This window comes from Psammomys obesus, unplaced genomic scaffold, assembly GCF_907164565.1.
Source record: "Psammomys obesus unplaced genomic scaffold, mPsaObe1.curated_primary_1811, whole genome shotgun sequence".
In the NCBI taxonomy this organism is placed as follows: Eukaryota; Metazoa; Chordata; class Mammalia; order Rodentia; family Muridae; genus Psammomys; species Psammomys obesus.
In genome coordinates this window covers 11,968,031-12,108,333 of record NW_026592666.1, presented here as the reverse complement: position 1 = coordinate 12,108,333, position 140,303 = coordinate 11,968,031, and the positions used below count along the sequence as shown (strand labels likewise).

At 46.1% G+C, this 140,303-nt stretch overlaps 1 protein-coding gene across 2 annotated transcripts; it reads right to left on the bottom strand.

The window, feature by feature from the left end:
- Window positions 1-25,801: 25,801 nt before the first annotated feature.
- Window positions 25,802-133,087, bottom strand: Dyrk1a (dual specificity tyrosine phosphorylation regulated kinase 1A). 2 transcript variants are annotated; one of them, XM_055614863.1, is made up of 12 exons: window positions 133,025-133,087; window positions 105,226-105,311; window positions 60,439-60,635; window positions 57,187-57,306; window positions 55,091-55,279; window positions 51,804-51,951; window positions 47,544-47,830; window positions 45,630-45,776; window positions 43,101-43,241; window positions 35,084-35,390; window positions 34,007-34,131; window positions 25,802-29,084 (listed from the first exon to the last, which is right to left on the bottom strand). In XM_055614863.1, exons 2-12 carry the CDS (start codon window positions 105,233-105,235, stop codon window positions 28,464-28,466), a joined length of 2,292 nt encoding a protein of 763 aa, XP_055470838.1. In that variant the 5' UTR covers window positions 105,236-105,311; window positions 133,025-133,087; the 3' UTR covers window positions 25,802-28,463. The 2 variants fall into 2 exon arrangements, with proteins under 2 accessions (XP_055470838.1, XP_055470840.1); XM_055614865.1 differs by having other exon boundaries at window positions 57,187-57,279.
- Between the last annotated feature and the right edge of the window lie 7,216 nt (window positions 133,088-140,303).

Below are 140,303 nucleotides of genomic sequence, written 5' to 3'. Positions count from 1 at the left end.
GCGCGTGGGGATGCTCCTGGCCGCGGGGAGCCCGTGGGCGCCCGCGCCTGGGGATGCTCCTGGCTGTGGGAGCCCGTGGGCGCCCGCGCCTGGGGATGCTCCTGGCCGCGGGGAGTCCGTGGGCGCGCAGGCGGCGCCGGGGCTTTCTCTGACGCTCGCAGCAGGGGGCGCCGTGTCCGCCGCGCTCCGTCGGGTGTGTCCTTCCGGCGACCCCGCCCGCCGGTCCGCTCCGCCCCCTCCGTCCCTCCGGCCTCCTCGAGGCCGCGGAGCAGCAGCCGCCTCGCTCGAGGCTCGGCTGGGAGCCCTTCCCGCAGCCCTGAGGCCGGCCCGTTGCTCTGGTTTCCTGAGATCAGCCTTCCCCAGGCCGGGTAATTCGGACGCCGGGGCAGCAGAGATTTGCGTGTGTGTGTCTGTACCGCCTCAAAAGGTGTTTGATCCGATTCGCACACAGGAGTTTGCTGAACCAAGCCCGCAGATTTTCCACGAGGAGGTTTCCGAGCCTGGAGAGGACCAGGGGCTCCTGGGGGGAAGGGGCCCTGCCGTGTCAATGTTCCCGAGGAGACACCAACAAGTGTCTGTTCTTCCCAGACAACAGTAACCAAAGGAGTGATTCCACAAGCCCAGCTGGTGGTGAACTCACTAAGTCACTAAGGTGACTTCCAGGAGCCGGGGCCACTCAAAGGCGCTGCCTCTGGGGCTGTTGGAAGTAAGTGCTTCTTGTCGTTTCTTTTTTTCTTTTTCTTTTTTAATCATACGTGTGTGAGAGTGTCGCCTGCTTGTCTGCGCACCACGTGTGTGCCCACGGAGGGCAGGAGAGGAAGTAGGACCCCGGAAGGAGAGCTACAGGTGGTGGTAGCTGCCGCGGTGGGTGCTGGGAATCAAACCTGGACGGCCAGCGCTTTCCCATCGGTCAATCCCAGCCGCCTTTGTTTTTAATTAGCACACAGCCATAGGCCTCACTGTAACGTCCCATATGTGCTTTGCTATGTGTTTTGCTCATATTACTCCTCCCTCCACGCGGGGGCCTTTTAATTTAATTTAATTTAATTCTTTCCTGAGCGGTGGTGGTTCATAATTCCAGCACTCAGGAGACAAAGACAGGAGGATGTCTGAGTTCCAGGCCAGCCTGGTCAACAGAGAGACCCAGTCTAAAAAACAAATTGATTTTTATGTAAAACAGATTTTTTTTCATACAATATGTTCTTTTGTTGTTGTTGTTGTTTGTTTTGTTTTTCAAGACAGGGTTTCTCTTCTCTGTGTAGCCTGGATTGTCCTGGACTCACTTTGTAGACCAGGCTGGCCTCCAACTCAGAGATGCCCCCTGCCTCTGCCTCCTGAGTGTTGCAAATGCAGGTGTGTGCCACTGTGCCTGGCTCATACAGTATCTTTAATCACAGTTTCCACACGCATCCTCCCAGACCCTCCCCACTTCCCCAACCCCCCAAAGCCACACCCCTTCTGTCTCTCAGTAGATAGCAAACAAGCAAGCAACAAACAAACAATAATAGGATGAAACAGACAAGCAAAAAAAGCCCCCCCCCCAAAAAAAACACAAAGATGCAAAGATACACACAGAAATGTAAGACAAACACAAAACTGGAAACCATAATATAGAAGCGAAAGACCTAGAAGGTATTTAAAAAAGAAAAAAGTGCTGGGCACTGGTGGTGCATGCCTTTAATCCCAGCACTTGGGAGGCAAAGGCAGGCAGTGAGTTCCAGGATAGCCAAGGCTACACAGAGAAACCCTATCTTAAACAAACAAATAGAAGCCCAGACAAAGCACCCTAAAACAGAAACCATCGAAAAATCCCCTTGGCAGTTGAGTGTGGCTTGGCCATCCTCGGCTGCACACGGGGACCTCCCATACGTGTGGTTTGTACAGCAGTGACTGCTGGAGAAAACTTTGTGCACAGTTATCAGCTGGAGATAGCTCCTGGGTTGGGGAGGGGGGCTGTGCCCATTCCCCACAGAGCACTGGCCCCCAATTTGGCTTGGGCACGTGCAGGGCCTATACGCGTCCCCACAGTGTCTGCGGGCTCACAAGTACACCGGCTGTGCTGTATCTGGAAGGCTTTGTTTCCTTGGTGTCCTCCGTTCCTTCCAGCTCTTACAGTTTCACAGTCCGGCTCTTACACTCGGGCACGCACGCACGCACGCACATTAGCAGCCCACTAGAAAATGAAGCCTTGTTTCCTACCCCAGCTGCTTTTCCCTCACACTGAGATCCTAGGGGATAAAATTCCCAACCTGGTTGTCCTCAGATGAGGTTCTCAAGCTAACCTTTAAATTCACCGGAAAAATTTTCAAAACCCGAGATAGAGGCATCCTGTAGTGGTTGAGAACCCATGTTGATTTTGAGGGGAAACTGGCATGGAAACATGAAACGAGCCCCCAAAGACACCAACCTCAGGTGACAAAGTGGAAGGAACACTTAACAGCAAATCCTCAGGTGTTGCAGGATATTTGATCCCACTGTGAACCCCGAGACTGTGAACTGTAAAGACCTGTGTCTTGTTTTGTTAGGCCCAGCATGAGCCTAATTTTCAGAAGCGATGAAGAGAACTCAGGAGACCAGATCTCATCGTTGCAAAATCGCAAGAGGTTTATTTTAACCATTGCACAATGGGGTCACTCCTGTCGGTCAGCAAAGAGTGGCATGGGGAGACAAAGGCCTTGGGTTTTTAGAAGACAAAGTGCGGGAATTTTGAAGTTGCAGTCTTGGCAATTTAGGATTGGATGAGGAAGCTATAAAGTAAGATAATTGGTTAGTCTTAGGTGCTCAAGCTTGGCCAGTCCTGCCAAGTGTGGATGCAGCTGCAATTGAAGGTGGGGGTGGTTAGCTCATCCTTGAAGATCAGGGCTTCGGGCTTTTGGCTGGAGGTGAGGAGCTACTCAGAAGAAGGATTGAGGCTGTCTGGGTTGGTTGCTAAGAAACACTATCTCGAAGACAAGGGTCTGGTCGTTCTTTTTGCTGAATGAAGGTCATTGCTTGAATGCTTTTTTTTTTTTTCTGTCCTCACAGATAGGGTCACATTCCTCCATTCTCTGGAAAGGTACTAAGAGGCTTTAGCTTAACCTGGACCTAAAACTCAAAACTATAGGCTTTAGAAGACATATAGGTCACAAAGGTAGTTTGATCCTTTCAGTTTGGTGTGGCTCAGCCCTAACTCACGTTTAATTCAAGAGCTTTCTGCTTATTGTAAATAAGTAATTATGGTGTGGCTCAGCCATAGCACACACCTGTAATCCAAGGACTTTCTGCACATAAGCTTTAATGAAGTTAACCCTAGGTCAGGAGGCAGAGCAAGAAACCAGCTGACAGGGATTAAGCAAGTACCACTGCTGGAACTAAGAGGCAGACAGAAGAGTCTCCAGAGCAGTGTTCTCGGCCTTCCTAATGCTGTGGGCCTTGTGGTGACCGCAACCATGAAAGTATTTTGTTGCTACTTCATAACTGTGACCTTGCTACTGTTAATAATTGTACTGTAAATATCCATGTGAAGGACGTGGGTCTGCCATCGCGAGGGAGTCAGACCCACAGGTGGGGAACTCATGCTCTAGAATGCCTCCAACAAGGTGGAAGGTGGAGAGGCACCTGAAGGCTGACTCTGACCTCCACACACGTGCTGTGGCATATGCAATGTGTCCCATACACATACAGTGTGCGGGGCTGAAAGCCCACATTGCTACCTGGGTTTTTATTTGGGATCTGAAGATAGATGATAGATAGATAGATAATGTAGATGTATATATTGATAGTGTGTGTGTGTGAAGGTGACTCATCTGGTGAGTGGATATTTAGAGACACAGATGAAACAACATCAGTAAAACAAAAGGCCAGTTTTGATGACTGGCTGATAGACCCAGAAAAGTCAGAAGTTAGCTAGCTCACCTTGTGGTGACCCCAGCCATAAAATTATTTTGTTGCTACTTCTAACCGTAATCTTGCTACGGTTAATAATTGCACTGTAATGTAGCAGAGAAGGGTAATTACTGACGGCCGCGAAGACTCCTGAGTGCATGCTGCCACGGGACTGGAAAGGACCAGAAAGCGGAAACATCCTGAAGGGGAAGATCGACAGGACTGAGCCAGCAGCTGGATACAGGCGAGATGGGGGGGGTCAGGTGGGGTGAGTCAGCCAGAGCGAGGCACTCCAGGACAAGCAGCCCCTGAGAACAGGGCACCCACAGTGCAACGGTGATGGCAGCAGGCGGAAACGGACGGCTGTAACACCGGAGCCAGAATGCACTGGAGGCAAGACTTGCTCATCTACCTCTCGCACGTTGCCAAGAAAGCCAGGACGGCGGGTCCCCACAGCAAGGCGCTCAGCTCTGTCTCCACTGCCTCACCGCTCTGACCTAGGGTAAACGGTAAGACTGGGCTGTGGGATCAGAAGGCCCTGGATTCGAATCCTAACCCTGCCACACACCGGCTGTGAGGCCTAGCTTGGCCACCCCGTGAACCGGAGACGCCCCTGGGACAGAGAGCCTTCTTCCTGGCCACGGCTTCCCGGGCTCCCCTCCCGAGCCGACAGCGGGAGGGGCTGGTAGGAATCCCTAACTGCGAGGGCTGTGACGTCAGGACCGCACGTGACTCCCAGCCGCGCACGCGCACTCGGGCAGGAAGCAGGCCGGCGCCGGGCCGCAGCCCGCCGGGGGGCCCCCAGGCCACTCAAGGCCCTTGGCATTCCGAGAGGCGGCAGAGCGTGGGGGCTCCCGCGGGGTGGGCAGCCGTCCCGGGAAGGGGCCACTCAGCGCCAGTCAGGGCTCCTCCGGGTTTGGGTCGCTGGGAACCTGGCCCTGGCCACACCCGCACCCCTCCCTTCCCCTGCGTGACCTGAGACCCTCCAGCACTGGTTAGGAGTGGACCGCACCCTCCGTGCCCGTCCGGGAGGTGACCGCAGTGGAGCGCCCGCCTTGCACTGGGCCTGGGCACCGTTACCGGGCCCAGCGTGAGAGCTTGCGCCCCTTGGGCTTGGGGCAGGGGAGCTGCAGCCCAGAAGCGCGCCGCCCCAGGACGTCCTGGCTGTGGTTGGGGGTGAAGTCTAACCACCACCACCACCACCACCACCCCCGCTGTCTAAGGGACACCGGAGCCAGTTACTGTTAGCAGGCTTGGGGGCTTTCCCGCGCCATCAGCAGCCTGTAAATCCAGGGATGAAGCTGCAGGTCCCTGCTGACGCTCAGAGAAGCAACTCCCTGGTGCTCAGAGACAGCGACGTGCCGGAAAGGCTTCCGCACCGGACAGGGCCCATGCTGAAAACACGCGCAGGAGAGAGACCCCGGGTTGCTTAAGCAGCCCGCGCGCTGCGTGCACCGAGCTCTCCCGGGCACCCACAGGTGATCACCCAGCCCCTCTCCTTGCCATGTTTGTGGTCTCTTCCGTACAAGCACCCTGCAGTTCCGGAGGTTGGAGTCCCGTCAGCAGGGAACAAACGGAGATGTCCAAGTCCGAGAACGCTGAGGTGCAGCGTCCGACGGGCCATCTCCACATACTCCTGTGCACTGCAGCAGCTCAGGATTACAGCGGACGCGGCCATGCTGTTAGCAGAGATGTCCCCGGGACAGCGAAAGCCTGTTCAAGCTCCCTGCGGCTGGGATCGATGGCGGCGGCAGCGCTGGGAAGCACGTCCAGCGTGCACGCTCTGTCAGTCAGCTTCCTACACCGAGTACACCCCCAAAGCCTCACCTGTTGGGGCTGGAGAGGTGTCTCAGCAGTTCAGAGCACTGGCTGCTCTTCCAGAACCCAGGTTTGAGTCCCAGCACCCACATGGCAGCGTACAACCATCTGTGGCTCCAGTTCAGGGATCCAGTGCCCTGTTCTGGCATCTGTGTGCACCAGATGTGCATGACGTTAACACGCATAAAATAAAATAATCCTAAAACATAGTCTCCAGATCTCTCTGATGGTTAAATCCAAGGCTCATATAGTAGGAGATGGCAGACTTGGCTGACACAGGGAATATGTCAGGCTTCCTTTGTGCCCAGACCTGAGGTTTTGATTTGATGTCTGTTTGGGTCAACTGGCCCAACTAAATATTAATATGGGACTGCTAACACCGAATTATCAATGTCTTTGGCAAGAGCAGTCAGCGGGGGGAAGGCTACAGTTGTGTGGCCTTCTTCACAGCAGCTGTGCAGTTGACAAAACTGGCATATTCACATTAGTTATGTTCTCTTGTGAGTGTAAGACACTGCTGAAGGGTTGGAGGGAGGGAGCTGCTTCTGCGGGTAGCCTCGAAGTGAAGAGACTGAGCTCACACCTATAAGCAGTCAGCTAAAGGCCGGGCTGCAGTCTCTGTCCATGGCAGCTGACTCGGTTGCTCATAGGCTTAGGGTAGGCAAAGCAGTATGGTGAAGGACTGCCAGACCCACTCCAAGTGAGGGTCTATCAAGGGCATGGCCCACTGCAGCCCCCCCCCTTCCACCATCTCTACCACCTCCCGAGACACCATTAGTTATGAGTGATCCATTGCTGTGCCCAAGCCCTGTTGTCCACTCACCTCCAAACATGACACTGAGGACCAAACCTTCAACACAGGGCCTTTAGCACAGGCTCCTTCTATCTAAACCATTCTCCCCTCCCCTCTTTTTTCTAGTTATATGCAAAGATGTGTGATCTTATAAAAGAAAATTACCAGTGGGTGGTGATGAGATAGAAATGCTCTCCCAAAGCTCTATGATAACGATGACCTCTTTGTCATCTGGGAGAGAGACGGGCTGTGCTTGGGTGAACAGTCAATGGAATACAACATGGCTTTTTATCTCACTAGTAGCTATGTCTAAAGAGCACAACATTTTTCTCTGAGGAGAAGAAAAAAACAACCTGTTATGTGGCATTGTAGACCCACATTTCCAACACTGGCCATTGTGGTATTTCTGGCCTCCTGTTCTGGAATCATGCCATAGCACCTTACAAAATGGTACCTTGTGATCTTGAAAGGTGCCACTAGAATTGTAGACAGGCAGAAGCCACTGTGCACCTTGTTATCATCCTGTCTAAATTAGCATAGTGTCTTGGTTAGGGCTTCTGTTGCTGCAATGAATCACCATAACCAAAAGCAGGTCAGGGAGGACAAGGTTACTCTGCTTACACTTCCACATGTGGTCCTGCCCTGACTTCTGTCAGGGATGGACAGGGAGGGTGCTGTGCCCTGGCATGTTCCCCATGATTCAGCTGCTTTCGTAGAGAACCCAGGACTACATTAGCCCAGGGATGACCCCACCCACAATGGTTTGTGCTCCCCCAACACACACACATTGATCACTCATTAAGAAAATGCCCTATGTACAGGCCTGCCTGCAGCCTAATCTCATGGAGGCATCTTAACTGAGTTCCCTCCTCTCAGATGACCTCAGCTTGTCACGCTGACAATTCAGCATACATGGGAAGTAATAGGCTTCATTCTTGTTGATTTCCATCCTGGCTTTCCCCATTCCCTGCCCAAGTCCTGCTGCCCCTCCTCCTCCCAGCATCCCCTTCTGGTTCATGTCATAAGAATTCTAGAACCCTCTGCTTAGCACCCCTTAAGAACTCTTTTCCCCCTTCCATGACCTACACATTCTCCCTCCCTCCTTCCCTTTCTCTCCTCTTCTTCACTTTCCCTCTCTCCCTCTTTCTTTCTTTCTTTCTTTCTTTCTTTCTTTCTTTCTTTCTCTCTTTTAACCACAATAGTTAATAATGGGATTATGTGAAATTTTGGAGCTCCTCACAACAAAATGTAGAGACTCAACTCAAATCTTCGCCAGCTATTCTTCAGACACATGATGTAAAGGTCTTTGAAAGTTAAACCCACAAACCAACCTCCCACCCGGTAAACAAGCTAATGAGAGTTCTCAAAAGAAGAAATACAAGCAGTCAATGAATCTTTCCAAGTGCTCAAAAATCCTTAGCCATCAGGGAAATGCAAATCAAAACTGTTCTGAGGCTTTTATCTCACTCCAGTCAGAATGGCTGAAATCGAGGGGAAAAGATGACAACAAACATTGCTGAAGCTATGGAGGAAGAAGGGTCCTGTATAAATGACTGGCGCACCGCCATGGGACAGAATGCAGGTCCCTCAGATGCTAAAGATAGACCTACCTCATGACCCAGCCGCCACGCCTGGGCACACACCCAGAGAACTCGAGTTCTTGACACCCTTGCTCAACCGCGCTCACTGCTACACTAGTCACAAACTGAGGAACTAGAACCAGCCAGGGTGTCAGCCTTCATTACCCTCCCTGGAATTATGACGAACTAGAACCAGCCAGGGTGTCAGCCTTCATTACCCTCCCTGGAATTGTGACAAAACACCTTGAAAAAGGCAACCGCAGAGGGCAAGGGTTTGTTCCGACCACAGCTCAGTTCAGGGTGATCTGCCAAGGCCGGAAGTCACAGGGACAAGAGCCTGCGGCATCCAAAGTCAGAAAACACAGGAATGAATGCTTGCTGTGTTCTCCATTTCCTACGGCCCCAGGTCCTCTGCCCAGCGAGTCGGCTCACCCATCACGAGGATGGGTCTGCCCACACCAGTCAGCATGCCACGGTAACTCGCCATGGGCTTCTGGGGCAGTCAGCTCACAAGGAGAACGGCGCACCCTCCAGGCCCGCCCTCTTCCCTTCGCCTCCCTCTTTCTCCTCTCCTCCACCTTGCCCCACGCTCTCTGCCTAGCCCCAGCCCTATGCTGTGAGCTTCCCAAAAGACAGCAGGGCACAGCCACGGGGCCCTGGATGGGAGTTTCGGAAGTCTGCCTTCGGCAGACACTTGGGAATGGGAGTGCCATGAAGGAGTAAAGGAGAGTACAGTAAAGGAGAGGGCACCAACTTTGAGAACACAGATTCCACACGATGAGGTGCTTGTTCAGCAAGGCCCACCTGCTGTCTGCCACCCGGCACCGCTCCCCCCGAACCCAGCATCACCGTGGCCCCCTGCCCACATCCACTCCAGATGTTTGCAACAGTTACCGGTCAGCTGCCCAGCTCGCTTGCCACAAGCGCCTGTCAGCACTAAGCAGGGCTGGACACTCCCCACAGACACTCCCAGAACACATGGCATCAGGTGCTGAGAAGCGCAGAGCTCGGAGCAGGCGAATGCGCCACAGAGCCTGCCCAGCCTGGCCGCTCTGTATAAGGCCGCAGCCACCAGCACACTCAGGCCGGGGCACCAGCAGGACTTGACGCCGCTATCTTTGGAAACAGCGTGTGCCTTCGGAGTCCACCTGTGGTTATCTTTCAGCAGTGCGCGAGCCTTATAAAGACACACATGGCCACACCACTCAGACCACAGGAATTCAGACTCATGGCCTCAGAGCTCCGAAAATAACACTCCCCATTCAGGGACGGGGAGGGGAGGGGCTCAGAGCCCAGCTCCACTCGCTGAGATGTGGCAACAAAAATCCAGGAGGCATGGACGATAACACATGCAGAGTCCCTACATCCCTCACCCAGAATCTAAGCCCGCAGGGTCCATCGGAAGAGGCTGGAGCCCTGCAGGGAGCAGGCAGCTGCCACTGTGGGTGCTGGCGGAGCACAGAACATGCTGTAGCATGCTCTCACTCTAGAGTCTGAGGATGCTGCCTCCGGAAGTGAAAAGAACACGGGGCCACAGAGCCATGCTGGAAGACCCTGGACCCTAAAGTCTATGCAGTCCCCATGTGCAGGCCCCTCACCCTGAGCACAGGCCACGTGTGGCCTCAAGGCCCTTTCGCACTTCCTCTTCTTGCCAGCAGGCTGAATCCAGGGACGAAGAGGAAGGCAGAGACCACAGGCTCAAAGCCCCCTTCCCAGGCTCCGGAGCTTTCGGTCACCTGAGGGATGAACATGAGGCAGCTGGCCTCTAGAGTCTGCTGTGTCTGCGCCGCTGTCCCAAGTCACGCAGTCCCTGAGAGCGTGGCCACAGCCTCACCCTCTCCCTGAGGCAGGGGCATACCCTTCCCTAGGCTGCAGCAGGGTGGCAAGCTTGTCATGGGTAGGCACGGCGTCCCATGCATGGTCAGAGAGAAACTAAAGGCCCCCAACCAAGCAGAGAAGACTGAATTCCCAAGGAAGTTAGGGACTTTGAACCCTCCACCTCCTGACCTCCTCGTGCGTGAAAAGCTGCACCCACACATGCAGTGCACGGACAGGCCCAAGGCTGGGGATGGGTGGGAAGCAGGAGCAGCCCTGAAGCCCATGGCAAGGAGCCTTGCCAAACTGACAGGCTCTAGGTTCGGGGAGAGGCCCTGCCCAACAGTGGAGCGTGATCAAGGAAAGACCTGTGGTCAACCCGGGCCACACACACACACCAGCCACACCCGTGCACAGGCCTGGGAGGACGGCTGGGCAGTGGTTAGGAGCACACACCAGACCTGGTTCAAGTCCCAGCCCAGGCTCAAGCGGCTCACAGCTGTAAGCACAGCTCCAGGGCAGCCAACGCCTCTCGTGGCCCCCAGGAGCAATGCACGCGAGTGTAAACACCTACACAAAATAAAAGCATAAATCAAATACACACAGAAAAAGTGGACAGAGTGAAACAAAAAAACAGAGAACAAACAAAAGAATCACCTTATCCCTTAGTCCTGCTTTTTCTGTCAGTTCCCAGATTCCAGCAGGAGGCAGTGGCCGGCTTCTTAGAAGGTCTGAGAGGCCTTGGACACCAGCCCAGGCCCCAGCACCCTCCCGGGCTGGAGGATAGCCATTGCCCTTCCAGGCCTGCCCTGCCCAACTGTCTTATTTTCCCCATTGCCCTTGGCTTGTCCCCATATTATTATTGTCCCCGTATTATTATGTTTTAATAAAAGAGGCTAATTCAAAACTGCCTATGCTATACAATGTGACAGAGGGCTGCATTTCTTACATCTATCTGCCTACCTACCTATCTAGTGTCTGTGTGTCTGTGTGTGCATGTGTCTGTGTGTGTGTGTGTGTTTGTTTATGTGTCTGTGTGTGTGTCTGTGTGTGTGTCTGTGTGTGTGTGTGTCTGTCTGTGTGTGTCTGTGTGTGTGTGTATCTGTGTGTGTCTGTGTATGTCACAGTGCATTTGTAGGGGTCCGAGGACAGCATGAAGGAATCTATTCTCTCCTTCCATGTGCATCCCAGGGATGGAAGTCAAGTCTGCAGGTCTGTATACAACAGGCACCTCTGCCCACTGCACTGTCCTGCTGGCCCTTGGCTAGTTCATTTTTAGCAAATAGCTGGTGAATGAGATTGAGGTTTCAGAAGCCATGTGACAAGTTATTTTCAAATGTAAAGAACAAGAGGAGCCGGGGCTGCTGCTCAGTTGAGACACCACCCTCCCTGTGGCAGACTCTGGGGGGTCCTCCGCTCGCCCTCCCTCACAGGGCAGTGTTGTTGGGGGCTCTGGAGTTCGGGACATATGAAGTGAAAGGTGAGGGGACTCCAGGCCTGGTGGCTCTACTGGTGGAGTGCTGGAAGGCCCAGTAGCACATATCAGTGATCCCGGCACTCCAGAGGCAGAGACAGAAAGATCCTAAATTCAAGGTCATCCTGGCTACATAGGAAATTCAAGACCAGACCAGGCTAGAAGCCATGTCTAAAAGAGAGAAGGGGAGGGTAATAAGGGAGGAAAGAGGGGCGGACCAGAGAGGGAGCCGGCTGCAGGAGGCCCAAATACTCATAAGTAGCTAGGATTTGGGATAAAATGTTTAAAACAGACTCTTAGTTTCAGATGCTGGAAAAAAATGTGGCATAGATTGTGACGACTGAAAAACTTACTGACTTTCCAACCAACAGGGCAATCTGTCCAAACTCCTCACAGGACAAAGGAAACTCAGGCCCAGAGACCTACCTGCAGAGCAGCCGGGGGCAGGACTCGGGTGCTCCTCCGCTATCCCTGTTTTCATGCCGTTTTGCCTGCCCTCCCCTGCTTTCCTAGGGAGACCTCAGCTTCCTGGGAAGGCGGTGTGTCCACAGGAGGCACTTAGCACAGAGAGAGTACACAACAAACCCACAGGCCCGAAACCAGCAAGCGGCCCCTGGGAAGTGATGGCTGGCGCGCCGCCTTCTCACTTTTCCCATGCAGACGAAGCCAGGTAGCTTGTTCTGGGACTGGGGAGGGACAGGAGGACAACAGGGCTTCTTGGCACGAGGAGCAGAGATGTCTCAACAATGCCACACGCCTGCTGAGCCCTTGAAAGATGTGAGTTAGAAGCCTCTTCTCTTGCCTGGAGGCATTAAATTATGCCAATAGCCTGGCAACGAACTCCTAACTGCCTGGCCCATTAATCAGGCCAAGCTATAAATTTCCCGCCTCATTGCCCTGTGGAGAACCCTTCTGGAAGACTGTCAGGCTGGAGAGCTGTACAGCTCCAGCCGGGGACAGCCATCCCAGGGCAGCAAGGGGACCCCAGAGAGCAGCCCTGGCCCTCGGCTGCCTGTCCTGCATGCTGCCTGGTCTCGGCAAGCTCCCTCAGCACTCTCGGCTCCTCATTAATAAACCGGGTGCTTTGGGGGACTGGAGAGGTGGCTCCTTGGTTGGGAGTGCAGAGCAGCTGCTCTCTCAGAAGACCTGGGCACAATTCCTAGCATCCACACTGTGCCTCGCACATGCTTGTAACTCTAATTCCAGGGGCTCCAGTGCCCAGTCAGCTCTGGTATCAAGGCACCCAGTGCAGAGACATACATGCAGGCAAAACACCGACACACATAAAATACAATTAAGTTTTAAAAAATACACGGCTTGGAAGAATAGTAAAACGAAGTGTATAGACTAGGAAATGAAGTCAAAGGTTTGGGGAAACAGAAACGGATCAATCTAGACAAGCCAGTGTCATCCAAAACTTGCGTTCCCCTGGCTTGCTGGGAGAAGGCCCCGCCCTCACCACCTATGTAACCAAAGCTGCCGGACCAGGGTGGGCCAGCACCAGAGTGTCGCAAGACCCAGCGGGCCTGGAACCGGCTGTAAACCACATCTATTTCTGCTTTTTCTCTGAAAAGCAAAATCAAGGCCAGAGGACGCTGGCGGGCTGCTGAGGCTGCGCCCTGCGCCGGCCGGCCGGCAGCAGCCCGCCAGGGGGCGCTGTGGGCCCCGCTGCAGTCCTCGCAGGGCGCGGCTCCCCTGGGCTGCTGCACGGAAGTGTGATCAGGTACGTGGAGTGTGTGCGCCAGGCGGCGGGGCTCTCGGGTACCAAGCCCCGGGCGCTGTGGGCTTCCAGGGTCGTCTGTCATACTTGGCACATATGGCGTGCTAAGGCTTCGGCCTGAAGCCGCAGGAGCTCCCGGCCATGCCAAAGACCCACGCTGTGTGCGGCTGATGCTGGGGCTGAGGCTGAGGGTCGCCTTTGAGATGCTTCTGCTGGCATGGAGGCCTTGCTGTTCCCTACACGGTGACGCCCTATTTTGGGCCAGATCACTGTGTCTCTAACGCAAGCCCTCAGACAGATAGGATTCACAGAGAGGACCCAGGTAGCCATCCTGGACCAAAAGAGGGCATCTATCCTAACCTTAAGGGGTTTTGAAAAAAAGTGTAACATGATTTTTTTTTTTTTTAATTTTGGTAAATTCACAGTGGTCCGTGTGTGTTGATAATTCTACAATAAGTGATAAATGTAAGTTATTTGATGGCTGGGGGTGTGGCTTGATGGTAGGCCGTGACTAGCATGTGTGAGTCTCTAGGCTCAGCCCCTAGGACCAGCAATGAGGAGGAGGAGGAGATACAGTTACAGTGTGCAGATATGTGTTTAACTGGGCTTGGGAGCACCTGTGCCGGCTTAGTATCGAGTTTCCACTGCTGCACACCTCTGGCTGTAATACCAGTGGCCTCCAATCTTTTTTTTCTGTTTGTTTTTTGAGACAGGGTCTTACTGTGTAGCCTTAGCTCACCAGCAGGCCAGGCTGGCCGTGAACTCAGATATCCACCTACCTCTGCCTCTAAGTGCTGAGATTAAAAACATGCACCACATTCTTAACACCATCCCATGTTAAGTCTCTAATCCTAGAGACTCCACGGATATGGTCACACACACACACACACGTACACACACACACTTGCAGAAGGATCTGGAGTTCAAAGCCAGCCTGAGGGCCATGAGGCTCTATCTCCCATTCTGTTTTCAGGAGTGGGAGCTGGCATGTGGGTTAGCAGGTGCTTGCGCTGGCGGAGCACCTACTCAGCTAAGTCCCTGCACAGCACAGTGTGTGATGGTGCAAACCTATAAGCCAGCAATGGGGAGGTGGAGGCAGGACAATCAAGAGGTCAAGGCCATCCTCCCAACAAAGAAATTCAAGACTAGCCTGGGAAGAACTCAGAAAAATGAAATAGATGAACAATAAACAAGTAAATCACAAATTTAACACTTTCAGCAACATCCCCTTGTGGTTTAAATCTGTGTTAAACCATACTGAGTTGTGAGGTGTCTCTGCCAGAGAACTCACGGACAGGCTCAAAGCACAATCGTCTTGACTCTCGCCAGCTTGTGGCACCGAGTCCTGTGGCCTCAATCCTCGCCTTTCTTGGCTTTCTATGCAGAAAACAGACTGCTTGACACACTTTAATTCGCCAGAACAGTTATCGATGAGGGGGGTACAGGGGCCAAGAAACAAGGTTAGTGCATTCAGGGACTTCCCTAGAACTGGGGGCCGTGGAGGATTAGGTCTGTGTCCTTGTGTTGGCAGGAGTTGGGGCTACGTGCCTGGTCCTTAGGTTATAAAGCAGCCTCAGCTGTGCTAAGGTCTGGGGCCTGGTGCAGCGTTTGCTGTGATGGCTGGAACTGCATTTGGGCCTGCCCACTAAGCGTCCCTCCCCTTTCCCCGGCTGCTTTCTTATTTCGAAGCTGTTTCTGAAGCGTGTGCTTCCACAGCGCTGTTCTTCTCAGAGGGTCCAGGTGGAGCAGGCTCCACCCAGGAGGAGGGAGCTGTGGGCGCCTGTCCTTCGGTGGCACAGGTCGGAATGGCCACATCCCCTGCTTTCCCTAGGAAGGAGCCAGCGGGATCTGTCTCTGGATCTCGCTTCCATGCCAGCAACCTGTTGCTCTCAGTTGCTGTGTGTGCAAACTGGTGCCAACTTCATGTGTCAACCTGAATTTCATTTACTTTTGTTTACTTAGTGCCATGTGTACAGCACACACAGCCACAGCACACATGTGGAGGTCAGAGGACAAGTTGCTTTAACAGAGAGGAAGGGGGGGAGGGCGTAGTCTTAAAAATCTGTGAAAAAGTTCAGCCTCACTGGTAGAGCCGGGAATGCAAAATGAGCAAGCCCTGCAGTGGGGTTTTCGCCACGACTAAGTTGATAAAGTTTGCTCTAGCGGCAACATTCACTTTTCCTTAGTAACAAAAAGTTGTATTTTCCCCCTCTGAACATGACTGTCTTTTCCAGGCAGTGTCTCCATACGGGGCTGGAGGGCCTAACAGCTCAGAGCACCACCACTCTGCCACTCCAGGTCAGGCGGGGCATAGCAGTAAGAACTCTAGCACCAGGGGATCTGATGCTCTCTGTGGCCTCTGAGGGGACCTGCACACATGTGACATACACACACACACACACACACACACACACACGCTGATGAATAAAAAGTATTTAAGAGCAAACAGTTCATAAAACTCTGAAAAAGTAAATGAGTATTTATATGACCCTGCAGTCTGGCAAAGGTCTGTTTTGGCAAGACAGAAAAATCAACAATCATGAAGGAAAGAATTACCCACAGATGGAAGCCGCTGTAGAGAGCTTGGAACCCAGCTCAGTTAGTAGAGGCTGTGTCTCTTGGGCACACACAGAGCCCAAGGTTTGGTCCCCAGCATAAACAAGGGGTGGTGGCCGGAGCCCACAATCTCAGCACTGGGAAGGTAGAAGCAGGAAGGTCAGGAGTTCAATCCTCTGCTGCATCGTGAGTTCACAACCAGCCGGGGACACACAAAGTGGAGAACTGGAGAGACAGCACCTACAGCCCTCAGTGAGGCGCTCCCCAAGGCTGGATCCGAGCTTGGGGAGAGATGGACAGACCCCCTGACACCCAGGCTCTGGGAAGAGAACTCTAGGGCAATCATCAGTTACTGTTTGTTCACAGCAATGAGGGGTGACCCGGAAGGCAGAAGGAAGGGCCCAGAGATGCAGAGGTCGCCTGCCCTGCCGCTGTCCAAGGCCCTCCTAAGTGAACAGGGGGAGACGGGAGAGCCACGGTCCTTGCCTTCCCCTGGGAACCCGCAGGCGCCGGGGCTGTGAACACGGACTGTCCGGTTCGTGGCAGACCAGGACTGTGGCTCAGTCAGAGTGCTTGCCTGTGCATGGAGCCCTGGGTTGGAGCCCAGCCTGGCGTGGTGGCCTAAGGACCAGCACTCAGGAGGTAGGGGCAAAAACATCAGAAGTTCAAAGCCATCCTTGGCTCTAGAGTGAATTCAAAGTCAGCATGGGCTGTGTAACAAGAAGTGAGTACGCGGTGCGGGACGGAGAGCGAGGAGAGCGAGCGGCCCCAGTGCCTGGGAGGGGTCATCTTACACCAGCGTTCCCACCCTGCCAATGCCTCGACCTTCACACACTCCCTCATGCTGTGCTGACCCCAACCATAAAGTTATTCTTGTTGCTACTGCCGGACTGTGATTCTGCTGTGAGGAATCACAATTTAAATACCTGCTTTGCGGGATATCTGATTGCCAACTGACACGCTGAGACCCGCCGCCTGGCGCTCACACCCAGCCAGGTGGCGCCTGCCTCATAGGAGGGCTGAGCCACTCCAGCAAGGCCCCTTCCCACTGCTCCCCAGCTCCCGACCCCGGGGACTGTGGCATCAGCAATGCTCGGCTTGGGGGCCAACCTACAGGTCACCCGTTCCACAGCCTCAGAAGAGCCCACACCGTGGCTACCCATGTCACTGCTCACTTCCCGGCAGAAAGAGGGCTGTCAAACAAAGCCACCGGCCGCGAGCTGCTCAGAAAGCATCCACCGAGCCCGGCGGGCGCCCAGGCAGCTGGATCTCTGCAAGTCCGAGGCCAGCCTTGTCTACACAACAGAGCTGTGTGGTGAGACCCTGCTTCAAAGAATAAAATCTAGGCGGCACCTCCCGTTACACAGCATGACAACACATTACTTTCTGGTGTTCTAGTCAAAAATGTGCATCTGAAGTGTGCATCTAAGAAAGCATGAGAGGGCTCTGGGGAGGCGGCTCAGTGGTTAGGAGCACTGGCTGCTCTTCTGAAGAACCTGGTTCAAGTCCCAGCGCCCACGTGGCCGCTCACAACTATCTGTAAAGCCAATTCCAAGGCATCTGACACCTTCACACTAAAGCATATAAAATTAAAAAAAAAAAAATTTAAAAAAAAAAAAGAAAGCATGGGGGGCTGGAGAGATGGCTCAGAGGTTAAGATCACTAGTTGCTCCTCCAGAGGTCCTGAGTTCAATTCCCAGCACCCACATGGTGGCTCACAACCATCTACAATGAGAGTTGGTGCCCTCTTCTGGCCTGCACACATACATTCAGGCAGAATACTGTATACATAATAAATAAATAAATCTTAAAAAAAAAAAAAAAAAGAAGGAAAGCATGAGGGAACACACTAACGAGGGAACACACTAACGAGGGAACACACTAATGGGAATTCCATAAAATAAAAGGCCAAGATTGTAAGAGGCACCAACGGAGGGGTGTCAGACTAAAGGAGGGAGGTGAGGGGCCAGCCCCGCCCACCCAGGGAGCTCTGAGGACTAGCACGCGCGGCCCGGAGGTTCAGCATGCCCAGTTAACTAGCAGGGAGCGCCAGCCCCAGTCTTGTTGACTGGGATGCCGCACACTGGGATGCCGCAGCGCGGCCACGTCACAATCAGGCGGAGGATGCATGGACACTTTTACACTGTTCTGCCACTTTTTTGTTAGGGTATTATTTGTAATGAAAAATTAATATTCAGAAATAAAATTGTGTTCTTTGCAAAAATTTAACTAATTCACAATCAGCAACTTTAAGAGAAAAGCTAAAAGATACACTTTGAACAAAATGAAAACAATCTTAGTGGAGAACCTAGAGATGCAGAAAGCAATGAGTGAAAAAGGGGTAAAATGAGCTGGCAAGATGGCTCAGTGGGCAAAGAAGCATGCCAGCAAGCCTGAGGACCCAGGTTTAAGGCTCAGGATCCATGTGGTGGGGAAAGAGAACATTCTTATTCTCATATTCTCTCTCTCTCAAATAAATTAAAACAGAGGCAGGAGGATTGAGAGTTCCTAGCTAGCCTGAGCTACACAGTAACATCTGGTTACAAATGCATATACAAAGAAAGGTTGAAGGACAAGGAGAAAGAGGGAGAGGGGAAGAGAGAGGAAGGAGAGGCAGAAAGGTAGATAGGTAGGTAGGCAGATGATAGAGAGACAGACAGGTTGTTTTCAGGCGGATCCCCGGCAGCACAGGCTGGCTAACTCACTGTGGAACCAAGGGCTGGTAGAGAGCTGCCACACCCCACCAAAAGGAGAAATCTTACAGAGGCAGGCCTACCTCCCACTGGCTGTCTAGAGAGCAATGGTAACGTATATGGGCTAAAAACACCCAAAAGTAAAGCCTGCCGAGATGGGGTGTGAGCTTAGCGGGTTTGCGTTGGCGAGACTGTGCTTATATGATCCAGGCCGACCACGCAAGTACTTAAATATCAATGTTCTCTGATGAAAAATGTCCCTTCACAGTCACCTTAGTAACCACTGAAAGAAAAGCAGGATGTTGTACAATTTCTAAACTAACAGGGAAAATACAACAGTAACTAAGAAACCACTAATAATCCATAAAGAATAAGGAGCAGAAAAATAGAACCAGCAGGGAGAAGGGGTCAGCTTCATTCCAGATGTCAGCCCTTACAGTGAGTTTACCTGGACAGATCCTATTTTTGAAAATGACTTTCAAGCAAACACAAAACACAAAAAACAAATAACGCAGTTTTTAGAAGAGAAGACATATGAACAGATGTTTCCAAGACTGGGACACACACACAGGCAGCAAACTGGCATACGGGAAAAGTAACCAGTCCCAGGCAGGCATGGTGGTAAGCGGCCTTTAATCCCAGCACTGGGAAGCGGAGGCTGCGGGATCAGAGCTCGAGACCAGCCAGTCTACATACTGAGAGCCAGTTTCTCACACACAAAATGCACACCGCCTCCAACCGTCAAATCAAAACTACGGTGAGGCACCCCACAGCCCAACGGGAACAGCCACTGACAGTAAGACAGTAAGCACCCAGGAGGCGCTGGGAGGAGCACGAGGAGGGACGGCGTCACAGCAGCCACCCGCGAATAGCACAGCATCTTCAGAAAACTGAAGGAGAAGACGCACAGCCCACTGCTCAGGACCAGGTAGGTTTGAGGAAAGTGAGGTGAGCATGTTAGACACAGAGCTGCTGCGCCACTGCACCACATTCCAAAGCCTTGATGCGGAGTCAAGCTCGTGTCCACCAACAGAGGAGTGGACAGAGAAGGTGTGTGCGTGTGCGTGTGTGCGTGCGTGCGTGTGTGCGTGTGCGTGCGTGGGTGTGTGTGCGTGTGTGCGTGTGCGTGTGTGCATGCGTGTGCGCGTGTGCATGCGTGTGCGCGTGTGTGTGTGCGTGCGTGTGCGTGCGTGCGTATGTGTGCGTGCGTGTGTGTGTGTGTGTGTGTGTGTGTGTGTGTGTGTGTGTGTGTGAAATGGAATACTATTCCACCATTAAAAACAAACCACCCCAAGATCTGTCATGTATAGCAAGGGAAGACAACTCCACTAAGTGAGGCAAGGACGCAGAAGGACGCGCACTGCACGGTCTCGTGAGGCCTCTACAGACGCTGGTGTCAGAGTGAGGCTAGTCATAGATAAGTAAAGACAATATCGGAGATAAACCTCTCTGACATTTCTGCTTCCAAAGTAGACTTGTCCAAATAAAAAAACCTGGTAGGAAGCCTGTATGTCATTATTTTTGTTTTGTTTCAAGACAGGGTTTCTCTGTGTAGCCCTGGCTGTCTTGGACTCACTTTGTAGACCAGGCTAGCCTCAAACTCCCAGAGATCCGCCTGCCTCTGCCTCTGCCTCTGCCTCTGCCTCACAGAGTGCTGGGATCGCAGGCATGCCCAGCCTGTATATCATTCTTCACCCACACGGGAAGGCCTGTGTTAATGGACACTGGTGTTCTCACCCCTAGCTCTGCTGGCGTCCGTGCAGCTGGAAGGAATATCCACCAGAAGGGTTTGGTTTGTGGACTTCAAGGTCAGCATCTGTGGAGCTTTGGAAGGAGGCCGAGACTAGAAAGCAGAGTCAATCACCTGACTCTGAATCACCGAGCTTCCACCTGCAGAGGCACTGAGCAGTCTCTACGGTGCACAGCCAGTGAGGCAGCTCAGTGGTGAAGGCAGACACCACCAAGCCTACTGACCTCACCAGAGTCCTCTGAACTCCAGTGCCACGGGCCCTCACTCACACACCACATAATAATAGAGATGCTCAACTTTGAAGCAGAAAGGGGAAGCAAACTTAAAAATACCACAGCTTGCAAAAGCACCAGGGACTTGAAGCAGACGCTGGTGGGATCCAGCCAGGCTTGAAGCTTTGCGCCGCTGACAGGTACTGGCAGGCTCTGCCTGGAGTGGCAAGTAGCTTCTGCCCCAAGCACGGGCTAAGTGGTCCGGGAAGCTTGTCCACACAACAGTGATTTCACGCTGGGCTGAGAAGAGGCCGGGGGCTAGTCCCAGCCCTTCCCCTGCCTCCCGGCCTGGCCATAAGAGCTGGCCTTTGCCATTTCCTATAAATCACCACACTTGCCGTGGGCACGGTGGAGAGGAATTGGCTTCTCTCTCCCCAGATGAGTCAAACAACAAACACATTCGCTTTCCTTTTCCTGTTTCTCAATCTCTTTAGGAATTCAGGGGAAGCAAGGCCTGGGCGCATTCACTGGACCATCCTGTGTGGAGGGTCAGCCTGCTTGGAACACAAAGGTCTATCAAGTCTCCTCAGTGTTCACATACCTCCAACTTCCCACTTCCCATCATCTGTTTAAGGAAATTCAAAATTCTACTGCCTTGGGGCCAAACCCTTTATTCCTTTTTTTTTTTTTTTTTTTTTTACCAAGATTGCTCTTAGCTGCCCTTCACCCCCTTGGCAGGAAAGAGGAACTCCGGGTCACCCTCCTTCTCTAATGCAGCCCAGGCTGCTCTGGCCCCTCTCATTTCCGCACCCCATCACTTCCCAGGGTCTCTCAATGCCCTCCTACAGCACGTCCCCCGCTGACCCTGCAGTGGCTGGTACCAGCTCAGCCTTCACCAGGTCCTTGCTCACTCTCGATGCTCTAGAGCCTGGCTTCTTCAGACTGTCTTCCCCACTCGGAAGCACAGGAATGCATCCGGCTCCGCCCTCGCAGCCCCCTTTCTCCTGCTGTTGGCTGTTGCTGACCTCTCTGGCGGTCCTGGCCACGGCCTGGAGCTCTGGCCTCCACACAGCACCTGCAGGCCAGTGAACGGCCATGCCCAGCCCTGTGCCCTGCCCACCATCCCATCCAGGTGGCGCTGGCACTCACATACCACGACAGGGACCTCCCGGGTGCAGGGACTGCAAACACAGCTGGGGGGGGGCCAGCGCTGTCCTGAGGCACAAGCGCTTTCCAGGCTGCGGTTAGGCTCGAGCCTGCAAACTGCCCCTGGAGGCAGTTCTCCCACTTCCCCATCGTTAGATCGGCATAATCTTGATGCACCCAGGCCCCTGGAAGCTGTGTGTTCTAACGCAGACGACAGGCTCATCCTCACACCTTTCTATTCACTTAAGAGAAAAGATGCTTTAGAAATAAAAATGGGGTCTGGAGAGGTGGCTCAGAGGGTAAGAGCACTGGCTGCTCCTCCAGAGGTCCTGAGTTCAATTCCCAGCACCCATAGGGCAGCTCACAACCATTTATTGTAAGATCTGGTGCCCTCTTCTGGCCTGCAGGCACACATGCAGATATTGTATACATAATAAATAAATTAAAAAGAAAAACAACTGACCCTGTGGGAAGCTGACCTGGATGTCAGCAAACACATCTGCAAAAAACGGGAGCAGCTGGCCTTGCTGCTTTTGAAGCGTTGTGGTCTTTTAAGTCCCCAAAGCTTCCCTGATGTCACTGGCTGCCCCTAAGCCTAGCTCTGGGGCTGAGCTGGCACGGTGGGTAAAGCGCTTAGTATGCAAACATAGGAGTGGGGTCCCGACCCCAGAATCCGTGTGGACACCGGGAGCACAGCTGGGTGTCTGCAGTGCTAACCCCGGGTGCTGGCGGGAAAGGGGAGACCCCGAGCTGGCCGGCCAGCTGGTCTAACTGAAGAAGCAAGCCCCACATTCAGAGAAAGACACTGCCTCAGCACGAGAGGGAAGTCTGCTGGCAGCCTCCGGTCTGCACCTGTGCGCAGACACGTGAAGCACACACGTGCACACGCAATACTCAGGCACTTCCACACTCTCCTCACCAGTGAGGGGGGGGCCGGAAAGGGCCACTGGGCACAGAGCTCCCACAGCTTAATAATACTGCTGCTTAAAAAAAAAAAAAAAAAAATCAGTGTTGGCCTAGCATGCTAGCATGCACCGTTAGTCCCAGCGCTCAGGAGGCAGAGCCAGGCGGAGCTCTGCGAGTCTGAGGCCAGCCTGCTCTACCTATACAGTGAGTTCCAGGACAGCCAGAACTACATAATGAGACCTTCTCACACACATACACTCTTACAGTCACACAGACGAGAAGACACTACCAAAACTCCACAAGCCAGTGACCTTCCCCAATTGTAAAATTGACACCATGTGGTAGCCCAGCCAATTAACAAAGATAATTCCCAGCCAGGCTGCAAAAGTACCCACAAGCTGCTCAGCACTGAGGGGACCCTGCCACACTCATGTGGAAAATGGGGGCTTCACTCAGCTACAGTCCAAGTTCTAGTCACCCTGCTTCCTGCGTACAAGCACGTGCTAAGACTATCAGCTCTGCACAGGTGCTACACGAGTCCAGCAGCAGCTGTCATGCAAGCCGAGGCCGAAGGAGTCTGCCGGGAACCACCAGAGCTAATGGACACCAGCCAGATTTTGAACCCATCCACGGCTCCAGCTAAAACCTGTAACTACTACACAAACCCAGGCCCCAGGGGAGGGCAAGTCCACTGGCTTCCCAAGGCCAGGCTGAGGGACAAGGATGAAAACGCCAGGTCATCACTGGGAGCCACGCTGCACACGTGGCTTCCCAGGGAACATCTGAGCACTGTTAGGATGCCCGCTTCTGTAACACAAGGCACTCTAAGGAGCACTGGGTGCTTGGCGCACCGTGAGTGCCAGTGGAACTCAACAGTCTACGCGTGTAGAGTAAGGGGCGCTTTTAGGATGCTCTTCATTGCCTCCCCTTGCAGGTTCAGAACTACAGCCAAGGCTTTCTAAAAAGAGGACCTGACCCAGTCCAACTTCGTGGCTCAGACACTGGGTGGGGCTCATGTGACTGGGCGAAGACCTCCCTCCGGACCTGTTTTTAAGCCAGGAGGCACACATGTGGCAGTTTGGTAAGATCACTCTCAAAACCACCCTTCCCAAGAGCAGTAGGCCAGGGTGCCCGGCCACTCCATGCCCACCACAACACACACGCTGCCCCCTTAGGCTATTCCACTGTTCCGTACTTGGCTTTAAACACAAAGCCATTTCAAACGAGTAATTCATTTCCAGAGTTCGCCACCCCATCTCACCCCACCTCCACAGCCACGTGGCTGATGAGCTGCCAACTCGGCTTTCTAGGGCTGTGTCTGAGAAGCCAGCGCTGCCATGCTCACGCAGGCCCCACCGTTCAGGCCCTCCTCTCATGGGCACCCTCGGGCCACGCTGCTGGACTGCTGCCCACTCACTCCCAAGCCGAAGCACACCCACACTGACCTGCCCCTCCACTCTGTCCTTGGTGCCCAATCTCCACTCTACTCGTTTTAGCTTAAGAACTAGGGGACAACTGGGGGACTTGGAATGCAAGAATACACTAAAACCCAGTTACGTCTTAGATTTGATCGGAAAGATTATCAAATCAACTGTCTTCTCCCCGAAAGGTTTTAAGTGGCAGCACAGATGTGGTCTTTCTAGAATACCACAGCCTGAATGATCCCAGTGTTTTCCTAGCTATGAAAACGCTCGGCAAACCAGTGGGCATCAGCAGCTCCTGGCACCTGGCCTCCCACGCTCAGAGCCCTGCTCTGTCCAGCAACACAGGTGTGAAGGTGCCTTACAGGCCCGCCCAGGCAGAGTGGGTCAGGGTGCTGGGTGTGTCGCCCTCCCTCGGGGACCGAGATGGTGGGGAGGCAGGCTCAGGGGAGAGCTTGACAGAGAAAGCATCTCCACAGCTCTGTACTGGAGGTCCTCAGCCAGCGGCTCCCAACCCTCCTAAGCTGTGGTGAGCCAACCATAGCTACCCGTTGCCACTTACTGGGATTTTGCTACTGTTATAAGTGGTAAACACCTGGTGTCCAGCCCCCCAAAAGGGGTTCACAGGTTGAGAACTGCTGGGCTAGGCAGTCACTTTGTGCTTGTGGAGTATGCAGATGGAGAAAAGCTGTAGCTGACACTAAAGACGAGCGTTTTGAAAGTGACAGAGCACGTGTGCTCACTCACGCTCAGGGTGCTACAAAAGCCCAGCTCAGGCTCAGAGCAGCCTGGCTCCTTACCTTTTCCCACCAACAGCAGCCGAAAGCGAGGACCCAGCAGAGCGGAGTAGCATGGCCTGGGTGTCCCAGCACGTGTGCACTCGACGGCCGTGTGCACTCAGGAAGCCCTCTGCTCAGGGGTGGCCACGCTGCCCTGCGGGCTCCCCGCACTGCAGGAACTCCAGAGCCACGCCAGGTCCCCACACTTAGCCTCCGCCGCCAAACTCCCCCACCCGGACCCTGAGGCCCAGCCTTGTGCTTGGAATCAAGCACTGGATCTACTGCACTGCGTCCCCAGTTCAAAACCAGACTCCACGGAGGCCACTGGAGCCGGCTTTCTCTGGGCAGGCCAATCGAAGAAAGCTGGGACCAAATAGAATGCAGTTTCCTGCTTCTCTTTATGCATCTCCCCACTGTAGGCACACCACCGCACACTCAATGACAAATAGGGAACAGGACAGTGGCGGAAACCCAGTTCTGAGGCCTTACATGACCAGAGCCTCATATAATAATAATAATAATAATAATAATAATAATAATAATAATAATAATAATACAGTGGTTCTACCATTAGTTAGGTAAAAGTCAGTCTTGGGTCTGTTAATCCAGTATCCCAAAACATGCTTGTTCCCTAAGTGAGGCAGGAACCCCACAGCCTAGGACAGAAACAGAGGTGGATCCCAGTATCCCAAAACATGCTTGTTCCCTAAGTGAGGCAGGAACCCCACAGCCTAGGACAGAAACAGAGGTGGCCTGCTCCCCAGGCCCACCAGCGTCTCCGTGAGGCCCTTTCCTGGGCACTGCCCCAACAGGGCCTGCACAGCCTCGTGCGGACACCGCCTGGGTGAGGGCTCCTGAGGCCTGGCAGGGCCCTGGCTCTGTACAGCCAAGTGACTAGCGCACCTCAGGGAGCTGAGGAAGGACATGGGCAATCATCTTCCCCTCACCCAGCAGCTGAAAGCCTCCAGAAGCGGCCCAGGCCCGCGTGTGCGCGACACTGCAACGGTACTGCGGAGCAGTGCCTGCACGTGGCACTCACTCAGGCAAAGAATCCATTTTAAAAACCAACTCATCTGTTAAACCTCCAATCTTTACTTTCAAAGATACTTGAAGCCTCTGTCTCTGCCACGCACACATTTTCCCTTTGCACAGGTGACTAAATGATGCCTGCTGTACCTACCGGACCTGGATCTGCTCCATTGCATAGGAAGATTGCGTTTCATTCTGTTTACATTTTCTTTAAGTTAATTTTTAAAAAAGCATAGTAAAGAGTCTGAGGACAAATTATTCAACTGTTTATCATACATAAGACCGCATGACTATAATACAAAGGGGGTCTTTTTCATTTAACGTTACAATATACACAGCAAGTCCGGACTAGATCTTACAATCTGAACACAGGTATTTAGCCTTTTCCATGCTGTTTATGTTTACGAAGCACAGAGTCCTGTAACCAAACTGTGTAGGAAAGCACACAAAACTGGACTGCAACGTAGCACAGTGTGCAGAAGCACTGGACTGTGGTTTTCTTCTTGTAATTTCCGTTTAAAAACGGCTTTCTTTTTTGGTGCTTGCTGAAATGTGGCAACCCGCAGAGAGAGAGAGAATGACCGGAGCCACCGGTGTGGGGTCTGGGTCCTACAGCAGCGTGAGTCCTCCTGACAGTGCTGTGCTCGAGGTGACGCCCTCATTCACGTAAGCTCATCAACTACCAAGTTCAAAACAATCCACAGGCTTGACATGTAATCACAAAATAAATATGGATTTCCTGATTAACAACCAAGTGTGTTTGTATAAAAACGGGGCTCTCCAAGTCTCCTCTCACATTCACAGAGTTTTAGGCCTTTCTTTTGTCACTGTATATAGATAAAAACCTGCTTTTGCTCAGAAGAAAAAAAAAAAAAAAGTTGGCCTAATCAGCCACATGGAGTTGAGCAATAAAAAGTAACATGGTGTTCTGCTGAGTTGCTTCCAACAGGCTTGTCGGCAGAGGTAGGTTACTGCTTCTTTCTAGGCTTCTTTTGATCCTGGACAGGGAAATGACTACGCCTTCACTCTCCCAATTCAACACCCTACAATTGCTCAATTTAAATGGGAACACAAATTTAGCCACTGCCAGACTGTGTTACATGAAGGCAGCGTCTTCCCCAGAGGAGGCAACCGCTAACGGCAGCCTGCTCCCTTCAGGTAGTGCTCAGCTCTGCCTTCTCCTGCAACTACTGTGGACCTGCTGGGGCAATCAAGGTCTTGGGTTCAGGTTTACAGGTAAGTTAATCAGGAACACAAGACTCAGCTGCTGGCCCCACAGCTGCTGGCTCCCTCGCCCCCTCCCTTCAGAAGCCTGGACACATTTAGAATGTGACAGGTGTTGTGATCTTGAATCAGATGTCAATCTAGTCTGTCCAGTACAGATTGCTGTAAATGTATTGGCTATGGACTCAACAACAGTTCCAGTTTTGTTTAAGCAATAGTACAGCCATAATTTCAACTGACATTTAAAAATGGTCTAGTTACACCGTGTGTCAGAGTGCACAACTGCTACATTATTGGTTACAGACATCTATGTGCTATAAAAACAGCTTTGGTACAATAAATTATCAAAAAAGAAAATAAATTTTTGTAAAATTCACAGCATAATTGTGAGGCAAAAAAGCAGTCACATAAAATCTGCATTTTAAAATGTTCAGGATGAACAGAAGACGTCTGTGTGCAGAAGAAATGGTGAAGACACCACGTGCCGAGAAAAAGCCAAAGAAAAGGTAAAAAGCAGGAAGGGACACAGCTGTAGCTATTTCCATCAGAGCACACCACTACCTCTGTGGCCTCCAACCAATAAGGAAGTCAGCTTTATGACACACGCAAAGTGACCTTGCAATCCCTTACAATTAGTGGGTCACAACGTCTATGGTAAAAGAAAGGCCTCTTGAGTTACCCATTCTCTGTGTTTTCAGCATTAAGGACTGTCTGCAAAAGCATGTCCACAAGTGATTGCATCTGAAACGGCAGGCTCTTCTAACTTCGAGTCCAAATCCATAAGGCCAAAGGTTATCCCAAGGACCACCACTCAGACCTCCCCAGGACTGGCCACAAGCGACCCGCTGATTGCTCCTCAGTGTGCCTCGTTAGGAGACCAGTCACGTTCCATCCTATCTTCCTGTGGCCTCTCCACCAGGAGAGCACAGGGTCCCGAGCACTTGCTGCTTTGCTCCTCGGTAGGTCGGCAGGAGAGTCCTGATCCCCGCCACTGAGCTTACTGTGCCTTACAGACTCCAACACATCGTCCCTTTTCACACAGCTGAGGATGACGGTGTGAGCTGGAGGCCCCTCTTCCTTACAGTACTGCGTTTCCGTGCCCAAGTGTGGAGAGGACATAAAAACCCAAATTTCCCACCCCACCCCCAACCCAAAACAGAGCAAAACAAAACAGGGGAGGAAGGAAAAAATAAAAATGGAAAAAAAAACAAAACAAAAACAAAAAACCAAAAAATACCCCCCCAAAACAAAACAAACAAACAAACAAAAAAAAAAAAAAAACAAAAAAACAAAAAACCACCCTTATGGGGCCCTTTATGCAAATTATGTGCAGTGCCTTTTTATTTTAAAATTGGTTGGCAAATGACCGAGACCAACATCTGAACATTAACTTTTGTTGGATAGAAAGACAAAACCCACTATGACTGGGAGATGGCAAGTTAAACGGGGGAGGCAAAAAGAGGACACCTCTGAGCGCTCCATGAGGATGGGTGGACATGGCTCTTAAAAACTTCATTGTCCCTTTGCAATCTTTTCAAGTTAAAAAAAAAAGTCAGCTCTGCCCTCTTGCAGCGGTTCAGTGTGTTAACCTCCTTCTGATTCAAGCAGCTTTGCACTTTGTTTTTGGGAAAAAACACCACTTCTATAAAAACACACAAGAAACAAACTCAAGTTTCAGTGTAGTCACGAGCTAGCTACAGGGCTCTGCTGCACACAGACTCCTGTCATGGGAGACTCCTCTCTATCGGCCCCTTGCCTCATCGTCAGATGTCCTTCAGTCATGTAATGTGCAGGACCTGTATTAGCTGAAAACTGGTACGTCGGATGTCCAGCTATGCCAGTCTCCTGGCGGGGATTGGAGTAGACGGTCAAATTAACGTCCATAGCTCCGTTCTGTCCAAAGTCCAAGGTGTTAGCAGCCACTGGGCGGTTCTGGTAGGCCTGGTTGCCTTGGTTCCCGGTGGAGGAGGAAGATGTGGAGGAGGAGGTCGTTGAGGAAGACAGGGATGTCATGGAGTGGTGGCTGTGGCCAACCTCCATAGAATCCTGGGTAGAGGAGCTATTTGTTGGAGAATTGTAGACCCTTGGCCTGGTCCGGCTACCCAAGGCTTGCTGTCCGTGGTGGTGGTGGTGGTGATGGTGGTGGTGGTGGTGATGGGAACTGTTTCCATGGTGATGATGCAATGCATTCGGCTGAGGGGCTACATGAAAGGTTGTCTCTTGAACGGGATGAGTTTCAACAGTGACTTGTGTGGGAGCTTCAGTGCCTGACCAGCCCAGAGGAGCTGGAAACTGCTGGCGCACCTGTGGAGACATCGGGACAGGGTTATCAGCACTGCTTCCACACGCAACAACCCACGCCTGGGCATGCACACCAAACACACAGCTTGCAGGGCACCCCCCACTTCCATCCTTGACTTCTCCAACCCATGAAGAGGTGCAGAAATACCTTTTCAGAACACAAATCAACTTGCTTCAGTACTTCCCACTGCTCAGAAAGACAGAATGCTAAGTCCTGATAGCAGTGCATGCCCGTTTCTCCAGCATTTCTTTACATTCTCGGGCCCCAGTCACCCCAGGTCTTCTTCTCACCCCTTAACCTATACGTACACTTCCTGGTGAGAATGCTTTCACTGCTAATCCTTGCCTGAATCTCTTTTTAAGTCTTTTCACTTCCTGGCATTCTGGCTCTCGCTGTCCCAACCCTCTGTGGCAAAGGCTCCTGCTCCACCCCTTCAGTATGTTTTGCACGCTGTGCGCATGACCTGTCCCAGAGTCCACAGCCTCCCCTGGCTGTCAGCAGCACTATGGATGGATGAGTGTGAGATTGAGATGTCACTGGAGCGAACTAGGTCACTCTGTTTGCTGGGCCCAGGGTATATGGAGTCACAGCTGGTAAAGACACTGGGGCACACATGGCACTTACTCCACTGTGACATTCAGATGTTCAAGAAGGGAAAGTTCTTGTGTTCTCTGAGGCACTTTCCTTGGACAGGGTGTTTAGTCTCCTTCAGTCAATATGCCTCAACCTGACAGAAGTCCTTCTCAGCCACCTGATCCTGGACCGATGGACTGTGCTGGGCTCTAGCCCAGGACTTTGCCAACTCCACACAGGCGACACCTACCTCAGAGGCATACCCCCCAAGCCTTTCTTTTTATGTAACATTACTTGTCATTCTGTTTATGATTTATTATGTTTACTTGTGTCACTGTAAGCTCTGAAAAGGCAAAGGCTTCTCTACCGTCTGTGCCTAGCACAAACTATTAAAAGCACTTATTCAAGAAAAATTATATGGAAATGAAACTCTTGAAAATCCAGTAGAGGAAAACAAAACTCACAGACAATCTCAAAAACAATACAGGTTGGTACATCCTTAATCTGGTATGGAATGCTCTAAAATTAGAATATTTTGGAATTCCAGATCAGGAATACTCAACTGGTAAAAGGTGAACAACTACACTAAGATCTAAAAGAACTGAAACGGAAACATTTACGGTTCCAACACTGTCAGACAAGAAATACTTGACACAGTACAGCGCATTCCGTATGCCGGGAGAGTCCTGCCGCCCATGGGGTACGGCCAACTCCCAATGCGAAGTACTGCAGTCTCAGGCACAGAAGAGACGCTGCGGACTAGAAAGGTCTGGCTGCGGCTGTGTGCCCGCCACACTGCTCTCGAGGGGAACCCATTATCAAATGTTAATTATGAAACCTTGGGATTTTAGTAGCCCTTAACAATTCCTCATCTTAAGTGGCCACACAGCAGAGTGGTCGCGTGAAAGTAACCTAATGACCAGGATGTCTCTTAAGTGGCTGGCAGGGAGGCCGTGTGCGCGCCCCAGACAGAGCTGGACACAGAACACAGCAGAACGGGATGACTCTCTCTCTGCCTGTTATTCAGAAGCCCACACAACTTTGTAACAGTAAAGTTACTATTTATGAATTCTATTTAATATTTTCAGGCCACAGGTGGCTATCAACAATGCAGTCAAACAGCAGATAAAGGAACACTAGAAAGGCTTTTTCGTATTTCCCTTCCTTTCTTTTTTTTCTTGTTTTAGGGCATGTGTGCCTACGAGCTACTGCAGACTGAATCTAGCCAAGGTACTGCAGCAAATGCTCTCCCGCTGAACTGCACTCCAAGCTGGTGATCCTTACCTCAGTGAGGTGCAAGAGCATGCAGAAGACAACCACAACCAAAGCACTTGTCACCTTACTCTGACTCAGCAATTTTACTTCCAATTGTTTCCAGGGCTCCACAACACAGATAATATGTGTATTATGCATGTGTAATGTGTGTATTACGTGACTGATGTGTGTGAAGTTTTTATTATGCCATCATCAATAGTAAAAATAACTACAAGTAAGGGAAATGTCCATTACTAAGCTATGAATGAAATGACTCATGGATTATTTAAGCAATGTAATACTGCACAACAGTATAAAATAAAAGCTTTAATTTGACATAGGAAGCATATCAAATCGATGCTGTTGGCATAATGTTCTTGTGGAATGTATACCATTTCCCCTTGTTCATTCAAATGCTGATTTCTCTCACTCCTCCTTTCTCCTCCCCTCTGGACAAGGAGGTCCCACCCTATTCTCTCCACTGCTCAGCATTGGCTGGTTGTTTTAATGGTAATAGGAGAACAAATGGTGGCATGTTCACACAAACTTGAGACAGGCGCGATGCAATGTCCGGATTGAAGCCACATGGTGGGACAGAGAAACCAGCATGTGAATGAACAAGGGTCAACTGTGTACATTCCACAAGAACGTTATACCAACACTATACCAAACATATAGGAAAACCTGGATATGAAAGAGTGTATGGTAGGACAGTGTTTAAATAAAGGCTGGAGGACATGACATACCCCAGGGGCCACATGGTGGACACAGAGACACGACCCCCAGACACTGTCCTCCGACTCCCACACACATGTTCTGGTTTGCATGTACACACTTACGGACACACACAGAATAATTAAGCAACTAAAAAAAAAAATAATTCAAAAAGAAAAGAAAAAAAAAAAAAAGATACTATACTGGGCCCAGGAAGCATGTCTGTAACTGCAACTACTTGGATGCAGGAGGATGGTCGTAAGCTGGAAGGCTGGCTAGGGCTGTCCAACAGCCACCTAAGGCAGACAGGTCAATAACGAATTTGAAACAAACCTGTGAGTTCTGTACGATAAATGGGAACACACAGGTGTGATTTTCTGGGAACTTTCTCTGAGTGTTGACAGTATAATATATAGGAAAAAGAGAAATATAGGATAGTCCAAAATAGCCGAGGGCAGCTTTTGCAAACAGTGCTATTTAAGAAGCAGGTGTAAAGCGTTCGCACTGAGCCTAAGCGGGGAGAGTGGTCCAGCTGGGCACACAGACAGTGAGGAAGCTGGAGAGAGCCTGCGTGGCATATCCTTTGTAGTGAAAGATCTCAGTGAAAGCACGCTGAGCGCAGAGGCCTGGGTGGGCAGAGCACAGACTCACCGCTGCTGGGTGCGTTCTACATGCCAGTCTCAGGTACACGAGGAAAGAAAGGCAATGCAAAGCAGGGGAGGCGGACTGGAGCAGAGCAGCAAAGTTCCCCTGGCTGTAGAGATGCCGGAGGCGGACAGGACCACGGACAGGGCATGAGAGGCGAGCAGCCTTCTTCACAGGACAGGGCACATGGGGCTCTCGGCGGGGAAAGTTAACGGTATATGCACCAAGTCCAGAATCCACACTTTATTAATCAAACACTAGCTCCTGGCCCCGAACTGAAGACAGCAGGGAATGAGCTGAGGCCACTCTGACAAAGCAATGTGGCAACACAGCTGCCCTCCTCAGGGCTCAGGCCAGCCCAGGGGCTCAAGCACAGTCTAGTCAGAGACAAAGCAGGAAGGAATGCTTTCAAAATGGTGGTTGCAATGACTCCCAACAAGGGTTAAGACCAAGCAAGAAGTATGCAAGGCCATCTGGAAAGCATGGTAGACAGGAACACCCCAAAATGAAGACAGCCAAGGGAGGGACAAAGAAATGGAGAAATAAGACACATGCTACCAAAGAAAGCAGAGGCAATTCCATGTATGTGGATAAGCCACACCCTGGCAAGCAGTGCCACAGGCAAGCACTGAGTGTCCTCTGGATTCCTCAGTGAGGGCCACAGCTGCTACAGGTGGTCAGGAAGCGAAGCTGAGCCGAGAAAGACTGAGGCCACTGACTCAGTACTGCTCAGGAAAAGAAGCCGGCACCAGGAGGGAATGAAGGACATGGGGCTGGCCTCAGCAGAAGCCCAGCAACAGCAGCTGGGTGAGCCATGTGACAGTGTGCACACAGCTGCACAGTGGACAGACTGGAGACAGTGAGCACAGCTGGAGAGTGGGGAAGTGCGGCCAAGGGCTAAACTGGAGGAGTGCGAAGCAGTTTACACAGAGAGAAGGACACGAGTTTCTGAGGAATGTAGAGCCTAGTAGAGCCTAGTGAACACTAACAGTGGTGACAAAACTGTGTGACGGTTTCCCCAGAAGAACCAAAAGGCTCAGTCACAAGAAAGGCGCACAAGTTTCAGCTGCTCCACTGGGACCAGCCTTTCAGCACCAAGAATGAAATGTCACCTTGAGCGCCTGCACAGGCTCCTGTCCCCAGCTGGAGTGCATGGCAGGGAAGCTCTGGCTGGAGGAGGCTGGCTGACAGCCCATGTCCTGCTTCTCGATGCAGAGGCACCGTGAGTGCAGAGCTCCTACCACCCTCCCTGCTGCCATGGCCTCCCAACATCACCATTCACTTGCTCCTGCTGTGAGCCCAGATCAACCTTGTCTAACTGTCACTGCTTCTGTCTGGGCATTTTATCACAGCAAACAGAAAGTGACTAAAACAATCTCAGTACTTTTATCCTCCCTGCCTACCTCACACTACCTTTTAAACTGACTTTAATAGTGAATTTATTAAAATCAGTAACCTTAAAAAGGAAAACAAATACTTTCAAGGTTAAAAACCCAACAAAAACAGACTCGGAACCAGGGCTGGAGGGCCGGAGGTCACAGGAAGTCAACGAGCGGGAGCAGGGGCCCAGCTCACAGAGACTTCCTGCTCAACAACAGCGGGGTGGGCTGCCGTGGCCACAAGAACTGACAAAGGGAGGTGTGTGAAGGACGGTGGTGTGTGCCCTGTGCACAGCCTCATCTCTCACATGGCGGAGTTACCAGGATGTGCATGGCACCCCCAGCCCTTGGCAGCTCACCTGGGGACTGTGCGTCTCGCAGTCCATGGCCTGCACAGTGGCAGTGAAGTGCCCCCCGCTGTGCCGGTGCTGGTGCGTGGGGTCCGACCTGGCTCGCCCGCTGTTGCTCGTTCCCGAGGAGCCACCTTCAGGGTGAGGACATGGAAGAACGGGAGTATAAAATAAACTCGACTCGACTCTCAAACTCAAAGCACTGGGGTAGGAAGCTACTCAGTCAGAGCACTAGGCCTGTGGATCCGCATAACCCATCAAAGAGGCAGGCTGACTTAGTCCTAGGACTTGGGGGGAGAAGGGGCTGGAAATCCAAGAACTCCCTGGCCAGGCCACCTGCATGAAAGGGCAGGCCTCGGCTGCAGTGGAATTCCTCCCTCCAAGCAACAAGGAAGGAAGGGGAAGGACAGTGTCCCGACCTCACGGGACCTGAGGTGTGTGCATCTGCAAAGTCAGGGGAATGCCCCACACAGCACATAGGCAGGCATGCAGCGCGTTACAGCTGAACATAGAGCATCAACTTGAAATACACCTCTCGGTTAACTGGACTCTCCCAAGAGGCTCCCACTAATACAGCCAGGGTCTCCTCAGGCAGGGAAAAGCTCATGGATGTGGTAACATAACTCCATTTAAAACTATCTAGAATTTTGGCTAATAAGTAGCTTTGTTTCTGTCAGGAAGTCAATTATTACATGCATAATTAAGTGTTAAATTGCTACTAACTATACAGAAAGGGAAGTGTTTACAGGTGTTTGCACTCAGACACACACATGCAAACACCAGACTTGGGTAAAATAATCCCTTGCTATCTATTTCCAAAAATGTTAAAAATTAGTTCATAAATACTCTGAAAGAATCTCACACTGAAACTGGGTGGTGGAGCACGCCTGTGATCCTAGCAGTCGGGAGGCAGAGGCAGTCGGATCTCTGTAAGTTCAAGGCCAGCCGGGTCTACTAAGTGAGTTCCAGGACAGCCAGGGCTACACAGAGAAAGCCTGTCTCAGAAAACAAAACAGAACCAACCAACCTAGCCCACCCCGGACAGCGAAGAGAGAGCATGCACAACAAGGCACGTGAAAGGCAGACCTGAGCTGGAAGACGTGCTGGACGTGGTGCCTGAAGACTGAGACTGCTCCATCGCAGGGCTGGTGGACACACTGTTACTCGTGTTTGTACCTTCATCCGCTGTCTTCTTGAAAAAACTGTGCTGCAGGGCATAATAAGGTTGGATCCGAGTTTTGGGGTCATAATCAAGCATCCTTAAAATGAGGTCTTTGAACTTCAAGTAGTCAGCTACAGTATGACCCGATTCCCCAGCACGCCGTCCGCCAGGTCCTCCTGTTTCTACTCCAAGAATATTATGCAGCTTACGGGTGCCTGGTGGTTTGTACTCCTGTTAGAGAAGAGAGCAAAAAATCGTCGCTAAGTTTGGTAGGAGATGAAACATTTACATGATTTACTCCAAATGGTTGAGGCGCTTACGTGTTCAAGGCTTTGTGAAGACAGACAATTGTAGTGAGAATTTTGGTTTTAAACCCCAGTTAAGTTATGTGACTGTTTTCGTTTTAATCCCACGTGTGAAATAAGAGCTGCTTCACAGCAGATGATTATGATTTGCCCCATGCACTGGCAGAGCTGTGCGTTTGCCAGCTGCAGATAGTTTATAGTTTGGAGTTCCGGAAACTCTTGAAAAGGCATACAGGGGAGAACCTAAGAGAGCCCAAGAGGGGCCAGGGGCCCTCAGAGGTGCTGCTGCGTTTGCTGGACTGCTGGATACTCTGAAGACGAAGACCAGACTTGCCCCAAGAAACCAATGCGCCTAGTTAGCAACCTAAAGAGGTCTATGCCTCTTTCCCCTCCAGCTTTCTTTCTCACCTACCTAGTGTTGGGAAGGTTGGAAGGGATTGGGGTAGAAAAGGATGAGAGTTAAAAGAATCCAAATAAAGTAGATTTATAAAACACGCCTACAGACAATTTCTGAAATAGCTAGAGCCCCCCCCCAAATTATGTACACAACACTTAAACACGCTTACATGTTTTGAGAGTTAAACAATGGCTATGAAGATCAGTAGAGCTCAGCAGTGAGCAGCCCTTGAGTCAGGTTTGTACAGCTTCAACCAGGGTTGTGAAAAAAACAAACAAGCAAGTGAAGGAAGACAGCATGACACAGGACACCCACAAATGTAAAGCAATCAGTATGCAGGTGCTTACAGAGACGTGTGGACTCTGAACTGCTGTACCCTGCACCTGTGCTGGTGTGAGTGTGTTGAGACAGGCTCTCACTTCATAGTCTCGGCTTGCAACTCACTACAAAGACCAGGCTGGCTTCAAATGCGCAGAGGTCTGCCTGCCTCTGCCTCCCAAGTGCTGCAACTGAGAATAACGGTGTCCACCCTCGGCAGGTCTGCGCTGTTTCTGACAGAGGCTGCACTGCTTCCCTGTGGGCAGCTCATTAGAGCCGTGTGTGCCGCTCCAAGTGAAGCAGCATTCCTTGCTCTACCCAGTCCTCTTTTACAGAGCATTCATAAGTCTCTAAACACATGACGGGATTTGCCAACCCTCACTTAGTACCAGGGAGCAGTATCGCCCTCCAGCTCTCCACAAATACCAGTCCTGAAGGCATCCCCGCACTTTTGGTGAACAGATGGCTGGACACTCGGGAAGCAGGACAGAACACAACTGTGTTTGTTCAGCCAGTGTCCTGCCAGTGACCACGTTCCCCCACCCCAAGCAGCCACAACCAGGTTAGAAGAACTCTGAAGTACAGGAGGAATCCCGTGCCAGACGTCAGTGAGCAACAGTCCAGCCTAGCTGGGGCACACAAGACAGCCAGCCACACGGGGGCAGCCAGACAAGGTGGCAAAGGAGCAAGAGGAAATTAAATTATGTCTGGGCTCCTGGTGCGGCCAATATGCACAGAGCTCTGAAGCAAACAATGCTAGCTGAGCCTCCTCAGATGGCAAGTCAACCTGAGTCAACACTTGGAGCCTAGACCTGACACAGCAAGAAATATGTCTGCTTCTCATGGAAATGACACGTGCCAACCATTCCCAATACAATGACAGTTGTTAACCATTTCCAAACAACAGGTGTCAACACTCCCAAATACACAAGGACTGACATACTTTTTAAAAATTATAGAAATAAACAATGGAGTCCATAATTTCGTGGGGGAAGTGAGTTATCAGTCCATCCATATTAATACATGGCCCAGGCAGTGGAACTGGACTGGCATTTTTAAGCTAACAAATAAGTGTGTAAGGTAGCCAGTTGACAAGGTTTAGGTAACATGTGTGAATAGGTGGGATTTCGGAAGAGGAAAACTATTGATTAAAAACGGGGACAAGTGCAAATTCTCACAGTAAACTCTAAGCAAAGAGCCCGCTTCATACCTGGGCGGCCTGTGCACACGTGCAGAAAGAAGCCAGTGAGCAGCCTCAAGAGCCATTTTACTTCTTCTTTGAGAACAGCACCTCTCGCTGGCCTGCAGCTCACCAGGTAGGTTAGGATGGTGGCCAGTGAGGCCCACGGGTATCACTGTGTCTCCCTCCCCAGCACTGGGCGACAACTGCACATCATCCTATTTAGGTGGACTGTGGGCATGGAGCTGTGGTTTTCGTGCTTACGAGGGAAGCATGTTACTGACTCCTATCTCTCTAGCCTACTAGAGAGTTTCAACAGCAGATTAGCTTCAGAGTGCTGGGGAGCTGGGGTTAAGAGAAGTGACCAAAAACACAGAGCAAAGACAGTATCCAAAGTCAAAACACAAAAGCAAGTTAGTGCTACTGCACTCCCAGACTAGGTACACTCCGAGTGAGCCTGCGCTCCACAGTGTGTCCCTGGGCTGAAGCAAGCGAGCCGCTCGCCCCCAGAAGCAAAGAGACCTCAGGGCCACACGGCACAGCAGCGCCATACATGCAAATGCACAGCTAGAAGAGACTGAGCAGAGAGAGTATAGATAACATCTGAGGGCCCACAAGAGCCCAGAAACCAAATCTAGGAACCGCAATACCCGCTAAAGAGAGAAATCCAAAGAGATTAAAAACCCTACGTGCATAATAATTGACTAACACGTGCAGAAGTAACGCTTACATACAAGCACTCAAGAGGCAGAAGGGAGGTGCATACAAGTGATAGAGGAGTGTCTAAGGGCAGCTTGACGTAAGGATTCATACTATGACAGTTACACACTAAGCTGCTTCCTGTCAGGTATTAGGGACAAAAAAGTGACTAATACACTACTGCCTAAAAACACGTGTACACATGCATGCACCTCCAAACCACGACAACAAAGTACAACTGTTATCAGATACACATGAAAGAATCACCAAGACAGATTACCGTCTAGGCTATAAAAACAAACTATAAATTTTAAATGAGTAAAACCACAGCGCTATTTAGCTAGAGATGAATTAAGATGTCTAGAAAATTCTCAAATATTTTGAAATTATGTAACAAGATTCAAGATAGTGAGTTAAAACACACACACACACACACACACAAAACCAACCCACTACACATCAGAAACACCTCGGAGTATTCTTATCAGAGCAGTAAGTGTAACTTAGAGCTGTAGGAGAGGACCTGGGTGCCAGAACCAAGTGTGCTTTTATTATAGGCCAGGATAAATATTCCAAAGTCAATTAAAAAACTCGTTATATGACAGGTACTGGGAGGTAGAGGTACACGGTTCTCTGAGCGTTCAAGGCCAGCCTGGTCTACACTTGAAAAACCAAAAACAAAACCAAACACACACACACAAAAAAACCCCACTAGATGGTAAGGGTGAGGGTGGGGAGCTCACATGACCTCATCTCTGTAGGTGCAGAAGAGGCTTGAGACAGACCCGTATCATCAGTGCAATTTCTAGCAGCACTGGACGGTCCAGCACAAGCTTGTCCTCAAATCTTACATAGAAGAGCCAGCATGTGTGGAGAGTAACTGTGCTGATAGCTGGTAGCCGGGGCGATAGAGGGGTCCCAACTTGCAGACATGGAAGATGAATTAGTTTTGTAAAGTAGCAAGTCAGATCATAGAGAGTCAACTGTCAGCCAACGCTGCTCAGCACGACAAAGGGGAAATCCAAACAACCAGAAGGAGAACACACAGATACCTATCTTTACCAACTTGGGGAAGAAAAAGGGGGGAAAAGGTTCTGCAGATCTGACCATCTACTATTATTGATATTTTACTAATATCAGAGATTTCCTGGCATCCAAAGAGATCATATTTACATAAATAAGCAAGCACTGCCTAGGAAGAAGTACTGGCAGGTAACATGACTGCGTGAGTAAGGCACCTCTTAAAGAATAAGGAAAAACTGAAAAAAACATCCATTAAGTATTTTCTAATGATGATAAACCCACACAGGCCCTTGCAATTCTTACAAAATGCCACCAGAAAAAAAGATGTGTGGTGTTCTCTACAGCCTTAGTTAATGAGTCCCTAATCAGATATAAACAAAAAGTTCACTGACAGAGAATAAATTACAGTATAGCCAATGAAATACCATGAAGCAATAACATGAATTAAGTCCTGATATACACAACAGTATGAATTCCCCCAAATATTGTTTCATTAAATAAGTGTGACACTTAATCTTCATTGTCAACTACACAGGGCCTAGCAGTCACCATGGAAACAAACCATCTGTGAGAATTTTCTCCACTAGGTTATAGCTGAGGTGAGAGGACCTATCCCAGTGTAGGCAGCAATGCCCCACAGGGCTGGTGTCCCAGAGGAATAAAGGAGGAGGTGCGAGCTGGGTGGCGGCATCCACCTTTCTGCTTCCTGACTGCAAGTACAGGGTGATAGCCCCCTCCCGCTCCTACCGCCACGCCTTGCTGACCACAGCCAACTGCATCCCCCCACTTTCTTCTTCAAGCTGCTTTTGTTGGTATTTTGCCGCAGCAGCAAGAACACACTTTAAGTGGTAACACCAGAGGGTATCGTTTTTGTGACCTGCACTTGTTGACTCAGTCCACCGGCGGCAGGAATCAGAGGAGAGGCAGAAAGGCGGGCAGGGCTGGTGGGAACAGCCCCTGTTTCCTGTGCATTAGGTAGTGGGTGCAAACTCAATACTTAAGATATGCACATACTCTTGCAAATAAACTACACTTCAATAAAATAGCAACATTTGCACTCTTACTTGGGGGCATAAGGTTACTGTGTCATTCAAACGCTGATTTCTGTACCACCAATATCCGGTTGCAGTCCTTAAACTGAGAATCTCCTGTCTCAGTGTTATATAAACTCTGTTCCCCAATTGTCCCCTAATATGTCAATAAAGCAGCCTAGAGCCAATCGCTGAGCAGGGCAGAGAATAGGGCTGGACTTCCTGCCAGCTAGGGGAGGCGGAAGTTACAGGAGGAAACAGAGGATTCAATCCCTTCTCCCTTCTCAGGAGAGAAGAGCTGGAGCAAGAAGGCTACAAAGTGCAAGTATTGCTTGGATGTGTCCTGGGAGGAAGCCAAATTTGGAGAGAAGGTTAAGAATAGAGTTAACAGCGCTCTGGATTGTACTGTGAATCTTGTTAAAATAATATTAATAGAGTCTCAATGATTTGTGTGAGAGCTAGGTTAAGAGAGAAACTGAGAAACAGTTTTAGAAAAATAACATTACCACTTATCTGCCCACTACAGAAGGAAAATACAGTTCAATGTAGATATCTAGTGATATGAATGAGAATGTTTCCATAAGCCCGTACGTCTGAGTACTTGGTCAACTGGTGGAGATGTACATTTAGGGTGTGGCATTGCTAGACAAAGTATGTCACTGGGGCAGGATGCCAAGGTTAAAGCCACACGTCACTCCCAGTTTGCTCTCTCTGCCTCCTGGCTGTGGCTGATGGAATGACCTCTCAGATCTCTGCTCCAGCCACCATGCCTGCCATCTGCTGCCATGGAGTCCCAGACATTACTGACAACAATCCTCTGGCACCTTCAACCCAAATCAACCTTCCCTCCTCTGAACTACTTTGTTCATGGTGTTTTCTCTCTGCAATAAAAAAGTCCCTAACCCAGGTTTCGTTAAAACGTTAAACACGGGCCTCTGAAATGCGGAAAGTTAAAACACCCTCTAAGTGAATGCACACCAGCAACAACCCTCTAAGTGAATATACACACCAACAACAACCCTCTAAGTGAATGCACACCAGCAACAGCGCCTGCGTTTTTGTGTGTCTGCTTAAAGTGTGATCAGCTGAAGGTACACTGTTTTCCTGAAAATTTTAGTTTTGCTAAAACAGAAATAAATCAGTCACTACGTCTGAGTACAGGAACTCTCACTAAACTTATAATTAATGGGTAGTAATTAATTTTTCCTTTTGATTCAAAAGGAAAAAAAAGATCTAATGTTTGAAATGCCCCCAATAATCAATAAACAATAATAATTGTAGCTCAATTTGGGAGACAGGATAGCTGACAAACCAGCTCTTTAATTTTAAGAAGTCAGAGATTTGGAAAACTGACTGAGATGACTGATTTATTTAAAAGGGAAGCCGCACATAAGCTTAGAAAAAGTGACCGAAGACTGGACTGAATAAGAATACAAAGTGTTCTAAAAGCTAATTCAAACTGGCAGGGTCTACCTGGAACATGAGTGAAACCTGAGCATTTTCCACTGAGCTTTGGTTCTGCAGCAAAATGTCCCGTGACTGATACACTGTGTGCTCCACGTAAGAGACTTGGGGTGTGGTGGGGCACTCCAGACTGCCTGTACTTGCAGACCGCTGAGGAAATGAGTGTGCTTCGCCTCAACACTGGGCCAGAGGCCTTACAGCTTGTACACAGCAGTGAGGCTAGGAACTGGAAACTATACGGCCTACAATTATAGAGTAAGGCAGAAGCAAGAAGTTGCAAACCAGTTATGAAACAAATAATAATTATCTGTAAGTCTCTGAGCACTGTAAACTACATCTAGCAGTCTAGTTCATCTGGTAGTACTTGCTAGCACCTCAGTTATACAACAAGTTCAAAGTCGACCTGGGCTACATGAGACTCTGTCACAAAACAAACTAAAACAAACCAAACAAACACAAAGATCAAACCAAGCAGGTCAAAGAGATGTTTTGATGCTTAAAAGCACTTGCTGCTCTAGAAAAGCAGAGTTCCATTCCAGCATAGCCCCAGGGGATCTGATGCCCCCTTCTGGCCTCTGCAGGCATGCACATATACACATATACACACGACTGCAAATAAACCTTTTTTAAAAAGAAAAGCCAAACAAGAACTATAAGATATTAACAGACTCTACAACTAAGTAAATGTCAAGTAAAGCAGACAACGGCACCCAACTTCCTGAGATGACAGCCGGTGACAGCCTCACTAAACACAGGATAAAATAACTAATGAAAAAAATCTTAAATACTGAAGATGCAGAGCCACAACCACAAGGTAACAATGTGCATCAACTCCAATTATGTATCTGTGCGTTCTTTTTATTAATAAAACCCGAACTAGACTAGATGGTATCTGGCAAATTACAGACACACACACACACACACACACACACACACACACACACACAAATCAAGGCGCAAATCTGGTATCATTTACTCTAATACGTCAATACAGCTGGGCCTCTGGAAATAGTCCTTGAACCTACTGCTGCACTACAAAATGTAACCCTGCTACCCTGGTCGCTGAGTGGAGAACCTGAAATCTGTAAGAAGAGTCCACCATCAACTCATATCCTTGAAAAAGTATCATGAACTGCTTAAGCTTAAAAAATCATCTTTTCCACACTAACAAAAAAAAAAAAAACACTGCAATTACAATTTCTGTTCACAGTTGCTACTTCACTCCTATGTACAATCGGTGAGACTCACTGATTCAGTATTGAAGCATGTTGACTTCATCAACTGTCTTCAAAGACAGGGCCAGAGCAGTCTCCTTGTTTTTAACGAAGCTCAAACAACCCTGACCATTAAGTAAACAACGGTCCATACAGAGTTAGCTTTTGAACAAAATACCATCTTTTAGCTGTTAACTATAATACTGTTGTGAAACAGACAGCTCTGGTAAGAAAGAAACAGAGACGGGGCGGGGAGGGAAAGGAGAGAGAAAGGAAGGCCCCTCCAAGAACAAGTGTACCCTTATTTTACCCGTTTTCCATCTTTGGTCTTCTTTAAGTTCCAAGTGCCATCAGGCAACTTCTCAAAGAACTTTCTTGCTTTTGGTGCTTGGTCAAGAATATGAGCAGGTGGGATGCCCAAAACCTCCACTATTTTATTCATCTGATCTACCTGTATTAAAAACAAAAACAAATCCGTAGTTTCAAGTGTACATTCACTTACTTCTTTCTGCTTGTTGGTTCTTTCCTAGATACAGAGCACATACCCTCTGTACACAGTTGTGTCGTAGACACTGAGGGTGCACTAAACCCAACAAATAGAAGACATTTTTGCCACCATAGGGCCACATACTCAACAGAAGGGAAGGCAGATAATGAACAAATAAGAATACACATCCAGGTATGCCTCAGGACCTCAGATACAAAGAAAAACACTAAGATAGAATGGGACGGAATTTTAAATATCAGTTTTTGAAGTTTTAAATAACTAATAAAGATGTCTTACTAATTTACAGACATTAATTAAATTACTGTCTAACCGAAAGCTATGCACGCATGTAACAGTGCATCTACCATAAGGCTAGAAGCCCTGCTTTCTCACAGAACACAGAGTAAACAGAGGGAGATCCTGCTTTGGAAGACGCTAACTATACACACAGCCAAGACTCAGCATACTCAAGGAACTGGTTCCGGGCAAGAACAGCCCAGGCCCCATCCTGCGGATCCTAATTCCACAGGTACCCTAATCTGTTGTAAAAAATTAATGTCTGCATATAATTTGTATACATCCTCCTATACTTTAAACCTTCGCTAGATTACTTGTAATTGCACATACTAGAAAAAGTTATGGTGCTGTTATATGGGAGAAGGCCAGCACATGTTCCTGACAGGCAGCATTCCCACTGTGCTGGAGCTGCTTTACACCAGTAACAGCCACACTGTGGTTCAATTATCCTAGACTGTAAGACGCAAATAATCTCAACTGTAATAAAACTCAAATTTAGACACTCTGACTCCATGGTCTCCCAGACGAAGTCAAGGAATGAAAAGACTTGCCCAGAGTAGTTTTTGGCCAATCACTTCTCTGCCCACACAACCGCAGTTCTTTTTGTTAAAGGCAGAGAGTTTATTGTGGCACCTAGTTCCAGAGGGCGGAGTCTGTCATAGCAGGGAGGGCAGCGGGTCAGGAAGCTTACTGATCGCATTTCTATCCACACACAGAAGTGGAGATGTGCACAAGGGCAATTCTTTTTACAAATACTTTTGTTTGAACTGAAATATAAAGCACGTGGAGTGTGCAAAGAGACCACAAAAAGTACGTCTAATCCAGAGAGGATGAAAATCAAGTGGGGAGGACCAGTGCAGCCGAGTAGGTGGCACAGAGGCCCCAGAGAAGGCTACCTCGAGAGAAGTCTGCGCCACCCAGCAGCAAGCATTTCAAGACAGCAAGAACAAACGTAAAGGCTAGCAGCGCTGGGGTTTTCAAGGGGCCACAGAAAGAGAAGACTGTGCAGAGTCGGAGGGAAGGGGTGGGCACCGCAGAGGCCCCTGCACAGAGGGACGAGGAGAACGTCAAACACAAAAAGAATTTTTGGCTTTGGCAGTGAAAAAAATGGGAAGCCACTGGACTCCCAGCTGATCCTAAAACTGTTTAATCCCCAAAAAGTTAGCAATTATAGAATACAGTTACTTAAAGTCAAATAAAAACAAGTATCATGGAAGCTGCTTCCAACTGGTTCCTGCGCTGAAGCTTAATTTGATCGTAGAAAAGAAGGTAAGGGCTGGGTATGGGTGTGCCCTTCAGTGTCCATTATCTGAGAGACTGACTTCGAGTGCCAGAGTTCAGGGGGCCAGCTTGGGTGACATGACAAGATCTCAGCAAAAAAATGAAAACATCAACAACTTTAGTCATTTGGCCTTCCTTTTTGATTTATAACCAAAAATTTAGGTTTAAGATCCTCAACGATCAACTTTTCCATGAAAACCAAAATTCTACAAACAAGTAATTTAAAAAGGAAACAGCTCAGCCGCTCTGCTGGGAGCTTAGTCCCGACTCTCCTACCCAATGCTTCTGACCTTCGGAATCTCTTAGGACACAAAGAAGCCTGCAGACTTTCAGGCTCTGTAAGCCTACAACTCCAGAAACCTAGTTTATGTGGACCAACTCAGGCAGCATCTACCCACTGCACTGCCCACGCTGTCCAGTACCAGACCCCAGCCTCCGTGGTTCTAATCTGTGCTCACACCATTACTCACAGTGGCTTCTTTCTTCAGCACATACAAATTTTCTGTTACTGTCTTTAAACCTGTATAGGGTCCGTGAAATGCTACTCTCTAGGTAATTTACTGTTTTCCTTCATTAGCATATTAACCATCTGAATTACCAGTTCAGAATTCTAATTCTAATCCTAAACCTACCATATAACTGGCAAAGAGGGAAAGTTAAGAGAATGTAACTTAAGACCGACTGAACTGAGATCAAACAGTCAAGCTGTTAAGGACACACCATTCCCAGGACGCTGTCCCTCCAAGGACAGAGCTGTGGCTGAACCTCACATACCTCATTGGCACCACTGAACAGCGGCTCTCCAGTGTGCATCTCAACCAAGATACAGCCAAGGGACCACATGTCGATAGCCAGGTCATAAGGCATTCCCAGTAGCACCTCTGGAGACCGATAAAAGCGACTCTGAATATACTGGTATATCTGAAACATATTTCAAAATAGCATTTAATCCATGTCTTGTTTATAGTTACATTCAATATCGGATTAAGAATACTACTCACAGCAACAGAAAAGTTAAACTCCACACCACGAACATGGTCAAATAACTAACATTATGAAGAATAACCAAGCTCAAAGCTGGTTGAGAATTCAGACGCAGAGTTTCTAGGTCCAAGAAGTCACCTGGCTACCTTGATTAGCAGGTTTTAGACCCATCCCTGAAGGCCTTTTCCCATGCATGCGCTTACCAGCTCTGACTCTGATCCAGTACAGTAACAACTACAGATCTTGGAAACATTTCTTATGTAACACCAGTACACTTTAGCAGGCAAACTTTTTTTAATTTATTTATTTATTATGTATACAATGTTCTGCCAGCGTGTACACCTGCAGGCCAGAGGAGGGCACCAGATCTCATTATAGATGGTTGTGAGCCACCATGGGGTTGCTCCGAATTGAACTCAGGACCTCTGGAAGAGCAGCCAGTGCTCTTAACCTCTGAGCCGTCTCTCCAGCCCAGCAGTTAAAAACATAATGGCCTAAAGAAGTTATCTCAGTTTGTCTAGACAGAGATTACCATGTTTGATATTAAGACCATACACATGATTTGGCTTAAACTGAGGGAAAAATGGCTAACTGAAAACTCTACTAAAATACTGTCTCGGCAGGCCTGTGTTTCCATCCCAGGCGTTTCACTGACCTAACTAGAACAAGGCTAGGCTTTTCAGCAGCACCTCAATCTACACATTTTGCTTCCTAATCCAACTTAGAAAATTATCTCCAAAACTATATAGCTTTGCTATTGTAAGATAAATTGCAGAAATGACAAAACCTAAGCTGCTAACTCAACTGACTATACACCTTCACTATATATTAGCGTGCTCTACTTAAACCTAGATATAAGTTGGACAAGACAGGAATTTCACAAGCTTGAAAAGCAAAAAATGTGGACGCTAACATAAAAATAGTGAACCTTAGAATGTCAGATTAAAATGGGTAGAAGAGCACCTTCATATGAACAGAAAAGTATTAAGCGTAAGTAACGGGCTAGCAGAAGAAACCTTAATCTCTTCAAGAAGAAAATCTGTAACTTGTGTTCACACGTAAAGAACCCCGGTGGCACAGGTGCCATAATGCTACAGACTACGGCAGGAAGACTCTGCTCTCCTGACCAGGCACATCTCATCACAGCAGATACGTCTGCTGTGAACAGCGTGAAGAAAGCCAGTTCTGATATATCGAGTCTGCGTCAAGTCTGACTTGGTGAGGGAAGCTAAGGCTTAAAGTTATTTATCAAAACAAATCTGCACACCACCTGCACTGTTTCTACACAGTGTCAGAGTAACCCAAAACACCACATCTGTGTGTGCTCCTCGGTTTTTAAGGAACATTTATCTTGATGACTTAAGAGAAGTTATTTATAGTGAAGATCCTAGTTCAAGTTAAAATTACTCAAATTTTACATTGAAAGCTCTATTTGGAAGCTATAAATCACCTAATATTTAATTCTTTTATTCTTTCTTAAAAATGTTTCCCATTAAACACAATTTTTAAATACCCGCTTTAAAAAATCACCTCTTCCAATTCAAGTCAGATGTCAGCAGTGTGACGCAGGTGCTGCACACCCAGCGATGAGTAGCCATGCTCTAATTGCCTCCACACTGGAAACACATTACAACACTGTAGATAGCTAACTATACTGCCCTGGCCGATTCCATTGCTAAGTCATGAGTCCTAAATGACACTCACCCTCTGCCCCAGCTGACAGGAGCTGCCAAAGTCAACAATCTTGATTGCACTCCGTTTGGGGTTGCACAGGAGGATGTTCTCAGGCTTTAGGTCACAGTGAATGATACTCAGTTCTGGCGTCGCAAGGAAAAGCAACGCTGTGCACATCTGTTGTGCAAACTTTCGTGTTAGGTTCAATGAGACCCCTCGGAAGTTGGTGTTCCTCAACAAATCATAGAGATTATAGGACAGCATTTCAAAGACTAAACAGAGATGGTTTCGAAACATAAAGTGACGCTTCAAATGCACTGAAAGAGAAGAGAAATCGCACGTAAGTTACTCATGTTGGTGGGATGGTAGTGAGCACACACCTGCCTTCTCCAGCCCTAAGACTTCACCATCCAGCGCAGAGCGGACAGCAGGTGAGCCTGGACACACCCCCACGCCGCAAAAACAGCCTGTTCTTCTAAGTTAAACAGGTACAGCGTCTGTCACAACATGCCTAAGGCAGCAAATCGCCACCTCACAGAGCCCATCTGCTGAGACGGAGACTGTGACAGCACTGCATCTGACAGCTGGCTTTCTTGAATGTGTAAACCCTGTGTTTAGTAGCCATTTTCATCAATAACTGGCTACGGCTTATGTACAGCAGCCTATCTTTGTGTTTTAGGAATAGCATATGTCTGGAAATCATGGACACTAAAGTTCTTGGGAATCCATAATTGTCATATTCTCAACAAATTGAGAAAATAGAAATCTTGTCTAAGACTAAAAGTTTTGGAAAAACTATGAAGTACAGGTCAACCACAAGAAAGAATGAGAGTAGGCCTATGACTGGGTTGCAGAAGATGGCTGCAGTAACCACTCCCTCTCTAAGGTTGCTAATGAAACCCAAGGACTGTGCTCAACAATTATCAGTGAGTACATCAGAGAAAGTCACTCAGAGGCAACTGGTATACAAGCATTCTCTCTCACACCACAAAGTGCCTGCAGGCCAACTGGTGCGAGGTTAGGCCAACAATGTTAAAGTAGGGTGACTCTTCCCTATAGTCTCACGGTATCACAAAAACAGCTTTCTCTACAGACCTTTCCAGAAAACTGTATTCAGACACCCATTGTGTGACTGACATACACACACACACACACACACACACACACAGTCCTGGACTGGCTGCCTTGAGCGGTCTACATCTATAGCTGCTTTCAGATCATTCCTGACTTGTGATCTAGAGCTGGGAGAAGCCACACAAGGGGCATCTAGGTGGCTCAAAAGTCTCCGGCGCTCCTTGACACTGTACAGTCATACAAATAACCCTTAAAAGTGACCCAAGGATGGGTATTAATCTGTGCTGAGTCACTTTGCAATTGCCAGGTTTAAAGGAAAAAACAGCTCCTTGACCGCTCAGACACGTGTCCTGCAGGAGTTTTAATCTAATTAAGCAGTAGCTACAAAAGGAGTGCAAAAGACAACTAAAGTCAAATTTCTAATACGATTGTGAAAGTCCGTTCAAGAAGCTGGTGCAACTCAGAATGTTCTTCCAATGAAAGACCTGCGCACTTCTTAGTAAGCACTCATTTACTGAGCGTCTATGACACACCAGCAGGAACAACATTTATATCAAAGGAAACTCAAACACAGATAGAACTGTTACTTTTTTTACTGGATTCTGAAAAAAAAAAAAAAATGGAGTTAGTAAGATTTTCTCCAATAAATGAAATTATTTTTAAGCAGACCACTGTCACTAAAGATTCCAGAAAAGCAAATATTCTATAAGGAAGAAAGAGAAGACAAAGGAGGCACAGTCCAAGCTCAGGGGTTTTGCTTTGGAGTGAGAAAGAACTGAGCTCTGATTCTTTCTCCAGGGCACGAAGGGACCACAGGGACAAAGCCAGCTCACAGGACATGATTTCAGGGGCCTTCACCAAACAAACGATGACTGCTTAGCCTGGCTGGAACCTTATGTAAGGCACATATTCGTTACGGTACATATGGTAGTTAAAAGAATGTACAATTTGTTACAACTTTCTGTGCCAATTAAAATAAGTGATACTATATGGCATATTTTTTAAAAGTTAAAATGTGAAGTCATCAGAATAAATTATATAATCAACTGCCTTACAATCAAATTGTACCACCAAAAAGAAACCTAAAACCTTAAATTTAAGGTACAGGTCAAGCAACACAGCTGTGTCTGAAGTAGTTCTGTGCTGTAGACATCCAAAACAGAACCCTCACTTTTGTTCTGAGTCACTGTGAGTTTTCTGTTATTACTCAACAAGAACCCAAACAGCCAAAATGCAAGGCAGAGGAAAAAGGAAGGACAAGAGGCACATCAGAGAGCTCTACAAACTCTGGCATCCTTTGATGCCCCTATGCCCCTTGAACAGAACCAGGCTTACTTGGCACTAGTCAGACCTGATGTGTGGTGACGGAAGATTTTAAGATACACCCAGTATTATCAGGGACTATCCCGACAATTTCCCGAAGAGAAACTCAGGAGGAAAAGATGAATGGCACAAGCTCCTTTCCTCTGTGACAGGAACACAGGATCTCAGAGATGGGAAACACTCTAGAAGTCACAACGTGGCGATTCTGGAGGATTAAGCCATGACTTAGTCCTCTCAAGACTTGATTGAATGACACCCCTTATATGAAATCCAGTTTGAGCTATGACATTGCATTTTCCATTAGAGTATTACTTATAAACTTCAAGGCTGTTACTTCTCTTTATGCATATGCTCTGTAGTCAAGTATTAATAATTTCAGCAATTTATTACGACAGCTCGCTATTAAAATGGCCACAAAATTTGTGGTACATTGGGCCCTTCAACATTTGGAGCACTACACACGTGTGTGTGGTGAAGGTTTTTTTTTCTCATTTACATTATTTTATTTGGAAATGTTTATGACAGTACAACAAAACTAAACTTCAGGGACAATGGATGTCTTTAGTTTAGATATCAAGATTTCATTAAAAAAACAGAGGCAGTGGAATTATTTATGTAATTAAACAGTTGAGAATGGGCAGCTTCATGTAACAGCACTATGTCCACAGTGATTAAGCCCACGTACTTGCCAACAGTGCCATCACCATCACCTCTAACAGGAAACAATCCTCATTGCTGAGAACTACTTGGGTGTCTCCAACTTTCACACTAACTAACTGGTTGAATCTCTCCACCCTTTTCATTCACAGCTGACCCCACAGCTACCTCTGTTGTTCACAATACTTTCTGGAAGCATAACACCACCTTTGGTTACAGTTTCATCAGCATGCCTATCAACCAATTCTCTGTCAAAGAGCAGAAGAAACTAATTTTTTTGTACATGTATGTCTCTAAGTCACATATGTGAAGGTAGAAAGTATTCAGTGCCCCAGAGGCTGAGTCACAGGTGGCTGTGAAGCCCTGGCAGAGGTACTGTAAACTTAGTGACATTTTTTCTTGCTAGTGAATGAAAACACTGTGTCTCCTCCTCGGTCCCGACAGCTTAGATCTGACTGAGAGCTGTGGAATGAAAGAAATGGCCCAGAATGAGAGCTGTTCTTCCACAAGATCCAAGAGTTTGATTCCCAGCTCCAGTACCAGGCACCTTACACAACTGTCTGTGAATCCAGCACAAGGGAGTGGACGCCTCTGGCCTCTGCAGAAACTTGTACCTGTGTGCAGACACACACAGAGATAAATCTTTAAAGAGTATGGAAAGATATAATTAGAAGGGCATTTGGTCCGTAAACCACTTGGTTCTCAACTTCCCAAACTTCCTAATTCTTTGCTTACTATTTTTGTCCCCTGCAGGAAAAAGGCATGACAGTGAGACAAATACTGAGTTTGGCTTATGCAGGAGTAGGCTGAGACCAAGGCACGCTCACTACTGAGGAATGTTTCTGTAATCTAAGGCTGACATCATCTCCCTGTGAGGTGCAGGAGACAGAAGACAGGGTGAACATGCTGTGGCCTGCTCTCCTACACTACAGCATCCAGTGCCTCACTGACAAAGCCGGGGGGGGGGGGGGGGGGGCGGCGGCTGAGAGCCACCCACAGTGCACCAGCAAGTCACCTGACTGTGGCTCCCTGGACAAAGACACATTAAACCAAACAAATGGCACCTGCAAGTTGTGACTTAGGAAAAATACCTCAAGACACTGCTGTCAGTTCACATGTAAACCACCCCAAAGATTTAAACATAACTCATGCTCTTCAAAGGAAGCTCTTACATGCCTACGTTAAGAGGAAAAGCAATGCATCTTGATATAAGCAAACAAACAGAAGAGCCTTTACCTATGTAGTACTTCATCTCCGTGTCGTGTTTGTTCATGAGCTCAAGCAGCCGCACTTCTATCTGCGCTTGGTTCAGAAACGCCTTCTTGTTCTTTATGATTTTAATGGCTACCCATTCCTGCTCAACTCTATCATATGCTTTCACGACCTGCAAGCAAAAAGAAGTGATCAGCAGCTTCATTAGTACAGCTGTGCAAGTTTACATTTCTCCAGACTGCACTCTACCTCGCTTTCACTCAACTGCACCTTCTTCACATGCTTCTGAACGCAGCTGCTTCTACTCCAGATCATTCACTACAAGGCAGCTAACTCCACCGTGGCTGAACTTCCTTGTGTACCCTCAGTGTTTCCAGAGAGACATAGAACAGACAACTGTGTTAAACTGTCTTCCTCCTCAGAAACAAAATGACCCCTGATGACTGCTCAGGTTAATTTTCACTCTTTCTTACTGAACAAATATATGTGTGTGTATGTGCGAGTGTATGTGTGTACATGTAAATGTGCATGTATATGTATGTGCTTTTACTTTTTAAAAATAAAACAACTAGCCCAACTCTCGAGGATTTTTTTATTGTTACTGGGAAGACAGGGTATCAATGTATAACCTGGCTGGCCTAGTGAAGTCGAGTGAAGACCAAGTGAAGTCAAACACGCATCTTCCTGCCTCTCCCTCTCCAGTTCTGGGCTTACAGACATATATCACCATTTCCAGCTCAACTATTCTTTCAATGTAGAAAAACTCTGATTTAATCCTAAGAATACCTAAGAGTCTAATGCTTCTCAGAAAGTAGATAGAGTTCTAATGTTAAATTAGATTCTTGTACATAAAAACGATACAAGAGAACTAGTATATTTTAAAAGTCAGCGAGAAAGCACTATGAGAATGTTACAATTAGAAGAAATTTTAAAATTCTTCTACCCAAACATTAATATTAGACCTGTTTAATGCACTACACACTTATAACATAATACAGTCTGAAGAGGCAATGGTTTTAGATACATCTGACCACATATCAAAGAGTTTGGAGGTGGAAGGACCTCAAAAGACCCCAACATGAAGCCTGACGACCACTGGTTCAGGAAAGGGGAACCTGTGCCCACTCCCAATCAGCCCGGAGCAAATATACAGAAATACTGAGTGATACACGGGTGAGTGGAAACTGCACTCTTGTGAAAACCATTACCACTGTCTCTTATGCCAGAAGCTACACCAGTGAACATGTGACCAACAGTTCTGATATTCTCCTACTCTGGTGACAATTCCACTCACTTTAGCAAGACAGGCAAGTGAGTACCTGTGTCCAAAGGCCTACAGAGTAAAGGCTGTTCACCAGTAGAGAACCCACTGACTTAACAAGTAGCTGGTTGCTCAAATGCCTGTGGGTGTGGGGTAAGAGTGTGTGTTATCTTGATGTGCACACTTAGTAGCAACTTTTAAAAGTGTCAAGGCATGAAATCCAGCCACAAACAAGGCTTACTTTAACTAGGCCTATGGTTCATGCTTCTGGAAATTTTCAATGTATAATCAGGACTAGTAAACAATGGCTAAAAGAAATAATAATAAAAAAAAATTTCCCTGATTTGACAGACCTGACAGAAAACTAATATAAATTTGGTCACATTAGGACCTGAATGGCAGGTCCTAGCTGAGAATGTAAATACTGTTCATGATAGCTAAGGAGTGAACAGTCAGCATAACCAGGTAAACAGAACCAAGTGTGCCTGTGTGCTCAGAAGGTGCACCTCTGCTCTGAGCAAAGGGGCACAAGAAGGCTAGGGTGGTGAGGGAATGAATGCACAGGGGCTGGGATGGGAACAACAAGAGGACAGGTCCCGCTAGGTCCTGCCCCACCACAGCTCACGGCACGGCACTCCTTCTGTCTGGAGGGCCCTCAGCCCTCACTGAGAGGCAGGCCTCACCAGGGCTATGCTCAGGGCTTTACAGAGAGCAAAGACTGTCTCTGAGACACAGGAAAACATTCCTAACAAGTGACTCCTAAAACACTGGGAAAGCCTTGACTCAGAAGAAAAAGGTGGCAGAGTCCTTTCCCTGCACACAAAGCCGCAAGACGCCAGCAGGTCCTGAGGACCTGGCTGAGCCGCACAGAGCTAGAGGCCTCAATGGTGCCGGCCTATCTGCACCCATATTATCAGCACTCTGCTAAGTGTCGGTCTACGGCCATGGCTGCCAATATACTTGAGTCCTTAGCATGACTAGATCTGACCTATGACTATTACCTCCACAGTTCAAAAGAGCGTACTCTGCCTCTCTCCCGGCTCAGAGGAAGAAGCACATGCAGACCCTACAGGCATGTGTCTGTCTCCTGAGACGTGCTCTCACGGTATACCCCAAGCTGGTCCCAAGACACCATGCAGCTCAACATGAATTGAAACTCCTGGTACTCCTGCCACAAACCCCCAAGTCTCAGGGTTACTACACCCAGTTCTACAGTTTGTTTTTCATCAAAGCAAAGGGAGAATTTTATGAAAAGTCACTTGAGCCCCACTTTATTTTACTCAGTAAAAAACTAATTCATATCACATTCTATTCCCTAACTTAATAGCATTAAAAATAAATCAAAGCTCTAACAAAAAGAGCGCAGTGGCCTAATGAGATGGCAGGCGGGCCGTTGGGGGCAGCTAGAGAGAAAGAAGTGGCATCTGTTGCAATCTCAGTACTTAGGACTGAAGCAGGAATGTCCATGGCCAACCAGGGCCTTTGGAGACCCTGTTTCCAAAGAAGGAAGAACTGAGAGGGAATGGCAATTTCTGGGTGAGATAAGGTCCACATGCGAACAGGAGAACTGAGAGTGTAGATAAGGGGCTGAGAATGAAGAGAAGAGTCAGGTCCGCTGCAGTCACCACCCACAGGACTGTCCCTGCTGGTGCTCTGGGGTGGGAAGGAGAACCCAGAGCACAGCCCCAGCCAGAAGAGGAAGAAAGAGTGCTTGCTTGCTGCCCGAGAGGTCTGGTCAGGCATAAGACACCATCTCTAAATCAACAATGAACAACTGGTTAGACTTAGCCCTGACAGGGGTAAGACTAGCTGTTAGCAATGAAAAGTAATCTCTTAGTCACCACCTAAAAGTAGTCAGTGGCAAAAGAAACATTTATAAAAATAAGAGTTACTGGAATTTTTATGGCTGGAGAATTATGATCATTTAAATATTTAAATATACACTGTTCACATAAATGTATTAGTATCAAAAATGTGTTACTGAGGATTTACTATCACGATCAAGTAGAAATTTTAATTAATGAAATTCAAGCATTCTCCATTAAATTACCTGTCCAAATGAACCTTTGCCTATTAAGGAGTCAATTTCATAACGGTCCATCCACTTTTCTCCGTTTTTCACAATATAATCATAGTTATCGTCATCATAACCATCGTTGTAAACCTTCCGCTCCTTCTTATGACTGGAATCGTCTCCCTGGCCTTGTTGGTGTCTTCGCTTCTTTTTTGCATAGTAAACCTGAAAGGAGCATTACAAAGTTAACTGTGAATTAAATTACTATTGAGGATGTATGTATGTTCCCAACAAATCAGTATGAAATGAATGAACTGTTCTTTTCTAGTAAAACAATCCAAAACAAAATAAACATCTTCTGCAGTTACCATCCGAATGCAAATATATACATAACCATATGGACATGTGCATGATGGAACGCACTGCAGACACATTTCTAAACAAGAGGTCTTCAGTACCTGGCCCAAGACATCTCATGAAGATTCAAAGTACCTCACACTTGTTAATGTGTGGCGTTATTCACATACAGTGAGATCACACAGATCTTAGAGATACAAAGAGGAAGGCAGGCACAGTGGTGCCCGCCTTTAATCTCAGCACTCAGGGAGGCAGAGGCAGGCAGATCTTTGTGAGTTCAAGGTCAGCCTGGTTTATAAAAGAGTCTACGACAGCCAAGGCTACACAGAGAAACCCTGTTTCAAAAAACCAAAAAATAAAAATAAAAAAATACAAGGAACCCCCAAACAGAAGAAGCAACATTTCATTCCCTCAAAGTTGAACTCAAAGTTCAAGGTCTTCTGTGACCTCTTCTCCAGGTAATACTAATATTTAATATCACAGCAAAAGATTTTTTGAATGCCAATGAATTGATGTTTTACTAAGATAATCCAATTTCTATGTTGAGTAAAAACTGGGTAAAAATCCATACCCATTCCTTTTAAAGCTATTAGGTGACAAGAGTAACATTCCAAGAAATTGGTGCCTTGACACACAGTGACCAGGCATCTGATAAATGAGCTTCAACAAAGATGCTATTAACAACAGTTTAACACCCCCCCCCCCTTAACAAACTGACATTGATACACTGTAAGAAACAATGTCTCAGATATCTCCAGGTAATCGCAGGTATAATAAACAAGTGTGCAAATCTACCTCAGGAACATTCACTGAGGCTTTCTCCTTTTGCCCTGACATGTTGCCTAGTAGGCACTAGAGGCACTGAACCACTATAACATGTCTGTAACTAAGGACACCTTCCGGGCATGTGGCTCCGGAGCTGGCAGAAGGTAAGCCTTCTTTGTCAAGAGCTCCAGTGGAGACGCATGGCCTCTTCTGGGCTTTGTTAGAACACCCCCACTTCACAATTAGCTCTAACACAAGAGCAGATGCCAGAAGCAAATGGCAGTCAGGTAGAAAAGGTCCAAATACCAGAAAATAAATTTTAGTGGCAACAATTCAAGTTACAAGGGAAATATTTCAACAGGCTTAAAAAAAAAAAAAAAATCCTGTTTACAACAATGTAAGTTTTTGAGTATCTTACCATGGAAAAACAGAGATAAAAGAACACACACAGCCAGGCATGGTGGCTCACACCCGTAATCCCAGCATTCAGCAGGTTGAGGCAGAAGGACTGCTGTGAGTTCAAGATCAGCCTAGGCTACAGAGTGTGATCCTGTCTTGAAAACAAGTAAATAATTTTTTTAGAAAAGTGTAAAAAGAAATATGATTAGTTAAAATAAAGCAGATCCTTTTAGCTTAATATCCAATAATGTCAGGACTTCAGCAGAAAAAAATATATATGTATTCTTCATACATATGAAAATTTAAGCAAAAGTCTACTGCCTACATACCTAATTATGTAATTATTAGTCACTCCTTGCTCTGAGGAAAAGCTATAGAAATAACTTAGTGCAGTAAATACGCCTTTGGAAAAGAGGACATTACCCACAACAGCCCTCGTTGATACATTTTCCATAGTTGTAATATCTATAAACAATTAACTTTGTAGAATTAATAATACTCAGGTATTATAATCATTAGAAATACAATCTGCTTGTCTAAAGAGGCAACAAAAACTTGTCCCTTGATGTACTGACAATAGAGAAGACACCATGGCAAATCAACACTCTTACCTCATTAATATGCTTGTATGTTTTGATCAAGTCGACAGAAAGTTTCCTCAGAGGAGCAGCTGCTGGATCACGGAAGGTTTGGGGCATCCGCCTCTGTAACATGACAATGTCAGGCATCACCTTAAATAGACAGAAAGACTAGCAGTTTAACTACACTGTGTAACAGCTGTGTGACAGCTCTAGCACAGCTTAGTCAAGATCCCGCTACCAAACCTAGCAGGCATCCCTCTACCAAACGCCTCATCAGCTCTCTGCTGTAACCTAGGAAGGGCCTGCTGCCACGGCTACTCAAGCCCCCTCGACCAATGTCTAGTAGTAACGCCTTTTCTGAAAAATTAGTAGATTAGTCTATAAAATCTCAAAGTGACTTCTTTTATCTGGATTCTAAGAGAAACAACTTCTGAAGCAAATAAATGAACTTAGAAGAAACTGTGGCCAGTTATCTAGGTTTAGACGTGTTTCCGCAAACAGTGCATTTACAGGTCCATCCATGATCCCGGAAACATGTGATGCCACCCACATACCTCCTCTACATACACTTCGTCCTATGACAATTTCTTTTCTAAAACCTGACTGGTTTATAACAGGGGCTAAAAACACACCAAGCACTGACCAACCTCGGCTTCTTAACCCAGCCGACCGAACACAAGGCGGATGCTCAAAAGTATGGCTTAGCGTCCCCGTGTGCCCGCTCCTGTTCCAGAACAAGATTGAAAACGGCCCAGGAATGGCCATGTCCCGGAGCCCTCCCGCAAGCAGCACTGTGCACACTCTGTCTAAGAGAAAGTGCTACTCTACACACTTCTACGTGACAACACAGAGCACTGCCCTGACCAACTGACCAAGGCTCTCAGCCAGTACAGCTGAATAAGGACACCGCCAAAGGACATGAGGAATGCACAGAGACAACCCTAAACAAAAAACCCACAAGCAATGAAGGAATGCTGAGACAGGAGACATCCCCAACAAAGAGCACCAACTGTTACCCAATACCAAATGCTCAGCCCTGAGAACACGCAAACAAGTACCACCACTGAGACTGAGCAGGTGATAGTTAGATAGCTACACTTTACTCCAACACTATTTTCTATTTCATTCATTTTACATCTAGTGCCTATCTTCATTTATAAGGAAACAGAATGCTATTTTCTGCCTTTCTGCTACTCTCAGAGAGGTCACCGAAGTGCAAGAAACAGCACTTAACACTCACATCCAGGGGAATGGCGGAGCTCAAGATGCCGAAAACTGTACTAGCTAGAGATCAGGGTTCCACTGTGAATCATGCTCGTCCACACTCACCTTGATTATAATTCTCATTTCCTAAACATTTTTCAAACAGAACCTTTTATATTTGTACTCAACACACTTATAGCTGGCCAAAGTGGGGCACACCTGTAATCCCAGCACTTGGGGAGGCAGAGGTAGCAGATCTCCGAGTTCAAGGCCAGCCTGGGCTACCAAAAAAAAAAAAAAGGCAAGAAAAAGAAAAACAAACCCTGCCAGACAGGCAGAGTCTGCGTGTTTTTAACTCAAGTCCTACAAGCAGACCTTGGCTAACACCACATCCCCAAAGCATACTCCTTGGTACACGGTGTCCGTGCTAAGGAAGACAGATCCCTTCTTCAAGACTGCCTAACTAGACTCAGAAACATTTGGACTTTGAAACTTAATACTCTTTTGTGTGTTTTTCTGTGCCCTGGCTGCCTCAGAACTCAGTATGTAAACAAAGCTGGACTCAAACTCAGAGATGGCTGCCTCTGCATCGCAGTGCTGAGACAAAAGGTATGCGCCACCACACCAGCCTCGACGTAAGTCTTTTTACATCACATGAACTTATGGCTTAAGTAAGACATAATAAGCAAAACATCTTTTAAATGCTTCAAGACATTAATTGGCTATGAAAACTGATACTCGTAACTAAATCATCCACTAACAGGATATGGTGATAAAGACAATTTTAAAGGAATTGTTTCTTGCTCTCTGTAAATGGCAGTTATAAATTCAAGAGCACTGTCTGTAAGGAAGCAGGCTGGACTCTGAGGTCTGCCTCTACTCATACATACACAACTCAAAGCTGGACAGCCAGTCTCTTCAGCTGGAAAACATATTAGGCAACATCTATGTGACACGCTGATGTGAAGCACGTGGGAGGATGCCCCGAGCGAGTTCTGCTTCTTCGGAGCACACTCCGAGTGGCCGCGTGTGCTCTGGGGACTCAATGCTTCTCTCTGCGCTCCCCTCTGGTTCATGATTAAGAGCTTTCTAAACGTGAACATTCTGATGAACTGCCTCAAGTGCCAAACATGGGCCTAACTTCTGAGTCACCTGACTGCAGAAAACAAATCCTAAGCCCTTCACGATGCTGCTATCCCGTCTCTATGCTTTGCTAGTGCACTGGGAGAGGCTACTGACACAGAATGCCCATAATGCAGACGCTCAACCATAGCTAACTACTCATTTAAACTCACACATCGCTCAGCCAGAGAAAACATATTTCACTTAACTAATCCACTGTAAAAAGTACTTGTCACCCCTCCCTTGCTCTGCTAAAAGAGCTGAGTACAGCAATGGTCAACTAGAACCCTAAATCTGAAGAGCAGTCCTATTCCTTACTCAGCAGATAAACTCTACCTCACACACAGCCAGTGACAAGACTTCCCCCAAACAGTGGCTAAGGAAAGGCACAGCTAATACAGACACTACGATGCGCCTACGCGTGCCCATACAGTGCGCTCACAGAGATTTCAGCATTCTTCTCAAACTCTCACTCAGGAAAAACTGCTGGATCTGTAGTCTGAGTATTAGAATAAACAGCATGCTTAATATTCACATATTCTTCCTTTGAATCTTAAGGACTTTTGTCTATAATCTTATAAATGTAAAAAGTCACTTTTAACATAAAATCAGTTCCCACGAACTGGGTGTAACTCTTACTTTCCTGTGCCTTTCTTCAATTACCTTTCCATAAATGATTTTTTATTTTAAACCCTCTTCTTTAAAAATAATAATTTCCTCTTCTTTATTTCAGAACAAGAAGCTGTGCTTTTTCTGAGTATCCTTCAATGAAGTGAAATTCACATGACCAGCGGGTGAGGAGAATCAACAAACTTAAATACAAACTTCTAAACACCATGTTCTGTCTACCAACTCTTCCATTTAGCACGTAAAACTAAAGCTGTTTTGGCATTTTACTGATCTAGTATTTTCAATACGCTGTAATTTCAACATCCTTTCTGATGATAGTGAAATTACCTGGTTAGGTAGAGGTTGCTGAATCTGGTCAGAATATGATAAGGCAGGAAGCTGCTGGTCACTTATGTTTGGCTGGCGACGGTCACTGTACTGATGTGAATGGGGCATCTGTCCAGCCATCTGAAGGCCAGCAGCGTGGAATGAAAATGACGGTGCGAGCCGAACAGATGAAGGTTTGCATGCTGAAGTCTCTCCTCCTGGGAACACAGACGTGACGTTTTAACAAGTGTTCACATCCTACTGCGTCATGTGACGTATGTCAGCCATTTAAATTAGTGCTTTAGGACATTCGATGACACCAAAAACCTCTGTAACAACCAACAGGTGTAGTCATTCAACATCACAGCTATATATTAAAAGAGTATGAGACACAATCTAAATTTCTTTTGAGTAAGCTTTCGGAGAGCTTTTGCCAACAAACAGTAACAACTTATATATTACACTCATTTACTACTTTTATTTTGTGAACGTGTGCACGTGCACACACGGAGTTCAGAGAGCAGCCTGCAGGAGTAGTTTCTGTACGTGTACCATGTGTGGCTTAGGGTTTAAAGACAGGCCATCGGATTTGGCACCAAGTGCCTTTACACACCGAGACACCTCGGCAGCCCCAAAGTAGCACCTTTTCTTTGTTTGTTTTGTTGTTGTTTTGTTTTTAGAGACAGAATTTCTCTGTGTAGTCCTGGACTCTGTAGCCCAGGCTGGCCTGGAACTCACAGAGATCTGCCTGCCTCTGCCTCCTGAGTGCTGGGATCAAAGGTGTGCACTCGTCCAAGTAACAACTTTGACTACTTCTTCTCACATATGAAATTCAACACTTCTTGAGAAGGGCCTTGCCAATTAAGCAGCTCCTCACCAACAGTCTGAAAGCACAGTGTTGACAAGGAGCATCAGTGGCTGACCCACTCCACAGCCGGGGAGAAAACTGCAACATGATGTTCTGCACCGACAAAGGGAATCAAGAGTTGAGCAAAAGCCGGGTGCAGTGACGCACTTCTGTAATCCCAGCACTCAGGGAGGCAGAGGCAGGCAGATCTCTGTGAGTGTGAGTTCAAGGCCAGCCTGGTCTACAAAGCGAGTCCGGACAGCCGAGGCTACACAGAGAAACCCTGTCTCAAGCCCCCCCCTCAAAAAAAAAAAAAAAAAGTGGCAACCTAGGGAGGGAGGAGGGAGAACAGAGCACTCAATAATCACCCACCAGGTAAGCTAGGAGCCATGATTATACTACCCACAGCAGAAAAGGAAGATGAACACTGTAAGTCCACAGAACCACTGATGGCTGACTAAGAAAAAGTAATCCTTCCTTAAAAAAAGTTTCTTATCTCTAGCCAAACTTGTTATTAGAAAAGGCAGATTTAAAACCCTGGTTATGGGGTGGCGAGATGACACAGAGGCTAAGGGCACTGGCTGCTCTTCCAGAGGTCCTAAGTTCAGTTCCCAGCAGCCACATGGTGGCTCACGGCCATCTATACTGGGATCTGATGCCCTCTTCTGGTGTGCAGGTGTACACACAGATAGAGCATATATATAAAATGCTCATATAAAATAATAAATCTTTAATACCCAATTCTAGCCCCCAAATACTTGTGTCTCAACTTACATGAATGTCCAGTTCACCAGACCACACTGCCCAGAACAGGACCCTGTTCTCTCTGCCCAGAGCTGCTGTTTTAAAGGCTCTCAGCAAGAGCGCGGCTAAGGCAGGCTACAGTCTAAACCTCAGTCTACCGCACATCTGTAAGATCCCTCCACGCCCAGCTCCATGACAACAGAAACTACCTGACAATGGTGCTGGGCAGGGAGCAACCCTAGGAACCTAGACATGGCCAAATACTGTCACCATCACTGCACACCTAGCACCCAACTTTACCGAGCTGGAGCACAAACCACGTGGACACTGTGTAGCCTGGCAAACCACATCACCTAACTGAATGCGAAACGAAGCCTGCAGACTCCAGAGAACAAAGCTCAGGCCCCAGAACTCCAGTCTGCTTCTTCCTTTCTACCTCAGCAAAGGCCCACGCCATCGTGAACAAACTCTGGAGTCACAGCAGAGGGTCCTCGCCACAAGCCACCTTACCATCAACCCCCAGTCTTGGGGATTCCATTTCCTAGAGAACACGCAAATGCAAGCGCTTCCCCTTTCTAGCATCAAGACAGAGCCCTGTTGGCTGCTTACCATCATCAGCATGCGTGCACCTCTGCATTTTCAAAAGATGGGTTGCTAGAGTGACCTTCCTAGAATAGAGGGCTCAGACTGCCACCTTCTGCAACCTTTCTTTGGCACTGTTGTCACATCAGCTTGCCTTGACTATGCTGTAGCTATACTGAGAGATTAGACAAGTCAAGTGACATCAAACCGACCTCAGGAGATAATAGAACTTTTTCCAAACTTTTCATTTTCAGTCAATTAAATACAGAAACTACTCAATTAAGGGGAAAGAATTAACATCCAGAAAGTTATCCTAAGTAACTGATGTGAACAAAGATGACAGTCATGAGTAACAGCAGAAGCTCAGAATCCTACTTGTCAAACAGTGTGGAGAAGGGCTGTAAGTCTCCATGCTAAAAAGACGGCACGTCAACGAAACTGGAGGTCCCTAATACATGGAAACCTTCAGCACTAGCACGATGAAAGGGTGAACCACTCTGGACCTTAGTTTCCTAATCACTAACCGTACTCAATACCACAAGTCTAACGAGGGGCCGTCCGCAACTGGACATGCAGACTCAGACAGAGCTTCACAGTCAACGTCTCGAAAAACAGCTGATATACTACCTTAAAAAGATCTACAAGACAATTAATTAACTGCTTTTGCGTTGCTGTTTTCAGTTGTGTTAGCTTAGCACTCAGGAGGCAGGGTTCAATGCCATCCTGGTCTGCTCATCAAGTTTCCAGGTCAGCCAAGATTAAATGTCTTAAATAAATAAACAAAAAGGTGGAAAGTTGTTCCCCAGATGACTCCACAACAAGCACGGTCTGACCACACAGCATGCTCGAGGCTCCCAACACACTTTCCTTATCAATTGGGGGGAGGGGGGGGAGACCCTGGCTGAATGAGTATCTGTGTGCACACGGGTGTTTTCTTGTCCATATGTGCTGCATGTTAGGTGATAAAGAACCTGATGATACTCCTTTTACAATCTGCCATGAGTCCGTCAATAAATGCAGACTCACAGGAACAACTATCTTTCTCTTCTGGGATTATTTTAATTAAATTTTTATTTTTTTATATTAATTACAGTTTATTCGTTTTGTATCCCAGCTGTAGCCCCCTCCATAATTCCCTCCCAATCTCACCTTCCCTCCCTCATCTCCTCCAGTGGTCTTCTGGGATTTTAAAGCCCTTTATCGTGCTGTGTATAAGAAGATATACTTGATATGTTCATTATCTTATGTGACACTCAATTCTATATATAAATGCGAGAAATCAGAAGGTTCATTTCCTCCCACGATACCAATAAATATTTACGGTATCTGTTGGAGTTGGTCTAGTGCTGTTTGTTCTAATACTAATTACTGACCCCCCCAGGATCTGGTTGCTGCCCAGGTGAGCACATTCTCAAGTACACCTGTCTTTGTTGTGTAAACCTTGCTCTACCTAATTTAAAGTTGACTAGTTAATAAAGATGCTGAAGCCTGTGACTGGGCAGAAGAGAGGTAGGCAGGGCTTAGGTTCTGGGGCTTCGGGTCTGAGAGGAACCACCAGGTGGGAGGATGAGGAGAGGCAGCAGAAGATGTATGTAACAGGAGGAGAGGAAACTGAGAGAAGAAAGTCGCCATGGGGCAGTATGGACCATGAGCCCGCGGCCATGAGAGCTAGCCTGATAGAAGGGAAACAGCCCAGACAGGAATGACTAAGGCAAGAAACACGGGGTGTGTAGCTGGAAAACAGCCAAGGAGCTTAGAGGGTTGAAACCTGCCAGTTACTGTGCTCTAGCGTGTTTCCATTCTAACAGGCCTCTGTCTCTACTATCTGGGAACTAGCTGGGGTAAAGAAGCCCAAGACTGTACTATCAGCCCCACAGCAGGCATCCACTCACCTACTCCTTTGCTACTATAAGATTCCAAGAAGACAAACTAGTGCAGACATTTCTCTCAACCTGACAGTGAATGAAGCAAATTACCATGTACGTATTCTTCCTACACTTTCTACCTCCATTCACACTCAAATGTTAATTTAAAAATGGACACTCCTAGCAGAGATGGTAAGTTAATAAAAACTAGGTGGAACCAGACAAATTTGCTGGAATTTGGCTTCCTTTGGGCTCTAAAGTAGCAATGCTGTATGATTCAACCCAATACCTACCACACTACAAATGATCCTTACCACATTAAACCAACAAGCAGCTATAATATTAGCCTTAGAGCATACAACAACACACACTGGCATATCAACTGATGGAGTTTCCTGGTGAAGCTGTAACAGTTAATTCGAAGCTCAGTTCCACAAGTAGTTCCATTACTGAAGCACATATGCAACATCCTAATGTTCCCTTCATATTCTTCTGAATCCTGTGAACTGTTCTTACCACAAAAGCATGTTTTTAACTTTCAAAAACCCATTAAAAATCTGTTGTCAAATTAACAGCTTGAAAACCAAGTGTTCTGGGCAGAGCTATGGCAGCTAGGGAGCAGGTCCCTGGGGAAGGACAACACTGGCTCTGTGGGACAGTCCACAGCAGGCTGGGGGCCAAGGAGGCGGTGAGACTCAACACTGCAGAGCCAAGCAAGGAGCAGACTGCAGAGCTGTGGAAGGGCTGCCCAGATGTGCACAGGCAGAACCGGCCACTAGCCTGGTATTCCGCACGCCCCCGGGGCACTGGTGTGCAGTGCCCTCCACTCAGCCCCTGAACGTCTGCTACTAAAGTGTGGTAGAAGACTAGTGACTGCATGATCTGTACTAGATTTTAAAGAATATGTATAGCCGACCTAATAACAATACTAAGGAAGAAATAAATGAAAATAATTCCAAGTTAACCCTTAACATTAGAGTGCACAAATATGAAAACTCTGAAGAAATACCAGGAGCAACCAGGTTTGCGTAGAAATAACCTACAAAATTCCCTATCAGGAAAAAACAAATGATAAGGAGGAAAAACTGTCTGAGGAACAGGCAGCTGAGCTGGAAAGCACGGCCTGGGATTAAGAGGGTAACGCTGTTGCTCAGTTCACACCCACAGCAGCAGCCTGGCACATCCCTTGCATTCAGTAGGTAGTTTTCAGGGGCTGAGTCCACCACATACTAAATCTATGTGTGAAGAAAGCGTTGCGAGGGGGAGAAAAGAGTTGAAGTGTAAAGCTGGAGCTCAGAGTCGGGAGTGAAGAGCAGGCTTCTCAGAGCACAGGTTATTGTCACACAGCAGTCTCACTTTGTTCTTCAGAGTCCACACACACAGTTCAGTCAGAGCCCAGCTCTGGGGCTGCTGGGGTTGGTACATTAAGATTAAACTGTACATCAACTGCAGTTTTGCTGACTCTAACAATAAGCAACTGTTTAATAGGAGTGATCCTACATGAAAGACATACGAACTGATTTATAGTGACCAATGTATGCTGCTCCATGATACATGTCCACACATGTATGCACGTGCCATTGTGCACAGAAACGGCATAACAAATACTAGATCAGTAGTTCAAGTTCTTAGTGGCAATGGGATGTGACCAAAGCCTACACCTCAGACTTCCACTTCTGACCACTTTCAAGTACCTCATTCACCCTGAATGACTACGTAACTAGCCGACAGGTTTTCAGACTAGCTGTGACCACTGATAATGAGCCTCACCATCACTCTGTCCCTCTGTCAGAGAGAGAAGAGAGTTCAAGACTGGCAGGAATGCGGAAGTCATGCCTGGATTCTCATCTTTGGCTAAGCTACACAGTATTGGAGGACATCCACGCCAATCAGAAAGCTGTGAGCTAAACAACTATGATAACCCACAGGCCAGCGGGACACTGCATTTCAACGAACCCGAGGGAGTAAACCAAGATAAACACGCACAGACATCCAACACAGGTGCAGGGCTCACCGCCTCTGTTGTAAAACAAAGGCTTGACCTTCTAACACAGACAGAAAAACACATCTCAAAGGATGAAGACAAAAATCACATACTCTTCACAGAGGACAACAAAATCTGGATGCTCAGCAGCTCAGCACATACACTACAACAACGTCAACCAAATCCACCATGCCAAAAGCCGCGGGGACCTGTAAGAGTGTAAACATCCATCAACAAGAACTAAAACAGTAAACACAGAAACCGCTTCTAAAAGTAAACAGCATCATCTTACCAGAAGTGGATCCAACAGAAGGAACCACATGGAAATTCAAGGCATGAGAATGAGGCCATTTGACTTCATAGCAGATCAGTCCCTAGAAATCAGTGAATATATACATACATGTGTGTATGTATGTATGCATATACCAGAAACTCACCAAATTAAGATGTTAAAAAATTAATGGGAAAAGTAAATATAAATCACATTGAAACATTCACAAAATTGTTGAAACCAGCTATGAAAAAAACCCCAACAAATCATTAAAGTAGCCAGACGGTTTGTACACACAGGTAAACCACTGACTTGTGAAAATCCATGAGTACCATCAGAAGAAAACAAATCCTCTTCAAGACAACCAAAGAAAGAGACCTCCAGCCCACACTTCTATATCCAGTGACAATATCCCTGTAAAAAAAATGCCATCAAAATAATTTTTCAACAAATGAACTTGTCAATATCAGATATACACTTAAAAAAAAAAAAAAGCTCAGGGAGGTTCACAGAAGTAAAATGACTACAGACAGAAACTAAGGTCCACGTGGAAAAAATACTCCTAAATGACAACTGTGAGCAAAACTAGCATATTATGGAGCTCTTTACATTTGTAAAGACAAAGTGGCACAGATACGAGGACTGGGGAGGCACAGAGGGCAGCTGAGCAGTGCACACAGTAGAGCCCCTGAAGAGCAATGAGATGGGACATGGGAGGACAGGCTCAGGGAAGAGGCCGCAAACGTCTACATTTAAGTTACTGCAGACTTCACACGCACTTATTTCTGAGGCGCTACACTACCCTGCAAGCTAAACAACAGAAAATTTTATTTAACTTCATGGCAAAAGTATTTTTACCTCCTAATTATAAAGAGGTGTGCCAAGTCCTTACTGTTGAAATAATAAGCTAAGAACGTAACAGATGCTCTATTTTTTTAACAGAACATGGAATAATATGAAAAATATTAAAGTAGTCCTTGGACAGAGCTGCTGGGTGTCACAAGTCACTGCACTGTTAGACCTCACACGTGCAAACTTATATTTCTCTATTTTAAATTTTACACTAAAACTATTTTAAATGGCAAAAATATAAGGTATATAATAACAGCTTGCATTTTATAGATGCTGACAGCACTGAATTTTCCAAGTGGAGAAAAGACAATTTTTCTGATGGTACCTATACCTCTAAAACATTAAAAAAAAAAAAAAAAAAAAAAAAAAAAACATCTAAAACTTTTCACCCTGTTTAAAGGTTACCAATCTGCCCTTGAACCCACTAGGAATGAAAGGGCAGGGCACAGAAGCTTGGGAATCACCAACAGGTAAACAGAGATGCCATGTGGCAAGATAAAGTCTGAAAAGAGTAAGCTTTGAAGTAGGAGTCTCATCATTGGCTTGAAAAGAAAAAAGGGGAGGGGATGGAGAGAGGAAGAGAGGAAGGAAGGAAGGAAGGAAGGAAGGGAGGGAGGGAGGGAGGGAGGGAGGAGCTAGAGGCGCCTGTGCAGAGCAGCACCTCTCCATCTGCCACATGTGGCTTAGGGATGACACAGCTGCAGGAGCTCCTCAGCTGCTGCTGCCTCACAGACGTCACACTGGGCTAAAATCTGCCATTAAGAGATTTAGCAACACCAGCAAAAAATAGTAGATCTTTTATATAGTAACAACAAATAAGACTGGCTGATAGTTCTTAACTTTCTACAAGAAAACTTTTGGAAATAGTAGTATTTTACTAGAAACAGTTCCCATTTTTTTAAAAGCAGCAATAAAATAATGGCCACTTGTATAATTGTGTTTTAAATTTGAGGCAAACATAGTTACACTTTGCAGCAGTCATTTTTCTGTGACCTTACTGGCTTAGATAAGTAAGCATTCAGTGAAGGCTCCCAAGAAATCATGAACTTTTTTCTAGCTTATCTACTTTCCATCTTTCAGTGGCAAACAGCATGCACAGCTCTGGAGAAAGCTCAGCTTTACCGCTGCCAGCTCAGAGCCCTGAAGGAGTAGCCCATGGCTTCTCTAGACAAGGCAAAAGCTATCAAAACAGTCCTTTCCCAGTACAAGCATCTCAGCACAGAGCACACTGCACACATGGAGAGAGCCCAGACTGTGGGCATCTCATCAGGCCAAACCAAGACCACATCCCTGCCATCTACTCCCACTGGTAAGAGCGAACGGTGTCCGCAGGATTCACAGTCCTATCCAAATCAGCAGGTAGACAACGGGAGGCAGTGAGGAGGGTCTGAATCACACTGCTCACAGGCTAGCCCACATTTTGAGCAAAAACTCCTTCTTCACATAGTCAGTATACACTGTACTGACTGTAACCAAATAATTGATTCTATAAACCAACCTAAGAAAGGACTGTCCATCAGAGTAGATGGTCAGATAGGATCAGATGCTCTACCATCTTTCAGTGGTGAAAATACATCACACACAGTGAAGGATGGCCCAGGTGAGTCACTATACAGTCACTTTGTCCAGGCCTTAACAACACATTGTATCTTCTACATAAATGCCAAGTACAAAAACACCGAATCATACAAAGCCATCAAAAAAGTTCCCAGAAGTTGACTGCTTAGCTGCTTTTTCCTCTACAGAAAAGAATTAACAACACAAAAAGAGAAAACTAGATCTAAATACAGCAGAGCCCTCTACCAACCACAGGCCACCAGACTTTCAACTATGCCACAACTATACTGCATTAAAAAATGCCTAAAGACTAAGTCTCAGGCAGTCTCTCTGAAATCAGTTGCTTCAGGCCTTCCTTTCCTTCTAAGGCAGGTTCCGCAAAAGTAGCTGGGGAAAAAAAACAATTTTTTTTTAAGAAAGAAAAGTATTCTCTCTCTTATCCCAAGGATAAACAGGGAGCCGTGTACACACTCCTAACTCTTCTTAGTTCCAGCTAAACAGCTATTAAATAAATAAGATATTTTTAAGCCAGTTAAGTTCTTGGCATCTCTATACTGAATTATAGCTTAACACTTAAAATTATCCAATGAAGCAATCATTTGGCTTAATGATTCCAATTAAAAGAGTATGTATTTACGGGATTTTCTGTGACAACCCACTGAAAAGACAAGGTGTTCCTCTGAAGAAAGACACTTCAAACGTTAATCGTGAGTGGGCTTGATGGCATGCACCTCTAAGCCCAGAGCTTGGGAGACAGAGGCAAGTGGACCTCTCTCAGTGTGAGGCCACTCAGGGACCCACAGTGAGACTCTGTGTCAGTCAGTCAGTCAATGTAATGAACCAAATTAACTGCACAATAATGTTTTAATGTTTAAGAATAAATGACCCCTCGTGAAAAGTCTATTTAGGTAGTAAATCTTACCCTCTTCACATACACTAGGCAAAAGCAGTTGACACTGCACTTCAATCCTATACCTAAGCAAAGCCATCTAGAAAGCATTACTGCATGTCCCAAGGCTGCATGTATCCTAAATGCACATGGCAATACTTCAACCTACATGGTCCAACGGACAACACTGAGGCAGTCTCCCTCTCTGCACTCAGTCACTGAGCACCACAAAAGAGGAGATGCAAGCAAAAGCTAAGTGTGCAAGAAAAGCTTTACACCCAGGGATCGTAGTTCAGTATGGAACAACCAAGTTTCTTTTTCCCTCTCATGAAGCAAGCTTTTATAAGCAAGGAGCGCTGCTGATAACAACAGATGAAAACCATGGGTTCCTATGACATTTTACCATAGCTCTATGTAGCTGTCAACAGTTAAAGCAAGAATAAAACATGAAAGCATTAGGCAGACTCTAACTTTTTGCAGAACTGTGTCAGTAAGTCACAGTGCCAGACGTCCTGTGTGAGGCCCACTGCAGCAGCGTCTCTGGGGAAGACGTGGCCAGCAATCCCTTGGCAACACCTGGGAAACAGCGTCCTCAGAAGGCAGAGCAGGTCCATTTCCAAAGCCCTGGTGCTCCCTACCATGCCTCAGAGGCAGTAATGGGAAATCCTTGAGAAGGCCTGCAGACTCCCCCCAAGAGCAGGCTGCTGGACCTGCACAGGAATGAAGATGCTATGAATCAGTGAGAGCATGCCTTGGCAGGGAACCCACGTGGGTAGCTGTGGCCATGGGCAAGATTCTAAAAGCACTTAGGCAAGGTAGAATTCAAAAGTTTCAAAAAGCACATTTTTAAAACAAAGAAAAAAGGCCCTAGTTATGTCATGGACTGCATACAGGGTGCCCTGTGAGGAACACAAAACTGGGAAGTGCTTCCCAACCTGCCTCAGGCTGCACCCGCAGCGGCCTTTCTTTTAAGCAGCAGCTTGAATATGACCAGAGGACACAGACAGAACAGTTCAGGGCTGGAAACACAAGTTGGCTGGGGGTATAGCTCAGTGGCCTTAGCGTACACAAAAGACCCTGATTTCAGCCCCTGATACAGGGCATGCTGGGAGTGGGAGCGGAGGAAAGTGTGCCAGGCTAAGCAGCATGGATGTGGTATAAAGCAGGCTACAAGGCACACACAAGAAAAGGTGTACCGGAGTGTCACACCCTCACGGCTCTGGAGCCAGTGTACCATTGATGACTTTGGATGTGCCCACTAGGTCCTTACCTCTTTTTCCAACTAAGATTGGGCTGGTTTAAAGCGACAGACAGCCCACCAAACTCAGAGAGACGGTAAGCAAAAGGGATCGGTTATAGGAAAGCAGAGAATCGGTGCTCCACCTCAACAGCCTGAGGCTGCAAATGCCTCTGCGAGGTCAGTCCGTTAAAGCGGAGAGATGGATGACAACCTGTTTACATCGGCAAGACCCTCAGTTTCTGAGCCCAGGTTACCCACAACAGTGGTGACCACTAGAAGTCAGAGGAGAAAACTGAACTCAGTGGTGGTGTTTCCCAAAAGTATCTTGACCTGAAATTCAAAAACCACTTCTGGGCATACCCAGAGCTTTCCACATTTTCAAGAACAAGACAGTTAAAAGGGTTAAAAATACTAAGAAGATTTCAGTATCAAAACAAGAGGGACAGAGAGAGGGCTCAGCACCTAGGAACACAGAGGATCTGAAGTTAGCTGCCAGTGAGGTGAGTCTTTAATCCGATGGCCCTCACAGCTCCCACTTACTGGAAAGCTTCGGATATTGGTCTTAACTTTTGTTTACAGTAAGACCTGAAAATGTGAACTCTCTAATCTCAAAGATTTGTGAAGTCTTTGTATTGCTTTCCTACATATCCATTCTGTCAAATCACGTCCATAACCTTCCAAAACTACTAGGAAAAAAAATAGTATTGTGGGCCTGTGTTATCCTTGTTAGAGAGAAGTGGCTAGTCAAACTGATTAATGGAAATTATGTCAAATATATGAGGGACCACACAAGATGTAATTTAATCACTGAAGTGTATGAGCACTCAGGAATAATTTTTTAACAATAATCTCACTTTCTATCCATATACACATTATATAATCTCAGGCATAGAAAATCCTAAATATCAGTGAATTAATCTTTAATACATAAAATGCTTCTTCCCAGCTGAATGACAACTAAGGTAAAATGCTAGCACACAGCAGTAGCTCTTTTTGCTGCCCATGCTAAAGACAGTTTCCCACAAGCCCTTTGGGGTGGGTATGCGGATTTGCACCCAGGGCTCCGCACCTACCCTGACCACTAAGAGCTCTGCCCTTTACTCAACTTAAAGACTTTTTAAATGACCCTCAACTACTCAAATGCTGTACGAACCTGAAATGTTACCAGGGAGTAGTAATAAAACAATCTGTTGGCTGGATGGCAGAGGCAGGCAGATCTGAGTTCCAAGCCAGACAGAGCTACAGAGTGAGTTCCAGGGTAACCAGAGCCACAGAGAGAAACCCTGTCTTGAAAAACCACCAATAACACCAGTTTGTTTATGCTGTCAGACTGGGCTGTGGGTTCTCCTACAATGACAATGAAGAATGTCCTCATCAAAACGAATGCAGTGACTGCAGACCCTGTCAGCGCTGCCCTTGGGAGCTCCCAGGAGCTTTTTTGTTTGTTTATTTTGTTTTTCGAGACAGGGTTTCTCTATTTTATCCTTTTTTGCTATCCTGGAACTCACTGTGTAGACCAGGCTGGCCTCAAATGCACAGAGATCCGCCTGCCTCTGCCTCCTGAGTGCTGGGGTTACAGGCGTGTGCCATCACTGCCCGGCTATCCCTTACTCTTACTGCTACTTACATACAGCAAAATATTCAACTGCTTCTCAGTGAAGGTAAAACTCCTGATTCCACATGTAATCTTCATAGCAAATTCTTTAAACGGTTCACTTACTAAGCCTGAGCCAGGCAGTCACTCAGCACAGTCCAATGCATTAGCTCACAGTCTGTACAGCTACTCAGAACCAAGGTTAAGTTATAAAGCACTTCATTAACATCCTAAATTTGATTAGACATTTAAATAATATATTTTAGATATACTGGGTAAGATTATATTATTATTAAAAGTATTTGCTTTTTTTTTTTTTTTAACTTTTAAAAATGAGAATGCTGGGGCTGAAGAGATGGCTGGCTCAGCGGTTAAGGGCATTTGTCTGTTCTTCCAAAGGACCTGGGTTCAAATCCCAGCACCCATATGACAGCTCACAACTGTCTATAACTCCAATATCTAACACTTTCACATATACATGCAGGCAAAACACCAATGCACAAAATCAAGTTAAATGAATTTTGTACAAAAGTGACAGTTTGCTAAATGGACACTGTTTTTCTAGACAAGGTCCTTGCATTAGTGACACAACTGTCAAGGCGGTGAGCAAAGCCTCCTTCTCCAGATATCTACACCTCATTGCCTGAGCAGGAGTGTCCGAGTGAATGCCGTCAGGTTCAAAGGGCCGGGGTTCTCAACAGAGGCTTCAAACAGCTCAGGGTGAGGAGGCAACACCTCCCCCCTTCGCATCTTCACAGTCGACACTGAGGGCAAACCAGGCTTTCTCTACTACGAACGACACAGTCGAGTGGCAGTGGCTGGCTGGGACACTTGCTGCTCTGGCAAAGCTTCTAAAACTAGCTCCAGCCTGAGCTGTGCATCATGGCATACTATATTTAACTGAGTCTTCGGGGACTCAGAGCAAGCAGAAAAGCCAAGTTTGACCCAGTTCTATAAATGGCGTCTCCACCCATCTACCCACCTAGTTAGGAAGCTGTTTCACCCTTTTCCTTCTCCCGCAATTTAGACACAGGCACCAACCCCGCCATTTCCTCATCCACCCCCACCTCAGGGTACATTCCAAGACTCTGGCCTGCAACTCAGAAATCCAGTTTACTTCTCTGCTTGCTATCAAACCTTAGCTAGGGCAGTGGAGCCCGGAGAACTGATTCTATCCAGGCTCCACGCCCTCAGCTGCTTCTCAGCATTGCTACCAAAATTTACGTTCTCAAAGTCTCAATATCCCACCACTTGGAACACCAAGAGCTTTCGGGCTAAATGCTCACACCTCTCACCACTCCTCTCTATTCTGTCTCCCAAGAACTTTTGTCTCAACTACACTAACCTTGTTGTTCAACAATGTTTGCAGCACATAACTGTTTTCTTCATCTAGAATGCACAGCCTGCTCCTAAAATTCTGAACTCAAATTTTGAGACTTTGATCAAATGTCATCCTCAAAAAACATCTCCTAGAATCTCACTAAGTATCTTGTCTCACCCTTCCCTTAGGATGCTGTTCCTAGCTCTCCTGAGTGCGCATGCTACATGCTAATTAACTTTACCATTACACTCCTGAAATATAATCAGGGCCCTAAAGGAAGGCTGGTCATACTTATCATTTCTGTGTAGCTTGTCTTTTGCTACTTTGTGGGTTCTTCTTTTTCCCACCTTTTATCCCCCCCTTGCAGTTCACTAAACAGGACAGAAAGAATGGGGGGCTCCTTGAATCTCATTTCCTCTTGCTTCTTCTTTGAGCACAACTACTAACAAACTGCAGCTAACCCACTGAACCACCAACACCACCTATCAGGGCCCTAGCATTTATAGACTCTGAAAAGTTCCCTGAATTCCACTATCACACACTCACAGAAAAACTATCTGCAGCGGCAAAATCACAGCTCTGCTACAACAGAAGGCAAATCATAGCCAGCTGCTTCAAAGCAACCCCACACCCCTACACCTGTGACTAAAACAAAAACACATTCTTATCATATTTCTGCATTTCTTTAAAAATCCAAAATTCCAGAATTGTCAACTACATGTCTGAGTTTTCGTAAGTACAACAGTGTGAAACTAATGAGTGAAAGAAAGAGAAACTGTGGGCTCTCCACCCAAGACTTCCCACTCAGGCTACAGAGGGTTCTCCTCGGGGCCACACCTCCCTGGGCTGCGCGATACAAACCCCGCACCAAGCACACTGTGCGACTTTTCTGCTCGTGCAGTTTCCTAGGCCAGGGCTGTCGTGCCAACTCTTAGTGAACATAAGCGACACTCAGAAATGGCCAATGAGTGAGCGTGTCCTGACAGTGTAACAGCAGAGTTGTGAAGAGAGGCTTGCAGACATATGTAAAAAGGTCAATGGCAAATGCAGAATGGAACAATTTCCCATCTTACAGTCCAGCATACTTGTCCTTTGAAAACATCCTTAAACAAACACTATCTCAGGGGCTACTTGAAATCTGGATGCCCTCTGTGTGGAACCATGAAGGTGGGAGAGAGAGCCATGCCTACCGCAAAGTAGCAGGGCCTGTTTGCTTGGCGTGCCTTACAGGGCACGTCTTCACTAAATGACACATGGCCTTCAACTTTGCTGAACCAACTACATATTTTGTCTGGGTATGCATGTTTCAGGATTGTCTATCCAAACCTCTAAATTCTTTTGCAGATAAACAAGACTGTGTACACTTACAAGGAGTAAGGAGAAGGAGCCAGACATGACAGACTAAGCTAACTGGTCCTTATGGCTTGAACCAGCCTCCTCTGCTGCCTGACACTTTGATCCTGTTCCTTAAGAAATAGTTAAAAAACAAATCAATTTATTATAAATAAATGAATAAATAAATAGATAAATGAAAGAGGGTTTCTTTCTTGGCTGGCAGCCTTAAAGGTTCTGAACATACTCTTTCAGCCTCCCTTCTCTGGCCCTGTGGTGGCGCAAACAGTGGGAGCGCGTGGCAGAGCAGAACTGTTCCTCACACAGCTGGAGAAAAGCACAGAAGGGAAGGAAATGGGTTCGACAAGTTTCCACAAGGGCCAGCCCAAGGTGGCCTCACTATGCCCTCTCTTTTAGCTTCTGCATCTTCCCATTCATTCCTCCCTGGAGGCAAGCCTTTACCACACAGACCTACTATAGACACTCCAGATTACAGCCACTTCAGGTACTTACATCCTCCTCCTGGTCGCCGGATTTCCAGTCTGCTCTGTAGCCTGATTTTTAACTTGCCCTTAAACTAATTTCCTGCTCAAGAGCCTCAGCTGTACCCCCAGACTAGGTTATAATGTGTAAACTGAATGATTGGAAACCACTCCCCAAAGGGTAAATATGGTATTGGGGAAGTAGCTACAGAAACTACAATAGAAAAGAAAGGGGGAGAGAGGGAGGGAGGGAGGGAGGCAGGGAGGGAGGGAAGGAGGGAGGGAGGAAAAGAGAGAGAGAGAGAGAAAGGGAAGGAAGGAAGGAAGGAAGGAAGGAAGGAAGGAAGGAAGGAAGGAAGGAAGGAAGGAAGGAAGGAAGGAAGGACGGTCAGGAGGGAGGGTGATCTGAGTCAGCATCTCATCAACTATGCTCTTTGTTTTACATCACCTTGACACAAGCCGGTGTCATTTTGAAGGGAAAATGGCCCCACTAGGTGTTGGCCTATGGGCACTTTCCTGATTGACGGCTAAAGCAGGAGGGCTCACCCTGGGTTGGTGGGTGGTGCTGCACTCTGAGAGAGGAGGCTGAACAAGACAGTAAGGTGCACTCCTTCATGGCCTCCCTCTAGTTCTTGCCCTCCCTTCCCTGAATGATAAACTACGAGGTTTAGGATGAAATAAAGCCTTCCCTTCTCAAACTGCGCTGGCCATAAAATTCTGTCACAGCAATAGACACCTTAACTAAGACACTGATGACATTTGTGGTGATTATGTCACCAAGACACCACAACAGACAACAGTACTTGTTTTCCTTGGCTGTGCCAATAAGACTATATTCCCAGCCTCTCTTGCACTTGGCATGGCCATGAGACAAAAATCCAGCCAAGAGATGTGAAGTGTGGCAGACCAGGCCCTCCTCATAAAACCTCGCTTTGTGCTGATGTCTATACTCTTTCCCCATTCAATGACTGACTACCAAAGCCCCATGACCAAATAGTAGGTTTGGTTTTGTTTTAAAATGGTGTAAGATGTCCACATTTTACTCTGAGTAACTGTGAAAGAGCAGTTATACAACAGCCGATGGAACAGACCATGTGATACACCGGTTGACCAACATTAAAAGTACAGAAATATCAGTCCCAACACACTTCCCAGAGATGTTATTCTGTGTTTACTGAAGTCAGCAGTCCAGAGGCAAACCAGTTAAGAACACAGGCTGACACACAGTCACCTCCTGGCATCTCCCAGAAACATCTGCATTTAGTGAGGCTCTACTAAGAAATACTGCACGCCTGACTACTAAAATGCCCTCCAAACTGAATTCCCTGGCTTCATTCCTGTACTTCTAGGCCTTCCTGCTTTTATTCTTTGCTAAAATAGCTCATTCATACAGCCTGTCTACTCAGATATATCCACATACATATTAGTTCAAGTGGGCACTAGTACAAACTACTACAGGTGACACTGGAGTGAGCAAAGAACCCACACAATGATCAAAAGAAAGCTCTCCAGTTTCTCAGGGTAACTGTTGCAGGCTAGTGCTAGGAACACATAAGTATCTGTGAAATGACATTACTGTAGACGTCTTACACACTCTGATCAGAAAATGGCTTTTAAACAAGATAAAGAAAGGAGGGGAGCAGCATTCCTAGGAGGAAAAGAGCATCGGGGAGAAGAACCTGAGGCCACCTTGGTGAGTGCAAGCAGAAGACACCATGGGGAAAGGGCTGCGGCTGAACTGACGTCTCTAGATTCGCTTGCCACACCTTAGCCCCAGAACCTCACATTGAGTCCGTGTGGAAACAGTCCAGCAGAAGATGCAGTCCGTGAAGACTACGCCCCTGGGCACACTCCTCCAGTCTGGCTGCACCTATGCCACAACGCTTTCCACAGGGGACCTCGTTCACAGATCAGCCTGAGAGCAAGGAGATCCCCAAGACTGCCAGAAAACCACCCCAAGAAGAAATGCCTGCCAGTCAAACAAGCAAACCTGTCACAGAGCATTTTGCAGAAGACCGTTATCTTTCAAAGGACTGAAAATAATTATCACTGGACTCCACAGATAAAACATTCCCAAGCAGCTTTCCTACACCACAGGAAGGTGGAGAGACACGGGATGAAACAAGACAGACAGTCTAAAAGCCCAACGTTCCCTGCGGCCAGTGACAGGCAAGAACGGGAGGCAGAGGCAGGTGGCTTTGGTGAGCTCAAGCCTAGTCTACAGAGCATGTTGCAGGCTAGCCAGGGCCATGAGACCCTACCATGAAAAGACAACAACAAAAACACCACACATCAAAGTTTTGGGAAGAATCTTGAGAAAGAAGGGAAAAGAAAAGGAATTTGGGCAGGAAAATAAAGGGGGAGCGCAAACTGTTTCAAAACCTGATAAAAACATCATACAAACCAATATATCAAGAAATTCAATAGAGTTTAAACTCAAAATCAAATACAGAATCAAACTCAAGGTGCATTACAATAAATTGCAATAAATAAATTAATTTAAAATACCAGCAAAAGAGCAATAAGGGAAGCGTGACGATAAGCACGTGGTGGTGCTTCAGCCTCTTCAGAGCACTACAGCCTACATGTAAAGGTGTAAGCCACCTCATCTGCAGCAACAGTGAACGAGGGAGGCACTCGTCCTATCAGGCTCAAGTACATGGGACAGGGGAATGTGGCACTAGAGAGAAAGACAGAGAATTATGCGCTGTAATCTGATTGTTAAACAACAGGAACAATGAATTGGGGGTTGGTAAGAAATGTATTTAACAAAATCTGTGAAAAAGTAAACAGCTGGTAAAGGAGAAATGCAAGTACACTGTGGTGAAGTCAGGGTCTGTATTTAAGATGATATAAAGTGTAATTAGTTAAGTAGACTATGACAAAGAACAATAATTAATTTTTAAGTTAAAATGAATACCCTAACAGATGAATTAAGCCATAAAAAATTAATAACCTAAAGACAGCAGGAGAAAGGGGGAAGAGGCAAGGGGACAGACAAGAAGGTCGGGCACAGCAGCAGGATTGTCCAAACCCAAATACCAGTGACTGCATCAAAGACAAGGGATCCAAACAGGCAAACAGACAAAACAAAGTCTAGCGACCAAGGCACAATTCTTGGCTGCCTGCGAGAAACACATTTCAAATACAAGAGCTTAAAAGCCAAAGGTTTGGGGAAAAGGGTATATTCTTCTAACACTAATAAAAATTAATATAGAATCAAAAAGTTATAAAAGTATCAATGTCAAAAAAGGATAGTAATGAGCTATTACTATAATATTAAGACATGTGGAATTAGGAATGACAGGACCTGAAGGACAGACACTACTACATCAACATTCAATATTCTCTCAAGATCAGAATAACGAAAATCAGTAAGGACTGTGTTTGTATAACGCTCTTGTGGAATGGACACAATTTACCCTTGTTCATTCAAATGCTGATTTCTCTACCCCACTGTCTGGTTTCAATCCAGACACTGCATTGTGATGTTTATTCTAAGCGTCACATGCCACCATTTGTTCTCTGTATTGTCAACTGATCGACCAGCCAATGCTGTGCAATGGAGAGAGTAGGGTGGGACATCCTAGTCTGGAGGGGAGGAGAAGGGAGAGAGTGAGGAATAGGAGAGCAGAGATCAGCAGGACAGGACTTGGAACCATGAGGAGAGATGAACCTGACCTAAGATATGACTAAAAGCAAGTATAAATGTGGGAAATCTGAATGGGAGGAAACGACGTAGGCTTGGAGGTTTAAGACAGAGTGACTATTGCCCAGCATTGTGCTCTAGGTTAATTAAATAAATCCCAGTCTCTGTGTGGTGATTTGGTTATACAGCTGGTTTAGGAATAACGATGTTTAACTAAAAGATAAATCAATAATAAATATTACTAGCCCACAACAGGACTGTATATACAAACAGCACTATGAAAAGGTAACTGACATTAAGAGCATTCTAGCAAAGTAAAATACAGCAGAATACATTTGTAGTTGACAAAGGACATTTACCAAGACACCACGCCACAAAAAATGAACCCCACTGAAGGGGAAGAGTTACATGAACATGTTCTGTGACCATAAAAGGAAACTGGAAACAATACAGTAAACATTAATATAAGGTCCACAGATAATAGGTTTGGGGCGGGGGAGAGTTTTTTTGTTTGGTTTGGTTTTTATTTGAGGCAGAGTTTCTCTGTGTAGCCTTAGCTGTCCTGGACTCGCTTTCTAGACCAGGCTGGTCTCACAGAGATCCACCATGCCTCTGCCTCCTGAGTGCTGGGACCACAGGCGTGCACCAACCAGGACCGGCCACAATAATAGTTCAAACAACTATACCTCCAGAAGAGAAATCAAGCTACAAAAGTGTTCTGAACAGAACAAAAATGAAATACAAGTTTTTGACATGACTAATACTTGGTGGGAGGGATAAGCCAGGTTAGTAGTACTAACCAATTTTATTAGAAAAACAAAAATATTCTGAAACAATGTCTCCTGTTTCTGCTCTCCATACTTGTAAGTGTGAATACAATCCACATCTACAGTAGACATCAGTGACACTTTAATACTCTGTGTAGGTGAAAAGTCAAAAGTATTAAACAAAACCATAATAAACTGAACCCAACAGTCTGTTTAAAAGGATAAATGTCATAACCATGTAACTTTATTTCAGAATAAAATGTCCATTTGGCAATACAAGTCATGTAACTTAAAAAAAAAAACTTTAATAAGAGTGATAGACTAGAATCAGAGTGATAAAAGATACTGGCAAAATGAAGAATGCCATCTACATCTGACATCCACCTTAAAAAGTGAAAAATTTAACCCGTTTCTCCTTCTAAGCCAAGGAACAAGAAATAATGTCCTTTTTCTGCATTTCTACTCAATGCTACATTCCGTGTTCTGAAAATACGTTCTATGCATATACTCTGTAAATAATCCATGGAGATGCCAGTCAGTGGGTAAGAAAAAGAAGTACAAGCAACCAAACTGTAAAACTGCCTCTCAACAATGCGCAATTATCTCCAAGGAAAAAAATTAAACCTACCAAAAAACTATTGAGTCAGGCGTGGTGGTGCACACCTTTAATCCCAGTGCTTGGGAGCCAGAGACAAGCAGATCTCTGTAAATTCAAAGCCACTGGTCTACACAGAGAGTTCCAGGACAGCCAGAGCTATAAAGACCCTCTCTCAAAAAAACCAGAAACAAACAAACCTACTTGAGTTACTATAAGATTGATATAATTAAGATTACTTATTATATTATTAATTATAATCAGAATCTGAAACAAATGAACTTATAACATCACAAATTAAAATGTTGTGTCATGAATGATAAAATGTGCATAAAAGACTTATAAAATCAGACAGTCGTAAACTGGAGACGTTAAGTAAAAACATGTGCTGTATGCATTGAGTCTGAAGACTCAGCCCTGCTTACAGCCAGGGCCACACAGACAGATCCTGTCACAAACAACAGACAAACATCAACACTACTAACAATTTCTCCAACATCACTATAGACTCAACACAATGTAATCCCATGCTGTCTGTACAAGGATTGTTTGAAGAAATTCGAACAGAAATGTAATGGGGCTTAAGCAGCTGTAACAACTCTGAAAAAGAAAACTCCAGGAGGAACATTACCTTACTACAGTGCTAAGAAAAAACCGACGCCAGCATCGAGTCAGATTAGTGGGCTAGAAAACGTGAGTTCACGGACAGATGTGCACCTACATTAAAAACTGATCACGACAAAGAACAGTCATCTCAGCAAACGGTCCTATAGGACAGTAGTCAGGTTTTTTGTTTGGGGTATTTTTCTTTTGTATTTTTGTTCTTCTTAAACGTGACAGGGTTAAGCAGTTAGCACACACACATATACACATATTAAACAATGTGACAACTAATCTATGCTTCTTGACAGGAACAAATAATAACTCAAAATGAACCACTGACTTAAGGGTAAAATACGAAACTACAAATCTAGGAGAGTAAAATCACAGGACCGCAAGGAGAATCTTTTCAATCTTGGAACAATTAAGTCAAGATTTTGTAGAAGGGCAATTTTTTTTAAATAAAATTAATTTCATAAGAGTTTTAAACATCTAATCTATAAGACACTTAGTGAAAGATAAGCCATGGAATAAGAGAAAATTCCTGAAAAATCATATACCGATTTAAAAAACTAAAATAAATCAGAAACTCTTGAAACTCAAGAAAACAACCAGTTGTTTTATTAAAGTTTTTTTTTTTTTTTTAAAGTAAATACTGTCAGAACATTGAAAAGGCAAATACATGCAAAATGTTCCCCTTTGCTGGGAAGCACAGTGAGACACACTGCTCACCTTCAAAATGCTTACAGGCAGAAAGTACTGAGCACCAGGTAGGCAGTGATACATGGAAGGGCAGTTCCCTGCTGTGCTGATGAGGATGTGAAATGATACAACACACTCAGTTTACAGTTCCTAAAAGGTAGTTTACATCTCCTATATGCTAGCACCCCACTTTACCCAAGAGAAATGAAAACATATACCCACAAGAAGTTGTGCATTAATACTCAGGGACTTAATTTGTAACATGTCAAAACTGAAAAGATAAAAACTGTCGGCAGACAAATGTGTAAACTGTGTTAACAACAAAATACAAAGGGGGGAGGAAAGAAGAGAGGGAGAGGGAGGAAGAAAGAAAGTTACTACTTTATAATAAGAATGACACAAAGACTCACACTAAGTGAAAACAACTAGACTATGTGTATGTGTTACTACAGAACTCTAGAGAGGGCAAAGCCATAAATTGCGCCCCCAAAAAAAGTGTAGATAGCTACCTATAGATTTCAGGAGAGGAGTGCACGCCATCGGAGGCCAACATGTGATAGATACATTAACGAGCCTGCTCCTGGGAGCTTCCTGCATGTCAAATAAAACACGAGACTCTGCGACCCTGGCAGGTCTCTGCAGCATAGCACACCTTAGTTGGTGACCACCCTACCAAATGCTTCAGACAGAGGATTTCCCTAAGCAAAGAAATGTCTATCCCAGCTTGAAAATTCCACAGAAAGCTTGACTGTTTTCTTCTTTGTAAAAACAGTTCTACAGAAAATTCAGAATGCCCATGTTTTCACAAGACAATCTTCAAATTCTTGGTGAAGCACCACTCTTACTTGTGTGTGTTGAAGGATAAAGTATCTCTCATTAAGTATGGCGTGAACTACCTCTGTCTGTAGTCTAAGCTGGACTCAAATTTGCACTTCAGCCTTCTGAACCATCTGATTTACTCTCAATGCTGCCAACAGTACCAATCAATCTCCTTTTCTACCTTTGAGGAACCATCTTCCACACCCTGAGACTTCGCAGCACCACCTGTTCGAAACCGTATGAAATGCCACTTCCCTCAACAATGCTATCTAAGCTGGGCCTAGTAGCTTTACTACCAGGTGGATCTCTGTGAGTTAAAGGCCAGCCTGGTCTAGAAAGCCAGTCAGAGAACAGCCAAGGCTACACAGAGAAACTGTCTTGAAAAAACAACTGTGTCCCCCCCCCCCCAAAAAAAAAAAATGCTTGTCTAGTCCCAATCCAAGACTCTCCCCCTGTCCTGCATTCCTACTTCTCACAGCCTGGACACATTCTATCTTGTGATAGTGTCATGTAAAGTCAAATCACATCTCTTCCATTAAATTATAATTTAAGCCACTTTTGACAGCGTTGACTAAATAAAACAGTCCTGTAAGGTCATTTCCTAAAGTATCACCAGAATACATGGCTAAAGAAAAGATAATTAATAATAAAGTTAAATTTTTCATTCCCATTCTTCATAAGACTGCAAAACTGTCCAATTAGCCTATCTACCTGACTTAACTAGTTCTGTAATAAATGGACAGAACAGTTACATGGGGAAATATCTTAGAAAATTGAAGACAAACAACTAAACTCAGATTATTTTGGGTATTTCAAGGCTTTAGGGGCAAACAAGAAGATAAAGATGACAAAAGTAGCCTGTGTTAATAGTCCCAGAAAATACAAAGCACTAAGCTATCCACAAAAAACAAACAAGAAAACAGCACACACACACAACCACAAGGGGGGAAACAGCCAGGAAGGAAGGTTAGCTGGATAGTAAGAAGGCAGCGGCCCTGATTTTAGGATAAGGGTGACACTGGCCAGTTTGGAAGCTCAGGTGGTGGAATTCGTAAAAACAGTGGAGGCTTTGGTCAGGAGGACTACTTAAGTTTGATAACCAAAATGCTGCTTTTATTCATTCCTTCCATTTCCTAACTACAATTTTTCACTCCTGTAACTCACCCAGCTACTTCATTTGTAGGTCCTACTTTCCCAAACCACAGTTAAGGGGCTCTCTTGTTAACTTTTTCTCAGACTGCACATTCTTTTCCTCCACCTGATCAAAAGTCAAAATGACTAGGAAGTCTAGTGTGATGCTTGTTTCTTCTCTGTGTTTGCTCTGTTTGCCATGCACAGACATCAGGAGTGTGGCCGGTGGACGTCTTGGGGCACAGGGCTGCAGCTGGAGTGAGGGGCACAGGAGAGGAACGGAGCAGGCACATCCTCCAATGTGGCTTTCAAAGCCTTTGGTCCTGCCAGCACTTCCAAAGCAGGACTGAGACTGGTCCAGTGTGCAGCACAGGCTTTCACCAACACAGCCTCTAAGGAAAGTAGGCCTGTGCACATTTACCAGCAAGGGGGGAAGCACCAGAATCTGCCTGTGCTGTGCCCAGACAGACCAAGGACCGTGCTGTAAAACCTAAAGTCCTTATGAGACTGTGGAGAACAGGGCTCGTCCGCTGGGCCCAGGGTGGCTCTGTGGCTGTGTGTCCGTGAAGATCAAGTGCGCGTCCTCTGAGGACCAGAGAGCTGCTGAAGGCACAAGCAGAGTCAGAAAGCAAAGCAAATGCGCAGCTGGATGAAGTTGTAAGAGTCAGGGTAGAGTTAAAACAGTCCAGAGGCCTTTCCACAAACCACTGACACCCATCCTCACGGTGCTCTTCTGTGTGGTCGCTGGACATTTCCGTCTACAGTGTCCTTTGTGCCCTGCTCTTACAGCTCATCACCAAAGAGTCAACCTCTCTACTTTCCAGAGCTATCCACCTAGTAATACCTAGGTGTAGATTTGTTGTCAATCAGCTAAAGGTAACAAGAAGCAAAGCAGTGTCTTAAACCATGTGAATGGTTTAAATTGGGAGAGTGACAGCAGTAGGCACGCAAATGTGATTTTCAAATTGAACAGAACATGGACGGGGTCAAAGTCCATTCTCCTCTGTGCTGGGAAACCGCAGCGCAAGTCAATTCTACCCAAAAGCTGACAGCAACTTACTACAAACAGGCGTCACTCTAAGAAATCAAGAGTGTGAGAAGACCCGGACATGCTACTGACTGGGAAAGGGCGCTTCTCTAGTCCCAGAGAAGGGTCAACTTGAGCAGTTTTAGAGAGCTTTACATTGTGCTGCTACCTCAGAGTGCTTTTAAAGACAAAGCAAAAGTGCTGCCTTTTATGTTATATTTAATTAATCAAGATTTACAACTTCACTTCTATAATTTAATACACTTATTTGGCTACAGACATTAACAGAGCAATTAAGTCCTTATTTCCACGTCTGCTCTAAAGTCCGCCTGCCCGCAGCGAGTGGGAACTGCTGCAGATCATTAATCTCGCGTTCATCAATGTCTCTCACCAGGCAACACAATGCAGAAGAGCACACAGAAACCACCCGGACCCCAGCAACAGCAGCTCATTAGCATAGCCTACCACCAAACCGAGAACACAGGATTGGACCGTTTAGTCGAAATGCTGGCCAATCAAACTGGGTTATGCAAATAGACTATTTTAGTTGCCAGGGTAGAGCTACTTGCAATTGTCCAATAGGAAAACAAGCCATAAACAAGAAATGAAATTGAGCTTTGTCACATTTTCAAGTTGCTGTTAACACTTTCAGGTTCAGAACAAAATTAACAGCAACTATAAAGGATTAGATTTTCCAACCTACTTTGTACTACAAAGGCGAACAGATGCTAACACAGAAAACGATTAAAGCAGTTCTCTGCCACAGTTTGAGCTTTTTACTCTATAGACGCTCATTTTTCTAACACGCGCAGCTTCGGCACTCCACGCTCTCTCCCACCTTCTCAGGGAGGCTGTGCAAATGCCCTTCTGTACACTCAGAGATCCCCAAGCATCACTTTAGAAAGACCCCATACTACAACTGAGGTGGATATTACAAAAAACCAAGCTCAAGTTAAGTTTTTTCAGGCTAGGAAAAAATAGTACTTTGTCTTTTATTATGCTACCTTTTAATAGATAATTAGTTAAATGTTAATTACGTAACATAATTTTAAAGACACTAAAAGGCAAGAACTGGTGATCATGCAAGGTGGAAACCCCACTGGCTGGAAACAAGGAAACACTTCCCTCAGCTGAGCACCACGCTCCACTAACACTGCAGCCACAATGCGGACACTGTAAAACGTTCAGCAATGAATAAAGTATCTCTGAAATTTCTAATTCTCTTAGTATATACGATGAGCTACAAAAACAGTTTTTAAAAGTATCTGTTCTGACAATCTTGTGGTTGAGGGAATTGCTTTAATTTCACATAAATACTTCAGCACACGTCAAAGAGACAATTATCCCTTGTACCTTACAAAAGACACTCTTTTTTGTTTGGTTGGGTTTTTTGGTTTTTCGGGACAGGGTTTCCCTGTTTGGCCTTGGCTGTCCTGGACTCACTCTGTAAACAGAGCTGGCCTCAGACTCAGAGATCCGCCTGCCTCTGCCTCCCTGAGTGCTGGGATCACAGGCGTGCACCACCGCACCTGGCCGAAAGACACGTTTTCAAATACATGAGCTATGTAACCCTCCTAGTAATGATCCTCACCTAGATGGAATGCAGATTTGTCCCACGCTGTTGAGAAGTTACTAGTTTTAAATATTTTCCCACAGAAAGTCAGTAAACGTCTCCAGAAAGACGTGTGTAGCATTTGTAAAAATGTGTCATAAAGACACATAGCACATTTCAGCCCGTAGTCTTTTTTTTTTTTTTTAAGCCCGTAGTCTTAAAGGCACAATCCTACGCCTAACACTGCAACTGCCCCTCCCTGTGAAGGAGAAAAGGGAACAGATGGGGCTTCATCTGAAGGAGGAAGGGACAGGGCTCTACAGTGAGTATAAGCAACGTGCAGTAGCATGCAGGAAAATGCTGTAAGAGTTATTTTAGAAACTAAAAAAAATCAGGAGCAATTACCAATAAAAACAGAGAAAAAGAATTAGCCACTCTCCCACCATTTCCAAACTGTCCCCAACACCAGCCACTCAGCCTGTCCCTTACCTTCTTCCCTTGCTCTCCCCATTGTTTTAAAAACAAAAGGCAAAGTACTCAAAGTCTACTGGCCCAAGACAGAAACAGTGAGTTTCTTGGAAGTGCAGACAGACAGAGGCTTTGGTGACCAAGCCTTCCACCTGGAGGATACTATAGTTCATAACAGAAAAATCCTACACATGAAACCTAAGCCTCCAAACTGTCTTCTAACAATACTGGTAGATCATGAATAATTTCCCTTACCCATAACAAAACAACAGCCCCTTAAGATCAAAGCAATGGAGGGAGGCCAGCTCAAAACCACCCCTCCACTAACCTACACCTCAGGAGAAAGGTGGGCACTTAGATGCTCACTCCCCTCCACCCATCTGGCCTGACCTTCAGCTAGTGTGAATTTTGTGAGCCTCCTGTAATTCTCACCTATAAAGGCCAGAAGCCAAACCTCCTACCTTCACCATACCTCCTAAATTCACCATACCTCACTGATGCTTCAGACCCCTGCACTCAGACCTTGTCTTCATCCACACTCAAGAGCCCATCTTCCAATGGGCAGCAGGCCAGGGAGCACCTTCCACAGCACAGGGCTGGGCTACCACAGGACAGGCACTGTCTATCACACAATTTGCCATGTCCTTCAAAGAGGTGAAAACTAAAGCCTTGGCACTACGTCCTTCTCTTCAGAGACTGGAGACACAAGGGAACATCACCTGCCTGGTGACAAACGCCCCTGCGTTGTCAGCCTGCACTTAAATGGTTGTAGCTTTGTATCATTTCTTTTCAGAGCAATTAAAAGGTAGAATTTAGGAAAATATAAGTACTACTTTTAGAATCAGAGATTAAACATTTAAAATGTTCAAAAGTAGTTCACTCGCTAAATCAGAATCATTAGAATAGAAATAGTGAAGGAAATAAGGATGAGACTAATCACTAACTTTCAACAGCTAGGTTGAAACAGCTAGCTTTCAGTTAGGTCCCCTGTATGGTAGGAAGAACAGCTACTCCAACAACTTCTCATTCACTGTGAATGTGTCCAACACACAAGACAGCAGGCACATGGCACCACACTGCTACACACCCGCCCTGTAGGCTCCAGAGACACGACATACTCCACACCATAAAAAAAAAAAAAAAATCAATTTTACAGTTTTGAAATTTTTAAATAAAAAAAAAAAAAAAAAAAAAAACTTTTTTTTCCATTTGAAGTCATCGTCTCCTGACCTCGCTCTTTAAAATGGTAGCTGCTGGTGAGAGCAGTGTTCCTGGGAATCACTGGTTCCTGCACTGTCCACCCTTAGAACCACCCTGGCTCCCTAGTCCCCAGACCCTAGCAGCATGCCTGTTAATGGCAGGCACCCTGCAGGCGCCTTCTGGAGAGGCCTGACTGCCTGGCGATGGCTTCACATTTACAAGCGCTGTCTTCCAGAACACAGGCACCCTTGGAGCGTTGCTGGAAGTCAGTTATACAGTAAATGCACTTTTCCTCAGCCGTGTATTAAGGAAACTGAACAGTAGGAAGGGGTTTTGATTTAGGTAAAAGTTAACAAAATTAATAATGTGCATTAAAACAAAAGACTTGCAAACAGACTGAGATGTAAACAGTATTTTTGAACTAAGAGACAACAAAAAAGCAGCACATCTTCACGCACACTCATCTGTACAAATACAGTAAGTGCTGTCCTGGTAGTACCCTCATCTGAGAAGAAGCTGTGGGTCTGAACACTGGGCTTTGGTCGCTGGTGGAAGCTTGGGGGCTGGTTTTGGAGACACAGTCTCTTATGTGATCTCTACCAACCGGAACTCCCTCTGTGCCTCAGACTCAAAAATTCACCTCCAAGCCCCAGACTTAACAAATTTGAAGGTAAATGTATCCTATTTCTTGTGTTCTCGACAGTATGAAAACTTACCGTCCAGAACCTTGGGATGAAAACAGCTAAAGGAACATGGTCAGTCTTCTACGGCAGCTGAACCTCAAAAGCAGGGAGAGGCCTTGAGACTTTTTTTTTATTAATTACAGTTTATTTACTTTGTATCCCAGCTATAGCCCCCTTCCACATTTCCTCCCAAATCTCACTCTCCCTCCTCATCAACTCCTTTCCCCTCCCCAAGTCCACTGAGGGGAGATAGGTCTTCCTCCCCTTCCCCCTGACCCTAGCTCTATCAGGTCTCATCAGGACTGGCTGCATTGTTTTCCTCTGTGGACTGGTAAAGCTGCTCCACCCCTCAGGGGGAGGTGATCAATGAGCCCGCCACTGAGTTCATGTCAGAGAAGTCCCTGTTCCCCTTACTAGAGAACCCACTTGGATCTGAGTTGCCATGGGCTACTTCTGTGCAGGGGTTCTAGGTTTTCCCCATGAATGGTCCTTGGTTGGAGAATCAGTCTCAGAAAAGACCCCTGGGCCCAGATTTTTAGGTTTTGTTGCTCTACTTGTGGAGCTCCTGTCCCCTACAGATCTTTCTATCTCCCCCTTCTTTCATTAAGATTCCCTGCACTCTGCCCAAAGTTTGGCTATGAGACTCAGCATCTGCTTTGATACGCTCCTGGGTAGAGTCTTTCAGAGGACCTCTGTGGTAGGCTCCTGTCCTGTTCCCTGTTTTCTCCCTCTTTCAATGTCCATCCCGTTTGCCTTTCTAAGTGAGGATTGATCATGTTATCCAGGGTCCTCCTTCTTGCTTAGCTTCTCTGGGTGAACAGGTATTAGTTTGTTTATCCTATATTTTATGGCTAATATCCACTTGTAAGTGAGTATATACCATGTGTGTCTTTCTGCTGCTGGGATACCTCACTCAGGATGATCTTTTCTAGTTCTAACCATTTCCCTGAAAATTTCATGATTTCCTTGCTTTTAATTGCTGAGTAGTAGAAAAACACAAATAGATCCATACTTATCACCCTGCACAAAACCAAAGTCCAAGTGGATCAAAGACCTCAACATAAAACCAGACACATTAAACCTGTTAGAAGAAAAAGTGGGGAAGAGCCTTGAACTCATTGGCATGGGAGACAACTTCTTGAACAGAACACCAAGAGCACAGGCCAGAAGTAGCCCATGGCAGTTCAGTGTCCAAGTGGGTTCCCTAGTAAGGGGAAGAGGGACTGCCTCTAACATGAACTGATTGGCCTGCTCTTTAATCACCTCCCCCTGAGGGGGGAGCAGCCTTACAAGGCCACAGAAGATGACAATGCAGCCACTCCTGATGAGATCTGATAGACTAAGATCAGAAGGAAGGAGAGGAGGACCTCCCCTATCAGTGGACTTGGGGAGGGGCATTTGTGAACAAGAGGGAGAAAAGGTGGGATTAGGAGGGGAGGAGGGAGGGGTTTATGGGGGAATACAAAGTGAATAAAGTGTAACTAATAAGTTTAAAAATAAATAAATTTATTTAAATAAATAAATAGATGAATGAATGAACGAACGAACGGGACCTCATGAACTGAAAAGCTTTTGTAAGGCAAAGGACACTGTCAGAACAAAACAGCAGCCTACAGATTGGGAAAGGATTTTCACCAACTCTATTATCTGACAGAGAGCTAATATCCAGTATATATAGAACTCAAACATATATAGAGAGCTAATATCCAGAATATATAGAGCTAATATCCAGAATATATAAAGAACTCAAGAAGTTAAAAAGCAACAAATGAAATAATCTAATTAAAAAATGGAGTACAGAACTAAACAGAATTCTTAATAGAAAAATACTGAATGGCAAAGAAACACTTACAGAAATGCAAATCAAAACGATCCTGAGATTTCACCTTACACCATTAGAATGGCTAAGATCAAAAACTTAAGGGACAACACATGCTGAAGAGGATGTGGAGAAAGGGGAACCCTCCTCCATTGCTGGTGGGAATGTAAACTTGTACAACCACTTTGAAAATCAATCTGGCGCTTTCAGACAATTAGGAATAGCGCTTCCTCAAGATTCAGGTTTACCACTCCTAGGCATATACCCAAAAGATGCTCAAATACACCACATGGACATTTGCCCAACCATGTTCATAGCAGCTTTATTCGTACTAGCCAGAACCTGGAAATAACCAGGATGTCCCTCAACAGAGGAATGGATACAGAAATTGTACATTTACACAATGGCCTTGAGTCTTATGTAAGAAGAAACAAGAAAGACAACAACATGAAGACAGACCCCACCTCAAAAGTCACAAGGGCAGGCCTTAGGACAGGGAGCTCTGCCCAGTGGCTCTCTCCCCCAGGGCAACCTGAAGTGGCATCATCAAGCTGCTTAGCAGCATGAGGTACAGGAAGCAGCAGACTGGAGCCTTCAGAGCTCAAGCAGCAGCAAGAGGGTCTGAAGATCAGAGAAAAACTGAGTTTTGCAAGTGAGGAGGAAAGACACCAGGAAAAATCTAAACACACTTATTTACAGCTTTAATTAAAAAAAAAAAAAAAAAAAAAAAAACCAGAAGAATAGTAGTAATCACAAAATAGGATTAGTTAAAACATGGGTGCTGACCTATCAGTAAGCAAAAGGATTTTCAGAGCTTTCTAACAGACACGGATCACAACGAGATCACTCCTAGTGTTTAAGAAACACCAAGTATCTACAGCTAAGAGCTGGAACGCAAACTGAAGCTCAGCAGCTGTGACAGCCCAGCTGTGACGGCAGCACACAGAAGGCAGGGCCCACTTGGCATGTGTACAAGCATGTGCATGTGTCTGTGTGTCTGTCTCTTCCACACCCACATACTGCTGGCAACATGGCATGGGGCGGAGCTGTTGAACCCAAGCTTCCTCGGCAGCTTAGCTCTGGGGAAGCCTCTAGGGCACCAACAGCGCAGACTCCAGCCCAGAAGAGGCCTCCCAGCAGGCCAGGCCTGAGCAAGAGCCGTGACCACGGACAGCTCCTCACTGCTCCAAAGGCCTCAAGCTGGCGATTTTACAAAGCACTCTTCTTGCCAACGCCTCCATCCATCCTCAGCACTCTGAAGACCGTTCATATGCTTCACCCACAGACACTAAATGCATACCTGCTTTCTTCCTCTTGCGTGGAAGAAATGCACAAGGTGGCACAGCTCTGGCTCCTACCTTGGCAATAAGGGCGTTTACTACTAATGCACTGTAAAACAGAGCCGTGCACAACCAAGCACCAACACCTTCTCCGCATCTAGGATATTAAAGACAGACCAAACTTGAGTGACGGTGACTGTATCACACAAAGGAACCTGTTGGATCCCAGGGCCAACACTTTCTCCACTGTGAGTGACATGGCACCTGTCACTTCTGATGGGCATAAGGGGTCACTTTATCTAGTCGTGCTGTGGTTTCGGCCCTCAGGTGCTTTAAGGCAAGAAAGCGGGCTGCAGCTATAGCTCTGCAGAAGTGTGCACTTGCACCCGCCTGCTGGTGGTGAAGCGCGCACTGCAAGTGAGCTCACTGTAAGTGAGCTTGGCTGCTCTCACCTTGGGGAACAAAAAATGTGTAAAAGTCAGTGCGTCAGAGAGGGAGGCCTGAAATCGGTGGTACAGAATGTTGACTAACAAAACCTTTAAGAGGGGGATCAGGAGAGGACAGCAAGAAGACAGTGCTGGTGACTAGTCTGTCTTCCCGACAGACTGTCAGGTGTTCTCTGAATGCTAACACAATGCAATAAACTATCGTCGTATCTAAAAATGGTAAGAAAAGAACTTTAAAACAGAATCAATTAAACAAGTTACTGCTGAGAACAAAGAAAAGGAAAACAACTTCCAATTTTTTCTATTTCCAAAAGGCCTGAGCCCGCCCTTATAAGCAGGCCTAGAAAGAGATCAAAGCGTAGTGAAAAAGGAAAATACGAGTGTGATTTAGCACAGGCCTAAGTATGGCCTGGAAAGTGGACACAGCGGTAAGAGTAAAGCACTGGTTACGACCAACAGACCACTGAAACACCACCTAGTCAACAGCTTGTAGCTGCCCAGTCAGGGCCAGTGCTGACCAGGCAGCGAGGAAACGACCTCCCTCTGTCCAGCTGCCAACCCAGTCAGAGAGGGCAGGCAGCCCATCAGCCACTGCCTAAGTACATATGGAAGTCATGAGTGTGCGGGGTGATGTCCCGAGTCAGGAAGGTGAGGGGGTGTGCCCGCACACAACAATGGGTCCTCACTGGACACTTCAGACATCTGCGCCTCAGCCATGCCTAGGCCCCACCAGTGAGTTTACAGAGAAGTGGAAGCCCACTCCCAGTGTCAGCCAGTGCACACTCTCGTAGGTGCCTGTCACTACCTGGGGTGGCATCAAGTGTGGGTCTTGGGAGCAACCCTGGGCCAGCCTTCACTAGGCCATGCTCAGAGCACAGCTGGGCAAGAGCCCTGGATACAGGACTGCCAGTCTGATTACCATGGCATGGCAACATCCAGCACTTACAAGTTTACACCAATAACCGTGTTTATTCTGCGTATAAGGATGCACCCTGGACAGGGTGTGGCAGGGACGATCGCTGTGTCCACTCAGCACTGCTTAGATGCCTTCGGGGGCATGGGGGCTGGGTCCACATGGAACCTGCCCACTCAGGTAAGGGAGTGGACACCTGGGCAGACATCCTCAGGTAGCTTCCTCACAGCATTAGGAGACAGAGAGAGAAGACTGAGAGACAGAGACCCAGGCAGCAAGGGGACTGCCTAGAGTGTTCATTAGAAACGTCACTAAGCTGAGCACACTCCAGGGAGGGAATTACTCCACCCTTAATTATCAGCCATGCTTTAAAATTCTTACATTGTGGCACGTCTGTTTTCAATAAATTCCTTGTAGCTGTATTTGTAATTTGTAGAAGTGTGTCTTGGATTTCTATTGCTTGTGATACATGAGCAAAAGCAATGTGAGGAAGACTTTACTAGGCTTATGGACTACACCATCCAAGGAAGCCAGGACAGGAACCTGGAGGCAGGAACAAAACAGAGACTGTGAGGAGCTGTGCTTACGGGCTGGCTTAACAGGCTGGCTTAACCGGCCGGCTTACACAACAGCACGCCGTGGCCGGACCTCCCACGTCAAACATCAATCATCAGTCAAGAAAATGGCCTCCACACCTGCCTCTGGGCCAACGTGGTGATGGCATTTTCTCGATGGAGGTCCTTCTTCCCAGACAACTCTAGCTCGTGTGAAGCGGACACCACCAAACCAGGCCACAATGACAGTGAACTTAGCGTCTCTGACACAGAGCCACCAACAACGTGGGTCTCTGCGCTTCCTCTAAAGACTATGTGAAAGACAGAACAAGTCTTTTACAAAAATAAAATCTCAAATTTCATATTTTAAAGGGCTATCCACATAACCACTAGTTATATCACAGTACTTGGTTTGGGTTTTCTGTTTTACTTCTTGAACTAAAATTTTAAACATTTTACACTATGGTCAAATCTATCCACAATATTTTCTAAAACTGTAAAACATAAATTCCATAAAGTTCTTTTCAGAAACAAGCATGTTATTTCAAGGCATGTGCATCACTGTTAATAATGCAAACTGATACGGCTAGTTAAGAAATCATGTTCCTGTTTCAGCAGTGACTATTTTGTCGGACAAAAGCCACACTGGGTAAGCTGCAGACTTGTGGCATCAGTCACATCAAGAGAAAGATAGCTGTGAAGCCCTTAGGGAAATCTCCTTTTTGCGGTGGTTGTTATGTGTTTGTTTGGTGTTCTGTGTAGCCGTGGCTGTCCTGGAATTCACAGGGATCTTCTTACCTCTGCCTCCCAAGTGCTGGGATTAAAGGCGTGCGCCATCACCGCCACCTGCTGCTGCTTACAGATATCTTTAGTGGGAGAAATATATTAGAGAAAATAAAGGTCACCACCATCAACAGATTGTTAATGGCTTTATTCTAATTTGTTCAAGAGATTTGAAAACCTGTTATGTGCAGCTGTTATTAGAGGGCCTTATCCATTCCAGAAGCAAGCAAGCAAACAAACAAACAACATTAAACTCCTGCAAAGCACCATGCCAGGAAAACAGATCTAGAAAGATGCAAACTGAAAACTATGTTACAAAGCATGAGGCCCAGAATAGGATGTCAACCCTCTATTACCTAGGCTCTGGCCTGGCCAATCGTGGCACCTTTGCAGAGCCATCGCCAAGAGAAAATAGGTTACTACATAAATAACAAAAGCAGTTCCTGACAAACAGTAACAGCTCAATACACATGGAGCAAGAAATAACACAGCCACAAAATATTTCAACCATGCTTTCTGCACGTCAGGGGCACTGGTAAACTCTCCATAGAACCAAGGCCAGCCAACTGAGACCATCTTAATGGGAACACATGCCATAGTTGCGACAGTGGTTACAGATACACCAGGAAGTAAAACCTTGGGAAAAAAATCAGTGTGTGTGTATCACAAGTGTTTTAAGGAACTTTTATGTTCACACAACTTACTTCAGAGTTAATGAGTAAAGAAAACCTTAAACTTAAGATAATTTTGTAATCACATATATGATGCGTTTTACTTTATGAATACAGAAAAGAACATCAAATATTTATTTCAAGTATATATCAACTAAAAACTCACATAACTCAAAATATTTCTCTGCTATTCCTGCCAAATGAAGGGCACAGAAGCAGCTCAAGCGCACTGGCGTGAGGGATGGTGTGTGTGCTAACTGCTCTTTTCCAAACACTCCCCACCCAGGCATGGCTTGCTCTACGAGCCCAGGTCCTACAAACTCCTTATTAACAGTCAGGAGTCCCAAGCACAAGCCACTGGTGGCGGCACGAGGGAGCAGAGAGCTCTGGTGCTGACGGACACTGCGGCTCCTACACAGAGTCCACTTCTAATGTAACTGCTAGCATGAGAAACGGACATTTACAGTTCAACAAGAACTTCCAATTATGTACACGACATGATTGTGAACACCAAGAGAATAAATGAAATGTGGAGCATTTATATGTAATTTGACAAGATCCACCAGTTTCTCAAACAAGTAAGAAATTTAAGGAACTGCAGGCCCCAAAAGTGACTAGTTAACACAGGAGCAGCCACTAACAACCAGCACTAAATGCAGAGCAAGCTCCTCCACAGGCAGGCAGCGCTCCGGAGGACTAGGCACCCTGACATCAACACTGCTGCCATCGTTCTTGTGAGGCCCCAAGAAGAAACGGAGCTGTGACGCTTCCCATTGTTTCCACAGTTCTCGCTGTAATGTTTTTGTTATCCCACCCTGAATCCTATCTAGTTCCTTTTCTGTGCCTGAGAGAACAGGACAGCCTAAGAATTCCCTACCCCAGAGACAATAAAAATCTGCCCCACCTGCATCCTAAATTGACGTGATATTTGTACTCCCAGTCAGTAACTATATGGCAGTCCAGGCTCTCTTCTTCTCTGAACAAATACCCTGTCCCACTCCTCCTGTTTACTGCAGAGAATATGAGCATTGCACGGTGAAGTTCCTTAGAACCACTGGAGTGTAAGCTTCACAACTCTGTACTTGGTACCCACGAAATCTTTTGACTGTGTCAGTTTGTTCTCTAGCAGTCTTTAAGAAATCATAAAAACAACACTGTCCAAATTCACACGCATGGGTTTAACACTTCGTGTGCTCTTTATACTTTAAAGTCATTTTAGCTGGATATAAAATTCTTAGGTTTCCCTTGAGTACATTAACTGTTACTCCACTGTTTATGCACATGATGATGCCATCAGGTCACGCCGATATTCCCTGCCTCAGTAAGGAGTCAGAGCCTTTGCATATGTATCTTTGGAGTCCAACTCTGACTTCTCAGGAACCCTCCTGCCCCTTTTCTCAGGGCGTAGGGAATACAACATACCTAGCCTTATCCACATTACTCTCTCCAGACACACGTTACATTCTGTCTCCCTGCCCCGACCCCATGCTTCCCTTCTGTCACAATATGTAGGTAAAACCATTCAATTTTAGGAAATGTTCGCACATTATTCTTGTTGGAATAATCTTGGTGTTTGCTGAAACGTCTCTGCCTTTCTTCAATAACTGTTGATTTCTCTGATATGTGTGGGTATACTCTGGGTTTTGGTTGTTGTTTAGTTTTGTTCTGTTGATTTGTAATGTTTTTCTGTTTTTCATTATCTACTTACCTGAAGAAATTTTCATTTTCAAGTACAAACTTCTTTTTTAAATCATTTATCTATTTAAGGCAGAGGCTCCTTCATTTGTTTGTTTACTGAGACAGGGTCGCGTGTATCCCAGTTTGGTTGAGGATGACAAGCTTCCTCCACAGTGCTGGGAGCACAGGTGTGGGCTACAACACGGGGCCACATTTACATTGAGCAGTCATGCTACCAAGTAAATGAAACCCAGCTCCTAGGTGAGGCTTTGTTCACTTTCCTTTCTCTTTCCAAAATTATCAACAAATTTCTCAGTTTCCCTTATCCAATTTCATGTTGTTCTTCTGTATCTATAAATCCTATAGATTTCTCTGGGTTTGTTCTAAAACATTAAGTTGAAAACTTTGCAGGCATTTCCTTCTGTTATGCGTTTTACCATCTATGTAATATTCTACTTCAGTTTTTCCTTTTTTTTAAATCACATTTTAAGCTTATTTTTATTTTATGTATATAGTGTCTTATCTGCATGTATGTATGTATACCACGTGTGTGTCCGGTGCTCATGGAGGTTCTGAATTATAGTTACACATGATTGTGAGCTATCATGTGGCTGCTGTGAGCTGAGGCAAATTCATCATGTGTTCTTAAACACAGAGCATCTCTCCAGTTCCTTCTTTTTCTTGCTAGAACTATATGGCACCCAACATGAAAGTGGGCACCTATAATTCCAGCATTTCAGATGCTGAGGCTGAAGATCTGGGGTTCTAAGCCACCCTGGGCTACAAAGCAAAAACCTATGTCAAATTAGTAACAACAAAAAGGAAAAGAAGGTGACAGAAGGTGACAACAATGATGCTGACGTCTGCCACATCAGATTCTTTGTCCAAAAAGTGTATGTAAACTATAGAAACTGTTTGGGGTTACGTGAAATGTAAAATACTATGGAAGAGGCAGCAGGATGGCTCAGTTGGGAGTTTGATCCTTGGACCCCACCAGGTGGCAGCAGAGAACCTCCTCCTGACAGATGCCCTCTGACCTCCACACAGCTTAAACACACATAAGATAAGAAGGCTAGGCTCCCTGTCCTCTCTTCCCTACTCTCACGAGGATATAAAATACACATATGACTAAGTAAAGTCTCCTGTGTTTTACCTCCCCCAGCTGTCATTTCCTTTGTCCATGCTGCTTCCACAACTGCTCCACTGGAGTCTATTCCTGCTGGTATTTGCGTTGGCTAGAAAGGAAAGTTTCACTGGTTTTGGATTTTATAGGGACTAGCTCTACCCCATTCAGAATTTAAACACTCCTGGGAACTTAAAAACACTTTTTTTGGCTTGCACGGATATTCTCAGACCCGCCTGCTATGCTTTTGTGGGAGTCGTTGCTGGTAAGCTTGGGATTCTCAGGTCCATTAAGTTAATTCTGCGGTGCTTCCTTCTGCACAGACCCTGATTACGCACTGTTAGTTAAGTAGGTATCGAGACCGCTCCTACTTACTGGCCTGTGTGTGTGGCGTGTTCTCACACAGCACTGCAAACCTGTCTATGGCATTGGAGGTTTTGCCCATCTAGGCAGGTGTTCTGTCCACTTTTAAGGAAAAGAAAGGAGATGAAAATATATGTTGAGCTGTCGTTGTGTAGAACTCTGACATCTCTGTTATGTGTATGTGCATATTCATGTACGGATGGTGCCTACGAAGCCCAAAAGAGGGCATGAGATCCCCAGAGCTGGAGCTGCTGACAGTGGTGAGGTGTCAGGTGTATCCTTTGGAAGAGCCGCCAGGGCTCCATGAGCTGACTCAGCTCTCAGGCATTCTTTCAGATAAACACTGGGCTAGTTGGTGTTTGTCAACTTGATAGATCCTAGACACACCTAGGATGATGGGGTCTCAGTGGAGAAAATGCCTCCTACGACTGGCACGAAAGACAAATTTGTGGAGTACTGTCTTGATTACCAACTGATGCGGGAGGCCTAGCCCACTGCGGGTGGTGCTACCCCAAGGTAGGTCATTCTGGGTGCTGACCAAAGCTCAAGAAGCAAACCATCAGGGGCGTCTCACCATGGCTTTTGCTTCAGTTCCTGCCTTGAGGGCTTGCCTGAATTCCTTCAGTGGTAGACTGTGATATGGAACTGTAAACTAAATCAAGCCTGTTCCCCAAGCTGCTTTTGGTCATCATGTTATATCACAGTCATAGAAACCTAACTAAGACATTTACAAAGAAACCTTAAAACAAAAAGTACTGTAAGGACCAGCAAAATGGGATTTTCCTGCCAAATCCACATAGTAGGAGAGAACTGACAACTCCATGCTGTCCTCTGACCTCTACAGGCACAAGAACATGCACACGAACAAACATCATTTAAAAATATTAAATAAGGTAAACAAACATATTTTTCTTTTTTTCCCCCCAGAGACAGGGTTTCTCTGTGTAGCCCTGGCTATCCTAGACTCACTTTGTAAACCAGGCTGGTCTCGAACTCAGAGATCTGCCTGCCTCTGGGATTGCAGGACGGCTGGGATTGCAGGCGTGTGTCCTCAGGCCCAGCTAACATCTGCTTTTTTCTAGACCTTTAATAAAGGCCTGACTATCCAAAGAAATTCTGCTTTCCCGTGGGGCTGCACCATCATCTTATCTACATGTATCTATGTGTCAGAGTTTTATACAAACTGTTACCCTGTGTATACATGACAATCAACATCACTTCTGCTTAGAAAAGCTAAAGGACATAGCAAATAATGAGAAAAAGCATCTTAAGAACGTACTGACACAGACACAGAGAGTAGCTTGCGCCGGAACACCGTCTGGCCCGCCCCATTCGGGAACCCTGGGACACACACGGAGCAAAGGGAGTAGGTCAGCGGAGCAGGGAGGCTCGTGGCTCCCCGCCCCCGTGTACCTGAGCCACCTGAGCTTTCCCACTCACTGAGCAGACACTGCATTTCCATGCTCAGGGAGCGCCCTCCCTACCGACCTCAGCTTTAGCTGCAAGTACTTCCGGAGACTCCCATCAAACCTAACACTTGAAAGGGAAAACCTCCCAATACCGGGCTCCTGACAAGTTTAGTAAAAGCTTTAGGGTTTTGCAAATGGCCTGAGTTACCCCAAAGCGTAAAAACTTTGACATTCAAGCCTAATCCCCATGTAGTTACGAACATTTGATGCTCAGGCACAAGACGCCGATTTGATTCCCAGAGTGTTTACAAGCACTATAGCTCCCTCCAGTCCCAGGGGATCGAATGCCCTCTTCTGTCCTCTCACAGACCAGACACACATTCAGGCAAAACACTCATACATATAAAATACATCTGAAGAACAGCTAAACAAAGCAAGGCGTGGTGGCACACAAGGCAGAGGCAGGCAGATCTCTGTGAGTTTGAGGCCAGCCTGGTCTACAAAGCAAGTCCAGGACAGCCAAGGCTACACAGAGAAACCCTGTCCTGAAAAACAAAAACAAAGACAAACAAACAAACAAACAGCTAGGCATGGTTGCCACACACTTGTAATTCCAGAACTCCAAAGGCAGAGACAGGGGAGGGGTTTCTGTGAGTACTAGGCCAACACTGGTCTACAATTAAAGTCCCAGGATGGCCAGAACTATGTAACAAAACAAACCTGACTCAAAAAAGGTAGGGCAGGGGAGGCTGTGAATAAGCAGCATGTAACCGAAACTAGGAAATGCTCACATGATAAAAAGGGAAAGAGCAGCATATGGTAAGACTCGGCACCCTCAGGCCAATTAGGCTGGCTGCCTGACCTGGACCAAGCGCATAGCGGCAGCAGGCCACTCAAGGATGGAGCCTCACAAGCACTCTGGCCAAGCTCACCATCGTGAGGGCTCCTCAGTGTGATCTCAACTCAGGCAGGCAGGGGGTAGGAGGATGGACAAACAGACAGACAGATACATTAAGAATGCACCACAGTGCAGCTCCACTGCCATGAGAGAAACACATGGCCGGAAGCGACTTGAGAGAAGGGTCTGCCTCGGCCTGACACCTCTCCCGTCACTCCCTCCCCCGAGAGTCAGCACAGCCACTATGCAGGCTGGAAGTAGAGCAGAGGCCAGGGGCAGAGGCTGCCTTATAGGCTTGCACCCCATGGCTTGCTCCCCTGCTTTCATGAAGCACCCAGGAAGCTCAGGACAGAAGACCCCGTCTTGCTGGGGTGGGGGTGTAAGCTGGGGGCAGGGGTGCTCTAAACTACCTCACATGTTCTCTTGGGGGGAGTTATGTGTGTGTTGACAGGCATACAGTCAACTTCAGGTGTCTTCTCCAGTTTTGGAGATAGGGCTCTCACTGACTCAGTGAGGCGGGTGGAAAATGAGCTCCAGAACCCCGTCTCCCCCTCCCCGAGCGAGGAGTGCAGCGCGTGCCGCCAGGCTATCTTCTCACACCGGGATCGGGAATCCAAACTCAGGTCCTCACACCTGCACAGCAAGCGCTTTGCCAAATGAGCCGACTCAATACAATTTTTTCAAGTGACTAGCACGTCACTATTAACATACCTTAAAGAAAAAAAAAGCTATTTAGATTAAAAACAAAACAAACAAACAAAAAAAAAAAACATTAAAACAAAGAGTAGGACCAACTATCAAAAGGAACAAGTTTTCCCAAATACTGGTCTACAGGATGAGAGTATAAATAAAAATATAAAGGGGGGGTTTAATCTAACACACTGACGAAATGCTGGCCTTGCAGGCTCCTTCCTGCAGAAGGCATTCTAACATGCATAAGGACTCTGAGAAGAGTTTGCTTCCTCCCCGCCCCCAAATCTAATTCTTTCTTTGTTTCTTCATTTATCTGCTTTCCTGACAGAGTTTCTCTGTGTAGCCCAGGCAGTCCTGAAACACAGAGATCCACCTGCCTCCACCTCCCGGGATTAAAGGCGTGCGCCGCCATGCTCGGCTCCCAAATGTGGTTACCTGCAGGACCTCAAGGTCACAATGCTGCCGCTGTCTGTGCAGTGTTTAAGTGAGAAGAAGGGTGTGTTGCAGAGACAACCAGGAGACAGTGCCTGAGTCTGGAGCTGGCAGTCAGGGAGAACCCAGGAAACAAAGCGGCACTGGAGGTGAGGGCTGGTGACTCAGCAGGAGAAGAACCTGCTGCCCTGAATTCAATCCCCAGGACCCATACTGAAGCAAAGACAAAACTGACTCCCACAGTGTCCTTCACACTGAAGCACACACAAGTAAGTAGGAAATGTAGTAAAAACTTTTATAAGCATTTATTTAGTGTACATTCATGCCCACTGCCAGACTTAGCCACTGAGACACTGCACTAACCCTAGACAGGTTTTTATACCGTGTCAGCTGAAGCCATCACTGAGAACACAATTAGCCTGAGATTATGCTGTTTTTGCTATAGGTGCCTTGGATTCAATAGGTAAATGGTAAAATGTTATGACATACACCCAAACCTTGACTTAGGTCCTTACACGCTCACCCCTTGCTCTAAAAAAATGTAACTCTAGAGAATTAAATACCAAGAATTCTTAGAGGCATGGCACCTATTACTGTCCTTGTTACCAAAACAAGTGTTAAGCAAACAAATGTTTACATATAGTCTTCCAAAACTCAAAGGAAACTCTGAATTTATTAATTCCAAGTCCTACTTCCATTTAACACAACAAAAGAAGCCTAGAGTTTAGCCAGTAATGAGCAGCCAGCCGACACACAGGTGTGCTGGGGACAGTCGGTTTGATACTGGCTCCCCGCCTTCTCCTCTTCCTCCCACCTTCACAGGAGTGTGACTGAGAACAGCAAGTACACAGCCTACATGCAGCGCACTACATGATCTTTACGTGACGTCCAATACCAAGACATGCCATAAACAAAAATCAAGGAAGTCCTGTCCCTTCACATGGTTAGCACCAAAACCACAGCATGGGAAAGTAAGCTCCTGCTCCATTTAACCAACACAGCCAGGCCAGTGCCACGGGCAGAGGAAGAGCAGCAGAGCATTCCCAGTAAATACTTGTCAACACTGCAGCCATCAGTCTCACGGAGAAACTCCATATAACCTTGTATGTATTGCGTCACCTAAAGTACAAACACACGTGTGTTATAATATAAGAGGAGGCGCTGGAGAGATGGCTCAGTGATTAAGAGCACTGTCTGCCCTTCCAAAGGACCCAGGTTCAAGTCCCAGCACCCACATGGCAGCTTTCAACTGTCTGTAACTTTAGTTCCGGGGAATCTGACACCCTCACAACACATACAGGCAGTCAGAACATCAATGTACATAAAATAGTAATAATAATAACAGGAAAGTACCAATATTAACTGATCAGGGAGTTGCTGATTTTACAATCAAAAAGAGCCAACTTTCAAACTGTGAATGAGAACTATCCCACCAATGTACACATACATTATGAAGAGCTTTCTTGATTTTTTTCTTTCATAAGGCAACAATTGATAAGTTACAAAAAGCCAAAGGACTGGTTTGTATCACAAATCTAAGTCCACAGAACTTTCTTCTATTGCAACACTATTTAGGCAACTCTTTAAAAACACTTACTCTCCAACTATTTAATTCCACTGAGACCATAAAGTTTTTAAGAGAAACAGCTACTTAGGAACACACTGCACCTTTGGTTATAAACAAATTTACAAACGAAAACCTCTTGAAAGACAATGTCCCCAACCAGTAAGTGGCAGATAACTCAGAAACAACTAGAAGCTACTTCCTACTGACCTCCACTGCAGTACTGACAGCATCCCCAGAACACTGGCTAACACACCCCCAACTGCTCCATGCTCATGTGACAAGTACCACAGGGGGATGAGTAGCCACTGACTTAAACAGCTACCACCAGACCCTGAGGAATAGCGGGTCCCTCGTGCGAAATACATGGTAATTTAGTTTCCCATGCTATTTAACTTACAAATGTTATATTCAAATACTTTCTGTCACAGAAAAATAACATATATCTAAAAATCTTATTATAAAAAAAAAAAGAAAAGTGTATTTTAAAAAAATCTGGGTCACAAAAAATAAAAACCACCAACAGTGGACTGGGGGAGGGACATGGGGGGGCAGGATTGGGAGGGGACAAGGAAGGGGGCTACAGCTGGGACACAAAGTGAATAAACTGTAATAATTTTTAAAATCACCAGCAGCTATACTAATGAGCCTCACTGGATACTAGACACCTACTCAAGATTTATTTTCCAGCTAAAAAGTCATTTTCAAATACTGGTTTATAACATAATCATAAAAATTCAAATCTGCCAGTAAAGGTTAACCCTGTCTAACAAAATGTCTCCCATCTACCTGATTTACCACAGTTAGTCACATTTTACCCACTTTTTTACAGCCCCACTCTCTCTTCAATACCATGAAGATCCCCTCAATCAACTATGAAGTAAGTAAAAACATCCTTTGAGACAACTTCATGCTGTTTTCATCAATAAATTCAGATAACATAAAGATAAAAGAGTAGGGGAAACTATGAGAACACTGGAAGAGAAGGAACAGGAAGTACAAAACAAACTCCCAGACCACACCTGCCCAAGGAAGCACACACACAAGTTTATGCCAACAACTCTCACCTTTACTTGTCAATCTTACTGAAATTATCTTAACATCCACTCCCATGGAAGATTTGCTGTGTTCTCACAGAATACAAAAAGGCTTATATTTAACTATAAAAGTAGAGGTTATTAGTTTTTAAAACAAATGTTTCCATTTAAAAGCATGAGCCAACCTTTAAGAGCTCAGCTACTCTGAATCATTCTCTCGTCACTATCACTGAGAGACTGAGAGATGCAGAGGCACTTTCAGCCCCTCCCACCTCTGCACTTCCTGACTAGGAATCCCCCACTGATGCGCTCAGATGCCCCGCCCTCCGAATCCAGTTACTCCCCACATTGGCTTACAGTCATAGCTCTACTGTATGTCAAAACTTGAGTCACCTGTATGCATCGTCTTCTTTCAAGTCTCATATCATCCTGATGGGGTGGGGGGAGGGAGGGAAGAGTCCAGCGGCAAAACTATAACACTGTGTGAAGAAAAACAAATTACGGTAAGATATGATGATGCAAGACAATTACCCCTAATTGAGTTGTATCTAATATAACTACAACCCCCAAAACACATATAAAGTTATTTCAAATTTGTCAAGTTAAGCTGCTAACATTTATACTTATTTGAATAATTTCTATTCATTTAGAGAATATAGAAAACATACATAATCATTTATCATGAAAAGAAAAAAGTTTTAAAATGTGCCTATGACCAATTAAAACTTCAGGCTTTTCTAGGCATCAAGCAAGCACAAGTACTGTCCAGTTTTACATAATTTATCTAAGGAAAATAAAGTGGTTTTCTGAACTTGTACAATATGCACAAATGGTAAGAATTTTCGTCCACTTTTCATAGTGACTATCACAGCACAGAGCTGCCTGTAGGAAAGACAATGTGTCAATCTACCAATATTATCTGTAGATTAAGGTCAGAGACATTTTCACACGTAGTATTCTGTCCATAGACCCCAAGCCCTGCTCTCCAAGTGTTAATCTTCTAATAGCCGCTTCTATTTCTTGCTTCCAGTGGTAATTCAATGACTGTCATGAGGACAATCTCATGACAGTAACAAAAGAGAAGCAAAGGCAAACAGGATGACATGTAACTTACAAAAACATTATTTAAGTGACACTGTGAAATTTAGTGACTACCCCAGGGGAAGCACAGCTGCTTATTTTGGCCAAGTTCTCAAGCTGAATGGATGAATGGATGGACGGATGAATGAATGAATGAATGAGCGAGCAAGAAAGCAAGCAAAACCTATTGATTCCTAAGATGGCTGGACTTGTATGCTAACCTTCAAAGTCATTTTCAAATATAAGTTATTTTCTAATGATCTTTATTTTATGTGCACTTGTGTTTTGCCTGTTTGACTATATGATCTCTTTGAACTTGAGTTACAGACAGTTGTGAGCCGCCATTAGGGTGCTAGAAACTGAACCCAGGTCTTCTTGAAGAGCAGCCAGTGCTCTCTCGCTCGCTCTCTCTCTCTCTCTCTCTCACACACACACACACACACACAAAGTATTTTAAAGAAAGTGAACCTCGCAGAAACAAACCAAGAAACACAAAAATATTGTTAGTCATAAGTATTATAGACTGTAAGAAAGAAAAGACAAATTTATCTACGCTAAATCTTCTAGGCAACTTGCTCTTTGTGCTGTCGGCATTCCCAATGCCTGTAACTCCCTCTACCTCACATGATGGCATCCTCCCAACCATGCCTCCATCATCCTTTCTCTAACTGTCAGTCTATACTCAAGTTACCAACCACAGGTCATGCTGAGGGAAGTCCATTTCAGGCAAAAAAAAAAAAAAAAAAAAAAAAGGAAGGAAAGGGAAGGAAAGGGAAAAGGGAAGGGAAGGGAAAGGGAAAAGGGAAAGGAAAAAGGAAAGGGAAAGGGAAAGGGAAAGGAAAAAAAGGAAAGGGAAAGGAAAAGGGAAGGAAAAAGGAAAGGGGAAAGAGAAGAAGGGGAAGGGAAAAGGAGAAGGGGAAAAAGGGAAAGGGGAACAGAAAGGAAAGGAAGAGGAGAGGAGAGGAGGGGAGGGGAGGGAGGGGAGGGGAGGGGAGGCAGCAAATCCAGACTGAAACAACTCATATCAATGACTGTACCTACCAACAAGTGCTGTTAATTAGCCTCATTACTTAGTACTAGAAAAGTCCAAGTAAGTAACGTCTCCATTTTTTATTACTGCCAAATATTTTGTTTTACACTTTTTTTCTAGCACTTTTGAACTTTCAGGTTAGAAGTCCAACTCTGCCCTGCTAACAGCAGTGACAGGAAACCACTACTGGGTGAGCAATGTGCCCCAGACAGGGGACAGACCGGGAACTCTACTTAAGGAGAAGCTGCCTGTTCTGGATCACCGTCTACATTCTTGACCCCCAACTAAAGGACTACCTTTTCAGGTGAGACACTGATGCTACGGAGAGACACCCTAGCCAAGTGCTCCAACTCTCACGACACAAGGCTACCTGGGTGGCTAGGTGCATGTGGTGGGGTGAGCAATAAAAGTAACCATCGCAATAGTTTTGCTTCTAAAAACAACTCAATCGGTGAAATTAAATACTTTTATTTTCATAGGTTTTTTTCCCCTCAATAATGGTCAGTCTTTAAATTCTAGCATGGACTACCAAGAGAAATTATTAGTTCAGTCTCTAGCCCTGAGCTATATATACAGCTATACTTGGCTCCTTACTTCCTACTGATTACCTGTACCATTTAAAATGCTATTTACAAACTGACCTGGTGACACTACTGCCTAAGCCCTTAGGAGACTGCATCACACTTGGTCTTAGGAATCTTTTGATTTTCTCATATTTTGTTTCTTTTTTGTTGTGTTGTTTTGTTTTGTTTTTCAAGACATGATTTCTCTGTGTAGTCCTGGGTGCCCTGGACTCTGCAGACTACACCCGGCTGGCTCATGCCTGCAATCCCAACACTCAGGGAGTGAGTTCAAGGCCAGCCTGGTCTATGAATCAAGGACAGCCAAGGCTACACAGAGAAACTCACCTCCCCCCACAAAAAAAAGCTGATAAAAAAAACTAGAGCATTATTCACTAGTGGTTTAAATATATAAAGGTAAAAACAAAATTCTGACACCTTTTCCAAGCACCATGCATTAATGAGTCCTCATCTGAAAAGCAGCCCTCCACAAAGGCTGATGTGTCCACACAGCACACAACTTGCCCTGGTCTCTGCAGCACCTAACCATCACATAGACAGAGGTTAGCACAATTAACACTACAAATCTGGACCTTGCGTTATTTTCCACAAATCTTCTAATAAACCCTCCCAATTGGCTTCAGGCAAGTTTGTCCCTCAGAAAGACAAACTTAAGAAACTGTTTTGTGGGCTGGAGAGATGGCCCAGTGGTTAAGAAACTGTTTTGTTTGGGGTTTTTGTTGTTGTTGTTGTTTTCAAGACAGGGTGTCTCTGTGTAGCCCTGTATGTCTTGGACTCACTTTGTAGACCAGGCTGGCCTCGAATTCCCAGAGACTTGCCTGCCTCTGCCTCCCAAGTGCTGGGATTACAGGTGGCCAAATAGGCTACCTCTGTAGTCTTGCTTCAAATAGGATTTTCTTTTTGAAGCGCCTTAAAACATGAGACAGTCATTTTCATAATTTCTGAAGAACATATATAGTCAATGTGTTCCTTTCCCCTCATAAATGGAGTCATTCACAACTGTGGAGAGGGACAGCAGATACTAATGAAAGACATGTACAGCACTACACAGGCGGAACCTGTCCTGGTTCTCAAAATCCTTTACTGCATCAGCTCCCTGTGCAAGGCTAGAACAGTCCGTGCCAATTCAACAACTAAGTTTAAGTGCGTCTCTGAAGCTAAGCTTGCAAACTACTTTTGAGGTGTCTGAGAGCAGTGAATGAACGGGCCTCCAGCTGGCCCTCCGACGGCTGTGCTCACGTGGTGTGCACAGGGAGCCACTGCACTAAGCTCTTGGACGCATGCCCCTCGCTGAGACTGGTGAGCAGCAGCACCCAGCTGCTGGTGTTCACAAAGACAAGGCCTGGCCGGCCAGCATGCACAGCAACAGTGACTGCAAGGAGCAGTGCGTGCTCTGGTGAGACCACACGGCAGGGGCCAGGGAGCTCAGCAGGACATGAGGCCTTCAGTATGTCACAATGGTTTGTAAGGACACCAAGCTACACAGTGGAAAACTCACAAAGGTAAGGCAGGCGGACAGGGCAGTGCGCTGGTGCCCCTCTGAGCCCAGGTCACCCGCCGCTCCACAGTAAGGCCTAGTCACAACAAAGCACATTTTAAAAATGTCCTCACACCAGGAGCTTCAAAGATTAACTAGACACGAGTATATTAAACTGAGTGCAAACACACTTTTTCTAGTGCTCTCTAACTGTTCTAGATATACTTCTCTAATTGTTTTATATATGTACTTCATAAGTAATTTTAGTCTATATGAAAAGACACAGCCAGGCACGGTGGCACACACCTGTAATCCCAGCACTCAGAGAAGCAGAGGCAGGCAGATCTCTTTGAGTTTGAGGGTAGCCTGATCTACAAAACGAGTCCAGGACAGCCAGGGCTACACAGAGAAACCCTGTCTCAAAAAACCAAAAAGAAAAAATATGACGTAGCTTTGAATTTAAAAGGACAATTTTGGTGGTTCCAAAGGTACCAAGTGAAAATATGCAAAAACCAGTTGAGTATAAAACATCTAAAGTTCGGGGCCAGAGAGCTGGCTCAGTTGCTAAGCACACTTGTTTTTACAGAGGATCTGGGTTCAGTTCCCAGCACGAAGCAGAGACTGACAGCCACCTGTTAACTAGAGTTCCAGGGGATCTGACCACCTCTGCTAACTTCCAATGGCTCTAAGCAGCATGTGGTACACATACATACATGTAGGCAAAACACACACCTAAAAATTAATAACTGTAAGAAAAGATCTACAACTTTTTTGTGAATTGAAGCTATGATTATTTAAACTTATACACTGTGACTAATAAACATTCATTCCTACAAGTTGGTGCTCATTTACACAACAGTTTAAGAAGTGGCAGAAGAAAATAAAGTCTTTTCCACGTAATTTTAGAGGTAAATTTCCCGAAATTATAATAGGTAAGTGATTAAAGAGGAAAAGAAATGTCACTGTTCTGATACTAAACACAGAAGAGAAAATAATCCATCTCTGATTCCCAGTAAGATGATCAAGTGGCATTATAGAAAAAGCAATTATACTAACAGGGACTTCAAGTAGAATCTCGGAAAAGAAGAACATTTATCAAAACCTCCAGAAAACATTCACAGGCTTTAAAACAAACAAACAAACAAACAAGCAAGCAAAGCCCAAGACCGCACACTGTGCTACCATGACAACGTTACTAATGAAACTGTGAGGAAAACACATTCCAGGACACACACTACACACCCACCGCTCGGCTCACGCGCTCAGTGAGGCCGGGATATTTAATCCCTACCAGGAGGCCGCCTCTCTTGAGCTTCACAGATGTGGGAAGCAGACAGGTCAAAGGCCCCACTACTCATCAACTCCAGTCATGTACCAAAGTTCTCAAGATGATGCTTCCCAACAACTCATGAAATGGTTGAGAAAATTACAAAGATACAAGAACCTAAGTACATCCAAGTCTGACTTTAGACCCTGTTCTTCCTGTCTCAAAGACGGAAGAACAAAAGTCCTAAGAAATTAGTACGTAAAAAATCTTTAACATAAGCAAACAAAATGCCAACTGTCCCAAACTAGTAAGGAGATTTTGATTCCAACATATAACTGATATATTCCCTCCATTAAAAAAGCAACTGAAAAATGGGGTAGGGGAGTTGCATTAAGAAGCTAATGCCAGTTCTAGACCTTCCACAAGTACTGTAAAAGCACAGATCTCGGTTGTTCTGTTACACTGACACCTGCAATGGGGACTAGCCAAAGGAGAGCAGCTAAAGTGTGTGTTAAAGAGAAGGATTGCTTCAGAAACCACATGAGAACAACACATTCCTATCCTAAGTGCTAGGGAGAAGGTTAAGAAAAGTTCAGTAGAGTAAATTGTGATCCGAATTTTTGCTATTTCAACAAATCAAACAAAGTTCTAATTCAGCCTCTAGAACCTATTTGGGTCCTAAAACTAAATTAGTCATTAGGCATCTAGACACAGCAACAAAATACAGCAGAGCAGGAGGGGACAGGACCCAGTGCAGAGCATGTTCGTAGCAGAACATCTGCTACGCACATGCGAAGGCACCCAGAAACCTCTTCTACAGGATGAGGGTAGAGGCTTCAACATGTGTGCAAAGTGACACTACAGATCTACCCACCATGCCCTGCACTGCCCGCTGCCCTTTGTCTTCTCTCAGTCCGTGGAAACACACAGAGAGGCATGTGCATAGATTCAGATGCGCTTTTCCAGTCTACTCAAGTACTTGTTCTTTGACTCTGAACTCACAGATCCGAGCTTTTTGAGGATCCTGCCACCTCCCAGGGTGGCAGTGTGTAAAGTAGATGCCAGGAAAACGTTCTACCGTACACACATGCAGAAGTCCTGCATGGCTTTCTTCTAGGTCAGATTTCTCTAGAGTTCAAAGCCCACATTTCCAACTACCCAGTGACCTCAACTTTCACCGTCACACTCACGGCACGAAGCATCATTTTAACTTTTAACCTCCACTAGTTAATTTACAAAATTACACTATCATATCTATGATATGATGATCATATCCATCATCATGAGAAAACTAAGGTCTAAAAATGAAGTCAGCCCAAGTCAGACATAAGCATGGTAAAGACATGAAGCTTCAGACTGAAAACCAGTGCTCTTGCCCCCATATTGAACTGAATACACCATTTCCCATCCTCACCTTACTCAAACACAAGGAAGACTGGCCAGGGGAGAAAAGCATCTCCTCCTGTGTTCTCCACCTAGGTCAATGGACTCCACCACCACACAGTGTCTCGAAGCAGAGCTCCTATCACCCAGGACTCTGTCTTCTCCCTTGCTGCACATTCCACAATCTCCTGGGTGGATTTCACCTTGAGGGCGAGGTCTTCCAAACTGGCCTCACTGTTTCGTTTCTATCTTGGCCAAGGTCCTCACTTCCTCTGGACTTACCGCTCTTATCTTTTGACCTACCACATTCCATTCTCATCACAACTATCATCCACAAAAGCCAATCTCATTATCAGTCATGCACAATAATGCTCTTTAAAAGTTAGAACTGCTTAAAAAATGAGTCTGTTCTCTATCTGAAATTTAAAACTTCAGATCTACCATTTTATATAAAATAATAACAATGATTTTTAATTATGTGTTTTTCAAGGATAGTAAATATAAAAAAGAAACTAAACTTCCCACAAAATTCGACTGACCAGTTTGATGGTACACTTTCTGCTCCTTTTGTAAAATCCGTGTATTTGTATATCAAGAATTTCCTTGCAGGGCTGGAGAAATGCCTCTGAAGTAAGCCACGAGTGCAGAGGCCCTAAGTCTGGTTCCCAGCACCCACTTAGGGCACTTAACAATCACGTGTAACTCAAGTTCCAGGGGATCCAACACCCTCTTCTGGTTTCCACAGGCACCAAGCACACCTGGCACATACATAATACAAACTCAGGTACACGAAAAACGTAAAAGCGAATTCTAACAGTTTACACAGACTATATCTGCACCATTTTCAATGGTTCACAGAGTTCCAATGAGCAGAGCTGAGTACATTCTAGCAAATACCCAGTGGTGCTAAGTAGGTGGTTTGCACTCTTTCCCTACTACGCAATTTTGAAAAGCGGTGCCTGCCGGTGCGCGCGTGCTAGGGGGTTGCAGAAAGCACACACAACACTGGGCATTTTCAACCCGTCCCACTGGCGGTTGTGTACTCACACTTCCTCACAGTCTAGGCTGGAAGAACTTACGAGAGATGGCAGGTAGCCTCAGACTGCGAGCCTCACGACATCTAGTGTGGTGCTCTTCTCCCTAACCTGAGCACCTACGGTAGTCACTGTGGACACTTCCTAAGGAAAGCCCCGCCTGCCAAGCAGAGAGCAGTTACAAACGCATGTTCAATCAGAGGCCTGCAAGCCTTTCTGAAACCCGGTTTCTAAGACATGCACATAAACTGCCCAACTCTACCCGTGCAGATTGCACTGGTTCTCCTAAATAAAATGGTCTCTAAGTACAATGGCTCACATATGCAATCTTATATATAAAGCGTTATGTAATTAACTTACATCAGTCCATGCATATGCTTGGTTAGCTATATATACTTTTATACACATATACTTGCGTGTAATCTTAATAAACCACTGCTTTTAATTATCTTAGGATTTAAAAATGGAGAAAAACAACAAGGTCCAGAAATAACCAAGACACAACTGGCAGGCACTCAGAGCCCACCAGTAAACCATCCCTGAGAGTGTAGCGGACCTCTCCGACAGCACTGCTAAAGAGAAACGAGACACTACTGTGCAAGCAGGCACTTTGGAGGTGGGCTCCCACCTGGGTCTACAAGGCGCAGACAGTCGTGGCATCTCTGCCTGTTTTATAGCAGCCTCCTCTCCTTTGGGTCACCTAACTAGCACTGCATGTAGGCACATTAATTCCTCAGAGTGTGAGTCTAAAAGCCGGAGAGGCCTAACCCATCTCCTCTCTTCAAGGTGGGAGAGCACGAACAAGCGACTGAAGCTTCTAACTGGGTACTCTACTTTGTGATCTGTTCCGGACTTGCCAAAGACCCTAAAGGTCTCCAGCCATTATCCTAAACCCTAAGAAAAATGAGGCATCCCAACCTCCCATCCCCAGGAGAGAGAAATTACCCATGAGGAAGAGCTGTGCCAGAGAGCAGCCTCTCCTGAGAGCCCCGAATTCAGGACTTCCGGTCACCCTACACAAGCAGCCAGCAAGGGAGCCACCCCTGCCAAGATCCCTTAGCTCGGCAGGCTCCCGCCCCGGCCCAGCCGCTCCTCCACTCAGCCGGCCAAGGACACGGACGAGTGCGGGGCTACAGGGCACCTCTCTTCTGTCTGCGGGGTGATGCTGTGGGACGCTCAGCTCTGCTCCTTGTCATCATCTGCTGAATGGCGTGTCCAGCCTGTGTCCCGGGCCTCCTGAGCCCACTGCTGCCCTTCCTTATGTGGTTCAAGTCGGTGTGTGCTTTCAGAGTGCCCACTAGTGTCCTGGGACCTCTCGCATCCCCCTCCACTTCCGGTCCTAACTAAGGTGGGTACTTCCCTGAACCCTCCTCCCCATTCACTTCACTACACAACTCTCCCTCCAAAAGGAATACTCGAATTTTGTTTCCTGCTCAACTTTTTATCTGTCATCAGTCCTCTAAGCTGCTAGGCGACTCCTTTTCACTTCCCCAACTCACTGTGCCCAAATCCCAGCTCCTCTATGCTCACACTGCCTTCACCAGTCGCTGACGACTCTGAGTGTGTGTAATGTGTTTGGTTTGGGGAACAAGATCTTGCCCAGGCTGACCCCACATGTACTGTGTGACACAGGCTAGGCTAAACTTGTGGCAATTCTCCTGCCTCAGTTTCCCAAGGGTTGACTACAAGGAGGTGTCACTAACCCTAGCCCTAACTCTTATTTCTTTCCCCAGGCTCATCATGCCTATGGCTGCAGCAAATGACTCCCAGCCCAGACTGAACTCTGTAGAGCTGACAGCCATCACATCTCGTGGATAAGGCATCTTTCCCCGCTCTGGCGGGATATGCACTCTCTATCAGCACGTCCCCGAGACTGCAGCACACTTAGCACGGCGCCATCACCGCTGGCCACAGCACTCGGCCTCCCACAGATGGTCGGGGAACAGACTGGAGCAGTGGACTACCAACAATGAAAACTCCTCGAAGGGGCGGACTATAGCCACAGAAGAACCGGCAAATACATACAATACAGTCACCTTCAAAGAGAAGAGGCCAAGAAATTCATTTTGTCCTCTCAGTTTTCAAAAATGATTTTTAATTTCTGTTTTCTGACAATACAAAATCTTACACCTTAAAAACTTTCACCCATAATTTTACTATCAATGAGAATTTTGTGAAAATGAGGTGATGCCATCACAATCCTGACACACGCACCAAGTCTATGCTTTGACTAACCTAAATACTCAAACTTGGGGGGCCTGGTTCAGCTCACAAGTGTGACACCCTGCACTTGGAAGGCGGAGTTTGCCTTCTCATTCTGAGGTATCCTTCAGCACAAACTCCAAACACAAGCACAGGATGGCTGCTCTATAGTCTGCATACAGAACCAGCAGACACTAACAGATGAAAAAGTACAGTAAGTCAGGGCATAAGGTCTGGGGGAAAAAAACCTTTCAGTACCATCGTAACTCTCACTCCCTCTCCCTAAGTGGAAAAATAGCCTGAAGGCACTGGAACTGTGTCCCTTTCAGATAAGAACTCATGACAAGCTACCCTAAACCCCCAACCTTGGTCATAAATCGCCTCTGAACTTCTCTGTGCCAATTTAAACTCAAGCTGCTTGTAGTTCTCATTTGTGTCTTAAGGTCTGCACAGACGAGACCCTCTTCAGAGACGAGCTCTGTTCTTCAGCTTCATCTCCAACTGGACACCAGTACTCGCCATCATTCTTACTAACTCTCAATTAATTCTGTGCTCAAATCTCATGCTCTATTCTAACCTATGACCCCTAATGTGCACACAGTGTACACAAAACACTGTCAAGACTAAGTTCACTGTACTCACATTCTGTTCATCTGTGTATGAGCACCAGGGTGTGGGAGCTCCAGGGCGCATGCAGCCGCATACAGCGGCTGTGGAGGCCAGGAGCAGCAGCAAATGCACTGCGTCCTTTCCGGTTTTCTGTTGTTTGTGCGCATTGTTTACTGCTGCTGGGAACTGGACTTGGGTCCTGGCCCCATCCCCCAGCACTGGCATCAGAGGCGTACACTTGCCAGACCCAGATGGTAAATAAACAGGTGCTGGAGGCAAGCTCGGGCCTTCTGCTCACACACAGCACTGACCACCTGAACCACCCCTCTCCCTGCTTGCTTGTTGTTGTTTTCCTAAACAGGTTCCATGGAGCCCTGGCTATTCTGGAACTCACTCTGTAGACTGGCCTCAAAGTCTAGGATTAAAGGTGTGTGCCACCACCTTTCAATCTACTCTTAGAAACTCATTTCACCAAAGAAAATACAAGCTTTATTTGCAGAAGCTGTCCATTCAAAACGAAAGTTTAGAGCATAAATGCTCACCACAAAGAAATTATGGCAGATTGTGGTACGTACAGCCTACGTCACAATGCTATGAAATAATTACGTTCTTAAAATTGTATGGCCTAAAGAAGAAATGTATACATCAAAAAGGGCTCATACCTAACTTTTCTCTAGGTTTTGTTTTGGCTGTAATAAATCTAAGCCACTAGAGTCATGGCCAAGCATTTTGTGATTGTCAATCAATCTCAATTGCACAGCAATGTCGCTCAAGAATCAACTGTATAATTTACATTACTTTTAGCTTCTCCTTTTTCAGTCTTGCCTTCTACCCACTACCAAATCTACAATTAAGTCAAAATGGACCAACATCCACTCATTTGTCAAATAGCACTTTTTTTTTTTTTTGCTGACTAATCCAAAAATCTTCCTTATGCACTTCTGCCTCCCAAGCCCATTTCAGCATACTACCAATACTTTTTCCCTCAAAGTCTACCGAATTCCTGAACATGACTCTTATCTCAAGATTACCAACCCTGACACCTTTCTCTGAGTTAACTGTATGCAATGTGTAGTCACTGAAGGCAGGAAAAGCCCTGCTCACCTTACCTTCTCAAAGTTCTACACACAACTGACTAGAGCAAAGGCAAACGTGAAAAACCATGACTGTTAACCACTCATCGCCAAAACCGTCTCCATGGGCTCGCTTTGCAGAAACAAACTGGTCACTTCTAACATGAACTGGTCTGTGTCTCAGCCCTGCAGGCTCAACTCGACAGATGCACAGAGCCTAGTGGCTTAGCTATGGAGATCAATTGTTCGACAACTCTCTCTCTGGAAGCAGCTAGCATACAGATAACACTTAAAAATAACTTCTTTGAAGGAGCAACCATCTTTTCTAAAAGGTATTTGGGGGCTAACAAGACGGTTCATTAGAAACAAGTACTTGCTGCCAAGGCTGACATCCTGGGCTGAATCCCAGACACTCGAGTGACGGAAAGGGAGAACAGACCACTGTAAGCACCTTCCAGAAAGCAGCTCAGTTACACGCATGCACACACACAAATGTAAAAATGTACAGAAGACAGACAGGTAGGTACGTAGACAGACAGATGTGCTCAGAGTACAACATTCCTCAAACTACTAAAACAAGTGGCCTACTAGACAAAACAGCTAACTAAAAGAAATGTGACAATTCAATGACATTATATGAAGAGCTTACAAATATCACAGCTAAACAAACAAAATCCCCGAAGGTAGGGGGTGGTTGTTCCTCTTCTGGGGAAAAAAAAAGCTTAGGAAACTATTTCCCCGTAAAGTATTTTTTTTTTAAATCACTAACAAGAATGTATCTACTTAAAGCTCTGATTTCTGTAACATTTTTTAAAGCATCCATTGTGGTTTTTTTTTTTTTTTTTTTTTTTTTTTTTTAAAAAAGGAACCATCAAAGTTGAGGGGGTTAGGGGTAAACTCTCCCTTTCAGATGTGTCAGGAGCCAAGGTCACCTCAGAATGCCCCTGTATTAAGGCTACCTACAGAAAAAGTTCAACAGTGTTCCTGACGACATTTCTCTCACCTCTCTCGAGTGCAGGACGTTGCTGTTCTACCAGCTCTCCCCAATTCTTTGCTGTTTGCTTCCAGACAGTTTCACATACCCCAGGCTATCCCAGGATGATGATTCTCGAATCCTCTCCTCCCTCTCCCATGCTGAGTGCAGAGGTCACAGATGTGTGCACACCTGGGTCCCTGAGCACTGGGCTCAACCCAGCGTCTTGTGAACCTTAGGCTGGCACACTCCACTGGGCTCAACCCAGCGTCTTGTGAACCTTAGGCTGGCCCACTCCACTGGGCTCAACCCAGCGTCTTGTGAACCTTAGGCTGGCACACTCCACTGAGCCCTTATCCCAGCCCGCAAACTCTCTTCTCGTTACACAAAGTCACATTTGATTCTCATCTCCGAACTTTCAATACAGAACAGCACAATACGCCTACTTAATGCAGATTAATTATACAATAATGCAGAACATTCAGATTTAAAGCTAAAAGGTTTTAAATTCTGACATTCACATCAATCCTTTGCCAGACATGGTAGCCAGCACATGCCTTTAACCACACCACTTAGGAGGCAGAAGCAGGTAGACCTTTTTTAGTTCCAGGCCAGCCTGGTCTATGCAATGAGGTCCAGGACAGCCAGAGCTATGAAGAGACTGTTTCAAAACAAAACAAAAACAAACAAAAATGCAATTCTTTACTAAAAATGACCATGATGAAGCTATATCCCTTAATTACGAGTATCTGAAAAGAATACAAACACTGAAGAGGCTTATAAACCAATGGTGAAAGCAAACTATTCCATCAGCATTTTGACCGAATAGTCACACCACACTGCTTCACCTATGTGTGAACACATGTGTAACCAAAACCTGGGCCCTTACCAGAAAGGGAGCAGCAAACCTGTAACAGTGTTTCTCCCAGCCAAGTACAAGCAGGCCTGACAGTACTTTGCTGCAGAGATCAGCTGAACCAGGCACATTCAAAATGGCACAACCAAGACTGACCCCAGTGATCAACGCGGCTGGAGACGGCCCAGCAGAAGGGAAGTCCAGAATGGGGCTACAGCTACACATACACGGGTACACGTCAAACACCCAAATGCATATACACCCACTGACCCTACTGAGAAACAACCTCACATAAGAGAACACACAAAGAACATCCTAAAAATCAACCATGCCATGGCACTGTAAAATTTCAAAGTCATCATTCAACTCAACAGGTGAGTCAAGCACTAGAGATATGCAGAATGATATTTACTGTCACTACAGTCCCCTGTGGACTTTTATTAAAGTACAGAGCAGAAAACACACACGAGGCAGGGGAAGGACTCTAATGCCATGAAGGCGAGCCATGAGAAGAAAAGGTAAAGGTATAGCACAGAGCAGTGGTTCTCAACCCGCCTAAGGATGTGACCCTTTAATACACTTCCTCATGCTGTGCTGACCGCCAACCGCAAAGTTGTTTTTGTTGCTACTTCATAAATGTGATTTTGCTACTCTTGTGAATTATGAGTATATGCTATGTGACCCCTGTGAAAGGGCCATTCGACACCCCCCACACACATCCTCAGAGGGGTTGTGGGCCACAGATAGAGAACTGCTGGCATAGACTGACAGAAAATACAGAGGAGCTCTGACAGAGAACGTCTACCAGACGGTAAGTTTTCCCCAACTTAGGTAAGGCCTAAGCTTGCAATCTTCACAGAGCTTCTCACTTGCAGATACAGGCATAAGAATCAGTAAGAATATTGAAAACTTGAACAATGAACGGTGGGAATCTGGGAAGTGCTGGGCACAGCAGCAACTGTGTCTCCGAATAATTACAGACACACACACACAGATGCACGGCGCACATTCCCAGGGGTCACATGCAACTAAGACTCACGTGCGATGCTACAGGAGAGCAGGCAGAACACATCAGGCAGACCCCCTGAGGTGGCTGCTTCAAGGGTGGCAGTCTTCTGTACAACTCAGAACCCCGGGCAACTCCTTGGCTGGAGGCAGCACTAGGTGAGCAGCAGTGTTAACCTGCTCCCAGGGCTGACCCTGTCTGAGGCCTGCATCACTAAAGCACTGTAGGGCCAGCAGCCCTGCTCCAAAACGCTTACAAGCAGAGGTGGTTTGGACTTGCAGATTTGGGAGTATCTGCACATGAGATACCTTAGGGACCAAAGTCTAAAGATAACATTCTTTTACACTTTTAACGTGCTGTATAAGCATACCTAAAGGTGACGTTTTATCTAATTTTATGCTTGAAACTAGGTTTGTACACAATAAAGCATTAGACTCATGGCATCATGTCAGCTCTCAGAGTCAGAAACTTTCAGATTTTGAAGCGCTTTAATATCAAGTTTCAGATTAAGGGTGCTAATCTGCCTAGTATATGGCAGAGTCAGAAGAGCCAAGTTTTAAAACAAAGTAGCCTCTTCTACTAACCTGTCTCCTGCCCTCCCGGTCTATACTCACTAAGCAAACAGTAACAGTGAGACTGGTTATCTGTTTACAGTCAAGTAAACACAGAATAGGAAACATTTTTACCAATTATACATCCGACAGGGGTTAGTATCTAGAATACACAGAGAAAAGGAAAAAAAAGAAAACCTGAACACACACACACACACACACACAAAACCGAACATTAAAACATGGAGTACAGAATTGAGATTAAACACAAGTGGTTGAGAAAACACCTGAAGAAATGTTCAGCATCCTTAGCCATAGGGAAATGCAAATTAAAACTACTTTGAGATTTCATTTTACCCCAGTCAGAACAACCAAGATTAAGTTTTAGCATGACAGCAGATGCTGTCAAAGATGTAGGGAAAGGGGAACAATTATTCATTGCTGGTGGAAGTGCAAACTGGTAGAGCCACTATGGAAAAGATGAAAATTGATCTACCACAAAATCCAGCTGTATCTACCGCTCTTGGGCGTAGACTCAAAAGACTCCACACCCAGCACAGGGACACCTGCTCATCCAAGGCACTGCAAACAGCCTAGATGTCCATCAGCTGGTGAGCGGATAATGACTCAAGGATACATTTACACACTGGAATATTACTTAGCTATTAGGAAAACCAAAATTCTGAGTATTACAGATAAATGAATGGAGTCCCTGAGTGAAGCAACCTAGACCCAGAAAGACAAACATTTCCTGTTTTCTCATATATGTTAGCTTTTAAGATGTTAGCTTTTAAGCGTTAGCTGTACGTGTTTCATTTAGAATATCCAGAGGGCAGGTAACTGGTAAGGGACCAGGAGCAGGGAAAAGATCGTCCAAGGAAGGGGAGATTAGGGTATAATGTCATAAAAGAATAAAGGGAAACTTTGAACAGGAGGACCAACAGCCATATGAAAAACCTACTGCTCTAGAAGCTTCCCAACATATAGAAAAGCACTGACTTATGCCACAGAGCAGGGAGAAATCAAGCTGGTACCCAACTAGAAGCTTCTTCACCCTTCTGACTATCATAATAGTGCTACAAGGTATTACACATGCTACTGGAGAAGAAAAGTAATCATGAATCTCACCCAGCTGCAAGCCCTGCAACCAAAAACAGCAAGCTGTCTGCAAGACATAGTAATAGTGACCACCAGTGCTGCAGGAACAAGCAACCACTTCCTGATTGGATATAAGGCCCATTCTATGAGATGAGCCCAGACCTACCACTGTTCATAAGGCCAAGAACAGGAGACTAAACAGGTCTTGAGCCCTAGAGGAAAATATACTATTCTACTAAACGAACAATGCCCAGTGACAAACTGTATGCCCACAGTTGACTGCACGTTTAAGGCTCATCTGAGAAGCAGCTTCTCGATCACAGAGGAGCTGGGTGACGCGCAGACAGTCGGAGACCTTGAAGCACTAGCACTAGGGAAGCACTAAACCCCCTAATGGGGTGTCAACAGAAATGTCCTTCCCTCAAAGTTGGCGCCTCAAAAGTTTCCTCTTTGAGGAAACTAAGCAGCCGAGAAGGCAGAAATAGTGGAAGAGCCAAAGGAGGTGGATAAGGCAAGGAAACAGCCTTTCCAGACAGAACGGGACTGATGCACACACACGTTCAGAGACACAGCGACAGCATGCGTGAGACTTAACAAGTCCCACCCAGACAAAAGTACAGCGGGAGGAAGTGGGCACAAAGTCCACCTGAACTGAAGAAGCTCCTTGTACGCGGGAGAAGGAAAATCAAGTACCTCCAATGGGCGCACACTCTAGAGCAGGCCTTGAACTCTCGAGTAAAGACTAACAACAGATTCCAGGTTTTCTAGGCTTTTTGTTGTTGTTATGATTGAGTGTGGGAAGTGACTGCTGTCTTTGTAGGTGTTTTGGTTTTTATTGGGGGGGGTTAGGATTTTATGCAATAGAGAGACAGCATGAGAGAGAGAGAGAGAGAGAGAGAGAAGAAAATGAACCCGGGTGGGTAGGAAGGTGAACAGGATCTGAGGATGTGGGAGAGGGTTTAACATGATCAAAATATACTACTTGAAAATTATTTATAAATGTAATATAAAAAAACTGGTGCATAAAAAAAGTCAGTGGGAAGGGGTCAACAAGAAGACTTGGTTAACCACTGCTGGCCCTAGCAGGTAAGATTTTTAAGGCAAGTTATTTTATACATTCAAAGAAACAAGAAATGACATTAAAAAAACTTAGAAGAACACATGATTTTTGTTGATAGTAGTGGTCTCTTTTGGGGAGGGGGCTGTTTTTGGTTTCTGCTGTTGTTTTGAGGCAGGCTCTTACTATGCACCCTTGGCTTGGGGGCTGGACATGTACCTCAGTGATAGGTCAGTTGCTTTAAAAACTAGAATTAACAGATCTGAAAAGAAAACTTAAAACATATTTGGTAGGATGCTCAGACAAAAGGATGTAGACACAACTCCAAAGTCCTCCACCGGCACCTTCCATTTCATGTGTGTCCATCTTTTTTGTTGTTACATGTTTTTGAGAAAGGGTCTTATTCTGTACCCTGGCTGCCTGGAACCTATAAGGTAGCAAGGTGGTCTTGAACTTCTAAAAAGTCAATCCTCCTGCCTCGGCCTCCAGAGTGCTGGATTACAGGAATATAAGCGCACTCCTACCACGCTCAGCTTTCAAGTGTGTGTATCTTTAACACTACTGAACGTATATTTATACCCTATTTAAAACAAGCTGTTAGCCCATACCAAAATCAACTCCATAAATACACAATGAATAGCCTATTTCGCCTCCAACTCAATCACAAACCTTCAAGGAAAGCATGACCATCCACTTGTCACCACCATCTTCTCAGTCATTCAAACTCTTAAGACTCCTGTATCGGTTCCATCATTTGTACCAGTCTCCTAAATTTAGATTTTTATAGGTGTTAATTCCTAACTAGACTCACTTTAATAAATACTTGGTATAAAATTATCAGTCAGCTTAAGCGAGCTCTAAAAGAACCAACTTCCATCACTTACAGAAAAGGAGCTCAGTTCAATGCTATAAATGACATCTTACAGATTGAGAACTGCCTCCCAGTCTGAATCCCAAATTTGGATCATCAAGCTAACATTGAAAAGTTACAAGATATATTATCAAAAAGAGTTACTATTTCAAAAGCAATCTTTTTACTCTCCCAAGACATTTACAAGACTGTCTTCTTGGGTATTTACATGCTGGTCTCTGGAACCTGTAAACTGTAGCATATTTGGGAAAGGGCTCTTGTGGAGTAGTTAAGAAGACCCACCCCAGTTACTAGTGTCGTAAGCACATGTGTCCCTTGGGACAGAAGCGGAGGAGACGTGACATGGGCAGGAAAGGAAGCAATGTGTTCACAGAAGGGGACACTAGAGTGACACAGCCACTAGTCAAGGGCTGCTGGCCTGCAGCCACCAGCAAGCCCAAAAGCTCCAGGAGGAGCCTCTCTCACAGCATCCTGGGAAAAGCCAGCACCGGCCCTGTAGCCTCCGTGATGACAGTTTTGTGGTTGCCATTTCGGACTGCTGAGTTCCAGAGCTATCGGGACATATTTTTGTTGCTTGAAGCCATGAAGTTCTTACAGCGCCCACAAGAAACTAATACAAGAAAGTAAGAAAAACATTTCTAATGCTCATCCGACACACTCATTCTAAAAGTACTGTCGGAGAGATGCTGACTGCGAGCTACAGCAGCAGCCCTGGGTGCTGCATGTCCCTTCTTAAGTGGGAAGCTGCACTGAAGGGCCATCTCCACATCTGGTGGTGTGGAACGACCACCAGCCAGAGTACTTTCTAGAGAGCCCCTTCCAGCGTTAAGAACACACGTGTAAGCTCGACCACCACTGTGCTGAATCAAGGTCAACACTAACCCACCCCCTCCAGAACAAGGTTAGCCGCAAAGTTCTCACACAGGCTATTCCAAACAGCCAGTGTGAGGCTGACAAACCCAGCCAGTGCCGCACCGAGGCAACTGCAACCTCCCGTGAACAGCCCTACGACCAACCGACCAACCGCTGCGGGGCTTTCCTGCTCCTCCCCTGCCTGCGCCTCCCACCTGATAATGAGTGCACAGATCTCCATCCTTCACGTCACAGCGGGTTAACAGCAATCCTGTCTTCGTCAAAGCTAAACCAAACCTAACGTACTGACTAGGCAGACAGCCCAATGAGGCTTCGGAAGCTGTCTCACCAAGAAAAGCCATTCATTTTAAATACCTACCAACAATCCAGATTTGGCGCCACAATTGCAAACTGCTTTCAGGTTTTCAAAATCCCATCTTCTACCCACAAAAAAAAAAAAAAAAAAAAAAAAAAAAAAATCCTGCCTCTTTCTGCTCACAGGACTGCGGAGCCAAGGGTGGCATGTACTAAGAATTCACTCACAGAGTTTGTGTCCCAATCTTCATTTCCCTGTCTTTCCCTCAGGAAGCAAGGCACATCCTTTCCCTCTGCAAGCTTCCCACTGTTTGTCTTGCCTGCCAGGGTCCTGGTTACTGGTCCACAGCACTGCAAATGCTCTCCCACTCTCTGACACACTGTCCCTGCTGTCTCCGGAGAAAGCAGTTCTTGAGACTGGTAGGGTAACCTCTAAGTCTCCTGTAGTAGACTGCAGCTTCCTTGTGGGCAGGGCACATCTTACTCAACTTGGCCTTGGCAGAGCGCAAACCTCGGTCTTCCATGCATGCTACACTCGGAGTGTACTTGGGCATCAAGCTGTCACCTACTGCCCTGCAACCTATATAAAAACAAAAGCATCTATTCATGATTTTCTTTCAACAGTAGCTGACCTGCACAGTTAACATTTTCTGAGTCCTGCTCAAGTATAGAAAGTTCTAGAAACCTAGATTCCTGCCTGTGGCTCTCACTGTGTTTCTAATAGGAAACAAACTTCCCTTTCTGTGCAAACCAGCAGACACGCAACTTCACAATGCTGTCTAACACGTTTATGCTATTTTTCAGTTTATAAAAGACCTTCATATATAATCCATTTTCATACTCTGTCAGTCTATGAGGTAATGAAGCACTTCCGTATGAGGCAAATGACACGGCAACTACCTAAGGAAGTGGTTCCCACACTGACAGCTCCGTCAGAATCACCCTGAGGGGCTCGTTAAAAATTCAGATTCTGAGACAGAACCACCACAGTCTCCTGAGGGCACAGCCTGAGCCTACTTGCTGAACAAGCTCCCTAGGCAATCCTGATACAAGGCCAAAGTGGGAATTTGTAATAAGAACCCAGAGTCCAAAGGGGCTGAATGACACCAGGAAGGTTTTCCAGGAAGGCTGACAGAGGAGGACCCCACTGCAAAGAGACTGAATATGTATCAGGTACAGACAAGCCTCCAACAACTCTTCAGGAGGTAAACAAACGATCAGGCTTGGTGAGGGAGACATTTCTACCTTCAAATAGCTCTCACCACATTATCCTTACCATTTGTTAGACACTGCATTTCAAAAGAATTTACTTTCTGTAAAATACACAACTAATGACAACTGAAGAGGAGAAGAAGAGGTTGGCTAGAGAGTTGGCTCAGCCATTAAGAGCACTTGCTTTTCTTATGGAAGACTTGGGTTCAGTACCCAGCACCCACATGGCGGCTCACAATCATCCGTAATGTCAGTTCCAGGGGATCCAATGCCTCCTAACCTCTATAGGCATCAGGCACACACATACACACACACAGGCAAAACATTGATATACATGAAATAAAATAAATAAATCTTTTTTTTGTTTTTTGAGACAGGGTTTCTCTATGCAGCCCTGGCTGTTCTGGAACTCGCTCTATAGACCAGGCTGGCCTCGAACCCACAAAGATCCACCTGTAAAGGCAAAGGCAGATGGGAAATTCAAGGCCAGACTAGTCTACAGAGGGATTTCCTAGATAGCCAGGGCTGACAGAGAAACCCTATCTCCCTACTTCTGCCACCCCTGCCCGCTAGCACCCACCATCTCCCAGGGAAGCACGCCTACTCTTATGCAGCTCAAAGCACAGAGAAAGGCCAATGAGAAGGATGGCAATACCCATCCCATACCTTCTTTCTACAGGACCAGGGCACTGGGCCGTCTTCCACCCTGTGCTCCACCAGCCTGGACTTTGTAGGAGCAGACACAGAACTGGCCTTCTATCCTGGAAGTGACAGCCATGGCTGAGGAACAAGCTGGAGATGAAACTGCCTCTGCCGAGACTCTCTCAGGCCTTCTGTGAAGCAGGCAGTACCTTGGCTCATTGTTTAGAAGTTTCAACTACAGAGACTGAGACTGTCTAGGCCTCCTTTCTCTGTACAAAACCCAGCCACAGCTAACTGTGGGAATACCTGAGGTGTTTTCTGGATTGTAACAAGACCCAAGAGGTGTTTTATCTGACAAACTCCACAGCCTGGCTTCTATCTCATACTGTGGTACCTGGACATGCAAGCTGGAACTGAGACGCCCATTTATGTCCTCATCTTCACTTCTGCCCTAGTCCCAAATCTGTGCCTGTGAATTCTATCAAAATTACAAATACACACTTTAGTTGATTTTTGAAATGACATTAATTATCTAGTTCTTTCGGTGTACTCACAGCTAAAAGCTATCCATACAGTTATATACTGAGTAACAAAACCTTGTACAGGCCAACGCCACTGGCACTTCTTGTTTCCGTGATGGCTGTCCACCGGCTCACCACCCACTGCAGTGCCCACCCCTTGCAGTCCGTCCCCGAAACTGGTCCAACCCATGACTAGACAACAGAGGAATTGCTATTCGCTCCAGCATGGCCAGGCAGGTCCCACGGTCAGCACCTCCATAGAGTAGACATTCTGTCACAAGCCTGGCTATCCCAAGGCTGACTACGAGGAAGCCCAAGACAGCGAGGGAAAAGGCACTATGGAGACAGTGACAGACAGCAGAGAAGTGAAGGCTGGGTGACAGCAGACACCATGTGGAAGAGGAATACTCCCGTCCAAACCTGACTACGAAGAGACAAGCAGTACTGTTGTGCTATGCCACTGCACCTGTTCTCTAAGAAGCAACAAAATACGGGGGGGGGGGGGGGGCGCCCCACAATGAACCTGGCTGAAAATATTTTTCAGTAACATTTTCCCTCTACTGTTGAACCCTGCCTTCTCAAACTTCCATTCAGGACGTCAACAGGGACTCATCTGTGCCCAACAGCTTATATTAAGATTAAAGACACAGAGACAGCGAGAGACACGGAGTTTCATCCCTCACACCACCAATTTGGAAGCATGAACAATGAACTGTGGGTACTTCACTTGGCTCTCCCAGCCTGAAGAAAAGTGCCAGAATCTCTATTCTCTCGTCCAGTCTACTCTACATGCAACATGCCTGAGGGTCTCCGCAGTTTACATCAGAACCTGACAGTATTAAGTTGGGGATCGGGGGCTGGAGAAATAGCTCAGTGGTTAAGAAGAGCACTGTCTGCTCTTCCGAAGGACCAGGTTCAATTCCCAGCACCCACATGGCCGCTCACAACTGTTTATAACTCCAGTTGCAGGAGTTCTGATACCTTCATACCAACGCACAGAAAGTAAAAGTAAATAAATTAGTTGTTTTTTAAAGAGTGGGGGGTTGTGCTGAACCCATGTCTCAGTGATTAAGCGCATGTGTTGCTCTTCCAGAGGACCCACATCAGGTGGTTCCGGGAAACCCTAACCCTCTTCTGGGACCTGCAAGCGTTTGCACTCACGCGTGCATACGCACACACAAGCACATATAATTTGTTTTTGTTTTTGTTTTAACACTCAAAGAAACAGATAGGGCTTGATGGTGTCAAATGTTTGGGTCCAGATGACCTGCCTGCCTGCCATGGGAGGCAGAGCCAGATGAACAAACAAGGCGTGAAGCAGAGAGCAAGCCTTCACCACACACTGCTTTCGCTGATGACTCGCCCTCAACTTCTCGGACTCACTAACTAGGCAAGAAGTAGTGTCTGTAGCTTAACCAACCTGGGGGAGCACTGCCACAGCACTACAAAGAGACTGGGAAAGGCCCCTAGCACAGTTTACAACTTCATAATTATGTGTAATAAAATGAGAACACAAGACAGCAACTAAGGAAATCAGCAGGGGAAAAAATGTACTACTTCCTCTTTTCCAAGTTACAAAAGAGCAAACAAGCAAGCAAAAGAACTAAAGATGACATCTAAATGAGTGAGTGAGGCTGGGAAGGCTTTCCCTCACGCCCAGTCCATGGGAGTTGAAATACAAGCACTTTAATGCTGGCTCCAAAGAGCATGATTTCTGCTTTACTCCCCACCTCAGCCAGCTAAAAGTAAGCCTAAAAGAGGCAGACAGGCACCTGTTAAGCATACCCTTCATATATATAGCTATGCAACCTGTTGCTCAACAGTATTTATGAAAGATGAATAATGGCTTGCAAAGCTATACTGCAATTAAATGAGATAATATAACATTTGGAAATGATAATGAGCAACAAAAAGTTTGAGTGGCACTGTATTAGACAATGTAACATTTATTTGTTTAATGCTGTAAGCATCTGCTGTATGCCAGCTCTATGCTCCACAGACCATCTAAAAGAACGGACAATGTGCTCCAGGGAAAGCTAAGAGTAAAGGAACAAAAGAGCCTAGTACACAGGAAAATTAAACTACTCAGAAATGCTATGGACTAAAAGGAGGCAGGTAGGAGTACAGAGAGTAACCCAGAAGGCCAAGCCAGTCAGTTACAAACAGAATCTAAGTAACTTTGAAATAACTGTTTTTCACTCCATGGTAGTAAGAACCATGAAAGATTATAGACTTCAGGAAAGACAGCACACACAGGGTGGGACCAGAAAGAGGGTGACAATGCAAGACCAAAAAATACTCAACTCTGTGTTCACAAGTCTGCAATCAAGAGAAATCTCAAAACCAGCTTAAAAGGTTTTGTGGGTGGGTGTGTGGGTGTGTGTATATGTGTGTGCTTAGTACTACAACAAGCCAGGCACAGTGGCACACACAGCACTCAGGAGGCAGAAAGCAGGCAGACCTCTGTGAGTTCAAGGCCAGCCTGGTCTACAAAGCAAGTCCAGGACAGCCAAGGCGACCCAGAGAAACCCTGTCTCAAAAACTCAAAACAAACAAACTCCAACAAGAAAAAGACAGAGATGCCATTGTAAACAGAAAGCTGAGAGTAGACGGTAGAGTTAAAAGGCCAGTGTTCATTAGCTGCCAGCATCTAACCGCCTAGAGAGAGGGACAAGGTCTCCCGCCTCCCTCTCTAGAACCCAGGACTTGGCAGAGCAGCAACAGAACCTCTCAAACAGGCGCTGCACTAGCATCACCCTTGCACTCAGCATCCCATACGGCAGCAAATTGCTAGGCTGCACACATCACAGCTTGGTCTAACACAAGCTGGAACCAACAAACACACCTACAAATTTCAGGAGAATGAATACGAAGTCATGAAAAAGACACGCTCAGGGTGCTTTACCCCACAGAGAGGGGAGGGTGTCATCAACCATGAGCTCTGAGGACACACTGCCATTTGTCTGCAGCGACTCACAGCAGGAAGGCACTATCCTTAGAGCTACATATGTCACTGGGGGAAGTCAGGGCTAGGATTCAAAACCAACATTGAAGGCCAGAGCACAGAGGTACTTTTTACCACTTCACCATCCCTTCAGTGACAGACTTGACGCTGGTTCCCATGACCCTACCTTAGTGTGTACCCCATGTGCAATCTCTTTCTCCCTGCGCGTGACCAGGACCAGGGGCTTGCTTTATCCAAGAAAAAGGGCAAACGTAATACAGGCGTGACCATCAGCTTGCCTGTGAAGTATGCCTCCTCCTCCAGCCTGATGAATTAAGTAACTAAGTTGGAGACAACTACATGGCAGGAGTTTGAGACAGACACCTACCAAACGGCGGCAAAACTAACAATGCCAGTCTTCACACTGCCAGCAAAGCCAGTATACTTCGTAAGAGCTCTTTCCCCCGTCAGAGCTAATAAGCTTCTCACGATGCTGGAACAGAGGACTCGGCTGAAGCGCACCGAGGAAGCCGACGCACAGAAGCTGAGGTAATGATTCCATGTCTTGCCTTAAGGATGCTAACTCTGTGAGGCTACTCTTACACAGCAAGAGAAAACAGTACTGTTTGCTGCACACTGGGGTTCCTTCTGCCACACCTGTGGCTCTACTGGGAGATTTATTTTCAACTATTCTGCTATCAAGGAAACCAACTTCAAGTTTTAGCCACAATTACTTTAAAAAAAAAAGGGGGGGGGGGTTTCTCACACTGTAGCCCTGGCTATCCCGGAACACCCTACCATATCACAGGACTGTCTTTCTTAGCATGGTCTAAGTAAAAGTTCAGTTAGAAACTAGCCCTGGCTTCGGCTAGCCTGAACGTAACTGAAAGAAAACCCTGTATGACAGGCACACAGTCAGATGTGTGCACAAAGTCAAGCCACAGATCCAGCTCAATCAAGAGGACACAAGACTCAACCATTGCACTTGTCGACACCAGTGAACACAGGAAGTGTAGACTCCCTCTGTTGCTGCATCTGGAAAACACACTGCCACTAACACGAATTCTACAATGTGCCTGGCTCTCCTGAGGCAGCAGCACAGGCAGGATGGGACCCTCCCACCCCTAAGTGTGACACAATCGCACCAAACAATAGAGCTGGGCTCCCAGCACCCACATGGAGGAGTTCCTGCACTGTCCCTGGATGGGGAGTGCTAAGGGTGATGACTGACCAAAGGCTGGCCACAGGGCTGCAGGCTGGCTTTCCTCTCTCAAAATGCTGAACTTGGCTTTTGAGCTGGTAGCAGCAACGTGAAACAAATTTAATTCCCTCAATGCTACTTGTTTAACCTAAAATACAGATGATATTACGTATTTCGTAGGGCTGCTGAACAGGGTGCAACACCTAATAAGAAGTGTCTGTCCAGCAGCTCGCTAATGCAGGCAACCAGCGGTGGCTACTGCTGCTACTAAGAAGGCCCTTATTTCTAATAGAAGAAACTCAGGTTTACAGAGCCCTTCTTGAAAAAGGAGGGAAAAAAAAAAGAAGAGAAAAGAAAGAAATCTCACAGACAAAAGTGGTAACATAAGCCTGTAACTTCTGAGACTGACAAAGAAGGGTCCCTCAGGTCGAGGACAGCCTGGGCTAGAATGAGTTCCAAGCCAACCTGAGCTACACAGACTGTCTCAACTGCCAACAAGTTGGAGATTTTACCAACAAGTGCACATTTTACCTTGGTACTACTAAGCCAACGCCAACCCCATCTTGCCAGAGATTAAAGCAGAATTAAGTGTTGCCATCAAAGCTAAGCCCAAGAATACAGAAGCTGTGTGCACAGGCTACAAACCATATTCTCCCTTTCTGTCCAGTGAGCTCTAGCTGAACAGGAAAGGTCCATGGGGCAAGGCCCAGTTACACAACCTGATCTACAACTATGTCCCGAGAACCCAGCAAGAGGCCAGGCAGAGACGGACATTTTCAAGAAAGTTACTCAAGGTTTTGCTTTTCCAAATATTTACTATGGAAACTAGTTACTGGGGAAAAAAAAAAAAAAACCATAAAATTGCAGTGAAAGAAAAAAAAGTTTAGCCAGGCACAGTGGCACACTCCTGTAATCCCAGCACTCAGGGAGGCAGAAGCAGGTGGATCTCTGGATTTCCAGGCCAGCCTAGTCTACAGAGTGAGTTCCAGGACAGCCAAGGCTACACAGAGAAACCCTACCTCACAGAACAAGAACAAAAACAAAACAAAACTGCTGCACCTGGCAAGACTGTCAGCTTCTCTAGTTTCTGACTACAAGATTAGTTACAAGATTCACTTTTCAGAAACCTCTCCACGCAATCAACTCCCTCACTCTTGCTCTATCACCCAAACAACTCAAGGGGAAAATTTAGGCCAAAAGCCATCCATACTCCTTTCTTCACTTTCGTCACTTTTCAAAGCTATACTAGCTTTAAACGTGCGCATGAAAACTACTCCAAAGCTGATTTAAGTTCCAGGTGAATGACCGCTGCTCTGTTGGGCAGAAGTAATGAACGAAGAACTTAATACTCAGGCCAACTCCTCTCCGGGATCGTACGCCGCCCTGAGGACAGGCAGTGCACACCTCTGGATGCTGACAGCTTGCTAGACCCTGTCCCCATCAACAGAGCTGCTCCTAAAAGCCACTAAAAGCTGTACGGGCATCAAGAAACTGCTGAAACAGGCTCTTCCTTCAGCAGGGACGGCACCACCTTCCCCCTTCCCACTCAGCAGTGTGCCCCAACATAAAGTAGGCATTCACAAGCATTACTTTCCAGGTAAGTATCTTTCTCCTATGCACAGCTCATAAACACTGGAGAGTCTCTTTTGTGGCTTTAGTTTTTTGTTTATTTGTCTGTTTGGTTGGTTGGTTGGCTGGCTGGCTGGCCTGGAACTCAGAGATCTGCCTGCTTCTGCCTCTCGAGTGCTGGGATTAAAGGCGTGTGCCCACACCACCTGGCTCTAACAGTTCTTTGTGAGCTTGAGGTCAACATTTAAACTTGTTTTGTTTTTGTCCTGTTCTAAGGGTCTCACCCTGTAGCCCAGAGTTCTCTAGGGAGTTTTGACTCACTGCAGCCCTGCCTAAATACTGGTGTACGTGTGCTACCACAACCCAACCCCAGTTTTAGTCGTCTCTACAAGGCTCCACCTCTTTCTCTTTCTAGGTCCTCAAATTCCCTTTCCTACCCTTTATTCCAAGTGTGAATATGTCCTGTTACATATATTTGGCCCTTGGAACTAACTAAAGAAAAAAATTTAAGTATATTGATTCATTCAACAAATGTTTATTTAGTGCTTATACTGTACTAGGTACCTGGAATGCCTAAGACTGCAAAATACTTAAGTTAAAACACTGCTAATTTCTACAGAGAATTAATCGACTAGGCATCAACAGAAACTGAGTGCGTTAAGAGAAAGTGTTATGAACAAAGGACAGACAGACATGAGACCTTACAAACTAAGCCTAACTGAGGGAGGGGCAGCACCTTCCCCAACAAAGCACTGTCACAGCTGAAACTGAGTGAGGAAGCAAGTTACCTAAACAGGGCAGTAACTCCACATGGAGTAGTGGCGCAAAGATGGAGTCAGTCAGTTCTGCGGTGCAGAGAGCTGAAGCAGGAGTCAGTCACCTAGGCAAGAAGAACCCAGGTTTATGATTCCTTTAGTATTTACCCTAAAAGTCACAATAACAACATCTAAGTTTTTGGTGTTTTGAGGGTTTTTTTGGGGGGTGGGGGGGGAGTTCTTTGTTTTTTGCTTTGGGAGGAGTTTTGGTTTTCTTTTTGGTTTTACTTTTACTTTTGTTTGTTCTGAGATAAGGGTCTCACTGAGTAATTCAGCCCAGCCTCGTCTTTCCTGAGGCCCTGTCCCACCTTCCTGAATGCTAAGTTCTAGGTATGCAAACAGGAGGCTCTAAGTTCGACCATAACATCCATGTAAAAAAAAAAAAAGGGGGGGGACACCCATAAGCCCAGCACTGTGGAGCAGACAGGCAGATCCCTAGGGACTCATCTGCCCACCCAACTAGCCTGACCAGCGATCTCTGGGCTGGAAAAGAAGAGGTGGTGGACCTTGACGAATGCATCCAGAGGCTGAGCTCTGGCTCCCACAGGCTCAGCACCACAACCTCTGGCTAGAAGGTTCCTTTTGTTTTTAATGAGAGAGAATTGCTGCTTCTCTGGACCAAATCCCTCTCCACTGCTGCCACCTCAGCTTCTACTCTCTAACCTTCACCAGAGGCCTGCATCCTTTCCCGGGCCCTACTTTTTCCTTAGTCAGCACACAGCCTTTCCCAAACTATCTACTGTGCCTCCTAACTTCACTTTATTTCTTCCCTCTGTACACCTAACTGGAATACTGCTGAGTAACTGCTGGCCAGTTCCCAGGGGAACTTACCTAAATTTGCCAACACTTTAAACGGTACTATAGAATTACTATAAGAAAATGTACAAAATTAGACTGTATCAATGAGATCCTATTCATGTTCTTATCCGTGCTATTTTGAAGAACTTTCACAATCTTTTCCATCACAGAAGGAATTAGCCATCAATAATGAATGTGTCTGATATAAAAAGATAAAGCAAAAAAAATCATGACTGGGATGACAGTTTTCAAAAAAAGGTGATCAAATCACAACAACCTTCTCAGCACAGTATTTTTCTCAGAAACTAGAGCCCTGTTTATACCTAAAATAGTTTAGCTCAAAACTGTCAAACGGACTAATTTTTGACCTTCAAAAATATTTTTATGATCATTAAATCACAGAACCTGTGTCTCTTTAAATGAAAATTTATGTCTACTGTAGACTGTATCCTTAATCCTACTCAGGAAACTAAAAGATTTTTCCCACCAGAACATACTTCAATAATGGCAAAGACAACAGTGGCTCTTGTTTTAGAGTTGATTTCCAGGCTCCAGCTCCATGTTTGGCACTTTTAGGTGCTCAATAAATAAACAGTTTCAGCCAACATGGTGGTACATGTTTTTTATCCCAGTACTCAGGAGACAGGGATAAGCAGCTCTCAAGGAGTTCAAGGCCAGCCTGAGCTACATAGTGAGTTCCAAGTCAGCTGTGTGTGTGTGTGTGTGTGTGTGTGTGTGTGTGTGTATAGTGAGAGCCTGCCTGATAAATCAATACTTCTATCACCACACAAGATCGTGTCAGTTTTAAACTCCTTTTTCCCACCACGCCACTTTCTCTCTCTCATCCTTAGTGGTGCTGCAAACTGTTTCCACCCCCATCATAATGGAAGACACAAAGTGCATTAATAATTCTCTGTGGTTTCTTCCAGTCCTCAAAAGGAAGGAGCCTCAACTGTCACACTAAAACCATTCTACTCTAGAACTACGCCATCCTTCCCAAGTCACCCTCCCAGTAACCTGGCTCAATCCCCCTGCTTTCCCCCTACAGAGACTCAGCCATACTATTACGTGAATCCGGAGATTCCTGCTGCTCTCTCCTAGGATCGCTGAGAACGTCTACTTCCAAAGTCTTGTCTTCTGTCTTTTCCTTCTTGAGCCTTCACACCTAGAGGCCTTCCAAATCCTCCTTACTGCATCACCTGTCCATCAGCCAGGATTCTCGATTTCTTTCTTTCCCTTCACAGTCTGTCTCTCCTCCTCACAGCCATGCACTTGACCACAGGAAGCCTGCCTGCCATACTGAGCTCTACTCGCAACTACCTCACCTTCCCTGTGCTCCCCCGAACCCTCCCACGGCCTCTCAGGCTCCAGTCTGGCCTGCGGGCGCTCACTTTCTCTGCCCCCACATGTGCTAAAGCGATCAGATGCCCTGCCCTCTACAATCCGCAGCGACCACCGCTCACACCCACGCCCAGGGCACGCAGACCCTCCAGACTTCCACGTTTATAAAGCACCAGTTACTCACAGGATAACAGCAAACCAGAAAATAATTAATTCTAGCTTCAACTATGTATCTAACAAACAGGAGTATTCTGTTATTTAAAAAACACTGGCCTTAAACCAGGCATGGGGATCCGTACCTGTAATGCCAACATTCAGGAGTCTGAGCCAAGGGGATCCCAAGTTGGCTAGAAGCATAATGGGATAGGGGAAGCATGGAGTAGAGTCCAAAATGTTCAGATTCATCCCTCAGTCACAATTAAACAAAAGCAAATGCAAACTGCCAAATAAGTTAAACTTTGAAATATCGGCACTCGTAAGAATTGGGAAAATGCACTGAGACACTGATTATAAACACATAGATTGGTACAATATTTTAGAAGACAATTTGGCAAATATGTTCAAATGTGCTAATAGCTGGTACGTATTTTCCTTATGAACAGGATACGTCCTCAGCAAATGCTCTGAGCCTAACTGTATATGCCAGTAAGTGTACGCAAGAGCAGCACTATTCGAAACAGCAAAGCATCAAAACAAGCTGAATATCCCTTCGTGAGAACAATCAACCAAAGAATACACACAAAATGAAAGAGTTCCCAATCAAAACCAAAACAAACGAAACAAAACCTATAACCCATGACGCCCAGGTTTGAACCCGAGCTGTGGCAGAGCGGACATGGTGACACACGCCTCCAACAACACTCCAGAGGCTGAAGCAGGAGAGTAAGAGGCTCAAGGTAGCCTCACCTACATGAGATCCTATCAGGTAGGAAATGAGAGGGAAGGAGGACGGATGGAGGGAGAGCGAAGAAAGAGGCTAGAAAGCGCTCACACTGCTCCTCCAGAGGAGCTCAGTTCCTATAGGCCCTAGGTGACGCAACACCCTCTTCTGGCACCACACAGTACCTACGCACACATGGCATACTCTCCTACAGACACATCCGTACACATATTTTAAAGAAGGATGGGCTTGGGGACACACATGTTAATCCTAACACTCCAAGGAAAAGGCAGGCAGATCTCGGAGTTCAAGGCCAGTCTGGTCTACATAGCAAGTCCAGTCATACACAGCAAGACCTTGCAATCAAAACAACAAACAAAAACAGTTTTTTAAAAAATACAAGGAAATCAGGTATAGTAGCCCATTCCTATAATCCCAGCACCAGAGATGACACAGGAGGATTGCTCTGAGTCTGAAGCCAGTGTTGAGCTGCACAGTAACCTCCAGACCAGTCACTACCAGAGAGCCTGTCACCAAAACAAATAAATAAAGGCAGGCCAGGCCAGGCTTTACAGGCCAGGCCTGTAATCCCGGCTACTCTTAGGCTGAAGCAGATCTGAGGTCAAGGCCTGCCGGGGCACAGTGAACACAAGGCTAATGTCAGAGCACTGGTGTAAGCTAAAGAACTGGATGACCTGGCTCACTGCTAGAACACTGGCCTGCAGCAGGTGATGCCCTAGGTTCAGTGTGCAGTCACACTCATGCACGTGCACAACACGCACGTACACAACACACTCTCTGTCTCTCTCTCTCACACACACACACACACAGAGCAAGGGAAGGGGGCTGACCTAGCAGCTGGCAAGTCAATGTTTTCATGGCAAGTTAGTTTATGTCAAAGGGTCAAAGGGCTGTACGTTTAGTATGTCTTCGGTTTTAAATGCACAGACATTGCATACATGCACAGACACGTCCAACTACGATATGAAAAACGAGACTAAGGATGCTTGCCAGGTATGCACAGTACCCTGGGTCTGCTGCCCCAATGCCACCCAGAGAGGGGGAGCTGGGGGGAGGGATGGAGTTTGTGTACTGTGGTGCGTGTGCAGCACAGCACACGTTACAGGCAATGCATATGTAACTGCACATAAGCGCACACAGAACATGTCTGGCAGAACACCCGTGAGCCGTTACTACCTACGGGCCTATGAGAATAAGGATAACGCAACAGCACCCCAAGCACTTCACTTTTTAAAGCCGAGGTCCCGGGCCCCATCAGTATTGAAAAACTACAGCTGCCTGTGCGATCACAAACGCACACAAAGCGCTTGTGCGATCACAAACGCTCACAAAGGGAGAGATCGAAACCCTCCATGGCTGGGAAAGGCACTAAGAAGAAAGAGCCTGTCTGGTGGGTGAGGCCAGAAGGTCCTCAGCGGAATGGTCCCCACTCGCTTAAGCCCCAGGAATGTCTCTCCTAGCCCTGCCCATGACAAGCCCACCAAGTGACAGCTGTCAGACACCATTCTTCCTCAGGAAAGAGGACATGTGGCAGGCTGACCTCTGACCTCTAAAAAACGACAGCCAGCTGAGTGATAAAAATAGTGCCAACCTGATAACAGGGGAAGGACATTCCTCTGAGCCTACTTCCATTTTAAATTAGAGAAGCTAATGGAGTGAATTCCAACAAGTGAAAACTATAAGCAACCAGATAAGAAGGAAAAGTAATAATTTGGGATCACAAGCTGTGTGTGCTCCATCAATCATGCTAAGAGCCCACCAATCCGTGCACGCCAAGGCCACCCGCCTGGTCCTGCTAAAACCACACCTTACACAACCTCACTTCTTACCTTTAACCATCCCTCTGACTTGGACTATGTTTCTGCTGGACTAAAAGAAGCCACTCCCTAGACAAGAGCTCCTGCATGAAAGCACTGTGTCTGAGACACCCAGATGTCCTGTAAAATGGGGTGGCTGCTGCACACACACCAGCCATGCAGTTCTATACAAGGGACACATGCCAGGAGAAGCCCAGCGCAGCAGCCCATTCTGCGTTCTACTCGCAGCTCAGGCACCCAGCTTCCCTCCCTCCTCCTCTGTGGGGGATGGGTCAACTCCCTCTGCCTCTCAGTCTCTGTGCTGTATCAGGATGACCTGGAACCCTTATGAGAAAAGCTCATTTCACAGGTCATCCCAAAACTATACAAAAGTATCTGAGCCTGGGAACCCAACAACCTGACCGGTTCTCCAGAAGGGAGCACTCTCAGCTGCCTGGTGCCCTGGAGATCCACTAACCCTCCCTCACAGCCATGGCTCTGGGGAGGCACTGCATGTAGTGAATCCTACTGCGGTCATCCTCACCAGCCTAGGGACTCTCAGACTCTGAAGGCTTGGCAAGTGTTGGTCTGGCATCATCTACTAGTCACTAGCATGACCACACATACAGTATGGCCCAGAGCAGACTACTAAGGATAAATCCAAAAGTTTAGGTTCTATTATTCACATGATATAATTACAATTATAAAGAACTGTGTCTATCAGAAAATAGTGATATTAGGCCCAAATACATTGACTATGAAAAAGTACAAATTCATTCTTCTCATCAGACTACAGATGTATATATCACAGAACCAAAAGCTTAATGACCAAATCAAAACAGTTACTGTTCAATAAACTGCCTTACTTCCAGAGATTTCTCCCAAAATACTTGGAAGTGAACAAGCTTATGTTTAATTTTTGTTCTTTCTGCCTGTCCAGAGTAGAAGCAAATTCTCAGCCAAATAAACAGCAACCCTACCAAAGACCACAAATCCCAGGCTGCATGCAGCTAAATAAGGCCACATGACTAAATATGACCAACAGCACATGAAAAAAAAAAAGACACACTGTTGTCCAAATGGACAATCTAATGGAGAGGAAGAGACGGACATTAAATGGATAAGTATATATAAATCCCTGATGACTCACTATACAGCCATCAGCAATAAGGTTGTGAAAGAAAGTAGAAAGTCCTGCTTGGCTTTAGGCGGGGGGGGGGGGGGGGGGGGTGTGGAAAATGCTTGCCTAGTGTGTAAGTCCCTAGATTTAATTCTCAGTACAGCCTGGGGTAGGGTGGGGGAACGCGACACAGGAAAGGCATCTCTGAGGCAGTAAGGCAGAAAAAGAAAGAGTGAGTCTAAAAAAGATACAGGGAAAGGAAATAGACACATTCATTAAGCTGTCTGCACAAGACCCTGACAACTGCCAACCTCCTGTCACAGGTAAGGAAACCCCTCACAACTGACACCTACTGAGACTCTGTCCTGCCATCCTGAACGCCACTGCACAGAGCTTTTGCTGTGTTCATACTATGCTCCATGCGACCTCAATGCCCCTAACCAGGCATCAGGAAGACCTGGGAGAAATGCCACAGTGCCAACATCCTTCTACCCAAACATACATTTCAAGGTATAAACCTCAGCTGTAATCTCACTAAATAAAAATTCCTTCTAAATAAAAATCAACTGATCACTGAAATTTTGTTTTGCTTTTCAAACTTTAAAAAAACAGAGGAACAAAAATGATTAGGGTTTGATTTTAACGATGTTATTGAAAGATGAGTTGATGCCTTATTATAAGCTGGTTTCATTCCATGTCAAACCATCACAGAAAAAAAAAAAATCTCAATTAGGTTTTAATTTTATATGATAAACTGACTCATCATAAAGACATGAATTTTTTAAATGACTACTGTATATTACATATATTTCCCTTAGTAAAAAAAAGTTTGTATCTTGTCAAAATACAGCTTATTAACAGTAATAATAATAAAATCACTGTTGAGCACAGTGGCATCTATGAAGAACTGTCAAGAATGCAATGTGGTGCTTTGTCTAGAAAAGTTTGTCTTGGTGGAACCACAGCAGTTTAGATGTCCCATGTACAGTTTCATTCTCAACCAAGAACTGCAACTCAGAGCAGAATTCTCAAGAGAATTTCAATGCCAAAAATATAGCTTTAAAATCACAGCTGTTTTTTTAATGCAATGTTACTTCCAAGTCATTGTTGTTATATACCAAAATAAAACCAAAATTTAAAAAATAAGACTTGCCTACATTATTGAATGTGAACCTTTCTTTTAGTCATGTGAAAGTGGCATTCAACTCTCACATGCCCAACAAAAGACTAAACACTCTAGCTTAACCTAAGGTTGACATGAAGCAAGATTTCAAAAGATTCCTTCATTTAGGACAA

Excerpts from the sequence above, each read along its gene's own strand:
- Dyrk1a (XM_055614863.1), bottom strand. Across the intron at positions 45,777-47,543 it reads CCTGTCAGCTGGGGCAGAGG|ATATACCAGTATATTCAGAG; the intron begins GTGAGTGTCATT and ends AATATGTTTCAG. Across the intron at positions 43,242-45,629 it reads TGTTCAGTGGTGCCAATGAG|GTAGATCAGATGAATAAAAT; the intron begins GTATGTGAGGTT and ends TTTTTAATACAG.